The sequence below is a fragment of the Cetorhinus maximus genome, chromosome 13, assembly GCF_964194155.1.
Source record: "Cetorhinus maximus chromosome 13, sCetMax3.hap1.1, whole genome shotgun sequence".
Lineage (NCBI taxonomy): Eukaryota > Metazoa > Chordata > Chondrichthyes > Lamniformes > Cetorhinidae > Cetorhinus > Cetorhinus maximus.
This window is the reverse complement of record NC_135891.1, coordinates 5,231,170-5,375,348: the sequence shown is the minus strand read 5'-3', so window position 1 is coordinate 5,375,348 and position 144,179 is coordinate 5,231,170. Positions and strand designations below refer to the sequence as shown.

General features: G+C 44.4%; 1 protein-coding gene across 1 annotated transcript; it reads right to left on the bottom strand.

The window, feature by feature from the left end:
• Positions 1-58,797: 58,797 nt before the first annotated feature.
• Positions 58,798-143,153, bottom strand: LOC144689136 (double-strand-break repair protein rad21 homolog). Its single transcript, XM_078556275.1, has 13 exons — positions 143,010-143,153; positions 140,983-141,112; positions 136,011-136,110; positions 118,346-118,446; positions 114,133-114,324; positions 111,051-111,158; positions 109,855-109,968; positions 99,611-99,840; positions 98,113-98,227; positions 94,773-94,918; positions 85,989-86,099; positions 80,708-80,785; positions 58,798-60,197 (listed from the first exon to the last, which is right to left on the bottom strand). The coding sequence occupies exons 1-13, from the start codon at positions 143,151-143,153 to the stop codon at positions 60,009-60,011; spliced, it is 1,758 nt and encodes a 585-aa protein (XP_078412401.1). The 3' UTR covers positions 58,798-60,008.
• Between the last annotated feature and the right edge of the window lie 1,026 nt (positions 143,154-144,179).

Below are 144,179 nucleotides of genomic sequence, written 5' to 3'. Positions count from 1 at the left end.
CCGATCTGATCGGGCATAAAATCGCGCAAGAAGGCATCGGGCGAGTGACCCGACATCACCGCATACTCGCACAATATTTCGCTCGGCAGGCATGTACAAAAGTCAGAAGCACACCCGCCAACAATTAAGAGGCAATTAAGCCCATTAATGGCGCAATTGTCTCCGGCTTTTCGTGGCCCATCCAACTATATGGTTAGTGGACAGGCGAATTGGCCAGGCGGCCTTTACATTTTTCATCAAACCTCATCCAAGGCAGGATGAAATCTCCCTTATGAAGTAAAATAGAAATAAATATCTGGGGACAGCATTTTTATCAGCTATATTTTCAGGTGCCTGATTGTGATGCATGGAAGTTTTTTTGCAGCTTTTTACACCTTTATTTGATGATTTTTTTGGGTCTGCAGCTCTCTGAAGCAGCCGTCTGCCTTCAGGGAGCTTTCTCTCACAGCGCTCGCCCGCACCCGCGGAAACATCATTGCCCGCCCTCTTCCCGCCCCCACCCCGGCAGTGCTGAGCTTTTCAGCGCGCGTTTCACGCTGGCTGGCTGTTAATTGGCCAAGCAGCATGAAATCGCGGTCGGGGGCCAATCACAGTGGGGGCCCCTTTCCCGACTGCTCCCAGGCCCGCCGATCACGCACACCCACCAAAGATAAAATTCAGGCCTATGCTGTGCTTTCACAGAGCGCTAACCCTTAGTCTGCTATTAACACATTCTGCTATCTCACCTTTATGCCACTATCAGCACCTTCTTTAGTCTTTAACACCACCATTAAAACTCCCTTTGTCTTGTGTCCACAACATCTTTGTCAATCTCTCCTGAGCTCCCACCTATCCCTGACTTTCTATTTTGCTCCACTCCCTTTTATAAAATCCATCACATTTCTACTTCTCTTTAGCTCTGAAGAAGTCATACGGACTCAAAACATTAACTCTGTTTCTTACTCCACAGATGCTGCCAGATCTGCTGAGTTTTTCCAGCATTTTCTGTTTTAATTTCACAAAATCACTGTTGCTCCTGCAGTCAATTTGATCACAGCAAGAATCCACAAGTAGTAAATTATGTAGGATTACATAGGATTACAATTACATAGGATTACATAGGATATTCAGAGGAGAAACAGGCCATTTGGTCCAACCAGCCAATGCTGGTGTTTATAGTCCACTTGAGACTCCCCCTATCTTTCCTCATTTAAATCTCCCACCGTGACCCTCTGTTCCTCTCTTCCTCATGTGCTTGTCTAGCTTCCCCTTAGATGCATCTATACTAATCATTCAGCACTCCCTAGGGCAGTGAGTTTCACATTCTCACCACTCTTTGGGTAAAGACGTTCCTTCTGAACTCCCTATTTGATTTCTTGTTAACTATCTTATATTGATGGTGTCCAGATATGCTACTCCCCCACAAGAAGAAACATTCTCTTTTGTATCCGATCTATCAAAACATTTCATAATTTTAAAGACCTCTATTAAGTTACCCTTCAGCCTTTTTTCTTCAACAGAAAAGACACCCAGTCTGTCCAGCCTTTACTGATATGTATACCACACATTTCTGGTATTATCCTTGTAAATCCTCTCTGCTCCCTCTCCAGTGCCTCTATAGCCTTTTTATAATATGGCGACCAGAGCTGTGCACAGTACTAAGTGTAGTCAAACCAAGGTTCAGTACAGGTTTAACATGACTTCTCTACTCTTCAATTTTATCCCTCTGGAATTAAAACTGTTTTAATTTAAATGAAATAAATTACCTGCTAATTTATTTTAATAGCATTGGTTCTAGGGTGAATGTTGACCAAAATACTGACCTCCTTTAAAGAGCTGAACAGGCAGATGGGGCAGCAGTTTAACATTTTATCGCAGACATGGCACCTCCAACAGTGCAGCACTCCCACCTTGTCAGATTAAATGTTGTGCTCAAGCTCTGGATGGAGTTTGAACCCAGGGACTCTGAGTGCTACCCACTGAACCACTGGTGACACTTGAAGAAACTCTGTTCAAAACTTTAAGCTGATTTTCTCTACAGATGTTGAAGGCTTGCTATGCATTGCTGGATCATTCTGTTTTCACTATATCTTTACAGGGTGGGTGAGTATTTTGGATATGAACATTTAACATATTAGTGTAACATTGTTGTGTCTAGTTTAAGAGAAACGTTAACAGAAGCCTAGTTCAAAGAAAAGAATCATATGAAGAGAAACAGGCGATTGGTAAAGAAAAATCAGACACCTCTTTGGCATCCAAGTCCCTGCTGATTTGATTTTCAGGGAGGTATTTAAACTGGGTGGGCAGTGGGAGGCAGCAATCCCACCAAAAACAGGCAAGTGGGTGTTTAAATATCCAAATTTGGATCCCATGGTAGCTGTAGGACTCTGATTTATTGTAAATAGTTCAGGCCTGTTGCTGTCGGCTTTAGGCTGATTAAAAATGAACACCCCCTCCCCCCCACCCCCCCACCTCCACACTGTCTAATTCTGATTTTTAAAGTTGTGAGTTACAAACCTTAAATTTAATTTATTTTCTGATGACATTTGTTAGAGCTTCACACTCTGTGAGTCACTATTATATTAAAGTAATCTATGTGGGAGGGTGTACAAGTGACACTCTCATCATACTGCAAGGTTTCCAAAAGCTCACAAGTGCCTCGCAAATTTACAGACTGCTAATTCTGTACTACTTTGCAAATCAAGTTCACATTAACGCACGAGATTCACCATCATAAGGGCCTGTTTCACATCAGTCGCACAGCATTGTCAATAATTAAGCTCCTTTAACTTTCTGAAATCAGAACAGAAAATGTTGGAAATACTCTGCAAGTTAAGCAACATCTATGGAGGGAGAAAGAGTTAACATACAAACATACGAATGAGGAGCAGGAGTAGACCACTCGGCCCCTCGAGCCTGCACCGCCATTCAATAAGATCATGGCTGATCTGATTATAACCTCCCGCCTACCCCGGTAACCTTTCACCCCCTTGCTTACCAAGAATCTATCTATCTCTGCCTTAAAAATATTGAAAGGTTCTGCTTGCACCGCCTTTTGAGGAAGAGAGCTCCAAAGACTCACGACCGTCTGAGAGAAAAAAATTCTCCTCTTTCTGAAATTAGCGACCCTTTATTTTTAAACAGCGGCCCCCCAGTTCTAGATTCTCCTTTAACCTTTCAGGTTGCTGACCTTTCATCAGAGCTGCCTCTAACTTGTCTCAGTTCAGTTCTTTTTGTTTAATGCTGAGCGTTAGTGACACATTCAGGAGACTGTGAATTACAAAGCCTGCTGGTATACGTGATAGATTGTTATAGAAGATGTTTAAGCCAACCTATTACTAGCTTCATAAAGCAGAATAGTGTATATGAAATAAAATCAGAAAATGTTGGGAAAATTCAGCAAGTCAGGTAGCATCTGTGTCAAGAGGAAGGTAGGTTTAATGCTTTAGATCCATGACCTTTCTTCAGAACTTGGTTATCAACCTTAATCAACATTATAATCATCATTAATCCTATATTACACCCGTGACGACACTTCATAAGTGCTTCATTGGCTGTAAAGTACTTTGGGATGTCATGATGTTGTGAACATGTTTTTCTCCACCTTCCTCATCCCGTGAACATTGCCTGACCTGCTGAGTGTTTCCAGCACATTTTGTCTCTAACTCAGCACTTTTCATGATCTCAGGGCATCCCAAAGCACCTTAAAAACAATTAAGCATTTTTGAAGTGTAGTCCCTGTTGTAACGTAGGAAATATGTTACCTAATTTGCACACAGCAAGCTCAAACACACAGCAATGTGATAATGACTAGATGATCTGTTTTCAGTGATATTGACGGTGGGATAAATGTTGGCCAGGGAATCAAGGAGAAGTCTCCTGCTCTTCTTCAAAATAGTGCCATGGCATTTTTTATGTCCATCTGAGAGAACAGATGGTTTAACGTCTCATCTGAAAATGGCACCTCCAACACAGCAGCATGTCCCTCAGTACCGCACTGGGAGTGTTAGCTAAAGTTTTGTGCTCAAGCCTCTGGAGTGGGATAAACCTACAGTCCTCTGACTCAAAGTTAAGAGTGCAATTCATTGAACCACAGCTGAAAATTCAATTGAATATATGAGGCCTTCACCCAGAACATTAACATGTGCTTTCCCTTTCCAGGCGTACTATGAGTTTCCAGTGGTTTCTGTTTATTTGACAGTCATTTTAATTAACACTCGCTGTGAAAGAACAGATATGAAGAGTTGAAATAATATATTTTGAACTTACCTTGGAGAACGCAGTGGAGTTTTTCTTCAATCTGTAAAACCGTGAGTGTAGCAAGTAGCCCGAGGCATCAGTGAGTGACTCATTCTGTCATGTTGACCAATCAACAGGAGTGTCAGCAGTTAAAATGGACATCCTTCTGGGCTGGGCGATAGAAGACAGGTGAGTTTAAAGGAAAAAGGAGAACCTTCCTGCTGGTGTGGGCAGACCAGTATGTTAAACAAAATAATATTAAAACATCCTCACATAAATTCTGTCCCTTAATCACCCAGCAATGCACTTGAAAGAAAAAAACAGTAAGCCAGGTTTTGCTGGAGAAACAATCATGTGTTACCGTCACATGCCATTGTTAATGTGCAAATCATACAGTGAGCTCAGGGATGTCATGAATTGCAAATCTCCTGAACTTTATTTAAAAATTATTCTTTCATGGGATGTGGGCACCACTGGCAAGGGCTGTCCATCCCTAATTGCCCATGAACTGAGTGGCTTGCCACACCATTTTAGAGGGCAGTTAAGAACCACATCACTGTGGGTTTAGATTCACATGTAGGCCAGACCAGATAAGGACAGCAGATTATGACAATGGTTTCAATTTCAAATATATTAATTGAATTTAAATTCCTACAGCTAACATAGTGGGATTTGAATCCTTGTCCCCATTAGCCCAGGGCCTCGGGTTTACTAGCCCAGGACATTACCACTATGCCACTGTCACCCCAATGCACTGCAGCTCCCTTTGCATAAACCACATCTCATCCTCAACCTCCCCATTACTTTTAAGGATTTGTTGGATTTTCACATTAACTGCTCTTTAAACTCACTGCTTACTCTCCTTTCTGTCTTTATTTTACTCTCTCTTAATCCAATCTTTCTTTTCCTCTTATTTTTCTTTCTGTTCCTGATCTGACTCTAATTCACTCTTTCTCCTTCTTGGTTTCTCCTCTTTCTTTCTCAATCCTTAAGTCTTGTTGGTTACGGAGATAGGCTGTTAATCCCGCCATTCTCTGAGGTCCCAAAAGCTCGCTGCCATTCTTGCACTGTTATCACATCATACATCCAGCTAGTAATGGCACTAATGACATTCAGACTGAAGGATGAAGTCTATGGCGGAGCCATGAGGTGCCTCACTCCAGAAAGTTCCCTCCTCAATGAAATAACGTAATCAATTTTTTCAGCTGCTCGCAATGACAACTTCATTTTTTGATTTCAAACATCAAGAGGACACTGGAACAGTTCCTGATTGAGAAGAGATCACATCACATAGATAACGCTTAGTCCATGTGATTCCCTGGATTAGTTCCAATCGTCTGAAGGGACTGAGAGGAGTTTTCCAGAGCATTTTCCCTTAATGGCTCTGGGTTTTTCCTTGTTGTTTTTGTCTATCCCAGGAGATGACATGGTGGCCAAGACACAACGCCAACCAGCAAGGCCTTCCAGGGTTTCACAATTCTGCAGGAAAAGCAGAACTGCTCAACAACTCATTCTATTTCTACTCTTACTATACATGCATAAAATTAAAAGTAATGTTATGTAAAATACTGGTTAGACCCCATCTGGAATACTGCACCACACCTCAACAACACCAACTTGTATTAATATAGCACTTCTAATGTGGTAAAACATCCCATGGTACACCAGAATTATCAAACAAAATTTGACACCATGTCACAGAAAGAAATATTAAAGCAGGTGACCAAAAGCTTGGTCAAAGAGGTAAATTTCTGAGGACCGTTTTAACAGATAAGAGAAACAGAGGCTTTGCAACAGATATTATCCTAGGAGGAGATGCATTGTAGATTCATCAGAATTGTTACAAGATCTAAACTTACCTTAAAGTCGGGCGGCGGTCAGGAACTCCAGGTCCTGACAGGCCTCGGGAGTTTCACGACTGCGCAGACCGGGTGCAGAGTGAGTACGGGCCCAGTGCACCTGTGTAAAGAGCAAAAAGGAAATGATGGGAAAATTAGTTCATGTGACTGAGAGTCGAGAAGAGTCCCAGGGTGAGGGGCCAGACAGAGGTCCCAAAAGAGGAGTCTCAGACAGGGGCCAGACAGAGGTCCCAAAAGAGTCTCAGACAGGGGACAGGGAGAGGTCCCAAAAGAGGAGTCTCAGACAGGGGACAGGGAGAGGTCCCAAAAGAGGAGTCTCAGACAGAGGACAGAGAGAGGTCCCAAAAGAGGAGTCTCAGACAGGGGACAGGGAGAGGTCCCAAAAGAGGAGTCTCAGACAGGGGACAGGGAGAGGTCCCAAAAGAGGAGTCTCAGACAGGGGACAGGGAGAGGTCCCAAAAGAGGAGTCTCAGACAGGGGACAGGGAGAGGTCCCAAAAGAGGAGTCTCAGACAGGGGACAGGGAAGGGTCCCAGGAAAGAATACAGAGGAGCAAAGAAAGAAGCTCCCAATAGTAAAAGGACTGCGGTTGGAAGATTTTAAGTAGTAAGGGCTCAGGAGAAGCCTTGGAGATCGAAGACGGCAACAGAAGGTTGGTGACTCCAACTTCAACATGGGTTGTTGGGGTAAAGATATCCCTTTGGAGCAGAAGTGTGCTGCTCGGCATGGCAGAAGAGCTGTGAGTTGTGCTGGAGTGCAGATTGAGGAATCCAGGGGAATGGAGTCTTGGGAGACAAGATTAAAATACCGTAAGGTGGGCCATTATTAAGGCTGTCGGAGCTGGAGTGACTTTTGGAGAGAATTCCAAGGTGATATCTTCAAAGGTGAAGACTAGGGTCCCTTGTGAGAGAGACAGGGTTTCAACGAGGTTGGTTGACTCAGTGTTTACTGACGTCTCAATGGGCTGTTGAGAAATCCATGGAATCAGTCTTGGTTGCATCTGCCAGTGTGGTGTGTTCGACCACAGTTTGCCTGTTAATTCACATATACCTCACATTAACCTTGAATGTTAGAGCATAAAGCATTTATTGTAAATTGTTTTATCTTTCTGACCTTGTATGGTAAAGTTTATTTTTGTTCGTTCAAAACCCATGGAATCTATGGCTTTATTCTATTAGCAAGTGTCTTGAATCTCAAACTTTGTCGATGTTGAACAAAATGTTCCGAGTCCCTAACCAGATTGTACCAAACACTTGGGGGTCTGGTCCAAGATCATAACAGGATGATACGGGGATAAAAAGGTTAAATTACAAGGAGACATTAGACAGGTGAGGTTCATATTCCCAGGAGTACAGGAGATTAAAGAACAATCTAATTGTGGTGTTTTAAGATAATTACAGAACTTCATAGGCAGCTAGTGGGAAGCTATTTCCTTTGGTTGCAGAAGTCCAGAACAAAGGGGCAGAACCAGAGCCAAGGAATTAAAGGGTTATTCCAAGAAGCAAATCTTCCTGGTGGTGGAAATCTAGAACTCTCTCCCCAAAAAGCCTTTGAGGTTGGGGTCAATTGAAAATTTCAAAATACTGATATTGATTTTTGCTAGGTAAGGATATTAAGTATTACGGAACTAAGCAGGTAGATGGATCTAAGATACAGATCAGGCATTATCTAACTGAACAGTGGAACCGACTCAAAGGGATGAATGACCTTCTTCTGCTTTTATTTTCCTTCTTTGTGCATCGAGAAGCAGCTGGTTTTGCATTTCTCTCCTGCTATACCTGGGAAACACCTTATTTAATTCATCTCATTCATATATGAAGAAGAACCCAGGGTTCACTGACCTCCAGAGGACAACAAGAGGACTGATATTAGGAGCTCATGAAGTGGACATGAGTGAAGCCTCATTATATTACTCTGTAATGCAGCAGATTGGCCCACTACATAATAAATAGGCCTGCTCAATAATATTCAACAGAGAAATCTATAATATGAGAGATCCAGGACATCACTGCAAGAGTTCCTCAGGGTGATGTCCTCAGCCCAACCATCTTCAGCTGCTTCCTTCCATCATAAGGTCAGGAGTAGGGATGTTCGCTGATGATTGCACAATGTTCAGCACCAATCGCGACTCCTCAGATGCTGAAACAATCCGTCTCCATGTGCAGCAAAAATGGACTGATAAGTGGCAAGTAACATTCATGCCACACAAGTGCCTGGCAATGACAATCTCCAAAAAGAGAGAATCTAACCATCGCCCCTTGAAATTCAATGCATTACCACCACTGAATGCCCCACTATCAACATCCTGAGGGTTGCCATCAAAAAAAAAGCACTGAACTGGACAAGCAACAAGAGCAGATTACAAGAGCAGATCATAAGATGAGAATTCTGCGGCGATTAACTCACCTTCTCGCTCCCCAAAGCTTACCCACCATCTACAGGGTACAAGTCAGGAGTGTGATGGAATACTCTCCCCTTGCCTGGATGAGTGCAGCTCCAACAATACCCAAGAAGCTTGATACCGTCCAGGACAAAGCAGCCCACTTGATTGGCATCACGTCCACCAATTTAAAACATTCACTCCCTCCATCACCGACGCACAGTAGCAGCAGTGTGTACCATATACAAGATGCACTGCAGAAATTCACCAAGGCTCCTTCGACAGCACCTTCCAAACCTACAACCACTACCATCTAAAAGGGCAAGGGCAACAGATAGATGGGAACACCACCACCTGCAAGATCCCCTCCAAGTCTCTTGCCATCCTGACTTGGAAATATATCACCGTTCCTTCACTGTAGCTGAGTCAAAATCCTGGAACTCTCTCCCTAACAGCACTGTGGGTGTACCTACACCACATGGACTGCAGCGGTTCAAGAAGGCAGCTCACCACCACCTTCTCAAGGGCAATTAGGGATGCGCAATAAATGCTGGCCTAGCCAGCAACACCCACACCTCGTAAATGAATAAAAAATCCTACAGTACATGGACTGCAGCAGATCAAGAAGATGGCTCACCACTGTCCTGTCCACAAGACATGAAAGAGATCAAAAACTGTTAAATCAAACTTACTTTCTGCTTATTTAAAAATACGCTTTGCTGGACCAAAAACATGGCTGCTACAAGTCGCAGCAGTGACTAAATCATCCCTAAATGAACAGTGTTCTTTAAAGGGAGTAACTAACGAGCTTAATCTAAAGGGAAGTTTTGGCAGCAGAGCGTGCAACCGTGATATGCTCCTCCTACGCTATGTGGGAAGTCATGGACACTTCCAGTGTCCCTTCGACGATGAGTGCAGGAAGTGTGTCCAGCTGCAGCTACTGGCTAACTGCATTTTGGAGCTGGAGTTGTGGGTGGATTCACTGTGGAGCATCCGCGATGCTGAGAATGTCGTGGACAGCACGTTCAGTGAGGTGGTCACACCGCAGGTAAAGACTGAACAGGCAGAAAGGGGATGGGTGACCATCAGGCAGAGTGGAGGAAGGCAGGTAGCGCAGGAGTCCCCTGTGGCCATCCCCCTCTCTAACAGATATACTGTGTTGGATACTGTTGGGGGAGACGACTTCTCAGGGGAAAGCAGTAGGAGCCAAGTCCATGGCACCACGAGAGCCTCTGCTGCACAAGAGGGTAGGAAGAAGAGTGGCAGGGCTATAGTGATAGGGAATTCAATAGTAAGAGGAGCAGACAGACATTTCTGTGGCTGCAAAAGAGACTCCAGGATGGTATGTTGCCTCCCTGGTGCCAGGGTCAAGGGTGTCATGGACAGGCTGCAGGTCATTCTGAAGGGCGAGGGTGAACAGCCAGTGGTTGTGGTACATATTTGCACCGACGACATAGGTTAAAAAAAGGGATGAGGCCCTACAAGTGAAAATAGGGAGTTAGAACGTAAATTAAAAAGGACCTCAAAGGTAATAATCTCAGGATTACTGCCAGTGCCATATGCTAGGGAAAGTGGAAATAACAGGATATATCAGATGAAAATGTGGCTGAAGAAATGGTGTACAGGGGAGGGATTCAGATTCCTGGGACATTGGGACCAGTTCTGGGGAAGGTGGGACCAGTACAAACAGAACGAGTTGCATCTGGGCAGGACCAGGACCAATGTCCTCGGGGTGGGGTGGTTGTTAGTGCTGTTGGGGAGGGTTTAAACTAGAATGGCAGGGGGCGGGAATCTGGGCAGGGAGACAGAGGAGGGGGAAAAAAGGAGAGAAACAAAAGACAAAAAGGTAAGAAGCAAAAGTGGAAGGCAGAAAAAACAAGGGCAAAAAACAAATGGGGTCATAGTGCAAAATAAAGCTAAGGTGACTAACAAGGTTAAAAGGACAAGTATAAAGGCATTGAATCTTAATGTGCGGAGGGTTTGCAATAAGGTAGATGAATTAACAGCACAAATAGATATAAATGGTTATGATATAGTTGCAATTATGGAGACATGGCTACAGGGTGACTAAGGATGGGAACTGAATATCCAGCGGTATTAAATGTTTAAGAAGGACAGACAAATAGGGAAAGGAGGTGGGGTAGCATTGTTAGTAAAGGAGGAAATCAATGCAATAATGAGGAAGGATATTGGCTCGGAAAATCATGATGTGGAATCTGTTTGGGTGGAGATCAGAAAAGGGGCAGAAAACGTTGGTGGGGGTTGTCTATAGGCCCCCAAACAGTAATGTAGATGTAAGGGAAGGCTTTAAACAGGAAATTAGAGACGCATGCAATAAGGATACAACTGGAATCATGGGTGACTTTAATCTAAACATAGATTGGACAAACAAAACTTGCAATAATACTGTGGAGGAGGTTTTCCTGGAATGTACATGATGGTTTTTTAGACCAATACATTGAGGAACCAACTAGAGAGCAGGTTATCCTAGACTGGGTATTGTGCAATGAGAAAGAATTAATTAACAATCTTGTTGTGTGGGATCCCTTGGGGAAGAGCGACCATAAAATTATAGAATTGTCCATTAAGATGGAGAGTGAAGAAGTTGAATCCGAAACTAGGGTCCTGAATCTAAATAAAGGGAACTACGAGGATGTGAGATGCGAGTTGGCAATGATGGACTGGGGAACCTTACTTTTTTTAAATCCAATGCTGGGATGTGGGCTTTGCTGGCTGGGCCAGCATTTATTGCTCATCCTTAGTTGCCCTTGAGAAGTGGTGAGCTGCCTTCTTGAACCATTGCAGTCCATGTGGTGTAGGTACACCCACAGTGCTGTTAGTAAGGGAGTTCCAGGATTTTGACTCAGTGACAGTGAAGGAACTGCAATATATTTCCAAGTCAGGATGGTGAATGGCTTGGAGGGGAACTTCCAGGTAGTGGTGTTCCCATCTATCTGCTGCCCTTTTCCTTCTAGATGGTAGTGGTTGTGGATTTGGAAGGTGCTGTCTAGGGAGTCTTGGTGAATTCCTGCAGTGCATCTTGTAGATGGTACACACTGCTGCTACTGTGCGTCGATGGTGGAGGGAGTGAATGTTTGTGGATGTGGTACCAATCAAGTGGACTGCTTTGTCCTGGATGGTGTCAAGCTTCTTCAGTGTTGTAGGAGCTGCACTCGTCCAGGAAAGTGGGGAGTATTCCATTACATTCCTGACTTATGCTTTGTAGATCGTGGACAAGCTTTGGGGAGTCAGGAGGTGAGTTACTTGCCAGAGATTCCTAGCCTCTGACCTGCTCTTGTAGCCACAGTATTTATATGGCTAGTTCAGTGCAGTTTATGGTCAATGGTAACCCCCACGATGTTGATAGTGGGGGATTCAGTGATGGTAATGCCACCGAACATCAAGGGGCGATGGTTGGATTCTCTCTTGTTGGAGATGGTCATTGCCTGACCCTTGTGTGGTGTGAATGTTACTTGCCACTTGTCAGCCCAAGCCTGGATATTGTCCAGGTCTTGCTGCATTTGGACATGGGCTGCTTCAGCATCTGAGGAGTCACGAATGGTACTGAACATTGTGCAATCATCAGCGAACATCCCCACTTCTGACCTTGTGATAGAAGGAAGGTCATTGATGAAGCAGCTGAAGATGGTTGGGCCTAGGACACTACCCTGAGGAGCTACTGCAGTGATGTCCTGGAGCTGAGATAACTGACCTCCAACAACCCCAACCATCTTCCTTTGTGTTAGGTATGACTCCAGCCAGCAGAGAGTTTCCCCGATTCCCATTGACTCCAGTTTTGCTAGGGCTCCTTGATGCCACATTCCGTCAAATGCTGCCTTGATGTCAAGGTCAGTCACTTTCACCTCACCTCGGGAGTTCAGCTCTTTTGTCCATGTATGGACCAAGGTCGTAACGAGGGCAGGGGCTGAGTGGCCCTGGCAGAACCCAAACTGGGCATCAGTGAGCAGGTTATTGCTAAGCAAGTGCCGCTTGATAACACTGTTGATGACCCCTTCCATTACTTTATTGATGATCGAGAGTAGACTGATGGAGCGGTAATTGGCCAAGTTGTATTTGTCCTGCTTTTTATGTACAGGAGATACCTGGGCAATTTTTCACATAGCCGGATAGATGCCAGTGTTGTCGTTGTACTGGAACAGCTTGGCTAGGGGTGTGGCAAGTTCTGGAGCACAAGTCTTCAGTACTATTGCCGGAATATTGTCAGGGCCCATGGCCTTTGCAGTGTCCAGTGCCTTCAGCTGTTTTTGGATATCACGTGGAGTGAATCGAATTGGCTGAAGACTGGCATCTGTGATGCTGCGGACCTCCGGAGGAGGCCGAGATGGATCATCCACTCGGCACTTCTGGCTGAAGATTGTTGCAAATGCTTCAGCCTTATCTTTTGCACTGATGTGCTGGGCTCCTCCATCATTGAGGATGGGGATATTTGTGGAGTCACCTGCTCCAGTAAGTTGTTTAATTGTCCACCACCATTCACGACTGGATGTGGTAGGGCTGCAGAGCTTAGATCTGACCCGTTGGTTGTGGGATCGCTTAGCTCTGTCTATTGCTTGCTGATTAAGCTGTTTGGCACGCAAGTAGACCTGTTTTATAGATTCACCAGGTTGACACCACATTTTTAGGTATGCCTGGTGCTGCTCCTGGCATGCCCTCCTGTACTCTTCATTGAACCAGGGTTGATCCCCTGGCTTGATGGTGATGGTAGAGTGAGGGATCTGCCAGGCCATGAGGTTACAGATTGTGTTTGAGTACAATTCTGCTGCTGCTGATGGCCCATAGTGCCTCATGGATGCCCAGTCTTGAGTTGCTAGATCTGTTCAAAATCTATCCCATTTAGCATTCTCAACATCCCCACTTCTGAACTTATGATGGAAGGAAGGTCATTGATGAAGCAGCTGAAGATGGTTGGGCCTAGGACACTACCCTGAGGAACTCCTGCAGTGATGTCCTGGAGCTGAGATGACTGACCTCCAACAACCACAACCATCTTCCTTTGTGCTAGGTATGACTCCAACCAGTGGAGAGTTTTCCCCTTGATTCCCATTGATTCCAGTTTTGCTAGGGCTCCTTGATGCCACACTCGGTCAAATGCTGCCTTGATGTCAAGGGCAGTCACTCTCACCTCACCACGGGAGTTCAGCTCTTTTGTCCATGTTTGAACCGAGGCAAAAGATAACGCTGAAGCATTCGCAACAATCTTCAGCCACACAACACGATGGAAGGTATCCTCAATGTGAAGGTGGGATTTCGATTCCACAATGACTGTGCGATGGTCACTCCTACTGATACTGACATGGACAGATGCATCTGCAGCAGGCAGGTTGCTAAGGATAAGGTCAAGTATGTTTTTCCCTCTTGTTGGTTCCCTCACCACTTGCCGCAGACCCAGTCTAGCAGCTATGTCATTTAGGACTCGGCCAGCTCGGTCAGTAGTAGTGCTACCGAGCCACTTTTGGTGATGGACATTGAAGTCCCCCACCCAGAGAACATTCTGCACCCTTGCCACCCTCCCTCAACCAATTGATTCATCAGCTGAGAGAGGGCGGTACGTGGTAATCAGCAGGAGGTTTCCTTGCCCATTTTTGATCTGATACCATGAGACTTCATGGGATCCGGAGTCAATGTTGAGGACTTCCAGGGAAACTCCCTCCCTCCTGACCACTGTGCCGCCACCTCTGCTGGGTCTGTCCTGCCGGTGGGACAGGACACACCCAGGGATGGTGATGGTGGTGTCTGGGACATTATCTGCAAGGTATGATTCCATGAGGATGACTATGTTAGGCTGTTGCTTATCTAGTCTATGAGACAGCTCTCCCAATTTTTGCGCTATCCCCCAGATGTTAGTAAGGAAGACTTTGCAGGGTCGACAGGACTGTGATTGCCGTTGTCGTTTCCGGTGCCTAGGTCGATGCCGAGTGGTCCATCCGGTTTCATTGCTTTTTTGTGTCTTTGTAGCGGTTTGTTACAACTGAGTGGCTTGCTAAGCTATTTCAGAGTCAACCACATTGCTGTGGGTTTGGAGTCACATGTAGACCAGACAGATTTCCTTCCCTAAAGGACATTAGTGAACCAGATGGGTTTTTACAACATTCGACAATGGTTTCAGAGTCATCATTGGACTTTTAATTCCAGATTTTTATTGAAGTCAAATTCCACCATCTACCATGGCAGGATTCAAACCCGTGTCCCCAGAGCATTACCCTGGATTACTAGTCTAGCGACAATACCACTACGCCATCGCCTTCCCTAAAAGGGTTATCGCTGGATAGGCGATGGCTTATATTTAAAGAACATATGTATGAGTTACAAGAATTATTCATTCCTGTCTGGCACAAAAATAAAACAGGAAAGGTGGCTTAACCATGGCTTACAAAATAAATTCGGGATAATACTGCATCCAAAGAGGAGACATATAAAATTGCCAGAAAAGACAGCAAGCCTGAGGATTGGCAGCAGTTTAGAATTCAGCAAAAGTGGACAAAAAGCTTGATCAAGAAGGGGAAAATGGAGTATGAGAGTAAACTTGCAGGGGACACAAAAACTGACTGTAAAAGCTTCTATAAATATATGAAAAGAAAAGGATTAGCAAAGACAAATGTAGGTCCTTTACAACCAGGAACGGGGGAAATTATAATGGGGAACAAAGAAATGGCAAAAGAATTGAACACATATTTTGGTTCTGTCTCCACAAAAGAGGACGCAAATAATTTCCCAGAAGTGTTAGGGAACCAAGGGTCTAGTGAGAGGGAGGAATTGAAGAAAATCAGTATTAATAAAAAAAAGATATGGTGCTAGAGAAATTAATGGGGTTAAAGGCCGAAAAATCCCCAGGGCCTGATAATCTACACCCCAGAGTGCTAAAGGAAGTGGCCCTGGAAATATTGGATGCATTGGTGGTCATCTTTCAACATTTTATAGACTCTGGAGCCGTTCCTACAGATTGGAGGGGGGCAAATGTAACCCCACTATTTAAAATGGAGGGAGCGAAAAAACAGAGAATTACAGACCAGTTAGCCTAACATGGGTAGTGGGGAAAATGTTAGAGTCTATTATAAAAGACATGGTAACGGAACACTTGGAAAACGCTAACGGGATTAGACAAAGTCAGCAGGGGTTTATGAAAGGGAAATCATGCTTAACTAATCTACTGGAGTTTTTTGAGGATGTAGCTAGTAGAATAAATAAGGGAGAACCAGTGGATTGGTGTATTTGGATTTCAAGAAGCCTTTTGATAAGGTCCCACTTAAGAGGCTAGTGGGCAAAATTAAAGCACATGGGATCGGGGGTAATATACTGGCATGGATTGAGAATTGGTTGACAGACCGGAACAGAGAGTGAGAATAAATGGGTCTTTTTCCGGGTGGCAGGCGGTGACTAGTGGGTACCGCAGGGATCAGTGCTTGGGCCCCAGCTATTCACGATATATATAAATGATTTGGATGAGGAAACCAAATGCAATATTTCCAAGTTTGCTGATGACACAAAACTGGGGTTGAGAGTTGTGAGGAGGATGCAAGGAGGCTTCAGAGCGATTTAGACAAATTGTGTGTGTGGGCAGACACATGGCAGATGCAGTATAGAGTGGATAAATGTGAAGTTGTACGCTTCAGTGTGAAAAACAGAAAGGCAGAGTATTATTTAAATGGTGATATATTGGGAAATGTGGATGTATAAAGGGATCTGGGTGTCCTTGTACACCAGTCAATGAAAGTAAACAGGCAGGTGCAGCAAGCAATTAGGAATGCAATTGGTATGTTGGCCTTTATTGCAAGAGGATTTGAGTTCAGAAGTAGGATGTCTTACTGGAGTTATACAAGGCCTTGGTGAGACCACGCCCGGAGTATTACGTGCAACTTTGGTCTCCCTACCTAAGAAAAGATATACTTGCCATGGAGGAAGTGCAGCGAAGCTTCACCAGGCTGATACCAGGGATGGCAGGACTGTCGTATGAGGAGAAATTGGTTCGACTGGGCCTGTATTCACTGGAGTTTAGAAGAATGAGAGGGGATCTGATTGAAATGTTAATTTCCAACAGGGCTAGACAGACTGGATGCAGAGAGGATGTTTCCCCTGGTTGGGCAGTCCAGAACCAGGGGCCATAGTCTCAGGATACGGGGTAGGCCATTTAGGGCTGAGATGAGGAAACATTACTTCACTCAGAGGGTGGTCAACCTGTGGAATTTTCTACCGCAGAAGGCTGTGGAGGCCGGGTCACTGAGTACATTCAAGAAGGAAATTGATAATTTTTTGGATTTTAGGGGCATCAAGGGGTATGGAGAGAAAGTGGGAATATGGCGTTGAGACAGAGGATCAGCCATGATCATATTGAATGGTGGAGCAGGCTCGAAGGGCCGAATGGCCTACTCCTGCTCCTACTTTCTATGGGTTTTCACCATAGACATAGAAACTGATTGTTAACCTGAAACTGACTCATCAATGGGCAATGCCACATGACCTAAGCTTCTATGGCCTTTGCAAAGTTTTAATGTTACATTCCTGGGATCCCAGGGCAGTCTGCTGTTAACATCCAGCCTATCAACACCAAAGCAGGGCTCCAGACTGACAATAAAGCCTGCTTCAAGTCCAAACCTCCTCGAAGTCTGGTTCTCTGGAAGACTCCTGCTATTGCCTATAGAGTGGAACAAGTCCCCATATGCCAACCTCCTCTTGCTGCGTTATCACCAATTTTGAAGGAATTCGACAACTCCTGCTTTCAGCCAGCTGAACCTGCCTGAAGTTTAGCTGCTACGTGAAGGAACCTTCACTAGACTCTGACATTCTGGACTCTAACATTCACATGAATTAATATTCTTTGTTTTGTTTTGTTCTAAGTTATTCTTAGTTGTAAAACTCTTTTCTTTCCTATCTCCTTCTTGTGTGCTTGTGTGCATGTATGTAGTAGCGATGACCATCCTGCAGGTTTGAATGTATGAATAAATAATACTCTGAGTTAACCCTAAAGAGAGTTTTCTGCGAGTCACTTTAAAATTGACTTCACTAACAGAGGGTTTGGGGAAACACGCCACAGTCTATTTAAAAAAATTGAAACACGTCTGTTTATGGACTGGCGGCGAGAAAAATAAAGTAGTTCAGTTGGTCTCTCTCCCCTTTCCATAATACCAACACCTGCTCAAGGGCTATTAGGGATGGGCAACAAATGCTGACCTTAATTGCCAGATACACTTACATCCCAGGAACAAGAAAAAGGATCTTTTATTGCTGGTTTCAAGGAAAAGTGTTTACTTTCCATGATTGTTCACGGAATTGTCTTCTAATAAAGATAACCAGCAGTGCATCACTTCTTACCAGCGACTGGCAAAGCTGGTATAACACAATCTTAAAAAACTCTTCAGAAAATGTCTTCTTTAAAAAATGTGAATACATTAAATTTTGATGTTCCCCTGTTTTAATAATAGAATCTGAGATATAAATAGGCCACTTCTGACCTTTATACACGAGTTCTTGCAGTAAATTGAAGTTTTTCGTTATATTTCCTTTGTTGAATTTATATTCAACGCCATCAGATGGAAAGATTTCTCTTCACATTTCCACACCGTTAACTCTGTTATCCCCCAAGGATCTGTCCTTGCCCCTCTTCCTACTTCTCATCTATATGGTACTCCTTAGCGGCATCATTCAGAAACACAGCGCCACTTTCCATATGTATGCTGACAAAACTCAGCTCTACCTTTCTACCATCCAGCTCTACCCCGCCACCCAGCTCTACCCCTCTGCCACCCAGCTCTACCCCTCTGCCACCCAGCTCTACCCCTCTGCCACCCAGCTCTACCCCTCTGCCACCCAGCTCTACCCCTCTGCCACCCAGCTCTACCCCCGCCACCCAGCTCTACCCCACCACCCAGCTCTACCCCACCACCCAGCTCTACCCCGCCACCCAGCTCTACCCCCCCCCCTTCAACCCAGCTCTACCCCACTGCCACCCAGCTCTACCCCGCCACCCAGCTCTACCCCACCACCCAGCTCTACCCCGCCACCCAGCTCTACCCCCCCTTCCACCCAGCTCAACCCTGCCACCCAGCTCTACCCCACCACCCAGCTCTATCCCTGTCACCCAACTCTACCCCACGTCACCCATTTCTATCCCCGCCACCCAGCTCTACCTCCCTGCCACCCATTTCTATCCCCGCCACCCAGCTCTACCCCCTGCCACCCAGCTCTACCCCGCCACCTAGCTCTACCCCCGTCACCCAGCTCTATCCCTGTCACCCAACTCTATCCCTGTCATCCAACTCTACCCCCTGCCACCCAGCTCTACTCCCCGCCACCCATTTCTACCCCCGCCATCCATCTTTAGCCCCGCCACCCAGCTCTACCTCCCCACCACCCAGCTCTACCCCGCCACCCAGCCCTACTCTTCATCACCCAGCTCTATCTCCTCCACCCAGCTCTACCTCCCCCACCAAGCTCTACCCCCGCCACCCAGCTCTACCTCCCCCACCCAGCTCTACCCCCCACACCCAGCTCTACCTCCCCCACCCAGCTCTACCCCTCGCCACCCAACTCTACCTCGCCCACCCAGCTCTATCCCTCGCCACCCAACCTACCCCGCCACCCAGCTCTATCCCCATCACCGAACTCTACCCCCTGCCACCCAGCTCTACTCCCCGCCACCCATTTCTACCCCTGCCACCCAGCTCTACCCCCCACCACCCAGCTCTACCTCCCCCACCAAGCTCTATCTCCCTGCCATCCAGCTCTACCCCTCACCGCCCAGCTCTACCTCTGCACCACTTCCCTTGACCCTTCCACTGCCTCTGATTTATAGTATTGGCTGTCCGACATCCAGAAATTTCCTCCAATTAGATATTGGGAAGACCGATGCTATTGTCTTTGGTACCTACCATTAACTCCATTCCCTAATCACTGACTCCGTTCCACTCCCTGGCCACTGTCTGAGGTTGAACCAGACTGTTTGCAATCTTTGTGTCATATTTGACCCAAGCTGAGCTTATACCCTGAATTCTCTCAACCAACAAGATTGAAACATATAAGATCTTGAGGGGTCTTGACAGGGTGGATGTGGAGAGGATGTTTCCTCTTGTGGGAGAATCTAGAACTAAGGGTCACTGTTTAAAAATAAGGGGTCACCCAATTAAAACGGAGATGAGGAGGACTTTTTCTCTCAGAAGTTTGTGAGTCTTCGGCACTCTCTTCCTGGGAAGGCAGTGGAAGCAGAGTCTTTGAATATTTTTAAGCAGAGGTGGATCAATTCTTGGTAAGCAAGAGGGTGATAGGTTATCGGGGGTAGGCGGGATGCAGATTTGAGGTAACTATCAGATCAGCCATGATCTTATTAAATGGTGGAGCAGGCTTGAGGGGCCGAATGGCCTACCCCTGCTCCTTGTTTGTATGTTCGTATGTCCTTAAAACCTAACTGTCTAACCAAGTTTTTGGTCACCTGTCCTAATATCTCCTAATATTGCTTTGTATCAAACTGTGTTTGATTTATTCTCCTGTGAAGCAGCCAGGAACATTTTACTACGTTAAATATGCTATTCAAATCCAAAATGTTGTCTTTAAGCGCTTCCCATAGTACTGCAAACAATAATCCCTGCTGTAATCCTGTAATCAGACTCAAGGGGCCAAATGGCCTACTCCTGCTCCTAATTGTTTGTAATCCCACACACAAGTAATTTTAATTGTCAGCAATGTAACCAAACACTAGGAAAATAGGAGGGTCGCTTTCAAAAAGGGATAAGTATTGCAAATACTTAAATTTCCTTCGGAAAATTGATATATTGCATCTTTGTGTATGATCTTCTATAAAGTAGTGAATATACAATGAGTAAAACAGGCAAATGTGTCCAGCATAACCCTACTATTCCCATTTATATCACATGGGAATCTGCCAACTTCATGGAATGCTGGGATGGTGAAGGGGCTCTAAATGTTGTCATTGCCAATCCCATCAGCTAATGGAAAGGCTGAATCCTTTCCTGTCACTACCCATTTTCCCACACATACCAGCAGTTTCTCCAGCCTATCACACTCTATAAAATAATTTAAAGCAAAATAGAAACAGTAAATACAAGTTATTCCTATTAATAGGAAAGAGGCCACAATCTCAGAATGAACACTGGACACGTAAAGGAGGAGATTAGAAGTAAGTTGTTGGAAGAACATACGAAGCTCTGTTGGGGTTGTTGTTCAATACTGCTTTCAGAACGGATAATAACTGGATAATAACTGAAAGCAGATAGGAAATATCTCAAAAGGAGGTGGAAAGGGTATGAACCAGACACATTTGAGTAAGGAAAGGGAGAAGAAAATGTGAAATGAAATAAAAGCATTCAGTGCTTACAGGGCAGTTAATAAAGGAAATAGGAACACAAGAATCATCAGGCAATAAAAGCCCGAGGTCCATCTGATTCACCTTGCACCATCCTGGTAGTTACATGGTAGAACAAAAATCACAGATCAAAGAATGGTTACAGCACAGAATGAGGCCATTCAGCCCACTGCGTATGCAAGAGCAACTCAGCTAGTCCCCCTCCCCTGCTCTATCCCCTTCAGGTGTTCATCCGGTTCCACGGAAAGCCATGGTTGAATCTGCCTCCACCACACTCTCAGGCATCGCATTCCAGGTCCTAACCACTCGCTGTATGAAAAGCTTTTTCCTCATGTTGCCTTTGGTTCTTTTGGCATTCGCTTGTATTGATGTCCTCTGGTTCTCAACCCTGCCAGAACAGTTTGTCTCTATCTACTCTGTCCAGACCCCTCATAAGTAGATAGAGTGAAACTGTTCCCATTGTTGACTAATCAAAGAGATCAATCTCTGTCAATGAGTCTACAACAGGCCAGACGTGAAGCAAGGAAAAAACCTCAATGGTGGAGAAGTTTGGAAACTAGAGGTCTAAAGTCATCCATTCCTCCCAAACATCTTACATGTTCTGGAAAATATGATGAACATAGAAAAGTTGCAACAAAAAAAAAGGGAGACTACAAAGAGTGAGGGAATACAATAAAATGAGCAAAACATAATATATTGGCACATAAGTAATCTGAAGATAGTCAAGTTAGTGGCAGGGCTGGTAAAAGGTGTAGGAGGCTCACTGGTAGAGGAGAGTGAATAAACACCAGGGGTATTAAATCAGTATCTTGCCTCAGTTTTCACAGAGGAGGTAGATAATGGGATATTACTGTCTGTGGAAGTTATTGTTCAAAAAGACACATGAGCAGTGAAACCAACCAAAGTTCAGGTGAAAACTTGTCAGGACTTGACAGTTTATAGCTCAGAATCCTGAGAGACGCTAGAGAGAAAATAGCAGAGGTTCTATCTATAACCTCCAAAAATTTCTTTGGAAGGCAGAACAATGCCAGAAAACTGGGAGAGGAGGGGTGGTGGTGGAGTATGAGGAGAGGTAACAAGATGACTCCCCTCTTCAAGGGAGCAGACAGTGCTAAGCAAAGCAATTGTGGATCACTAGGTCATCCTTCAGTTCTTGGCAAGCTGCCAGGGTCGTATGAGACTCCCCCTCCCCCCCATCCCCACCCCGTTTCTCCCCCCTCCCTTTTTTTTCAATAATTTATATAGATTCTTCTTTTCCCACCTATTTCCATTATTTTTAAATCTAAAACTAAAACCTTGTTAGTCTTTCCACCCCACCCCCACTAGAACTGTACCTTGAGTGTCCTGTCTTCCATTCTTAATTAGCACTTTTCTTAGACAAATATCACCACCTTCAACACCTCTTTGATCCTTTTGTCTGTGACATCTTTTGATTATCTGCTCCTATCACTGCTTGCTTATCTCCACAATTACCACACCCTCAACTTCTCTCCCCCCCGCCCCCCCCCCCCCCCCCCACCTTAAACCAGCTTATATTTCACCTTTCTCCTAACTATGCTTCAGTTCTGCTGAAGGGTCGTGAAGACTCGAAACGTTAACTGATTTCTTCTCCACCGATGCTGCCAGACCTGCTGAGTTTTTCCAGATAATTCTGTTTTTGTTTTGGATTTCCAGCATCCGCAGTAGCTTTTAGCTTTTTGTTTTTATATCGTATGAGACTGTATGTAGCTACTGGGAGAAACATGAGCTATTTATTCAGGGTTAGTCAGCAGGTGTGTCTAAAAACCAGTCTCCACTGCAGCTGCCTAATAGGATCCTTCTGAATAAATAAACAGAGCATCAATGAAGGAAATAGAGTGGATGGATATGTATCTATACCTACAAAAATGATTCGATGAAGTATCACATAAGAGACTTACGGAAAAGATAATGCCCTGTGGTTGTAGTGATGTGGTTACGGTAATGTAGTTATGGTAATGTGGTGCTTATGTTACTGAACTAGAAATCCAGAGGCCTGAACCAATAATAATAACAAAGACCCCCAGAAGTGGCCTAGCAAGCCGCTCACTGCATCAAACACTTTGGCCAATAAATAGTGACACCCTCATCCTGAGAATGAATGAGGAAATTAAAAGGAACATGACTATGTCCTATCCAATATTTATCCCTTAATCAATATCATTAAAGCAAGTCATTATCACATTACTGTTTGTGGGAGCTTGCTGTGCATGAATAGGCTGCTGCATTCCCTACATCACAACAGTGACTATATTTCAGAAGTATTTCATCGGCTGTAAAACACAGTGGGGCATCTTGAGGCCATGAAAGGCGCTAAATAAAGGAAAGTCTTCCTTTCTGTCTTTTGGATAGAGAGATGGTTGCAGGATGGAAAGGACAGAGTAGAGGTAGAAGGAAAGCTGAGATGTTGCACAGGCTCCATACTGGAGCCCATCTTATTTACCATAAATCTAATTGATCTGAACTTAGGTATTGAGGGGCAATATTTAAGTTTGCTGATGTCACCAATTGGAGACACGGTAATTTGTGATAAAGATTATGAAAGTCTGGAAGAGGACAAGGGCAACAGGATGGGTAGACAGGTGGTAATTCACTGGAAACAAATGCAGCCTAATAATAAGGAAATGTAAGTTTGAGATTTGAAATGGTGCCAAGGGCTCTTTGTGTACAGATACACAGGTTAGTAAAGGTGGCAGTGCAAACAAATAAAGTCAACAAAGACCAAACAGAATCTTTGACAGAATTGGTCACTGCAGGTGGTGAGGGAACCAATCCAAGGCAAAAACTAATTTGACCCTGTCCTCGCCAATCTAATCTCCCTTCCTAACAGCACCTTCACCACGTGCACTGTAATGTTTCAAGACAGCAGTTCACCAGTATCTTTTCAAGGACAATTAGGGCATGGCAATAAATTTTAATCTTGCCAACCACGTTTACATCCTGTGAATAAAACAGGTAGGTAATGATGAAAACAAAAACAGAATTACCTGGAAAAACTCAGCAGGTCTGGCAGCATCGGCGGAGAAGAATAAAGTTGACATTTCGAGTCCTCATGACCCTTCAACAGAACTGAGTAAAATTAGGAGAGGGGTAAAATATAAGCTGGCTTAAGGTGGCGGGGGGGTGGGGGGGGCGGGGGGGAGAGAAGTGGGGGAGGTGGTTGTAGGGACAAGTAAGCAGTGATAGGAACAGATAATCAAAAGATGTCACAGGCAAAAGAACAAAGAGGTGTTGAAGGTGGTGATCTGAACTTAAGGTCAAATTAGTTTTTGCCTTGGATTGGTTCCCTCACCACCTGCAGTGATCAATTCTGTCAAAGATTCTGTTTGGTCTTTGTTGACTTTATTTATTTGCACTGCCACCTTGTATTAGGGTCCTCCATCCCCACCCCCTTTCCGTTTCTTCCCCCTCCCTTTTGTTTTTTCCAATAATTTATATAGATTTTTCTTTTCCTACCTATTTCCATTATTTTTAAATTTATACCTTTTATGCCCTGTTAGTCTTATTTCACCCCACTAGAGCTGTACCTTGTGTGTCCTGCCATCCATTCTTGATTAGCACATTCTCTTAGATAATATCACCACCTTCAACACCTCTTTGTTCCTTTGTCCATGACATCTTTTGATTATCTGCTCCTATCACTGCTTGCTTGTCCCTACAACCACCACCCCCCAAGACTTCTCTCCCCCCACCTTAAACCAGCTTATATTTCACCCCTCTCCTAATTTTACTCAGTTCTGTTGAAGGGTCATGAGCACTCGAAACGTCAACTTTATTCTTCTCCGCCGATGCTGCCGGACCTGCTGAGTTTTTCCAGGTAATTCTGTTTTTGTTTTGGATTTCCAGCATCCGCAGTTTTTTGTTTTTATCTAGGTAATGATGAAATTCTATAAGACCTCAGTTAGGCTGTAATTGGAATATTGTGTACAGTTTTGGCCACCTATTATAGAAACTATATAAGAACAATATGTCAGGGATAGCATAAAGTCACTGGGATGATATAAGGAAAGAAGGGTTAGAGTAATGATGACAGACCTGAGCAATTGGGGATTTTTTTCACATGGGCTGAGAAGATTAAAGGTGACCTGGTAGAGATCTTCACTATAAAGGGTTATGATAAGGGAGTGAAAGATTGCATCCAGCATTTGGTGAGGCAGTGGCAGAAGAGAACTTATTTAAGAAAGTCATAGAAAGAATTAATGGGTAGGTTTGAACAATAGTTCCTGAGTTGAATGGGGAATATCTCAGCCACAAATTGTTGAAACAGTCATAAATTCTTCTGAAAGGGGATCAGAGATTTGCTTGATAAAGAGGAACATTATAAGTTATGGGAAATTATCAAGAAACTGAGATTTGTTTGAGGAGAGGAGAGAGGATATAGGATTGTGCAAAATCAGTAAAAAGAGGCCTAAATTCAGCAGAAGCGAGAAGGGCCGAACAGCTTTGTTTCTTTGCTATAAATGTTTCAATGTCATGGCCTAGTTTTGGACTGATGAAGGCAGCCAATCACACAAAGCAAACGGCAGTGCCCGAGTGAAAGAGAATTTGTCTTCACAACTTGGGAATCCAAGTGTTTGGACACTTCAAAAACAGCAGCACTGTCAACCAAGAGACTCACGGTAACTCTGAGTAACTGTGAGATGCAGGAATTACAAGTTCACAGTAACTCAATTATCTAAGTGTAAAACCTGGGATTGGTTAGCATTGTTAAAATAGTCAATATTTAAACTGTACAGAATTCAGGGGGAAAATTGCTTTAAAAAAATTGTAGGGCTATAGGAGAAAGAGGAGGTCTTGTGGCACAGTGGGTAGCGTCCCTGCCTCTGACCCAGAAGTTCTGGGTTCAAGTCTCACTCCAGGACTTGATGGTCACAGGAGGTGTGTTCACAGTGCGGCCAAACAGGTTGACAGTGAATCCTTCCAACCCACCTATGGCAGGTGGTAAGTGCAGGAGAGTCTCCTGGTTAACCATGCTTGATGGGGAGTGGCAACCCTCACGTTATAGCCACTAGAGACAGACCTGTTCCAGTAACAAACTAGCTATGGCAACAGATATAAGGACATGCGTTTTATCTGCCTCATGTGTCATCTAGATAAGAAGATGATAGGTGAAGGAGCGGGGGAGTAGGACTAATTGGATAGCCCTTTCAAAGGGCAGGCATGATTGTCCAAATGGCCTACTTCCAAGCTGTACAATTCTATGATTTTTCACGTCGGCTCGTTTCACAGCTTTCTCATTAACATTTGCTTTGATTTTATAATTAAATTCCCTATTCTTTGACCCCCCATTCCCCATATCAACTCTCACACCCAAGCTATGCTCATTGGTAGGGTGACACATCCCATCAAAACACCACAAAAGAAAGACAGCAAGCAACATACAAGTGCAACAGATGCATGGGAACACCACCTCCTGCAAGTTCCCCTCCAAGTCACTCACCATCCTGACTTGGAAATATATCACCATTCCTTCACTGTTGCTGGGTCAAAAATCCTGGAACTCCCTCACTAACAGCACTGTGGGTGTACCTACACCACATGGGCTGCAGCGGTTCAAGAAGGCAGCTCACTACCACCTTCTCAAGGGCAATTAGGGATGAGCAATAAATGCTGGCCTAGCCAGAGTCAGCCACATCCCATGAACAAATATATTCAAAAAATCATACCTATATGTGTCAGCTGTGGCTCAGTTGGTAGTACTTTTGACTCTGAGTCACAAGAAGTCCTACTCCAGAGACCTGAGTATAAAAATCTAGGCTAAAACTCTAGCATAGCACTGAGGGAATGCTGCACTGTTGGAAGTGCCTTTTTTTGGATGAGATGTTAAACTGAGGCCCTGTCTCTCCAGTGGGGGTAAAAGATCCCTGCCACTGTTTCAAAATAGAGCAGGGGAGTTACCCTGGTATCCTAGGCAATATTTATACCTCAATCAGCATCACTAAAACAGATTATCTGGTATTATCACATTGTTGTTTGTAGGAGTTTGCTGTGTGTAAATCGACTGCTGTATTTCCTACATTTCAACTACACTTCAAAAGTACTTCAAAGGCTATAAAGTGCTTTGGGATATCCTGGGGTTGTGGAACGTATGTTTGTAAGCCTCTTTTTGTAGCATTCCCCACACAAAGAAAACATGTCAGAGAGTTAACATGGTAAGAAAAGTGGGCACATAGAAAAAGGAGGGTGAAGAAATGGGAGGGGTGGGAGGAGTATTAAGACCAAATAGACAAGGCAAAGGTATGGGTTTTAGGAGGTTTGTGAAAACATCAAAGGAGCTGACAAGGCATGGGAAATTTTGTGGAGGAATTTCAAAGGCCAAATGTGGAATGATTCAAGGAATTGCCTTCAATACTGGAATGAAGGGATCAGGGAACAAGTAGTAATGTAGAGGAATATCAGAGCAGTGAAGATATGGTGGGGCCCCTCTGATAGGGTGGAGGGTGGCCCTGAAAGATTTTTAAATGAATCTTGAAATCAACTTGCTGAAGCCAGTTTGTCTAAAAGCTTTGGTATGTGGGACATTGTGCAATAAATAATGTGGCCCATAAACATTCACTCCCTCCAACACCGACGCACAGTGGCACCATACCAGCTACAAAATGCACTGCAAAAACTCACCAAGGCTTCCTCAACAGCACCTCCTAAACCAATGACCTCTGCTACCTAGAAGAATAAGGACAGCAGACATGTGGGAAAACCACCACCACTAAATTCCCCTCAAAGTCACATACCATGTTTGGAACTATATTGCCATCCTTCATCATAACTGGGTCATAACCCTGGAATGCCCTTCCTAACAGACCAAGCCTAGATATTGTCCAGGTCTTGCTGAATTTGGACATGGGCTGCTTCAGTATGAGGAATTGCGAATGGTGCTGAACATTGTGCAATCATCAGCGAACATCCCCACTTCTGACCTTATGACGGAAGGAAGGTCATTGATGAAGCAGCTGAAGATGGTTGGGCTAAGGACACTACCCTGAGGAACTCCTGCAGTGATGGTCTGGAACTGAGATGAATAACCTCCAACAACCACAACCATCTTCCTTTGTGCTAGGTATGACTCCAACCAGCAGAGAGCTTTTCCCCTGATTCCCATTGACTCCAGTTTTGCTAGAGCTCCTTGATGCCACACTCAAATGCTGTCTTGATGTCAAGGGCAGTCGCTCTCACCTCACCTCGGGAGGTGAGCTCTTTTGTCCATGTTTGAGGTAAGGCTATAATGAAGTCAGGAGCTGAGTGGCCCTGGCGGAACCCAAACTGGGCGTGGAATAAGGGTCAGCATATATTACATATCATATATATATAGCACATCAGCGTATAAAGGATCAACATAACTTCCTGCTTTTGTACTCAATATCTATATTTATAAAGCCCAAGGTCCCATATGCTTTGCTAACTGCTCTCTCAATATGTCCCGCCACCTTCAAAGATCTATGTGCAAGCACCCCCATGTCCCTCTGTTCCAGAACACTCTTTAGAGTTGTGCCATTAACTCTATGTTGTCTTTCCCTGTCTCTTCTTACAAAATACATCACCTCACACTTCTTTGTATTAAATTCCATCTGCCACTTGTCTGCCTATTCTGCTAGCCTATGTCCTGTTGAAGTTGATTAGTATTGTCCCCACTGTCTGTCGCACCTCCAACAACTATTTACTACAACTCACTGTTCTCTGTCCTTAAGCCAATTTTTTAAATCCAAGCTGACAATAATCCTCCTGTTCCATTAACCTTAATTTTATTAACCAGCCTTTTATGTGGTCCTTTGTCAAAGGCTTTCTTAAAACCCATATAGATAACATCCACTGCAATTCCTTCATCAACCTTCTCTGTCACTTCATCAAAAGACTCCATTAGATTATCAGATATAATCTGCCTTTTACAAATCTGTGCCTGCTCTCTTTAAATAACCCTAATTTTTCCACATGCCAACTATTTTTCCCCCTGATTATTGTTTCTAAAACCTTACCCACCACAGACGTTAAACTGGCCACAATCTCCACACATACACTTCCTTTAGCAACATAGGATGCAAGCCACCTAGACGAAGTAACTTATTCACTCCAAGCATAGCCAGCCTCTCCACTACATCGAGCCTAAGAATTTTGGAACATCCTCTCTCCAGCACTGCAATGTTCTCCTTAATCAATACTGCCACTCCTCCCCCCTTTCTTCCTTTCCTATCTTTCCTGATCACCTTGTATCCAGGAATATTTAACACCCAGTCCTGCCCTTCTTTGAGCCAGGTCTCTGTTATAACCACAACATCCACATGTCAATCTGCGCCTGTAACTCACCAATTTTCATTATCACGCTCTGTGCATTCACACGCATGCACATTAACGCTGATTTAGATGTTATTACTTTCTCCCTTACTCTGAACTCACTTAATACCTTACTATTCCGGACTCTAGCACTATCTATCTCTCCCAGTATTCTGTGCACTTTGCTATTCCTCCCTGGTAATTCCTCCTGGTTCACACATCTGATATGCATCATACATCCACAACCCACTGAGTAGATAATTCACAAGCTTATTAGTGAATAAGTTTCTCCTCTTCTTTACTCAATGGTCAACTTATCCTGAGACTATCATCCTTAGCTGCAGATTAGTATAATTACCAATTGTATGTAATTTTATTACACTTTAATTTTACAGTGCCATAAATGAAGTTGTCCGTTTCCTGTATTTTTATTTGCCTAATATTTGCTACTTGCATGGTGGGAGGAGGTCTGTGTGGAGCATAAACACTGGCATAGACCAGTAGGGTTGAATGACCCATTTCTGTGCTGTAATATCCATGTAATTCTCTGTGGATGAGGCTTTCAACAGTGGTGAGGTTGAGCATTGAGCAGACAGTGTACTAGAGGATCAAAAGTTTGGTGTTGGCAATGCAGCAGCTGTGATGAGGAGATGTGGTCTAGAGCAGATCCTAGCCTCCTATCTAATCTAGACTGGTACTCTAGGGGAAACCCCAATGTAAATATCTCTCACAACGGAGACTAGAATTTAGGCGTCCTCATTACAACTGATACCTTACAGCTGCAGCGACAGAGCTTGGCAACTTGTGTGTAAGAAAAGACAATTGACTCGTTCTAAGAAATCAATCATTCAACTGAAGTATTATAAGACTTTAAAAATGATCTTGTATTGGTAAAGCACCTTTCATGACCTCAGAATGTTCCAAAATACTTCACAGCCAGTTATGTATTTTTTGAAGCGTAGTTAGGGAAACATAACAGCCAATTTACACACAGAAAAATCCCTACAAATGGCAATGAAATGAATGAGCAGATAATCTATTTGTTGTAATCTTGGTTGAAGGATAAATATTGGCCAGAACAACAAGATAGTTCACATGTTTTTCTTCAAATAATGACTGTGAGATCTTTTACACCTATCTGAGGGAGCAGACAGTGCCCTCCACTCATTCAAAAGACAGTATCGCCAAAAGTGTAGCACCCCCTCAGCACTGTAAGGAATGCCAAACAAGATTGTGTGCTCAAATCTCTGGATTAGATCTTGAACCCAAAACCTTCTGACTCTGAAAATAGAGAATTGCACCTGAACCAAGAGTGAGACCTTGGGTTCTACAGCAAGAATGGGAAGGTTGGTTCATTACAATGTAAATGGGCCATTTTACCACAACTCATCAATCATTAAGCACTATGGCAATTAGTAATATATACTAGGATATATCAACATCACAGAAAATGTTTTGGGTGCAGCAGCTGCCCACCAGTAACCTTGGTAGGCCACTCCAGAGGGAATTAAGAGGTAACCACATACTGTTGGACTTGAGTCAAAGATAGGCGAGACCAGGTAAGTGACAGGTTCCCTTCCCTGAAGGGCATTAGTGAACTGGTTAGTCTTTATAGAAATTTAACTATCCAGAAAGTACCTGATTTATTAACACAAAAACAATGCCGGAAATCTGAAACAAAATTATAAAAATACCGGAAATACACAGCAAGTCGGGCAGCATCTGTGAAGAGAGAAATAGAGTGAACATTTCAGGTCGATGGCCTTTTATCAGAACCAGAAAGAGTTATGACAGGTTTCAAGCATGTAAGAGGCAGAGGAGGCGAGGGAGAACAAAATGGAAAGTCTGAGGTAGGATTGAAAGGTGAGATTAATGTCATGCATCATGTAACCTCTCCTATTTTTCACCACATCAGACCTTCCTTTTTATTCGTTCTCCCCTCCCTCATTTCCCTGCCTCTGTGGTTTCCTAAAACCTTATCTCTAACTTTTTCCAGGTCTGACGAAAGATCATTGACCTGAAACATTAACAGATCTTCCAGTCTGTCTCTCTCCACAGACCTGACCTACCTGACCTGCTGAGTATTTCAACCGAATTTACTAAATTCAATTGCATAAAATTGCCATGGTTACTGATCTAGCACCATAACCACTCCACTGCCACACACCAGATGATACTAATTTAACTGATTTTACAGATATTTTGAAGTGTATAATAAAATGGTTCAGCTATTGTCCAAAGATTTAATTTTTTAAAAAATGTTCGGGATTTAACTAGCAGTTCAAAGGAAAAGTGCACTGTCCAATGTGCTACTGAATCATTCGGACCAGGATAGTCTGAAGTTCGCTCACTCCTCAGTGTGGAATGAGCTGACCTCACACTGGCCCCTGGGCACCACTAGGCAACAGAGCCAAAAGAATCAGCTCGTTCTTGATCCGTAACCCCGGTTGGAGCTGTAGGGGAAAGTGCATTTGTGTGTACATATTGGGTGAGGACAGGTCCTGGCTTGATTCTGATGGCCTCTGCAGCCGAATAGCCTAACAACCCTCACCCTGTGAGGCACTGTTGGGTGGGTAGCATGGGTGAAAGACTACCCGAGCATAAGAACTGAAGAACCTGCATTTATGTAGCTCCTTTTGTGACCTCAGGATGTCCCAAAGCATTTCACAGCTAATGACTTACTTCTGGAGTATGGTCAGGGTAGACAACCACGGAGGAGCCAATATGCGCACAGCAAGACTCCACAAACAGCAATCTGACAAATCACCAGATAATCTGTTTTTCTTCAGTGATGTCGGTTAAATGTTTTGTGGCAATGGGAAGAAAGCTGAAGTTTTAAAAATAAAATGAAGCATATGCTGAAGACCAAGGTCTTTGCCTTAATAAAGGTTCCCTAGACTGACAGAGAGCAGCAGCTGTGGTTGGGATTGAGCAGTGGGAGTTGAGAGCTCTGGGCCTCTGTACGGATGGGGAGCGGGGAGAATGCAGCAGAATCGGAACCTGCCCTTGATGCAGCGGCACTGCGGTATCATTCCAGACTGGCTCCGAAAGTCGGCTTTTCAACCCCTCACTCTGCCTCTACAACATCAACAACACCACCCTCTCCTCCCGCAACAATATCACACCCCTTTCTGCAGCTTTCGCCAGTCATTAACATGCAGCATTTAAATACATTGAATATTTATTTACCGAGTGATGTCATGTCCTCTTCAAATCCTAATAACCTCTGCTGCCCTGTCAATCACTCCAAACTCTGGGCATCTTCATTCTATATAACAGAAGGTCACTTACCCACTCGCTCAGGGTTGTGTGAGGACCAGCAGATCCCCAGTTCCCAGCTGATTGGGTTTTGCTTTGGGAGGGTCCGAGTAGAGTGACTCCATCCCAATCCGAGCATGGAGCTGGATATCTGCGTCTCCCCCGCCTTTGCGTCGCCGCTTCTTGTCAGAGACCAGGTGGCAGTAGAGTCAGGGAGAGACACAGAGAGACACGCACATACAGGCAGAGAACTAGGGAGAGAGATAGGCAGAGAGAAAAAGAGAGTCAGAAAGAGGGAGAGAGAGAAAGAGTGAGAGAGACAGAGTCAGATAGAGAGACAGTTAGAGGGAGACACACAGAGAATGAGAGAGACAGGGAGAGAGACAAAGAGAGAGTCGGAGAGTTAGATGCAGAGAGATACACACAATAAACACACAGGTCTAGGGAGCTCTGTGCTATTTTACTCACGTGTTTGTTATGGGAGAGGAGGTGGGGGAGAGAGGAAGGTGATGGAGGGTGTCATGACAGCAGATCACAGCCCGAAATACTTATTGACATATTTACCTTTTTTAAGGAAGACATGTTTTTTTTTTAAAAGACCTGCAAACAAAATCTACCTGAGAATGTAAAGTGACCACTTGTTGGAAAATTCCTAAATAGATTACACTTGACTGACTAGTCCGGAGAACATGGAATGTCACATCTAAAAGGTGTCAAAGCCTACTTCAGACAGAGACACTTCAAAGGGAGAGATGCAATGCAAAAGGCTGAACTTTAATCTCCTGTGGTTGCAGAGAAAATGGAGACTGATTAACATCTCAGCAGAAACCATCTCCTGTTGCGTTATATCTCAGAATGTGGAAATGCTTTGAGTTAAAAGAAAGCAGATTCTGGGTGGGAGACATGTTTGTTTTTCCCTTCCAGGAACCCACAAGAAATGGGGTTAAAAAGCCAGCTGCAAAACTGATGTGTTTGTGCTAGTTCTGGTATGATAGATAGTGTGTGCTGTGAAGAACAGCAACTAGGCATCCTATAGACTCATTGACGTTTACAGCACAGAAGGAGGCCATTTGGCTCATCATGACTACGCTGGTCAACAAAGATCTGACTACATCAATCCCATTTTCCAGCGCTTGGCCCATAGCCAAGGCTGTGGCAATGCAAGTGAATATCTAAATACTTCTTAAATGTTAAGAGAGTTTCTGACTCAACCACCCTTTCAATCACTGAGTTCCAGACTCCCACCACCCTCTGAGTGAAAACAAATTCTCCTCAACTCCCCTCTTAGCCTTCTACCTCTTACTTTAAATCTATGCCCCCTGGTTATTGACCCCTCTACTAATGAAAAAAGTGCCTTCCTATCCACCCTATTTATGCCCCTCATAATCTTATCAGGTCCCCTCTTAACCTTCGCTGCTCCAAGGAAAACAACCCCAGCCTATCCAATCTTTCCTCATAGCTCAGACCCTCCAGCCCAGGCAGCATCCTGGTAAATCTCCACTGCATCTTATCTAGTGCAATCACATCCTTCCTATAATGTGGTGACCATAACTGCATGCAGTACTCCAGTTGATACCTAACCAGCGTTTTATACAGTTCCAGCATAACCTCCCTGCTCTTTGTATTCTGTGCCTCGGCTAATAAAGGCAAGTATCCCACTTGCCTTCTTAACCACCTTATCTAACCGCCCTGCTACCCTCAGGAATCCGTGGATATGCACACCAGGTCCCTCTGATTTTCCAGTGTCCTACCATTCATAGTGTAATCCCTTGCCTTGTTAGCCCTTCCCAAGTGCATTATCTCACACTTTTCCGGGTTGAATTCCATTTGCCACTGTTCTGCCCACCTGACCAGTCCATTGATATCCTCCTGCAGTTTATGGCTATCCTCCTCACTATTTATCACCCTATCAATTTTTGTGTCATTAGCAAACTTCTTGATCATACCCCCTACATTTAAGTCCAAATCATTTATGTACACCATAAACAGCAAGGGCCCCAGCACCGAGCCCTGCGCAATCCCACTGGAAACAGACTTCCAGTCACAGAAACATCCCTCTACCATCATCCTCTGCTTCCTGTCTCTCAGCCAACTTTGGATCTAACATGCCACTTTGCCTTGGATCCCATGGGCTCTTACTTTCTTGACCAGTCTGCCATGAGGGACCTTATCAAAAGCCTTGCTAAAGTCCATGTAGACCACATCAAATGCATTACCCTTATAACACTTCTGGTTACCTCCTCAAAAAATTCGATCAAATTTGTCAAACATAACCTTCCCTTAACAAATCCATGCTATCGCTGATTAATCCGTGTCTCTCCAAGTACAGATATATTCTGTCCCTCAGAATTCTTTCTAGTAGCTTCGCCACCACAGAGGTTAGACTGACTGTCCTGTAATTTCCTGGTCTATCCCTTTGTCCCTTTTTAATAATGGGACAGCGTTAGCAGTCATCCAGTCCTCTGGCACATCACCTGTGGCCAGAATGATTTCAAAACTGCTGCCAGGGTCTCTGATATTTCTTCCCTTGCCTCCCTCAACAGCCTGGGATATATCTCATCCAGGCCTGCGGGTTTATCCACTTTTAAGACCACTAAATCTGCTAGTGCCTCCTCTCCCTCCATGTTAATTTCCTCTAACATTTCACAGTCCTCTACCCTGATGTCTATACCTGCGTCATCCTTTTCCATTACGAAGACCAACGCAAAGTATTCATTGAGGATTGTACCCACATCTTCCAGGTCCACACACAGATTACCTCTATGGTCCCTAATTGGCCCTACACTTTCCCTAGTTATTCTCTTGCTCTTTATATATTTAAAAAACCCCTTTGGGTTTTCCTTTATTCTACCCACCAATGCTTTCTCATGCACTCCCTTAGCTTTCCTAATTTCCTTTTTAAGTTCCGCCTACACTTTTTATACTCCTCTAGGGACTCTGCTGTTTTGAGCCCTAGGTATCTGCTATAAGCTTCTCTTTTTTCCTTAATCTTAACCTTTATGTTCCTTGACATCCAAGGTTCTTTGGACCTGGTCCCCCACTTTGTCTTTACGGGAACATACTTGACCTGTACTGTCGCTATTTCCTCCTTGAATGCCTCCCACTGCTCTGACACAGTTTTATCTGAAAGTAGCTGCTCCCAGCCACTTGGGACAAATTATATCTCATCTTAGTAAAATTAGCCTTTCCTCAGTTTAGAACTTTTATTCCTGGCCCAACTTTATCCTTTTCCATAACTATCCTAGTTCCAACTGAGTTATGGTCACTATCTCCAAAATGCTCCCCTACTGAAATGCCTTCCACCTGCCCGTGCTCATTTCTGAATATTAGGTCCAGAACTGCTTCCTCCCTTGTTGGGCTTTCTACGTACTGGCTAAGAAAGTTTTCCTGGATGCAATTTAAGAATTTTGCTCCCTCCCTACCTTGCAAACTAAAACTATCCCAGTTAATATTTGGGTAGTTAAAATCCCCTACTTATTACTGCCTTATTATTCTCACACTTCTCTGAAATTTGATTACATATTTGATCCTCTATCTCACTCTGACTGTTTGGGGGCCTATAATACACACCCAACAGCATGTTTGCCCCTTTTGTGTTTTTTACTTCTACCCATATGGCCTGATTTGAAGATCCTTCGAAGATATCATCCTTCCTCACTGCTATAATTGATTCCTTGATCAAAATTGCGACCACCCCCTCCTCTTCTATCCCCCTCTCTATCTCGTCTGAACACCCTATAACCAGGGATGTTGAGCTGCCAATCCTGCCCTTCTTTTAGCCAAGTCTCAATCATAGCTATGATATCGTACTCCTATATGCCTATCTGTGTCCTCAGCTTGTCTGTCTTATTCCACAGGCTCCTTGCTTTAAAATATATTCCATTTAGCCTTGCTAAAGTTACTTCTTCCTTATCTAGCCTATGTTTCCTCTGCCCTCCAGACTCACTTGCTAGCGTTTTAACTTCTAATTCCACCTCAGCTTCTCTCCCCTCTGAACTACTTCTCAGGATCCCATCCCCCTGCCAATTTAGTTTAAATCCACCCCAACTGCATCAGCAAACCTCCCCGCAAGGATGTTGGTCCCGATCCTGTTCAGATGTAACCAGTCCAACTTGTACAGGTCCCACCTCCCCCAGAAATGGTCCCAATGCCCTAGGAATCTAAAGCCCTCCCTCCTACACCATCTCTCCAGCCACACACTCATCTGCTCTATCCTTCTGTTCCTATACTCACTACTGTGTGGCACTGGGAGTAATCCAGAGATTACTACCTTTGAAGTCCTGCTTTTTAATTTCCTAACTAAATCCCTAAAGTCAGCTTGCAGGATCTCATTTCTCTTTCTTCCTATATCATTGGTCCCCACATGGACCACAACATCTGGCTGTTCATTCTCCCCCTTCAGAATGCCCTGCAGCCATTCTATGACATCCTTGACCCTAGTGCCGGGGCTGCAGCATACCATCTTGGAGTCACCTATACAGCAGCAGAAGCGCTTGCCTACTCCTCTCACTAACAAATCCCCTACAATTGTCCTTCCTCACTTCTTCCCCTCCCCCCACCCCCATCGAGAGCTGGACCACCCACAGTGCCGTGGCCTTGGCTCTGGTCGGCCTCCACAGAGGAACCATCACTCTATCACTCTCACTGATTTCCAAGGCCGAAAAGCAGTTCGTGAGCGAGATGCACTCGGGGGATTGTTATGACCGATGCAGCTGGTAAAGTGGAGTTATTTTTTAAAATCCCAGAGGGAAACTTTAAACAACTGTCAAAACCAATAATTTTAAGTGTTATGTTTGAGATGCGACTCTAAACTCAGGAATCAGACCACTAGTTCTCAAGGTTTTACATTAAACTAAATGAAGCATTTTATTAATTTACACAGGTTAAAATATATATACACATGGCTACAAATTACTACTTTCATAACTTTTAACAAATTCCTAAACTAATCTCCATTAAGGCAACAGCAACCCATAGACTTAACCACACAATAGGCAAAACATTTTCACCTTACAAATTCAAAATGAGGTTCTTTTCACGATGGAGCCAATTGGAGGCTTGCAGCTGCCTTTTGATCTTACATTGCCTCTGCTCTGCACACCCGAAAACTACTGAAGTTATACCTACCACCACTGATTGAATTCAAATTCTCATTGTCTCACTAGTCTCTTTGAACTTTATCTTTTAATAATGAAACCCCTTTCATTGCACCAATTTTATTAGTAATATAAACATATGGCTTGGTATCTGCTAGAAAGGTGTCAAGTTTTCACCCCACTTCTTGAATGCTCTATTCAAAAAATACAAATGCACGCTATCTCCCTTACATATCAAAACACCCAAACTATTTGGCTTTAATCCAATTAAGACATGCCCACAAACTAAACCTCTATTTTAAAAGAAAAATATTTTCCAAAATATTATATACATTAATAGCTTCATGACAGGATTCCCTCACTATCTGTCTGGTCCCTGCAGCTTGCAGGTAAAGGTCTGTCCTCTTTGTTGCTGGAGGCAGGTCACAAGTCAGTAAAGCCACAGTCAAAAAGGAAATAGAACAGCTACTTCAGCTAACCTGCAGAACCAAGTGTCTCCAAACCAACAGCTCAACTGCCAAAATCAATTCTACTGGAATTACCCAACTTAACGGCCACAATGCTGCGTTGCCATAGCCTCCAAGACTATGGGCCAAGTGCTGGAAAATGGGATTAGTGTCGTCAGATCTTTGTTGACTGCCGTGGACGTGATGGGCTGAATGGCCTCCTTCTGTGCTGTCAATGTCTATGAGTCTATAACATTTCACCAGCTATGCCTCATGGATAAGCCAAAGACTGATTTGTATATCTTTTTTAAACTTTTATTTTTGAACTCAACTTCTCATTTCTGATCTGTGTGTATGTGTGTTGTGTTTTTATTATTTTTCCTTGGAGTTTTAGTAACTAATAAACTTACTCTTTCTTTGACTCAAGAAAGACTGGTGAAATTGGCTCCTTCTAAAACATAAATACATTTGAACTGGGAGAAGGTGTCCCCAAGGGAAGGGATCCTTTTTAAATTATACTTGTTGTGACCAACTGAGGGGGTTGAATAAAGAAGGGGAGCCAGCTCATTCCTCCTCACCTGGGACCATAGCAATTTTGGGGTCTCATTCTGGAAGTTAACAATTTGGGGTATCTTGTCTGAGATCATAACAAATTGGGGGACCTTGCCCAGATTTTGGTCGTAACAAGGGGGAGAGAGAAAGGTAGTGGGGCGGTGAGTTGAGGGTGGTGGGAGGGAAAGAGGAGGGTGGTAAGGGAAAGGGTGAGGGGAGAAAGGAGGATGGGGGTGAGAGAGGAGGGAAGTTGGGAGGGAGGGATGAAGGAGGAGGGAGAGAGGGCGTGCCTTTGTTTTTGGATGAGATGTTAAACTGAGGCCCTGTCTCTCAAGTGGATGATAAGGTCCCTGCCGCTGTTTCAAAGAAGAACAGGGGAGTATCCCTAGTAGATACCCTAGTATCTAGCCAATATTTATCCCTCAATCAACAGCATTAAAACAGATTATCTGGTATTGCCACATTACTGTTTGTGGGAGCTGGCTGTGCAGAAATCGGCTGCTGCATTTCCTATACTTCAAAAGGGCTTCAAAGGCTGTAAAGCAATTTGGAACTTGCCAGAACTTGCTGCACCCCTAGCCAAGCTGTTCCAGTATAGCTACAACACTGGCATCTACTTGGCTATGTGGAAAATTGCCCTGGTATGTCCCGTACACAAAAAGCAGGACATATCCAACCCAACCAATTACCGTCCCATCAGTCTACTTTTCATCATCAGTAAAGTGATGGAAGGAGTCATCAACAACGCTATCAAGCGACACTTGCTTAGCAATAATCTGCTCACTGACGCCCAGTTTGGCTTCCACCAGGCCACTCAGCTCCTGACCTCATTACATCCTTGGTTCAAACATGGACAAAAGAGCTGAACTCCCAAAGGGAGGTGAGCATTTGACCGAGTGTGGCATCAAGTAGCCCTAGCAAAACTGGAGTCAATGTGAATCAGGGGGAAAACTCTCTGCTGGTTGGAGTCATACCTAGCACAGAGGAAGATGGTTGTGGTTGCTGGAGGTCAGTCATCTCAGTTCCAGGACATGACTGCAGGAGTTCCTCAGGGTAGTATTCTAGGCCCAGCCGTCTTCAGCTGCTTCATCAATGACCTTCCTTCCATCATAAGGTCAGAAGTGGGGATATTGCTGATGATTGCACAATGTTCAGCACCATTCGTGACTACTCAGACACTGAAGCAGTCTATATCCAAATGCAGCAAGACCTGGACAATATCCGGGTTTGGGCTGACAAGTGGCAAGTAACATTCGCACCACACAAGTGTCAGGCAATGACCATCTCCAACAAGAGAGAATCCAACCATCGCCTCTTGATGTTCAATGGCCTTACCATTACTGAAACCTCCACCATCAACATCCTGGGGGTTACCATTGACCAGAAACTGAACTGGACTAGCCATATAAATACTGTGGCTACAAGAGCAGGTCAGAGGCTAGGAATCGTGCGACGAGGAACTCACCTCCTGACTCCCAAAGCCTGTCCACCATCTACAAGACACAAGTCAGGAGTGTGATGGAATATTCCCCATTTGCCTGGATGAGGGCAGCTCCTACAATACTCAAGAAGCTTGACACCACCCAGGACAAATAGCCCAATTGATTGGCACCACATCCACAAACATTCACTCCCTCCACCACCGACGCACAGTAGCAGCAGTGCGTACCATCTACAAGACGCACTGCAGGAATTCACCTACGCTCCTTCGACAGCACTTTCCAAACCCACGACCAGTACCATCTAGAAGGACAAGGACAGCAAATAGATGGGAACACTACCACCTAGAAGTTCCCCTCCAAGTCACTCACCATCCTGATTTGAAAATATATCACTGTTCCTTCACTGTCACTGGGTTAAAATCCTGGAACTCCCTCCCTACCAGCACTGTGGGTGTATCTACACCACATGGACTGCAGCAGTTCAGGGAGGCAGCTCACCACCACCTTCTCAAGGGATGGGCAATAAATGCTGGCCCTGCCAGTGAAGCCCACATCCCATGAGTGAATAAAAAAAAATCCTGGGGTTGTGAAAAGTATATGTTTGTAAGTCTCTTTTTGTAGCATTCCCCACACAAAGAAAACATATTAGGGCATTTACATGGTGAGAAAAGTGGGCACGTAGATAAAGGAAGGTGAAGAAATGGGAGGGGTGGGGGATTATTAAGACCAAATAGAACAAGGCAATAGAACAAGAGGAGGGTGGTTGGGGGGACAGAGGAGGGAAGGTGGGAGGGAGGGAGGAGGGAAGGTGAGAGCAAAGGAAGGGCAGGGAGCAAGGGAAGGTGAGGGGGAGGGGGAGGGAAGGTGAGAGGGAGGGAGGCAGAGGGAGTGGGAGGGAGGGAACATGAGAGGCGGGATGGAGGGAAGGTGAGAGAAAGGGAGGGGGAAGGATGGAAGATGAGAGGAAGGATTGGGAGGCAAGTGAGAGGGAGGGGGTAGGTAGGAGCGAAGGTGAGAGGGACGAGGGTGGGAGGGGTGAGAGGGAAGGTGAGGGCAGAGGGAGGGAAGGTGAGAGAGGAGGAGGGAGGGAAGGTGAGAGGCGGAGGGAGAGAAGATGGGAAGGGAATGTGGGAGGGAGAGAAGGAGCAGAGGGGGAGCAAAGGTGTGTGAGAAATGTAGTGTGGGAGAGAGGGAGGGAAGCAGGGAGAGAGAAGGGAGGAATGGCGGAAGGGTGGGTGTGGGAAAAGATAAGGGGGAGAATGATGAGGGAGGGTAGAAGGAAGGAGAAAGTAAGGGCAAGAAAGAGAAGTCGAGGAGAGAGTGAGAGGAACTATCAGCACTCTATGCTAGCTGACATACTGAGAGCCAGGTGAATACCCGATGGCAGTAGAAACACAAGGATACATTTATTTACTCATCAGTTACACCCACTCATATCATCAAGTGTTCATTTATAACAGGGCTGGATTGTGGCCCATGCACCGAATATTGGACAAGCCTGATTTATAATTACCTATGGAGCCAGCGTGGAGCAGTCCGCATTAGGATGCCTACTCTGGTTGGAGATTTGATGATTTCACATCCGCAAATGTTATTATTTTCATTTTGCTCATGACTTAGGCAACACTATTTGATCCTCTAGCTCTGGCCTTTCAAGTATCAACAACTTTCATTTATCTGGTGTACTTAATGTGGAAAAAAATTCCCCATGGTTCTTCACAGAGCCATAATCAAACAAAATGGACACTGAGCCTAAACAGATAATGGAATGCAGTAGCCAAAGTCCTTGTAAACATTATAAAATATTTTGTAAGGAAGGTCCTGAAGGAGATGAGAGAAGTACTGGAGAGATGGAACAAAAGCATTATATGGGTTTTATATGGTTGGATTTGACACTACACCACCAGTGGGTTTGAAGGCATGGGGGCTTGATAAGTCCAGCTGCAGCCTAACCGCCTCCTTCCCCTACCATAATTTTACCAGTGCCAGGGTTGATGTTAGGTGACCTGACTGGTAGTGGGCCAATTGAGGGATTTAACTGATGGCAGGAGAGGCCCACATCAAGAAGCCAGCCTGGCAGGTTTCCCTGCAATAGGCTGGTGGCAGGCAGGAACCATTCCTTAATGTGCACCCTAAGCCCATCAGAAGGCCCCCTAAGGTTTTCCCCCACTCTCCCCAAGGTTTTCCCCCATCCCCCTCCCAGGATGCCCTCCCCCCATTGGCCTCTCAAAGCCCAGTCCCTCGCAACCTTGCCAGCTTGGCACATGGGGAGACCCACAAACACTGACCCAAATCCCGATCCAATGCCCAAAGTGCTGGAAAGTTGCCAGCTTCTGTTTGGCCAGCGGTTCTCTGAGGCGGGACTTCCTGTCTCTGAGGGGTGGAAATCCCACCTCCAGCCTGTTAATGGTCAATGGGCTGCAGGACAGTTAGCATTCCCCTTGCTGGGCTCTCTCTATCCCATGATTTTTTTTAGCCAGGTTGGTGGGACGGAGGATCTGGTACCTCATATAATTCAGCCCATGTGGTTTATATGTGGCAAGACTGCAAACAGTCTGTTTAAACCCAAGTCAATGGCTTCGGAAGAGGATGGAATCGGTGGGGAGGGTTTGCAATCTGCATGGGGGCCAAAAACATTGGCTTCTGTTTTTCAATATCATCCAAGCTCATCCAAGATGCGATTTTGGCCAATTAGCCTGCTAAAAGGGAGGAAATAGAGGGATTGAGAGAGGTAGCACAGAGGTAGAGCTGGTTGTTGTCAGTGTACATGTGAAAGCTGACTCTGTATCTACTCCACAGAATATTGTCAAAGGGCAGCTTATGGATGAGAAAGAGCAGTGGACCATGGAATGATTCTTGGGGACTCCTGAAGTAACAGTGGCAGGACAGGAAGAGAGGCTACTGATGAGGTGCTTTGGATACAATTTGAAAGGTAAGATAGATTTTTGGATACTAAGGGAATTAGGAGGTAAGTAGATAGCGTGGGAAGGTGGAGTTGAGGTAGATGATGAGTGATGATGTTACTGAATGGCACAGCAGAGTCAAAGAGCTGAAGGGCCTAATCTACTCCTATTTCTTATGTTCAAGTAAGAGTAGTTGCACAAAAAGGGACAACAGAGGGAAGGCATTGGAGCAGGATGATGCGATCATGCTTGTCAAAGGTTGCAGAGAGGTCAGTAATGAAGAAGGATAAAGCATCACAGTCACTGTCACAGGATGTCATTCAGAAGTTAGGAAACACTTCCTCATGTCAAGGGTGGCAGAGGTTTTGAACGCTCTCCCGCGAAAAGCCGTAGATGCTAATTCAGTTATTAACAAATAATAATGTTATATCTAAGAACAATAGATTCTTCTGATAAAAGGCCATTGACCTGAAACCTTAACTCTGTTTCTCTCTCCATAGGTGCTGCCAGACCTGCTGAGTGTTTCAAGGATTTTCTGTTTTTATTTCAGATGTCCAACATCCACAGTATTTTGCTTTTGCTGATAGGTTATTGCTAGCCAAAGGTATTAAGGGATATGGAGCCAAGGTAGGCACATGTAGTTAAAATACAGGCCAGCCATGATCTTATTGAATGGCAGAACAGGCTCAAGAACCCTCAGTTCTTGAGTGAAGCAACGTGTTTGTAATTTTCTCCTGTTTATGCCAGCATAGTCCGTGATTGATTCATGCACCCATCTATATAAATAGGGGTTTCCATGTTTGCTAGGATTTGTGCCATTTGAAGTTTTATAGAGATTTTAAGACATTTTTCAACCCTTCTTATTTTGATTCTCCACTTTTGGTACCATGATGTCACTACGGGGTGCCCATGGGAGCCCCCATTTTGCTAGCAAACACTTAGTTGCACTGAAGCTGTAGTCAGCGAGTGTTCTTGCTCAGATATTCTTAATCATGTTTGCATTGGTGACAGAATGGGAGATTTTGATAGATAAGCACATTTGTGGAGGTAATGAAGAAGATATGGACAGGACTTCAAATCCTGTGAACAGGAAAGGATGGGGTGATGATAGAGAAAGATGGGGTAAAAATTGGCATGAAAGTGTGGAGAATTAAATGCTTTTGTTCATGGATCTTTGGGATTGTTTGTGCCAAATTCTTTCTGTGTCAATAAGCTGACTTCTTGTACGTATGTCTGGTTTTGATTTTTTTTTGTGGGGGATAGGCGTTTGAATTTGTGTTCCTAATGCTTGGGTTTTGTATGTATTGGAACTTGTATTTTTGTAAAATTGTATGCTGCATTCCCTGGTTTACACATGTGTATCTGGACCCAACTACATAACATTGGATATCCTTTCCCTACTGCACAAATAGGCATTTATAATTTGCAGTGAAAGTACTTTTAGACAAAGTGAGGAGAGAGGTAATTGTAAGTAGTCTGGTACATTATAGTAAAAGAGGTTGATGGCAAATTCCATCTTGCCAGACCCGGTAATGTCATTAAGCTTCCACTAAACTGTATCCGGTTGATATTCACCCTGGTTGCCACTTGCAGGCTTTGGATCATGCTGAGGCAGTTACAGTGTGATGTCATTTGCTGTAAGGTTGCTGGCAGCCAACCTCCATCACAGAAACTGCACTGCTAGTGGCTATTAAAGTTCTTTCCTCTCTCATTAGTTATGCCTGCACCTCTTAGCAACAGCAATGATGGCGTGGTTACCCAATTTTATCATACTGTGTCTTACAAAGCGCAGGAGTAATCAATGGCATCCACGTAGCCATCTTGTAGCCTACCTTGTGCGTCACAAACATAACATGCATAATACAAATAAGATTTAGCATTTATTTTCTGTCTGAAGCACCAAAATGTCAATGCAACAGCAGTTCAACTGTAGCTTGCATCTACATGTGCCATACCATTTCTGGCTGTGCACACTACACATTCAAAGGATTATAAAGTTGAAGTGAGTACTTTGGAACAGTGAACAGTATGAGTAAACAGGTGTAGTATAAGGGCCTGGCAGGGTTAATGTGGGACTGAGTACAGTACCGCCCACACAGTGATGAAAAAAGGCACATGACCCAGACCTAGGGTCAGTGTGGTGTTGAACAGAAACATGTAAAGACCTAGACATGGAGATAGAAACATAGAAGCTAGGGTAATGCTCAGGGGACCTAGGTTCAAATCCCACTGTGGCAGATGGTGAAATTTGAATTCAATAAGAAATCTGCAATTAAAAATTCTAATGATGACCACGAAACCATTGTCAATTGTCATAAAAACCCATCCGGTTCACTAGTGTCCTGTAGGGAAGGAAATCTGCCATCATTACCTGGTCTGGCCTACATGTGAGTCCAGACTCACAGCAATGTGGTTGACTCTTTAAATGCCCTCTGAACAAGGGCAATTAGGGATGGGCAATAAGTGCAGGCTAATGAAGCCCATATCCCATGAATGAATTTATAAAAAACATGGTGGCAGCTCAGGACCAAAAATTCTCAGCCCCACTACAATGCTGAAAGACTAAGAAAAAACAAAAACTGAGAGAAGCTCCAAAAAGTTGAAGATGCTGAGAAAATTCTCCAGAAAATATTCCAGACAAAAGAGCCTGAAAGCTGAAGGAAACTGAAGGAGACTGCAGCAGAAGACTCCATTGAATCTCCCTTGGAACTCCAGCTTTGAAAACAGCAAGAGTACGTTTAAATTCGAAGACCTCGTTACTTGGAAAAGCAAACCACTGAACAAAAGAAGTCGGCAGATAGCCGATCCAGGCAGCCATGGTTAAAAATTTTCCTTCAAAAAGCACACCACCGCCATTTTGCGGAGCCCGCTGAAACCTTCAAGCGCAGGACATCTTATATATCGCAGTGAATAGTGACACCATCTTGAAAGCCTGTTAGCTCTTAAAGCTGTACCCATACTTTAAAAATCTTTAACATGGATCACAATTCAACACTTCTCAAATCAATTTGGACTAACCCACAGCCCAGGCCAGTCACAAAATTGGGGCCTTTGGAGAAAAAGATTTTTAAGATACAGCACCGCTTCTGGTTTAGATAAAAAGTCAGGAGAGTGCAAGTGAACGCACTTCTTTACTCTCTTGGGCCAATTGCAGTCAACATCATTGCAAGACAGGGTATTAATGAGTTATCCACCAAATTTGAAGAGGTTTTAAAATCTTTTGACATTTATTTCGACTTGCGAACCAGCAAAATATTGGAAAGAGCTGAATTCAATAAGATAGTCCAACTGCCTGAGGATCCTGTCTATTCCTTCATAAATGATCTCTACAAGATGGCAGAGGGGTGTGAACATGGAGATTTAAAGTCTGAATTCATCAGAGACAATAGTGGTAGGTATTGCAGATGATTCGCTCTCTGACTTCTTTGAAGCATAAGATATCTAACCCTAGACAAGAGAGTTAGACTGCCTGTCCTGTGTTGCTTGCGCAGTTCAATCTTAAGGAGAGAGAATAAAACATGGTACAGGAGCCAACTCTCAGTCCAGTTTATCAGTTCGCAAAGACTTAGGGGCAATCCAAGTCAGGGAAAGCAATTCCTGAACGGCCCAGCAGAGCGACCTTGCCAGTGCTGCAGTGTGAAGTGCCCTCACAGGAGAGATCAGTGTCCTGTGAGTACAGCCCGATGCTTCCACTGCAACCAGATTGAAAGCTTTAGCAAACTGTGCAAGTCAAAAGCCCAGAAGAGCCAAAAGTAATCCACGAGGTCGAGACTGAAAACCCAGAAGATACATAGCCATACTTCTTGGGCAAGGTCAAGGATTCTGGTTCTTCATTTTAGAATGCTGACAACCTTGTAAATGGGCATCTAACAAATTTTAAATTAGATTCAGTGAACGGTCCTGTCAGACAAGGAGCCATGGCTCAAAGACCTCTGGCTTCAAACAACGGTCACTCCACCTTATGGGACAGAAGAAATCTGACTTTCAGTCACTGACACTAACCTGGAACCACTGGCGCATGGCGGAAAACAGATCTTTGAGCTCATGTATGTCATCAGTAATCAGCCTTTCTCTCTCCTGAGCAGGGATACCCTGCGTAGCCTTGGATCTCCTCCAGATGGCAGAGGATGTCAGGATAACTACTGTAGTTGGCCAGCCAGAACTGCGAGGTGCTGAGTACTCAAACACTAAAGAATATTCACACTCGGACTTCAGCTTTGAACTCTCTTTGCGGAACAGCTTGGTCCATTCTCATTGCAGACCACAGAAAACCCCCAGTGCTTAGACAAGCCTACCATGCACAATATAACCACGATGCCTCCAATGGAAGTGGCACAAGAGAGTGATCAGCAGTTCGAGAAGCCTCCACCTCCAACTACGATGATGGTACAGTTGGTCAACACAGCAACCACCGTGCACACACTGCAGCTTGCAGCCAGCATCCCACCATCGACAACAATGAACAGGTGGGCATACCATTAAACCTTCCTCGCCACATGAACACTCTTCCTCAGCCACAGAGGACATGGAAATGGCCCACTGGGAGAAAGAAGCACCATGAAGACAAATTCAATGTTCGTCCATCCTGCAAAAAATGATTCAGAGTAGCAGCAGCAACAAATCAATGCAACCATTGAACTGACCAACTGCAGTTTAACATGAAGCAATGGAACAAAAGAATGAAAGATACCCAAATGCCAGGCCAATCTCCAAGCCAACAGCAAGAACCAACAGAGCCATTCCTCAATCAGAGTGGTGAATGAGATATGGAAGAGTTATAAGACCCCCAGATCGCCCAAAACTGTAAATTCAAATTCTTGAAGGGGGACTTGGGGTACTGATAATATTGTAGTAGTGATAATGTGGTAACAACAACGTATGTGCATGAAACTGATAGCAGTGCAAAACATGAAGTAAACCAGTGTAACTTTGGATAAAGACGTGGGGGGGAAAGTGTAGTATAAGGGTCTGACACATATAGGGTTAATGTGGGACTGAGTACAGCACTGCCCACACAGTGATGGAAGGAGGCACCTGACCCAGACCTAGGGCTGAATTTTGACCTCGTCGGGTGGGCGTGGCAGGTGGGCTCGCAAGTGGCTGCAAAACTGACCGCTGCCCGCGATTTCACACTCGGCGGGCCAATTACAGCCCGCCCAGCGTGAAATGCAGCTCGTCAGTGGCCAGGAAGGGTCGAGCAGGGGTGAGGGCCTGTTAGCTGCCGGATCCAATGGCGACCCGGCGGCCGGTATTAAGAAGGCCCAGGCAGGTCCAGAAAGGCTGCCAGGGAAGGATGTCTGGCTGCCGTTCGGATGATGCACTCGAGTGCAGCAGCAAACACCAGGCAGGAGGGCAGGTAGGGTGGGCACTCAGCCCCCCGCCTTTCCAATGAGTGCCTGGCCATCCTGTTGGAGGAGGTGGCAGCCTGGGTGAGCAGCCATGATGTGGTACGGCGCACATGGGTGCAGTGCCAGAAGCGCTTCAATGACCTGCTGCGCTCAGGAAGGGTAAGTACCGTGTTGGCACGGGTAAGTGTGCAAAAGTGTTAAGGTGTGGCCACACCTCCACCTCCCCCCCGTCCCCCACCCCGTACACCTCAGTGGTGCTAGAGTCTGAGCGCCAACTGTCAATGACGCCGGAGCTGGCCAATGGGATGAGCCCTGGCTGCTTGGATTGAGTGCCTTGCGGTTCGAGGGCCATGATTCAGATGTGCCCCGCAAGGTGCTCCTCAGCTGGGGTTGGCCAGGCTGCAATGGTGCTGCATGCACAGAGTGGACTAATCAATGCTCCATTGTCCTTTCAGGGGAAGACAATCCAAAACCAAGCAGAGAGGTCACATTCAGGTAGAGGTCCGCCCAACCTGCTGCTACTCTCCTGGTTCGAGCAGGACACCCTTGTGCTGGAGAGCTAGTGCGCTCCCCGTGCAACTGGGTGTGGGGAGGCGGGGGTGCCAGGCAGTAAGAGCGCAGTGCACAGAAGTGAGACTCTCGGATTGTGCAACCAATCTAGTGCAGTCTCTACATTGATGTGAACCACGAGCCTGGCGTCCCCATTGATCGCTGGAAGACAATGGCACCGTGATGCAGATCTCCATTGTCTTACCAGGGTGCCTGGCATGCGCAGTGACAGTGTGATGACACTGGCTGCTCCCTCCCAGGTGGGGCCAACACGTGCTCCACTGGTCAGTGGACGACTGCCAACAAAACAGCAGAGTCAGTAGGCTGTCTCCAATGCCGCTGCCAGTGATGGGGGAGAATGTAGCATGGGTGATTTTATGTTCATTTATGTTTAGTTAATGTATACTGGTCTGGGACTTAAGACCAGAGAGGTTGATGTAAATAATCTGCACTTGTCAAAATGATATAAATCTGGTTTTGTCATCTTGGCCAGACTATGCTTCACCTTTTTATTTCATTGGTGCAGGGCACACCAGTATGTAATGCTGGACGTATGTGGCTCTAAACTTTATTGACAGGTACTGAGTGTTTCTTGTGTTTAAATGAAAGGGTTTTTCCAGATATCCGGGATAGAGGAGGCAGCCCTGGCATGCGTTTGAAGCTGATCTTTGGCAGCCTAGTTGAAGGAGCGTTGAATCAAGGCGTCCCCGCCTCCATGGAGGTTACCGAGGTCTGCCTCCATGCCCTCAGTGTTCTCCCCACTGTGCTCATCTTTGGACTTACCTCTGGGCTCATCATCTGTTGCCTGTGCAGCTATATCAAGATCCTCTTCCTCCAGTGGGTCCCCCTTGCCAGTGCCAGATTGCGGAGAGTGCAGCATGCAACCACTATCAGTGACACCTATTCTGGGTGGTATTGTAGTGATCCCCCTGAACGGTTCAGGCATCAGAAGCGCATCTTGAGAACCTACCACCGCCCTTGTGGAGCCATGACTCATATTGTAACACTTCTCTGCCTCTGTTTTTGGGTGGCGGAGAGGCGTCATGAGCCACCTCTTCAACAGATAGCCCTTGACACCCAGTAGCCATCCACCCAGTTGGGCTGGAGCACTGAAGAGCCTCGGTACTTGGGCTGAATGTCATGGGAGCTGCCAGGGTACCTTGCACACACTTGCAGAATCTGCATCCTGCGGTCACACACTATCTGCACGTTCATAGAGTGGAATCTCTTCCTGTTAACGAAGGCACCCAGCTGACCAGCTGCTGCCTTGATGGCCACGTGTGCAGTCGATGGCACCCTGGATGTGGGGGAACCCAGCAATTGCTGCAAAGCCTCTGGCTCACTCAACCCGCTGACCTTGTTCATGCGATACAGAATTAAGGTCAGTACCTGTCTGAACAGAGCTGCTGACACCAGCTTGATGCAACTGTGGACAGCTGATTGGGAGACTCCACACAGATACCCCACATACTTCTGGAAAAAGCCGGAGGCACAGAAGTTGAGGGCCACTGTGACCTTCAGAGCCACTGGCACAGGGTGTCCACCCACACAGTTGGAGCTGATCTCAGGTCCAATCATCTGGTAAATGCAAGTGACAGTCTCCCTTGAGAGGTGGTGCCTCCTTCGGCATTGCACCTTTGACATATTGAGGTAGCTGCATCACCGCCTGTAAACCCTGGCAGTGGGATAGTGGTGTCTTCTGTGACCCCTTCCGCCTTGGACTGCGCCTATTGTGCCTGCGCCTCTCCTTCCACAGGTCCCTCCCCTGGAAGCTGCATGGAGACATGTAGCCTTCTTACTCTTCCTCCTCAGAGGAGGTACCCCCAGTGAAGACCACAATCCCCATTATCAGGGTAAAGAAAGGCTGCCTGATACCTGGAAGGGCTCATACGGTCTGAATCCTCCGGGGGCCTGGCAGACAGCAATGAGTCCTGAAATGAGGCCTGGAAATGCTAAGATTGGAGCCCTGAACAGAGATGAAGCTGGCAAATACCAATAAGCAATCAGCTGAAAACTGTCTCCAAAACTGTTCACAACTCACTGGCAATGCTGCTGATCCTTTTAATCCCGCCCTTGGATGAAGTTTGAGGAAATGTCGGCTGGCCGCCTGCCCATTTTGCCTGTGTGATGAGCAGAAAATTGCACGGGCAACGAGAAATCTCAGACAATTGCATTGTTAAGGGCCTTAAGTGGCCTGTTAATTAATGGCGGGCGCCGCTCCATGCGTGCCCGCTGAGTGAAAGATCGCGAGAGTGCACGAAGATGTTGGGACGCTTGCCTGACATCATTATTCGGGTTGGGTGCGCGCTCGCCCAACGAGGGCAAAATTCAGCCCCTAGGGTCAGTGCGGTGTTGAGTAAAGATGTGTAAAGACCTTGACATAGAGATAGCTCCTTGTTTGTACCCTTTACTATATATCGTTAGGAACTGGAGATAGTTTTAAGTATATTTGTATTTGTGGGTGTTAGGAATTAAGTTTAATATGTGTTTCTGTATTGATGTGTTAATAAAAGGGGCAACTTGAGTTTTAGTTTCACTTTAAGAGATGCCTGCATTTTAATTTGATTTTACGACTCTTGAAGGGGATTTAAAACAAACAAGGTAGAAAAAAAACCTGCGTTGTTGCCAAGCAACAGGGGTTCAGAGAGGGAGGCCCCACACACACACAGGTGAAGAAACCAAAAGCAGTTTGAGTTCAGTTGGTCAGTGTGCTCTAAATTTGAAAAGAGTTGCCAGCAGAAGCAGCATAGGAGAGGGACAGATAGCAAGTTCGAAACTAAAGGTGGAAGCAGGTGTCAGAAGAGTCTGGACACAGTAGGGGGATCTGCAAAGGAAGCAGGTTTCCCCAAGGAACAGAAGAAGGAAGGCCCCAAGAAGACCTTCTAGTCAAAGGGAAAGAACAGGAATCTGGAAAAGGTCCTGTTAAGTGAAGTTAAGAGTGAGGAGCAGAGGTAGGCTCCAAGTTTAAAAAGGGAAAGCTTCAGGACACAGACTTAAAGCAAAAAATAGGCTTGTGAGAAGCCAGAAGATCCAAGAAGACAGCTGAAGGTCTGTAACTGTTTATTATGGGCATGTGAAGCAGTGGCATTCTGTTGGCATGGCTGAACATTTGAAAGAGAGTGCCTGGAAGGAAGCTTGAATGCATATGGCGATCAGAAGGAGAGTTCAAAACACTGGAGGTGGACACTTGTGGAAGGCGTCTGACAGAAAGCGTTGTTTGGGAGAAGATTCCAAAGCAGGTTCTGCGAGAGTGGAGATTGGAAACCCTCGTGTGAAAGACGGAGTTCAGTGAGACCAGTTGGCTCACAGTGTGACAGAGTGAGTTGATGAGGGATCCATAGAATCTGTTTGGATGGCATCTGTCACTTGGTTTCAGAGTGTGTGTCTGACCACAGGTTATCTATTGGTTTACATGGAATGTGTACTTACTGTGGACATTAGAGTATAAGATAGCATTTGTAACTCCTTACAAATCTGTATATATCTGTAAAGATATAGTTGTGGGTGAAGGAGTATTGTAATATAATTCATCTTTTCCTGTTTTAATAAATGTTTTATTCTTTTGTTAAAAGTTCATCAGCTGACTCCTGTGACTCTGTTCAGTAGCCACTCTCCACACATCTAAACAAAAAAATAAAAGTTGGGATCTATCAAGCCAGGTTCCACTCTGGGATCTGGCTTGTCCAGTAGTAACATCAGCTGGGATCACAACAATATGTATATAGTTACAAGCAGTTAATAAATACTTGCTGTTAACCTATTGAAGACTACGAAGGCTTCTTTAAGAGACACCATTCTGTAACCAACACCATCCCAACAGCAGGTTCAAAGGACATACTTTGTCAGATGCGTCCTTTTGACAGATTCATCCCAGAGCATTTTTCTTTATATGTTACCCTAATGCAGCAGGTTTTTATGGTGTTGAGGGGGCAATCACCTATTGCCATCTTCTGCCAGGTATTTTAGATTACTGTTCTTTAGAAACAGTTGCCTTTGAAAGTCACAAGGGCACCCTTTGTTTACCTCATGTACCATAATGACTCCTCAAGGGGACTATGGGCAGAATTTTCAGGTCGGCGAGCGGGTATGCGCCTGACACCTCTGACCGAGAAATGAAGTACATTGACGTTGGCCGAGCATGCCGACGTCACCGCGCACCCTCACGATATTTCACTAGGCGGGCGCGCGATGAAGACGGAGGCACGCCCGCCTTAAATTAACTGGCCAGTTAAGGCCCTTGAGACACCAATTGTCCCAGAGTTTACGTGGCCCGTGCGATTTTCAGGCCATTGCAGAGGCTAAACAGGTGGGTGGGCAGGCCACATTTTCAAAAACCTCATCCACTGGCGGGATAAGTGAGGTGAGTAGGCTCGCTAATGCGAGTAGTTTCCACTTTAGCTTATAACTTGCTGCTGCTTGCTTGTCTGAACAGGGCATCTTTATTTTGCTTCAGAGCTGCTTTGACAGAAATAAGACACTTCAGTTCAGGACTCTGGAGGAGTCATACCACTTGGGACCTTCCAGGTATCAGGCAGCCTTCCCTTACCTTGGGAATGGGGATTGTGGTCTCCGCTGGAGGCACCTCCTTTGAGGAGGAAGAGAGGGCCAGAAGTCGGAGGAAGCCAGGTGTCCCTATTCAGCCTCCATGGGAGCAGCCAGTAGGAGGAGAGGCGCAGGCACAAGGGGCGCAGGGCCAACAGGAAGTCGAAGGCGGAAGGGCCGCAGAAGACGCCACTATCCTGCTGCCAGGGTTTACAGGCGGCGATGCAGCTACCTCAATATGTCTGAGGTGCAATGCCGAAGGAGGCTCCGCCTCTCAAGGGAGAGGGTGACCTCCATCTGTCAGAGGATCAGCCCTGAGATCAGCTCCAGCTGTGTGGATCGACACTCCATGCCAGTGGTGCTGAAGGTCACGGTGGCCCTCAACTTTTATGCACTTTAGGCACTTTCCAGGGGTTGATGGGTGGAGTCTCCCAATCAGCTGTTCACAGTTGCGTCAAGCTGGTGACAGATGTTCTGTTCAGGCGTGCATTGACTTTCATTCACTTCCGCATGGACGAGGCCAGCCAGGCAGAGCGAGCCAGAGGCTTTGCAGCAATTGCTGAGTTCCCCCGCGTCCAGGGTGCAATCGGCTGCACACATGTGGCCATCAATGCGCCAGCGGGTGAGCCGGATGCCTTCGTCAACAGGAAAGGCTTGCACTCTATGAACGTGCAGATAATGTGTGACCATAGGATGCAGATTCTGCAAGTTTGTGAATGGTACCCAGGCAGCTCCCATGACACTTACATTCTCAGACACTCCCAGGTGCCGAAGCTCTTCAGTGCTCCAGCCTGGCTGGATGGATGGCTGCTGGGTGATAAGGGCTATCCCCTCAAAAGGTGGCTCATGACGCCTCTCCGCCATCCAAGAACAGAGGCTGAGCAGCGATACAATAGGAGCCATGGGTCCACGAGGGCTGTGGTGGAGAGAGCCATTGGTCTTCTCAAGATGCGCTTCCGATGCCTGGACCGTTCAGGGGGCGCACTCCAATACCCCCAGATCATGTGTCACTGATAGTGGTTGCATGCTGTGCTCTCCACAATCTGGCTCAGGAAAGGGGGTATTGGAGGAAAAAGATCTTGACGCAGCTGCTCAGGCAACAGACGATGAGTCTAGTAGTGAGTCTGAGGGCGAGAACAGTCAGGATAACGCTGATGGCATAGAAGCAGACCTGGGCAACCTCCAGGGAGTCAGAGACACCCAGGACGCTTTGATCCAATGCTCCTTCAGCTAGCCTACCAAATAAGAACAACCACCACCACATGCCAGGGCTGCAGGCTCCATACTCAATCCCTGACAGGAACATCTGCTTGGTCAACAACATGTGCCATTTCAATAAAGCTTAATGAGAAACAAGTCACTCATAACATCATGGGTTACCCTGCACCTGCAGAACTAATGAAGCACCCAGAGGCTTGTTGTACAAAAACACATTTAATAATATGGTGCCTGCCATAAAGTTAACAAATGTAATTCAGAGGTGTTCTCCATCACACCAATTAAGAATTAAATTAAAAGTGGGCAAAACAAATATCACCTGTGCTCAGGCCATGTTGTGATTAAGGTGCTTTAAGTTTGCGTTTGCGGCTGCTACGTCTAGGCACTCTCCTCTCACTGGCACCGGCATCGGAGACAGCCTGCTCACACTGCTTGGCCTTGGTGACCTTGGCGGGCGTCCTCTGGCCTGTGGAACCTGTGCAGGCCCCGCCTGGGAGGGAGCGGCCAGTTCCACAGCTGGCTTCACCTCAGTTGCTGCAGCCTCATCAGGTGCCACGATCACTGGCAAAGGGGTGGAGGAACTGCTGTCCTCATCTGGAGCGCCCGGAGAGGAGCCTGCAGAGACAACAGGCAGCTCGTGTGCCAACATGAGGTCACTCTGGACCTCCCTGCTCACCATTGATGAACGGGCACCTAGCTGGGATACTGGGTGCCCAATCCATCTCCCATACTGACAGTGACCACCTGAGGTCATTGCCAGTGTGAGGGCTTGCAGGTCTGAGCGCAACCCCAGGAAGCCCTGATTCAGCTCCTGGAGGATCCCCTTTGTGGAAGAGGCATTGCACTCGACCATGAGGGTCATTGCATTGCTCATGCTCCGCAAGGACTCCTCCACAACGGAGAACATGACACGCATTCCCTCATGTATCCCCGCCAGATCCTCCCACACACACTGCTGGATGTCCAACACCTGCTGCCTCAGAGACGACTCCAGAGGCACATCATCAGCCACCGACTGAGCATGTTCCTGGTCCCCAGCAGTCCTCCGACTGCCGACGTCCTGGGCACTCTCTCCCTCCGCCTGCACCTCAAGCGAGTGTGAAGTTCCCTCACCAATGTACTTGAGATACTAGCTGCCGATCTAATGCCCACCGAGGTGCTGGTATCTGCGCTGGTGCCTGCTTGGCAGAGAGGTGTGACGCAGGTGCGTTCTGTTGGGTGCTGTCCTCTGGGGTCAGTGGTGGGCCTTCAGGCTTCTCATCCCAATGGGCTGTTGGTGAGCCTGAAAGAAAGAACAAGGACGTGTCATTAATTGAAGTCATTACACTGTTACTGTGTTTGCCTGCCACCCGGATGAGACAGAGATATGCACCAGGGTGCCCTTGTCTTTCCATTATCAACGGAGATTACAGGTTCGAGGCTCACAGAGATATAGATACTACAGCGGAATGATTGCAATGACAGACATTCTGACCTCAGTGCACTGCACTCTTACCTCCCTTGGCACCCCAACCTCACCACGGCCAGTTGATCTAGGCACATGACGCTGCTCCAGCTCCATGGCCTCCTGCTCATATTGGGTCAAGATGAGTGGGTGGAGCAGTCCCCTGTCAGTCTGCAATCTCTCGGCATTGTTATGGAATGTTTTCTCCTGAAAGGATAGAGGGGCATTGATTAGTCCACCCTGTACCTGCATTGCCATTGTAGCCTGGCCAACCCCACCTGAAGAATACCTCGCAGGGCTCAGCCAATTTGTGACCCTGGACTCAGTCTAAGCAGCCAGGGCTCACCCCCTTGCCCAGATGCTCCTTTGACATTTGCCACTCACACTGTAAAACCGTGAGGTCCAAGGGAGGGATGGGCAGCTCTTAACTGTTGTGCTAAGTGACCCATGCCAACACGGTACTCACCCTTCCTGATCGCAGGAGATCGTTGAATCGCTTCCGGCATTGGATCCATGTGAGCATCACCACATCAAGGCTGCCGACCTTGGATGCCACCTCCTCCCAGGCCCTTTTAATGAGGTGGGGGGGGCCTCCTCGTTCCTTCCCTGAGGATAAGGACTTCTTGCCGTGCTGCGACCTCCTTCAGGAGGGCAGCGAGGCAATCGTCAGAGAAATGTGGGGCCGACTGCCCCGCCAACCTGCCCTCCCACCTGCCGTGTCCATCAGCAAACGGATCCATCATGATGACTTCGCATCCCTCTGTGTCAGCCTTCCAGGGGCTGCCTGGGCCGCTTTTGAATTGGTTGCCGGGTTGCCATTGGACCTGGCGGGTAACACTGATTCATTGTCACTAATAAACCCTGTTGTTACCAGTTTTGATTGCATAGGGAGTTTATCTGGTCTATAAGTAAGCCTTACAGAGGGAACATTTCTTGCCTCATTTATAGCTGGAGCTGCTGGGGATGCAGGGTGCAGGCCAGAGGTTTTCTTCTGCAGGTCAGACAGCTGTTTCTATTTTTAAATGCCATTTTATGCCATCAAAGTGTTATGCGGGTTTGCAAGATCTAAACACAATTGTGCCTGCATTTAATTAAGTTGGTGCATCGAATGCACCCATCTCCTCCTGATGGGTTAAAAGCAAAGAACTGCGGATGCTGGAAATCCAAAACAATAACAGAAACAGAAATACCTGGAAAAACTCGGCAGGTCTGGCAGCATTGGCAGAGAAGAGCACAGTTGACGTTTCGAGTCCTCATGACCCTTCAACAGACCTGCTGAGTTTTTCCAGGTATTTCTGTTTCTCCTCCTGATGGGTCTTTGGTCTGATTTTTACTGACGAATCTCTGTCAACAAACAGCTCAGTTGGGAATAAATACAAGCATTTCCTATCATTTGATTCTTCCATAGAACCACACATCACAGCAATGAGATAGAACTCAATGCTTAGAATCTCTAGAAAAGGATCAAGAGTCCCAAAGAAAATAGCTTAACATACCAGTGATAGTTGAATAATTTATTCCTTGCTAACGTATTGACTAATGCAAGGCCATGTCTTCCTTCAGGTGAATGTAAAAAAAAATCCCATGGCACTATTTTGAAGAAAAGTAGGGAGTTTCTCCCCAGTGTCCTGGGCAATAGCAGTATTTATCTTTCAATCAACATCACAGGAACAGATTATCTAGCCATAATCACATTACTATTTATGGGAGTTTGCTGTGTGTAAATTGGCTGCTGTGTTTCCTATAGTACAACAGTGACTACACATTAGTGTATAATTAGCAATAAAGCACTTTGGTACATCCTAGTGTCATGAATGACACCATATAAATACAAATCTTTCTTTCTTGTGATAAATTTGAACTAGTTTAACCAGAAGGATATGGTCTTTTAGCAGGTTATTTTTTCCACTGTTTTGAAGCTCTGGAGAATGCAGTGAAATCCCTGCTAATTTAGGACACAAACAGTATAAGGGACTTGGAATGTTAACTGTTTCCTTCTCCACAGATCCTGCCAGACCTGCTGTATATTTCCAGCATTTTCCGTTTTGTCAGATTTCTAGCATCTGCAGTATACCATTTTAGTATGAGGTTCGTTGTTTCATCACCCAAAAGGTCAACTTCCAGCTCATAGCAAGCTGGCTTTTGTGGTGGGAACGAGTATTGGGAAGTAGCCTGAATTGGAACAACCTTTTTGGGCCTAATGATCTTTTAATGCTCTCATGTTCATGCTGGGCTGTTATACAATTGTATTTGAACACACTGCTTATAAAACTTATAAAAAAATGTAACTAAATTTAATGTTCAATAATCTCTGTACACACCAGTGGCGGTGTGAACACTTTGGCCAGAATTTTACATTCAGCATGTGGATGCACGCCCGACACGCACAAGTGTAATATGATGTGCGATACATCCGGCATGCTTCCCAACGTCATCACACACTCACGCAATACTTCGTTCAGCGGGTGCACACCACAGTCCGCTGCCCGTCCACTGATGATTGAAAGGCCTATTAAGGCCATTAACGAGCTCATTAAGTTGAAATTTACGCTGCCCGTCCAACCTAACAGTTGACAAGTGTTTTAAAAAGCACTTCAATCTCCCTGAGGCAGCTCCATGCCTCAGGGAGATTGAAGTGCTCTTTCGCGTATGCGCGAACCGCGTGCCAGGCCCACTCTGCCTCCTCCCCCCGCCCGCACAGGGCGCTACCTCTCACGATCCATACTCGGCAGATCTTAATCAGCCCACCCGCGTGAAATTGCGGTGCAGAGCTGACCGCAGACGGCAGCTGGCTCCCTGACCGCTCTCGCCGAGCCCACCCGATGAGAGAAAAATCCAGGCCTTTAAATCTAATCACCCAACAGATCAAAGCATATTTCTTGGCCTTTTATAAAGCTAATTTCTATAATTAATGCAGCAACATAATAAATCATTCTGCCAGCCCACTGTTTGCAAACACCAGCAAACATGTTTATTTCCATACAAAGGTTAAATAATCACAGCCAAAAACCATAGTTTCAAAAACCTCAAAGCAAACACTTCCTATTGAGCAACAGAAGCAAATACAAATTATTTTGTGGCAATTATTGCTGGCCATAAAAAAAAATTACCTGCCTTCAAAGTGAATACAGCCATAAGGAATGATTATAACAAATAGAAAAACACAAAGTGAAGCAAATCAAGCTATTTGCAAAATACAACTGCTTTTAAATACCAAAACAATACAAACCTAAAACTTTTAAACTAACACCTTAAAATAATGTTTTATGGTTGAAATTATGCTGATATAAAGAAATGTATAATCTTTCTGAACACTCAATGTTAACAGGACGGACACATTGATAGGATGACGACATTCACCACATACCAAGATAAATAAGTGCATCAACAACCATAGATGTTTAGGAGTATATTACCTATTCTTGTTTCTGGGACTACTGGATCGCCTGGGTGGCGTGAACACTGGAAAGTGGGGTGGGTGCCCTTAGGGCTGCGCACTCCTCCCTCCCTCCCTTTTTCCTGTATTGTCTGAGCTCAGGTCAATACCCCCAGGCACAGGACAAGGAAAATCTTCCCTTATAAATTAACTTAGTGGGGCTGAACATTAGTGAGTGAATGGAAGTACAGGACAATTGCACCAAAATACCCACCTTGACCAATTGCTAACCTCACTGTACCTAATCAGTGTAAGTAGTGTGTGGTACTGCTATTACATTTCAGGCTGACCTTTGTTTAATGTCCTTTGAATTCTCGCCATAGGTTAAGCTACACTCAAGACATTAATGGGGAATGTTGACAACAAGCTACTGAAGCAGTAGATCAGCTAGGAATTTTTTCTCTGCGGAGTCTAACTAATTCTGAGAATATTTTTGGATTGGTCAATTTGTTTTAATTTACTTGCAACTTAAATTCTCTGGGAGGAACTCTATCTTTATCCTAAGGTGAACTCTTCCTTTATCACAGGAGGGCTGCTGTAGTATCTCAGGTCAGAAATATAAAAAAAAGCTTAAGACATTTGTGGCTTGAGGAATGGTCATCATCATCTGAATCATAAGTTGTAATGCAATGTTAAAGGGTATAAAAATACTTCTTGTAATCCTGAAGACTATTTTAAAGAGACAAAAAGAATACAGTACGTAATCAGAGGTAAAATGTTGCTCCTGGGGTTGCGACGATGTCATTATAGGGTGATTTTTGGATGAGTTCAAGCACCAACTGTTTCTTGAGCATCAGGAGACTGTAGAATTTAGCAGCAGCCTGTTTGCGATTGTGGTCCCTGCACAACTCCTGTAGGCTGAAAAACCTTGCACCTGTTCTGTGATGGATCCGCTAGAAAAAAATCAAATATAGAGGTAAAACAAACCACCAGTGCATTTAAAAGTATGGAAAATGGCCAGAGGAAAAATTATGCTTTTGTAAAAAAATCGAAACCTCAGGTTATGCGCAGCACTAACGGTGTAGCACAGTGCAAAGGAAAAACATACAAGAAAGTGTAAAATCATAAAATCATGGGGAGGCGGTGGCTTAGTGGTATTGTCGCTGGGCTAATAACCCAGAGACCCAGGGTAATGACCTGGAAACCTGGGTTTGAATCCCGCCATGGCAGATGGTGAATTTTGAATTCAATAAAAAATCTGGAATTAAAAGTCTAATGATGACCATAAAACTATCGTCAATTTGTTGTAAAAACCCACCTAGTTCACCAATGAAGGAAATCTGTCATCCTTACCTGGTCTGGCCTACATGTGACTCCAATGTGGTTGACTCTTAAATTCGGGATGGGTAATAAATGCTGGCCTCCCCATGAATGGAAAGGGTTTTGTGATGGAATAGTAGGATTGACGAGCAGAGTCAGCATGGTTTCATGAAGGGGGAATAATGTCTGACAGATTTATCAGAATTCTTTGAGGAGGTAACAAGCAGGATAGATAAAGGGGAACCGTAGATGTAATATATTTGGATTTCCAAAGGACGTTCGATAAGGTAATGCACGTAAGGTTACTTAATAAGAGCCCATGATGTTGGGGGTAGTATATTAGCATGGATAGAGAATTGGCTAACTAATAGAAGACAGAGAATTGGGTTGGGAGGGGTGGGGGGGGGGGGGCATTTTCAGGATGTCAGCCTGTCACATGAGTTGGGACATGTCCATAATTTTTACAAAAACTTTATTAAAATTTTAAAAACCTACATGAAACCTCATCCCGCCCATGGATGAGGTATCATGCTTTTTTAAATTCCCGCCGGAGCTCCTGGCCTGCCTGCCAACCTTAAGTTTAATTACTCTGTCAACGGCCTCAACTGGCCATTATCAGGTCAGCGGGCGCGCAGCTGATTTTGCTGCGCCCCCGCATACTGGAAAATTTAAATGGGATGCAGTGACGTCGGGAGTTCCACCCAACATAACTGCGTGTCATTTTACACGTCGGCGAGCGGGCTCCAGCCCCTGCTCACTGATGGGAAAATCCTGCCCCTAGAATACTGTGAATAGTTTTGGTCCCCTTATCTAAGGAAAAGATATATTGGCATTGGAAGCAATCCAGAGGAGGTTCACTAGGTTGATTCCAGGTATGGAGGGATTTTCTTATGAGAAGAGGTTGGGTAGGTTGGGCCTGTCTAGGACCAGGGGGCATAATCCCAAGGAAAAAAGCAAATTCATTTCCTATTAGGTACAAAGTAGATAGGGAAATAAATCATTAAATTCTAACTAATTAACAGAGAGAGAGAGGGAAACCGGGAATTAAAGGCTAGTTAGCCTGGAATCTCTTGTTGCGAAATTACTGGAGTCAAAGGATAGAATGACTGGATCTATGAAAATTTTCAGCTGATCAGAGAGAACCGCCATGGATTTATAAAGGGTAGAATATGCCTACCGAACCTGATTAGTTATCTCTTCAAAAAAATTCAAATTAGTGACAGGAGTAGCGGGATGTCTTTGAATGTTACTTATATGGACTTCCAGAAGGCATTTGATAAAGTCTCTCACAACAGATTGTTAGTTAAAGCCAAAGCTCATGGAATTGAAAGCAAATTATTCACCAGGGTAGGAAATTGGCTGAGCGGCAGGAAACAAAGAGTAGGGATAATGGGCAGATTCCCTACTTGGTAGCATGTGATTAGTGGTTTCCTGCAAGGATCTGTGTAGGGCCGTCAACAATTCCACATATTTATTAACAACTTTGATGGTGGGATAGAAAGCCATATATCTAAGTTAACCGATGATGCAAAGGTAAGCATTGCAGATGAAAGCATAAAATTACAAAGAGATTTTAATAAATTAAGTGATTGGTAAAAACTGTGAAAATGGATTTCAATGTAGGCAAACATGAGATCACCCACTTTGGATCTAAAAAGAATAAAACAGAGTACTTTCTCAATGATGAAAAGCTAGAAACAATGCAAATCCAGAGACCTGGGGGTTCATGTACTTGGATCATTAAAATGTCATTAACAAGAACAGAAAATAATCAAAAGTCTAATGCAATGCTCGCCTTTATATCTAGAGGACTGTAGTACAAGGGGGTAGAAGTTATGCTTCCACTATACAAAGCCCTGGTTGGACCACACCTGGAGTACTGGGAGCAGTTCTGGGCACGACACCTTCGGAAGGATATACTGGCCTTGGAGAGAGTGCAGTCTAGATTTACCATAAGATCTCCAAGGGTTAAATTTCAAGAACAGCTTACACTAACTAGCATTGTATTTCTTAGAATTTAGAAAGTTAAGAAATTATGTGATTGAATCTTTCTAGACATTAAGGGAAACCGATAGGGTAGTTAGAAATAAACTATTTCTGCTGGTCTAGGACTAGGGGGCACTAGGGTAGTTAGAAATAAACTATTTCTGCTGGTCTATGACTAGGGCGCACAGCCAAAAAATTAAAGCCAGATCTTTCAAGAGCGAAATTAGGAAAAACTAGTAGAAGTGCTCCATGTGGGAAGCCGGGGACATTTCCAGTGCCCGGGACCAGCATGTGTGCAGGAAGTGTGTCCAGCTGCAACTCCTGGAAGCTCGGGTTTCAGAGCTGGAACGGCGGCTGCGACACTGTGGAGCATCCGCGAGTCTGAGAGCATCGTGGATTGCACGTTTAGAGAGGTGGTCACACCACAGCTGAAGAGACTTGAGGAAGGAAGGGAATGGGTGACCACCAGGCAGTCCAAGAGAAACAGGAATCCCCTGGGGACCCGCTCGCAAATCGGTGTTCCATTTTGGAGGCTGTTGAGGGCGCAGGTTCCTCCAGGGAGTGCAGACATAGCTAAGCTTCTGAAACCACAAGCAGCCTGTCTGTACAGGAGGGCAGGAAGAGAGGAGGAAGAGAGGAAGAACAATAGTAATAGGGGAATCTATAGTCAGGGGAACAGAAAGGTGCTACTTGGCCATCAACATGATTCCAAGATGGCATGTTGCCTCCCTGGTGCCAGGGTCCGGGGTATCACTGAATGGCTGCAGGGCATCCTGAAGGGGGAGGGCGATAAGGCAGAGGTCATGGTGCATATTGGTACCAATGACATAGGTAAAAAGAGGGATGAGGTCTTGCATCAAGAATTCAGGGAGTTAGGCAGTAGACTAAAAAGCAATACCTCTCGGGTTGTAATCACTGGATTACTCCCAGTGTCACGTGCTAGCAAGCACAGAAATCGGAGAATAGCGGAGATGAATACGTGGCTTAAGAGTTGGTGCAGGAGAGAGGGAATTAGATTCCTGGATCACTGGGGCCGTTTCTGGGGAAGGTGGGACCTGTACAAGCGGGAAGGTCTACATCTGAACCAGAGCGGGATGAACATCCTTGCGGGCGGGTTTGCTAGTGCTGTTGGGAGGAGTTTAAACTAATTCGGCAGGGGGAGGGGACACAGAATGTTAGCAGAATAGGGACACATCATAATACAGTAAAACAATCAAGTCAGAGGGCGTACAGCTGCATTAAGTTCCAAGGGAATAAGGCAAGGCTGGATGGCCTCTACTTTAATGCCGGGAGTATTACAGGTAAAATGAATGAGTTAAGGGTGAGGATTGACACGTGGAATTGTGATATAGTAGCTATCACTGAGATGTGGTTGAGGGAGGGGCAGGATTGGGAGCTCAACATTCCGGGATATAGAATCTTCAGGCGAGGGGGTAAAAGAGGAGGAGGCATTGCATTATTAGTTAAGGAGTTACTGCAGTAAGGAGAGATGATATCTTGGAGGGGGCATCGAATGAAACTTTGTGGGTAGAACTTAGGAATAAAAAGGGGGCAGCCACGTTGTTAGGTGTTTATTATAGACCCCCAGATAGTCAGTGGGAAATTGAGGAGCAAGTATGTGCACAATTTGTGGAGGTGTGTAAAAACAATAACAACAGGGTAATTATATTAGGTGATTTCAACTTTCCCAACATTAATTGGGATAAACATAGGCCAGAATTTTCCCGTCGGTGAGTTGGGGACGGGGCCTGCTTGCCAACGAGAAAGTGACGCAGGATGACGTCGGGTGAAAACCCCGACGTCATCCCGTCCCATTTAAATATTCAGGAAGGCAGGCGGACAGCAAAATCAGCTGTCCGCCCGCTGACCTGTCAATGCCCAATTGAGGCCATTGATAGGCTAATTAAGCCAATTAAAGGCCCTGCCCGTCCAACCTTAAGGCTGGCGGGCAGGCCAGGAGCCCCAGCGGGCTTCTGAAAAAACATGAAACCTCATCCACTGGCGGGATGAGGTTTCATGTTTGTTTTAAAACACTTTAATAAATTTTATGTGATATTTATTAACATGTCCCATCTCGTGCGACATTGTCATGGGACATGTTAATAATTTTTTTATTTTTCTATTTTTTAAGTTTATAACGCTTTCAGCGCTCTCCCTGAGACAGCAATTAGTCTCAGGGAGATGTGCGCGAAAGAGTGCACTTTGACAGCTGGGGAATCCCTCCCCCCTTGCACAGGAAGCGCATAGCGCTTCCCGTCAGGTGGCCCGCTGGGCGAACCTTAATTGGCCCGCCCACTCAAAATGGCGGTGGGGCCCGTTTCGGTGGCAGCGTTTGGCTGCCCGCCCACCGCCAAGCCGGTGGGCCTGCCCTATCAAGGGCAAAATTCTGCCCATAGTGTTAAGGGCTTGAATGGAGAGGATTTCTTGAAATGTGTACAGGACAACTTTTTAGGTCAATATGTAGAGGGTTCAACAAGGGACGGCGCATTGCTGGACCTAATTCTGGGGAATGAAGCCGGACAGGTGGCTGAGGTGGTGGTGAGGGAGCACTTTAGTGATAGCGACCACAACATGGTACAGTTAAAGTTTGTTATGGACAAAGAAATAGACAAGTTGCAAAACAATGTTTTGGATTGGGGGAGAGTGGATTTCAATAAAATAAGGCAGGATCTGGCCAAGGTAGACTGGGAACAGCTCCTTGTGGGAAAATCTACAGAGGAGCAGTGGGGGGCATTCAAAAAGGAAATGGGGAGGGTACAAGCTCAACATGTTCCCTCTAGGGTGATAGGAAGGAGTAACAAGCCCAGAGAACCATGGATGACCAGAGATGTTCAGGTTACGATGAGAAGGAAAAGCGAGGCTTTTAGCAGGTATAAGGGAAGCAAATAAGTGGAGTACAGAAAGTGCAGGGTGGAGCTTAAGAAAGCAACTAGGAGAGCAAAGAGGGAATATGAGAAAGCTCTGGCTGGTAAAAGTAGGGAAAATCCCAAGATATTCTATAAGTATATCAATGGGGAGAGGATAACCAGGGAAAGAGTAAGGCCCATAAGGGACCAAGAGGGCAATCTATGGGTGGAGCCAGAGGACATCGCTAGAGTGTTGAATGAATACTTTACGTCCGTCTTCACCCAAGAGAATGAGGATGAAGGTATCGAACTCGGGGAGAGAGACTGCGAGGTTCTTAAGCAAATTGATATAGGGAGTAACAAGGTATGGGGGTGTTGGAAGGCTTAAAAGTGGACAAATCTCCAGGTCCGGATGATTTGTGTCCCAGACTGCTGAGGGAGACAAGGGAGGAGATCACAGGGGCTCTGACACAAATTTTTAATTCCTCTCTGGCCACAGGGGAGGTGCCAGAGGACTGGAGAACAGCTAATGTGGTTCCGCTATTTAAGAAGGGTTGTAGAGATAAGCCAGGGAACTACAGGCCAGTGAGTCTCACCTCAGTGGTATGGAAACTATTGGAGAAAATTCTGAAGGAGAGAATCTATCTCCACTTGGAGAGGCAAGGTTTGATCAGGGATAGTCAGTAGGATAGTCAGTATGGCTTTGTCAGAGGGAGGTCATGCCTAACAAATCTGATTGAATTTTTTGAGGAGGTGACCAGGTGTGTAGATGGGGGTAGTGCAGTTGATGTAGTTTATATGGATTTCAGCAAAGACTTTGACAAGGTCCCACATGGGAGACTTATAAAGAAGGCAAATGCACATGGGACACAGGATAATTTGATCAGGTGGATTCAAAATTGGCTTAGTTGTAGGAGACAGAGGGTGATGACATAAAGATGCTTTAGTGACTGGAAGCCAGTGTCCAGTGGCATACCACAGGGATCTGTGCTGGGTCCCCCATTATTTGTCATTTATATAAACGACATGGATGACTATGTGGGGGGCAGGATTAGTAAGTTTGGGGATGACATAAAGATTGGTCGGGTGGTTAACAATGAGGTTGAGTGTCTTGGGCTACAGAAAGATATAGACGGGATGGTCAAATGGGCAGATAAGTGGCTGATGGAATTTAACCCTGAAAAGTGTGAGGTGATACACTTTGGAAGGAGTAATTTGACAAGGAAGTATTCAATGAACGGCATGACACTAGGAAGTTCTGAGCAACAAAGGGACCTTGGCGTGTGTGTCCATAGATCTCTGAAGGCGGAGAGGCATGTTAGTGGGGTGGTGAAAAAGGCATATGGGATATTTGCCTTTATCAATCGAGGAATAGATTACAAAAGTAGGGAGGTAATGTTGGAGTTGTATAGAACATTGGTGAGGCCACAGCTGGAGTACTATATGCAGTTCTGGTCGCCACATTATAGAAAGGATGTGATTGCACTGGAAGGGGTGCAGAGGAGATTTACCAGGATGTTGCCTGGGATGAAACATTTAAGTTATGAAGAGAGATTGGATAGACTTGGGTTATTTTCGTTGGAGCAGAGAAGACTGAGGGGCGACCTGATCGAGGTGTACAAGATTATGAGGGGCATGGACAGGGTGGATAGGGAGCAGCTGTTCCCCTTAGTTGAAGGGTCAGTCACAAGGGGACATAAGGAGGAGAGAGCGAGAGGAGGACTCTGGGACAGGGAGTCTGCAGCACCTAGAGGAGGCCAGAGCAGAAAAGGAGCACGAGAGGAGCCGGGAGTTGAAAAGGTGCGCGAGAGGAGTCGTGAGTTGAAGAGGAGCGCTAGAGGAGTCGGGAGTTGAAGAGAAGTGCTAGAGGAGTCCGGAGCTGAAGAGGAGCACAAGAGGAGTCGGGAATTGAAAAGGAGCGCGAGAGGAGTCGGGAATTGAAAAGGAGCGCGAGAGGAGTCGGGAATTGAAAAGGAGCGCGAGAGGAGTTGGGAGTTGAAGAGAAGAGCGAGAGGAGTCGGGAGTTGAAGAGGAGCACGAGAGGAGTCGGGAGTTGAAGAGAAGCTGGGAGAGCAGAGGTGACTGAGGGAGTTCGGTGAGGAAGGAACGAGGTGATTCTTTGAGTACCATGAGTATGGCCGGGTAAGCATTTACTACTTGTATTGCTTATAATTTTTACGGTCTTATTTTGTGGTTCATCATTTGTAGGGGCTATATTCTGTAACAACGAGGAGCAGGGAAGAAGGGCCTGAGAGTAATTGATTTTAAGTATCTTACAAAAGATTTAATTTAATTTAAAGGGGTAAGTCATGGCAGGAAAGCTCAAAGCCGTGGTGTGCTCCTCCTGCTCTATGTGGGAAGCCGGGCACATTTCCAATGCCAGGGGCCAGCATGTGTGCGGGAAGTGTCTCCAGCTGCAGCTCCTGGAAGCCCGGGTTTTGGAGCTGGAGTGGCGGCTGGGGACACTGTGGAGCATCCGCGAGGCGGAGAGTATCGTGGATAGCACGTATAGAGAGGTGGTCACACCGCAGGCTAAGAGTCCACAGGCAGGAATGGAATGGGTGACCACCAGGCAAAGCAAGAGGATTAGGCAGGTAGTGCAGGAATCTCCTAAGGCTATTCCCCTGCAAAACAGATATACCGCTTTGGATACTGTTGGGGGAATGACCTTTCAGGAGAAAGCCGCAACAGCCAAATTCGTTGCACCGCGGTTGGCTCAGCTGCACAGGGAAGGAGTAAAAAGTGTGGAAATGCATTAGTTATAGGGGATTCAATTGTAAGGGGAATAGATAGGCATTTCTGTGGCCGCAAACAAGACTCCAGGATGTTAAAAGCAAAAAGCATCCAGGATGGTATGTTGCCTCCCAGGTGCTAGGGTCAAGGACGTCTCAGAGCGGCTAGAGGACATTCTGAAGGGGGAGGGTGAACAGCCAATGGTCGTGATACACATTGGGACAAACGACATAGGTAAAAAAAAAGGGATGAGGTCCTAAAAACATAATATATGGAGTTAGGAAGTAAGTTGAAAAGTAGGACCTCAAAGGTAGTGATCTCAGGATTACTAGAAGTGCCACATGCCAGTCAGAGTAAAAATAGCAGGATGTACTGGATGAATACGTGGCTGAAGAGATGGTGTGAAGGGGAGGGTTTCAGATTCCTGGGGCATTGGGACCAGTTCTGGGGGAGGTGGGACCAGTACAAACTGGACAGGTTTCACCTGGGCAGGACTGGGACTGATTTCCTATGGGGAACATTTGCTAGAGTGGTTGGGGAGGGTTTAAACTAAAATGGCAGGAGGTTGGGAACCTATGCAAGGAGTTAGAGGAAGGGGAATCAAAGACAAGAACAAAAGACAGAAAGCTGAATAAGAAAAGCGATAGAGAAATCAAGGGCAAGAATCAAACAAGCCTCAGTGAAAAATAGTGGGAACGGGACAAGTAATGTTAAAAAGACAAGCCTTAAGGCTTTGTGCCTTAACGCGAGGAGCATTCACAATAAAGTGGATGAATTAACTGCAAATAGATGTAAACAGTTATGATATAGTCGGGATTACGGAGACATGGCTGCAGGGTTACCAGGGATGGGAACTGAACATCCAGGGGTATTCAGTATTTATGAAGGACAGACAAAATGGAAAAGGCAGTGGAATTGCATTGCTGGTTAAAGAGGAAATTAACGCAATAGTGAGGAAAGATATTAGCTCCGACAATGTGGAATCTGTATGGGTAGAGCTGAGAAACACAAAGGGGCAAAAAACGTTAGTGGGGGTTGTACATAGACCCCCAAACTGTAGTGGTGATGTTGGGAATGGCATTAAACAGGACATTAGAGATGCATGTAGTAAAGGAACATCTGTAATTATGGGGTGACTTTAATATGCATATAGATTGGGCAAATCAAATTAGTAACAATACCATAGAGGAGGAATTCCTGGAGTGTATACAGGATGTTTTTCTGGACCAATACATTGAGGAACCAACGAGAGAACAGGCTATCCTCGACTGGGTATTGTGTAATGAGAAAGGAATAATTGGCAATCTAGTTGTGCGAGGCCCCTTGGGGATGAGCGACCATAATATGATAGAATTCTTCATCAAGATGGATAGTGACATAGTTGATTCTGAGACTTGGGTCCTGCATCTTAATAAAGGAAACTACGATGGTATGAGGCACGAGTTGGCTATGATGGATTGGGAAACGTTACTTGAAGGGATGAGGGTGGATAGGCAATGGCAAACATTCAAAGAGCGCATGGGTGAACTGCAACAATTGCTTATTCCTGTCTGGCACAAAACTAAAACAGGAAAGGTGGCCAAACCACGGCTTACAAGGGAAATTAGAGATAGTATTAGATGCAAGGAAGAGGCATACAAATTGGCAAGAAAAAACAACAGCCCTGAGGATTGGCAACAGTTTAGAATTCAGCAAAGGAGGACCAAGGGATTCATTAAGAAGGGGAAACTAGAGCATGAGAGTAAGCTTGCAGGGAACATAAAAACTGACTGTAAAAGTTTCTATAGGTATGTGAAGAGAAAAAGATTGGTGAAGACAAATATAGGTCCCTTACAGTCAGAAACAGGGGAATTTATAATGGGGAACAAAGAAATGGCTGACCAACTAAATACATACTTTAGTTCTGTCTTTACAAAGGAGGACACTAATAACATACCAGAAATGTTGGGGAACACAGGGTTTAGTGAGAGGGAGGAACTGAAAGAAATCAGTATTAGTAGGGAAATGGTGTTGGGGAAATTGATGTGATTGAAGGCCGATAAATCCCCGGGGCCTAATAATCTACATCCCAGAGTACTTAAGGAAGTGGCCCCAGATATAGTGGATGCATCGGTGGTCATCTTCCGAGATTCTATAGACTCTGGAACAGTTCCTACAGATTGGAGGGTAGCTAATGTATCCCCACTATTTAAAAAGGGAGGCAGAGAGAAAACAGGGAATTATAGACCAGTCAGCTTGACGTCAGTGGTTGGGAAAATTTTAGATTCCATCATAAAAGATTTAATAGCTGAGCACGTGGAAAACAGTGGCAGAATCGGACAGAGTCAGCATGGATTTATGAAAGGGAAATTATGCTTGACAAATCTACTGGAATTTTTCGAGGATGTAACGAGTAGAGTTGATGAGGGGGAGCCAGTGGACGTGGTTTATTTGGGCTTTCAGAAGGCTTTCGACAAAGTCCCACATAAGAGATCGGCGTGTAAAATAAAGTGCATGGGATTGGGGGTAGTGTATTGAGATGGATAGAAAACTGGTTGGCAGACAGGAAACAACGAGTAGGAATAAACGGGTCTTTTTCCGAATGGCAGGCAGTGACTAGTGGGGTACCGCAGGGATCGGTGCTGGGACCCCAGTTATTCACAATATATATTAATGATTTAGATGAGGGAATTAAATGTAATATCTCCAAATTTGCAGATGACACAAAGCTGGGTGGGAGGGTGAGCTGTGAGGAGGATGCAGAGATGCTTCAGTGTGATTTGGACAAGCTGAGTGAGTGGGAAAATGCATGGCAGATGCAGTATAATGTGAGGTTATCCATTTTGGTAGCAAAAACAGGAAGGCAGATTATTAACTGAATGGCTATAAATTGAGAGAGGGGAATGTGCAACGAGACCTGGGTGTCCTTGTACACCAGTCGCTGAAGGTAAGCATGCAGGTGCAGCAGGCAGTAAAGAAGGCAAATGGTATGTTGGCCTTCATAGCCAGAGGATTCAAGTACAGGAACAGGGATGTCTTGCTGCAATTGTACAGGGCCTTGGTGAGACCACACCTGGAATATTGTGTGCAGTTTTGGTCTCCTTATCTGAGGAAGGATGTACTTGCTATAGAGGGAGTGCAGCGAAGGTTTACCTGACTGATTCCTGGGATGGCGGGACTGACATAATGGAGAGATTGAGTCAATTAGGATTATATTCGCTGGAGTTCAGAAAAATGAGGGGGGATCTCATAGAAACCTATAAAATTCTAACAGGACTAGACAGGGTAGATGCAGGAAGGATGTTCCCGATGGTGGGGGAGTCCAGAACCAGGGGTCACAGTCTGAGGATACGGGGTAGACCATTTAGGGCTGAGATGAGGAGAAATTTCTTCACCCAGAGAGTGGTGAGCCTGTGGAAATCGTTACCACAGAAAGTAGTTGAGACCAAAACATTGTATGCTTTCAAGAAACAGTTAGATATAGCTCTTGAGGCGAAAGGGATCAAAGGGTATGGGGGGAAAGTGGAAGCAGGCTATTGAGTTGGATGATCAGCTATGATCATAATGAATGGAGGAGCAGGCTCGAAGGGCCGAATGGCCTACTCCTGCTCCTAGTTTCTATGTTTCTAAGTTCAAGGTGAGGTGCAGGAGGTTTAGGGGGGATGTGAGGGAAACCTTTTTTACCCAAAAGGTGGTGACGGTCTGGAATGCACTGCCTGCGAGGGTGGTGGAGGCGGGTAGCCTCACATCCTTTAAAAAGTACCTGGATGAGCACTTGGCACGTCATAACATTGGCTATGGGCCAAGTGCTGGTAAATGGGATTAGGTAAATTGGTCAGGTGTTTCTCACGTGTCGGTGCAGACTCGATGGGCCGAGGGGCCTCTTCTGCACTGTGAGATTCTGTGAAGTTTGGAACACTCTTCCACAAACAGCAATTGATGCTGGATCTGTTACTAAATTTTAATGTTGAGATTTATACTTTTTGTTAACCGAACGTATAAAGGGATGTGAGGTAAGTCAGGTATATGAAATTAGGTCACAGATCAGCCATGGTTTTAGGAATAGACTGAAGGGACTAACTGGTCTACTCCCCCTAACTGGTTGCACAGTTCAGTTTAATATAGTGGAATATTCATGTATTACAATTGTATTAACCTAGATATTGCTGAAAAGAGAGACATATTGCTGAAGCTTTTGTCTTGCACTCATCAGGATAAATGCAAGAATACCAAACTTCAAACGATCAAAACAATTTATATAACAGGAGAAAAGTGTGCTGCTGATTGGTTGGTAAAACGACTCTGATTGGCCAAGATGTTGATATGGAGAAAACAACAGGGTTATGCTCCCCAAGCTTCTGGGTAATTCAGAACGGCACAAAGCTTGAACAGTGCCAGTGTGATGCCAGGTGCTTAGGCTGTACGTTCCAACAACTGGCTGATCAAATCAAATAGCAAGTTCCTATGGTTACAAAAGAAATAGGAGCAGAAGTAGGCCATTCATCCCATCGAGCCTGCTCTGCATTCAATAAGATCATGGCCGATCTGTTTATGTTTCAAGTTCTACATTCCCATCTATCCCCGATAACCTTTGATTCCCTTGCCTAACAAGAATCTATTGACCTCTGCTGTAAAAATGTTCAGTGACCCCGCTTCCACCGTCTTCGGAGGCAGAGAATTCCAAAGTCACACATCCATCTGAGAGAAAAAAAAATCTCCTCATCTCTGTCCTATAAGGGCTAATTTTAAAACAGTGCTCCCTAGTTCTGGACTCACCCAAAAGAGGAAACATCCTTTCCACGTCCACCTTCTCGAGATCGTTCAGAATCTTATATACTTCACTCAAGTCACCCCTCAGCCTGTCTAGTCTATCCTCATCAGACAACCCGCTCATTCCAGTTATCAGTTTAGTAAACCTCCTCTGAACCTCCTCCAATGCATTTACATCCTTTCTTAAATAAGGAGACCAAAATTGCACACAGTATTCGAGACTCAGTCTCACCAATGCCCTGTAAACTGAAGCATAACATCCTTACATTCATATAAAAGCAAAATACTGCGGATGCTGGAAATCTAGAACAAAAACAAAAATACCTGGAAAAACTCAGCAGGTCTGACAGCATCTGCGGAGAGGGATACAGGTGACGTTTCGAGTCCGTATGACATTTCATCCACAGATGCTGTCAGACCTGCTGAGTTTTTCCAGGTATTTTTGTTTTTATCCTTACATTTATGTTCAATTCGTCTCGTAATAAAGGATAGCTTCCATTAGCCTTCTTGATTACTTGCTGTCCGTGCATACTAACTTTTGTGACTCATGCATGAGACACCTAGTTCCCTCTGCACCTCGGAATTCTGCAGTCTTTCTCCGTTTAAGTAATACTTTACTTTTTTGTTCTTCCTGCCAAAGTGAACATCTTCACATTTCCCCCATTATGCTCCATCTGTCAGATTTTTGCCCACTCACTCAATCTATCTGTATCAGTCTGCAAACTCCTTGGCCTGAAACTTCTGGTTGGCGTGTGGGGGCGGGCCCCGCTCACCGACACGTAAAATGATATGCGGTGACGTCGGGCATGCGTCCCGACGTCACCGCGCGTCATTCCGATCTTCAGTTCGACAGGTGCGCACTGGAGTCGGCTGCACGCCCACCGAACTGTCAAAGGCCTATTAAGGCCATTTATCAATTAATTGAGCTGATTGTCTAGGGTGCCCGTCCAACCTTAAGGTTTGCGGGCAGGCGAAGAGCCCAGGCAGCCTTCACATTTCTCATGTAACCTCATTCATTGGTGGGATGAGGTTTCATGAAGGCTTTATAAATTAAATAAAATTTTTTATTGAAATACATAAACATGTCCCAACTCATGTGACACTATCACATGAGGGGGCACGTCTGAGTAATTTTTTTTTGCAATGCTTTATTCTTAACTTAATCTTCCTGGGCAGCTCCGTGCCTCAGGGAGATTTCTGCGCTCTTTCGCGCGCAGGCCCCAACTTTCCCTTCTCCCCCCGCCCACACAGGTAGTGCTGAGCGCTTCCCGGTGTGCGTCATGCTGGGCGAGACTTAATTGGCCCATCCACATAAAATGGCAGCACGCAGCTGATCGCGGGTGGCAATCGGCTGCGCACCCACTGCTACCTGACAGGGAGAAAATTCTCCCCATTATGTCTTATTCACAACTAACTTTCCAACTTATATTTGTGTTGTCTGCAAATTTAGCAAGTCATTGATATAAATTGGAAAAGTTGAGGCCCCAGCACAGACCCCTGTGGGACTCCACTCGTCACATCCTGCCAATCAGAAAAAGACCCATTTATGCATATTCTCTGTTTTTTGCCAGCCAGCCAATCTTCTATCCAGGCTAATATGTTACCTCCATGAGCTTTTATTTTCTGCAGTAACCTTTGATGTGGAACCTTATCAAATGCCTCCTGGAAATCCAAGTACAGTACGTCTACAGGCTCCCCTTTTTCCACAGCACATGTTACTCCATCAAAGAACTCCAATAAATTGGTTAAACATGATTTCCCTTTCACAAAACCATGCTGACACTTCCCAATTATCTTGTAATTTTCTAAGTGCTCAGCTATAACCTCTTTAATGATCAACTTTAACACCTTCACCATGACAGACATCAAGCCAACTGGTTGCTCATAATAGGCAGAGTAGAGACCTTACTCAAACCTTGCAAAACCCAAAACAAAATGTCTACTGTTAGATGTGATTCTGCGATAGGGCAGCACTTGCTCAACAATTATGAGTGCGCTAATAGCTACACTAACAACCAATTTAAGGTAATCAGTCGAGCTGATAACATGGCTCATTTACGCCTGCTAGAAGGGACATACGTTCATTTGAAGGAACCTGTGCTCTGCAAACAAAATGAATATGTTTAAGCCTTGCACCTTTTTTGAATTACCCAGGAGCTTGGGGAGCCTATAGTTTCCTTGTTGCTTTCGCCATGGCAATGCCTCGCCCAATCAGAGATGACTTGCCAATCAATTAGCACCCTTTCCTCCTGTAATATAAATTGTTGTGATTGTATGAAATTTGGCATTCTTAGGTTTGTCCTGATGAGTGCAAGATGAAAAGCATCGGCAATATGCCTCCCTTATCAGCAATATACAAGTGTACAAGTGCACTCAAAGTCACTGTACTGGTAACATTGGATAAAGTAATTCCAAAAAGGAATATCTAATTTTTATGTAGAATGTAGTTTGTCAGGAATTTGCTAGCAAATGACATCCTGCAGCTTTATATTATACTAATAAATTAATTTATTTCATGTTCTTGCTTACCTTGTGGAAAGATACATTTAAGAATTATGATTCCACCCTTAATTGTCAGATTGCAAAAGTCCAATATATTTTTTGATAGACTGAGAAACCTAATCGAAGGAAAATAGCCCAGGATGCAGGATTGAAGATAGCAGTAGAGATGAAATAAAACAATAAGTAACAATTAGGTCTGGATTTTAAAAGTCTGAAGGTTGTATAAGGAAGGAAATATTGAGGGAGATAACTAGCTCCATAGTTCTGAGATCATGGAAAAGAATACATTTTAAGAAGAAACAGGTGTAGTTTCACCACAGGGAGGATGCAGAGACGACTTGTAGATTGCTGTTATGTAGGGAAAATAATCTATCATGCAATGGCTGGCTCAGCTGACTCTTAAAAAACACTTTCAGAAATAAATCTGCACCGTGACATTTTTAAGGTGCACTTTTACAGAATTGCTTCAAGTCAGGCCAAATCTTACTTGTACCAATACAAGAGAAAAGTACCACGAATGCTGGAGATCTGAGATAAAAACAGAAAATGTCGGAAATATTCAGCAGGTCTGGCAGCATCTGTGGAGAAAGCAGAGTTAACTTTTCAGGGTCTGAGAGGGTCCCAAAACATTAACTATTTCTTTCTCTACAGTTCCTGCCAGATCTGCTGAGTATTTTCAGCATTTTTTGTTTTTATTTCTTACTTATATTGCCTGGCTTGCAATCAAACTTTCATAGCCGCAAGTCAGTTTTGTGCCCGTTTTCTCAAAATAACTCTGCTAAGTTTAAAAAATGCCCAGATCTCAGCATGTTATAATCAGTGTAAAACCTAAACAGTCTAAAGATAACCTATCCAATGACTTTTAACTTTGATTAATTCATGGGATTTGTGCATTACTAACAAAGATGTCATTCATTACCGATTCATAGTTTTCCTGAATGGAGTGGTTTGCTAGGCCACTTCAGAGAGAAATTAAGACTCAACTATAATGGTGTGGGACTGGAATTATGTATAGCCCAGATTGGGAGGGATGGGAGATTTCTTAAACATAAGAACATAACATAAGAAACAGGAACAGGTGTAGACCATTCAGCCCCTTGAGCCTGCTCTGCCATTCAATAAAATCATGGCTGATCTTCCTGAGTTTCGATTTCCACATTCCCATCGAACCGCGATAACCTTTGATTCCCTTGTCTAACAAGAATCTAGCTACCTCTGTCTTAAAAATATTCAATGACCCCACACCCACCACCTTCTGGGGCAGCGAGTTCCAAAGTCACACAACCCTCAGAGAAAAAATTTCCCCTCATCTCTGTACTAAAAGGGCGACCCCTAATTTTAAACAGTGCCCCCTAATTCTGGACTCACCCACAAGAGGAAACATCCTTTCGGCTTCCACCTTGTCAAGGCTGTTCAGGATCTTGTATACTTCAATCAAATCATCCCTCACTCCTCTGAAGTCCAGTGGAAACAAGCCCAGTCTGTCCAATCTTACCTCATAAGACAACCCACTCATTCCAGGTATCAATCTAGTAAACCTCCTTTGAACCGCCTCCAACGCATTTACATCCTTCCTTAAATAAGGAGACCAAAACTGCACACAGTATTCGAGGTGCAGTCTTACCTATGCCCTGTATAACTGAAGCATAACATCCTTACTTTTATGTCTAATCCCTCTCGTAATAAAGGATAGCATTCCATTAGCCTTCTGAATTACTTACTGCATCTCCAAGCTAACTTTTTGTGACTCATGTACTAAAACACCGAGGTCCCTCTGCACCTCAGAATTATGCAGCCATTCTCCATTTAAGTAATACTTTGCATTTTTGTTCTTCCTGCCAAAGTGAAAAACTTCACATTTTCTCACATTGAATTCCATTTGCCAGATCTTTGCCCACTCACTCAACCTATCTATATCCATCTGCAACCTCCTCGTGTCCTCTTCACAACATAATTTCCTACCTTTGTGTCATCTGCAAATTTAGCTACCATGTCTTCACTCCCCTCATCTAAGCCATTGATGTAAATCGTAAAAAGTTGAGGCCCCAGTACAGACCCCTGTGGGATTCTACTCCTCACATCCTGCCAATCCGAAAACGACCCATTAATGTATACTCTCTGCTTTCTGCCAGCCAGGCAATCTTCTATCCATGCTAATATGTTACCCCCTACACCATGCGCTTTTATTTTCCGTAATAACCTTTGACATGGCACCTTATCAAATGCCATCTGGAAATCCAAGTACAGTACGTCTACAGGCTCCCCTTTATCCACTGTGCATATTACTCCTTCAAAAAACTCCAATAAATTGGTTAAACATGATTTTCCTTTCACAAAACCATGCTGACTCTTCCCAATTGCCTTGAGCACTTCTAAGTGCACAGCTATAACCTCCTTAATGATCAATTCTAGTAACTTCCCCACAACAGATGTCAAGTTAACTGGCCTATAGTTTCCTGTTTTCTGCCTCCCTCCCTTCTTGAATAGAGGGGTTATATTTGCTACTTTCCAATCTGATGGAACCTTTCCAGAATCTAGCGAATTTTGGAAAATTAACACCAGTGCATTGACTAACTCATTAGCCACCTTTTTTAAGACCCTAGAGGATGTAGTCCATCGGGATCCAGAGACTTGCCAGCCCGCAGCTCCATCAATTTGCTCAGGACCATTTCCTTAGTGATTTCAATTTCACCAATTTCTTTTCTCCCGTTCATCTCCTGATTTGCAGCTATTACTGGAAAGTTTTCAGTATCCTCTATAGAGAACACAGAAGCAAAATATTTGTTCATTTCTTCCACCATTTCCTTATTATCTATTAACTCCTCACTGTCACCCTCGAGAGGGTCAGCACTCACTGTACTTAATCTTTTCCTTTTTAAATACCTGTAGAAACTCTTATTGTCCATTTTTACATTTCTAGCTAGCTTCCTCTCATACTCTATTTCTTTTTCCTGATTAACCTTTTAGTCACTCTCTGCCATTTTTTATATTCTGTCCCGTCGTCTGTTCTGCCACTCATCTTTGCGGAGTTGTATGCTTTTTCCTTAAGTTTGATGCTTTCCTCAGCTTCTTTAGTTAACCACTGATGGTGGGTCTTCCCCTTAGAATTTTTCTTTACAATAGGAATGTACTTATTCTGAATACTCTGAAGTATCCCCTTAAATGTCTGCCACTGCTTCTCTATAGTGAATAGTGAACCAGTTAAGTTCTTAATGACAATCCACAGCTTCAAAACCAGCTCTTTAAAACTGAATTATAATTATTAAACTACAAAGTAGGATCTGAACTTGCATTCTACAGGATTATTAGCCCAGGCTATCAGTAACATAACCACTACACTATTGTATCCCTACACCAAAGATATACTGTCATTGTTCCATCCTTACAAAGTCGACTCTATTCATACTGCTTTGAGTATAACTCTCAAAACTGGTGATAATTTGTTCAGTTCTCCTGGGCACTTTATAAACTTAATCTGACAGCAACCATAGTTGTTGTTTTCGAACTGCTAATTAGACAGTTACAATTATGTAGCATCTTTCACTACCTCAGGATGTCACAAAGCACTTTGCTGCCAATGAAGTGCTTTTGGAGTCACTGCTGTCATGTAGGAAACATGACAGCCAATTTGCACACATCAAAATTCCACAAACAGCAATATGATAATGACCAGGTCATCTGCTTTAGTGATGTTAGTTAAGGGGAGAATAATGACCAGAACAACAGAAATCCCCTGCTCTTCTTCAAAAGTGTACCAAGGAATCATCTATTTCCACTTGACACGGCAGACACAGCCTCATATGAATCTTTCATTTGGAAGACGGCATTTCTCACAATATAGAACTCCATCATTATTACACTGAAGTATCAGCCCAGATATTTTGCTCAAGACCCTGGAGTGGGACTTGAACCCACAACCTTCTGAATCAGAGTGTTGCCGATTGAGACATGGCTGACACTTAATGGGTCACAGACATCTGTCAGATTTTCTTCTCTCAGCCTTAGTGCTGGGAATCATTGACACGACACCTCTGCTGTTGTACCCATGGCCAGAGAGAGTGGAGGAAGCAGCACATGGTTTCTCAGTAGCAGCTGCAGCATGAATTTCGACAGGGTTGATTAACATCTTGCAATGGGGCTGATTTATACCTGATGCTGCTGGAGTTACATAGGATTATAGGAGCAGGAGCCATTCAGCCCCTCTAGCCTCCTCTGCCATTCAATAAGATCACAGTTGATCTGGTTATGACTTTAACTTCTCTTTCCTACCTTCACCTTCAAATGTGGTTGACTCTTAAAAATACCCTCTGAACAAGGGCAATTAGGATGGCAGTAAATGCTGTCTTAGCCAGCGATGCCCACATCCAACAAATGAAATTTTAAAAAAACCTGCTCCCCTCTAACTTTTGACTCCCTTCTGAGCCTGTCTAACTCAGTATGGAATATATTCAATTACCCAGCCTCTGCTGTTCTATGGGCTAGAGAATTCCAAAGATTGATGACCCTCTGAGAGAAGAAGTTTCTGCTTATTTCCTTCTTAAATGGGAGACCCCTTATTCTGAAACTGTGCTCCTTGTTCTAGATTCCCCACGAGGGGAAACACCCTCTCGGCATCTATCCTGTCAAGCCGCCTCAGAATCTTATATATTTTAATAATATCAGTTCTCATTCTTCTAAACTCCAATGAGTTTAACTACGAAGTCTCCAAAAAGCAATGAAACGGGACGGACCACCTGGCATTGACCTAGGAATTGGAAACAACAGCAGCATAACCCAGCCTCGTCGACCCTGTAAAGTCCTCCTTACTAACATCTTATGGCTTGTACCAAATTTGGGAGAGCTGCCTCATAGACTAGTCAAGCAACAGCCGAACATAGTCATAATCACGGAATCATACCTTACAGACAATGTCCAAAATACCACCATCACCTTCCCAGGGTATGTGCTGTTACACCAACAGACCCACCAGAGGTTTTGGGACAGTGGTTCACAGTCAGGAAGCATTTGCCCTGGGTGTTCTCAACATTGACTCTGGACCCCATGAAGTCTCATGGCATCAGGTCAAACTCGATGTTAAACACCACTCGGAGGAAGCAATGAGAATGTACTCAAACCTACCTGTTCCACAGTATTGTTCCCTGCACCCAATTTGCACTGGTAAGCCTTTATCCAATTTTCCAACTCCTCCCATGCTGCCCCAACCCCAGTGTTAATCATTAGTGCCACAAAATAGTTATCACAAACAGAATCATTTTTATATAATCATGTGTATGAATAGATAGTTAGCTTCGGCTGTAAACATAAGAAAGTACTATGAAGATGATTACCTGTAGGCTGTGCCAAAGGTGCTGTGATCTTCTGTTGCAATGTGTCTCATCGTAATCCTGATTTCCTGCTCCACTTTGCTTCAATGCAATAAACCAGAGTGAAGATTAAAATTTTAACAGTTCTCACTTTAAAACATCCATCTACTGTATTTGTCTTAGTGAATTGTAGTGTTGCGGTTATGTTTCTGGACTAATAATTCAAAGGCTTGAGCTAATAATCCAGAGATCATGGGGAGAATTCTCTCCCCGTTGGGAGGGTTGTGCAGCTGATCGGGTCCGCGCTGCCATTTTAGGTGGGCAGGTCAATTAAGGCCCACCCAGCATGCTGTGCGCCCAGAAGTGCTAAGCGCTCCCTGTGCGGGCAGGGGGGGGCGGGGGGTGGTTCCCTGAGTTGGGGCCTGTGCTCTTTCACGCATGCGTGTGAAAGAGTGCAGAAACTTCCCTGAGGCACAGAGCTGACTCAGGGAGATCAGTTTAAGTTCCAAACGTTTTAATAAAGAAAAGAAAAAATTTTAAGACATGTTCCCTCATGTGACAGTGTCACATGAGCTGGGACATGTCAATGAACATTAATGAAAAAATTTATTAAATTTATAAACCCTTCATGAAACCTCATCCCGTCCGTGGATGAGGTTCCATGAAAAATGCGAAGGCCGCCTGGGCTCTTCGCCTGCCCGCCAACTTTAAGGTTGGACGGCAGCTCAGTTTATTAGTTTAATTGATATTTAAATGGTCTTAATAGGCCTTTGACAGTTCGGCAGGCGAACTGCCGAGTCAGCTGCGTGCCCGCCAAACTGAAAATCTAAATGACGTGCGGTGACGTCGGGACGCATGCCCGATGTCACCGCATGTCATTTTACGCCTTGGTGAGCAGGCCCTGCCCCCACTCGCCAAGCCAAAAATTCAGGCATGAGTTCAATTGTGAATCTGAAGTCAGTGGACAAACCAGAAGTAAAAAGATGATACTAGTTTACCAGTAAAAGTGACCATGTAAGATATTGCCCTTGAGAGGGTGGTGGTGAGCTGCCTACAGTGTGGGTACACCCACAGGTGGGGAATTCCACAATTCTGACCCAGCAACAATGAAGGAACAGCGATATAGTTTTAAGTCATCATAGTGTGTGAATTGGAGGGGAACTTAGGCTTGGGAATGAAGGTCAGCACACTTGATTCACTGCCTTCTTGATTTTCTGGTCATTCAGTCTACTCTATCCTAGTGCCAGGTCATTTGGCCCATCATATCTGTGCCATTAGAAGCACAGCCTTGCTGAATTTGCCCTTTTATCGCTAAGCTTAATATAATCCACAAATTTTGAAATCCTTTACTTTCCCAAATTATTTATATCAGGGGTGGGGAACCCCTGGCCCAGGGGCTGCATCCGGCCCGCGGGGAGATTTCAAAATCCAGCCTCATCCCTCCTCCTCGCCGTGTGCTGCACTTTGGGCTAGCTGCTGCCATAAGCTGCATGCCTGAGCCTCGGCTGCAGTCACCAGCGGCCCAGGCTATGGGGAGAGATCCAGGAGCAGGAGTGCAGGGCAGGGACAGGAAGCTGCCAATCGGGTGGTGAAGTGTGAGTAACCCGGACCGCCACAGTCAGTGGCCAACTCAAGAGCCTTAATAGGAAAGATCTGGAAAACAGATCTCCAGATCAACCATGATCAGAATGATGTGTGCTGCAGGGGAAGTGAATAATAAAGGAGGACAAGATAAATTACTTTTATACCATGGAACAGAAAGAAGGTAAACAAGTACTTTAGTATTCTTTATCCACTTCTAAAAGCTTCCTATTATGTTATCTACTTTTCAATGGGACAGTCAGTGTACTAAATGCTCAGGTCTCAACTCAGACTTCATTTCCCAAAGATAAAAACAAAAAGCTAAAAGCTACTGTGGATGCTGGAAATCCAAAACAAAACAAAAACAGAATTACCTGGAAAAACTCAGCAAGTCTGGCAGCATCGGCGGAGAAGAAATCATCAACGTTAACTGATTTCTTCTCCGCCGATGCTGCCAGACTTGCTGAGTTTTTCCAGGTAATTCTGTTTTTGTTTTGTTAACTTCATTTCCCAGATGGATCTGACAACAGAGATACAACCCTTTTCCAGGATAGAGGAACTTGTTGGGACAGCACAGAAATTAGATGTTCTACACTATAAACTTTATAGTGAGTAACCCGGGGCAGGGGAGAAGGGCAGCAGGACATCGAACTCTATTGGCGGCTCACGCCCCCTCCCCCTCCCGGCTCCACTGGTGTCCCAGGACAGGGGCTCAGCCCCTGAGGAAGAAGCCAAGGCTGCGGGCCCAGGTGCAGACTGGGAGTTCGCCAGGGCCTTGGGCTGTTAAGTCACTGCCCTGGACTGGTTTGGGGGTGAGAAAGTGAGAAAGGAGAGGGAGAGAGAGTTGGAAAGGAGAGAGAGAGAGAGACACACACAGACAAAGTGGTAAAGGGGAGAGGGAGAGAGACGGAGAAAGAATGAAAAGCAAGCAAAAAGTTGAGCAGAATTCAGGAGTGCTGTGCTTGAAAGACAGAAGCTGTGCTACTCATTAAGGAAAAGCAAATTCAGCCATCGCTTTAAAGTAGTGGGCGAGTTGAATGTTTCTGTATTCACTCAAAAAAACAATTAAGTTGGTTTTTATGTATGTGTGGCCAGCCACTGATTTTGTCTATGGGCAAACTTTTTAGCTCAGCGGGTGGGCGCACGTGTGCCTGACCAGCTTGAACATAAAATGTCGTGCATTGACGTTGGCTGAGTATGCCAACGTCAAGGCACCGTTGCACGATAGTTCGGTTGGTGGGCACGCATTGAAGTCGACAGCGCGCCCACCAACAGTTAAGAGGCCTGTTTAGGCCATTAAAGGATCGATTAACTTAAATTTTTCGCTGCCCATCCAATCTTATGGTTGGTGGGCAGGCAAAAAAGCTAAGTGGCCTTTGCATTTTTTTTGGAAACCGAGTTAGGTTTCCAAAAGCAAATAAAACTAAAATACAAGTTTTAAAATTGAATTAATAACATGTTCCATCTCTGCTCATGTGACAGAGTCACATGAGGGGACATGATTTATTACATTTTATTTTATCACTACAAAGACTATGGGCCCTGACAATAGTACTGAAGATTTGTGCTCCAGAATTTGCCGCGCCCCTAGCCAAGCTGTTCCAGTACAGCTACAACACTGCCACCTACCCGGCTATGCGGAAAATTGCCCAAGTATGTCCTGTACACAAAAAGCAGGACAAATACAACCGGCCAATTACTGCCCCATCAGTCTACCCTTGATCATCAGTAAAGTAATGGAAGGGGTCATCAACAGTGCTATCAAGTGGCACTTGCTTAGCAATAACTAGCTCACTGATGCCCAGCTTGGGTTCCGTCAGGGCCACTCAGCTCCTGACGTCATTACAGCCTTGCTTCAAAGATGGTCAAAAGAGCTGAACTCCTGAGATGAGCTGAGAGTGACTGCCCTTAACATCAAGGCTGCATTTGACAGAGTGTGGCATCAAGGAGCCCTGGCAAAACTGGAGTCAATGGGAATCAGGGGGAAAACTATCCGCTGGTTGGAGTCATACCTAGCACAAAGGAAGATGGTTGTGGTTGCTGAGGGCAGTCATTTCAGCTCCAGGACATCACCGCAGGAGTTCCTCAGGGTAGTGTCCTCGGCCCCAACCATCTTCAGCTGCTTCGTCAATGACCTTCCTTCCATCATAAGGTCAGAAGTGGGGATGTTCGCTGACGATTACACAATGTTCAGCACCATTTGCGACTCCTCAGACACTGAAGCAGTCCATGTCCAAATGCAGCAAGACCTGGACAATATCCAGGCTTGGGCTGACAAGTGACAAGTAACCTTCGCACATGTGTCAGGCAATGATCATCTCCAACAAGAGAAAATCCAACCATCACCTTCTGATGTTCAATGGCATTACCATCACTGAATCCCCCCCGCTACTATCAACATCCTGGGGATTACCATTGACCAGAAACTGAACTGGACTAGCCCTATAAATAATGTGGCTACAAGAGCAGGTCAGAGGCTAGGAATCGTGTGACGAGTAACTCACCTGCTGACTCCCCAAAGTCTGTCCACCAACTACAAGGCACAAGTCAGGGGTGTGATGGCATACTCCCCACTTGCCTGGATGAGTGCAGCGCCCACAACACTGAAGAAGCTTGACACCGTCCAGGATAAAGCAGTCTGCTTGATTGGCACCACATCTACAAACATTCACTCCCTCCACCACGACACACAGTAGCAGCAGTGTGTACCACCTACAAGATGCACTGCAGGAATTCACCAAGACTCCTTAGACAGCACCTTCCAAAGCCATGACCACTACCACCTAGAAGGACAAGAACAGCAGATAGATGGGAACACCAGCACCTGGAAGTTCCCCTCCAAGTCACTCACCATCCTGACTTCGAAACATATTGCTGTTCCTTCACTGTCACTGGGTCAAAATCCTGGAAATATCTTCCTAACAGCACTGTGGGTGTACCTATGCCACATGGACTGCAGCGGTTCAAGAAGGCAGCTCACCACCACCTTCTCAAGGGCAATTAGGGATGGGCAATAAATGCTGGCCCTGCCAGCGAAGCCCACATCCCGTGAATGAATTTTTAAAAACCTTTTTTTAAAAAAAAAACGCTTCATGTCCCTGAGGCAGCTCTCTGCACGATGTTCGTTCTTGCATCCTTGCCCTCCTCACCTCCCCACACACAGGCAGTGCTGCTGCTCGCGGTTCACGCTGGGCAGACCTTAATTGGTCTGCCAGCGTCAAATTGCGGACCGGCCCTGATCGCGGGCGGCGGCTGGTTTCCCAACTGCCCCAGGCAAAATTCTGCCCTATATGTGAGTGGCCCTTGATAAAAAAAAAGTTCCCCACCCTGATTTATATGCAGACTGGAAAGATGTAGTTCCAGTGTCAATACCTGGAGGATGCCACTAGTTATTACTCACCAATCAAAAATATCCCTTTGATACCAGCTCTGTTCCTCTTAACTCCCAACCAATTTCCTGTCCACACAATGTGCTTGCCTTCCCTTGCATGCAATTCATTTTTAGCTCGAAATGTCTTCTAAATATTCAAGTATATGACATCCATTGATCTCCGACCTGATACCCCGATGAATGTGTCAAACAACTGTTAGATGAGATGGACATGAGCTGCTTTTTACAAGAAAGATCTAATCATAAAGTGCATTTATTGCTTTCACAGCTCTCTGTTTAGCCTTAGTTTTTCATTTCAGTCTACACTGCACCAAGCATTTGCATTTTACTCACCTCCGCAACTTTATTTTGCTGACTGTCTTTCTCTTCTCTAGTAGAAAGATGAATGACTAAAGAGTTCTCAAGAGGAAGCTCCACTGGTATTAAGTCGACATCAGATCTTACCTATTTAAAATTAACACAAAAAACATTTGTAACTGTACCTATTACCAATACATTCTCTTGTGCAGGGTCATTAACATTACGAAATCTTCTCTTTCCTCCCACCTCCTACCATTTCACTTCTCATAATCTCCCCATACCATGCCTGTAACCTCTCCATTGTAAACACAAATTAGGTTAGGTTTGAGACTGGAGCTCACTGTGTTGGGTTTTGCAGAGGCATTTCTACAGTCCACCACAATTTAGCACAGCATTCTGCAGTTGGTTGTTGTATCACCTACTTAAAAAAAAACTTGCTTTGCAGAAGTTAAATGGAGGCTAACCTCTTGCAGTATGCTGAAAAAGTGTCATTTAGGTCATAGAGTTGTCAGGAAGGTAATCCTTAACTGAAAGCCTATCTGTAGACGGCTGCACAGGATCCAGTATTACTCATATCTTTTCGATTCTGGGTACTCATCAGAAAGCACCCTGAGATTGAAAAATCTACAACCAACTGAATGCTAATCTGTGCTGGATCAATGCTAAACATTTCAGTCTCAAAACACCTTCACCATCACCTTTTCAAGGTACGTGGAGATGGACAATTGCCAGCATCACCGACATCCTAAGGATAAGTGAATTAAAAAAAGAGAAACCTCTTGATGGCATCTGGGACTGAGTAGGGAACCACTCATTGACAAGGTTTAGGTGTGAAATGAGTTCAGATCTTTGTGTTTGCAATGGTACTTCTTAAGGAGTTTGGAAGAGCATAAAGGGAAGACTGCTTAACGTGTAACAAAATCACAGACCCAATTTATCAATATTAGTACAATTTAAAAGAATCTTTGTTTTTATACATATATGGCACAGAGGAAATGTTCTTACGTGGTTAAAACTCTTGGGGCAGGATTTTCCCCCCATTGGGGGCGAAGTTGAAGGGTGGGCGTCCACAGGCGCGCTTCTGATCAGTGCCCCATTTTACGTGGGCGGGCCAATTAATTTCTAATTCCCTGCGGGGCTCCTGGCCTGCCTGCCAACCTTAAGGTTGGACGGGCAGGTCCACTAATTAGTTTAATTACTCTGTCAATGGCTTCAATTGGCCAGTGACAGGTCGGCGGGTGTGCAGCTGATCTTGCTGCGCCCCCACCTACCGGAAAATTTAAATGGTGCGTGGTGACGTCGGGAGTTCCGCCCGATGTCACCATGCGTCATTTTACGCGTCGGTGAGCAGGCCCTGCCCCTGCTCGCCTACGGGAAAATCCTGCCTTGGGATGAATGTGGGATTCTCCTGCTTGTCTGCCATAACATCATTGTAAACACCATATTGTGGAGTTGCTCCAGCTCGCTGTCGAAGTAATGATAGACAACCAGGAGAATCTTATACAAAAACTCACCTGGAGCAAAAGGGATTACAATGGACAGGGTCTGGCGTTTTTCTGCCCAATGTCCTGCATGGGACCGGAGGAACTAAGCCTACATAAGTAATCTTGCTGCAAGACAAGTGGCAGGAAATTCCTGGATTGCTATTGGTCCTCTAGTGTTAACTTTCTGCAAGTGTGGCAGAAATAAATTTATACTATGGGCAGAATTTTCCGTTTGTTGGTCGGGCGGGTGGCTGATTGCCGCTGGAGAAACAGGCCGCGTCGCCATTTTCCGTGGGCGGGCCAATTAAGGCCTGCCCAGCGGGTAAGCGACTCCCGTGGAGAACGGGAAAATAGTCGCGGGGGCGGGCAGCCTCAGACTGCCAATTCCAATGGGGAACCGGCAGCCTCTAAAAAGAGTGGCCAGGCAGCTTGCTTGAGGCTGTGCACCATGGCCACTCATAGAGAAGGACGTGCTGGATTGAGGGCAGAGGAGGAGGAGGAGGAGGAGGAGAAGGAGGGGGGGCAGGCTGCAGGAGAGGCCAGCGGGGGGCCATTGTGCCCCCCGATTTTCAGATGCATGCCTTGCTGTCCTCCTGCAAGAGGTGTTTATCCGTTGGCACGTTCTGTATCCGGAGGATGGGAGGAGGAGGGCCCCCCATGTCATCAGTCAGTCGTGGGAGGAGGTGGGTGACGCTGTAAGCGCCCATGAAGATGTGCGGCGCACTGGCACCCAGTGCAGGAAAAGATTCAATGATTTGCTGCGCTCCGGGTGAGTACCATGTCTGTATTGGCTATTTGACCCAGAAGGCAGCCTTAGCCTTTGAGCCCCCCGACCATGTCTTGCTGTCATTACTGCATAGGCATCGGTCACACGCTGGGCCAATGGGAATTGACCATGCTTACATCAGCCTTAGTGGTTGAGGAGAAGAAGGGTTCTCCCCACAGCATATGTTGGTGTTTGTGGCATTTGAATAGTCTGGGGGCAACCTGCAGGGGAGGCCGCAAGACACAGACTCAGAACTCCAACACATGTCATATTGATGGTAATGAGATAGTGCAAGGGGTGCCTCAAGGTGTTTTGGGCAAGTGCCATCTGCTGGCATCAGCGCCGCACCTAGATGCGCCTCCTTGCCAAGGGTGCTAAGACCCATGTGCTATTCAAAGTGATGGACGCTGACTGTATCCAAGGTGGCTTTTGGAGGAGGGGGTTGGAACCGGCCGTACTATCTTCTGGGGACTGATCACCAGTAGTGTGGACAGGAGCCGCTGGAGGCCTCAGATGGGCCACTATGGTTGGCGTGCGCGTGTAGAGTACATGAGCGAACAGCCCCAATAAATCCTCTTCTCTGTTTTGCAGGCAAAAAGTCACCACAATGCCTGGGAGCGCAGAGGACTGGAGGTGGGCGCGCCCTCCTGCAGCGCCTCATGCCCTTTGAAGAGCAGGCCACGGAGCTGAGCAGGAGTCAGGAGGCCAGGGCGGCCGGGGGCGGCAAGGCTGGGGTCCAGCGGCCAGGTATTTCAGGTCCACAGTCCCATCCACTCTGTCTGCCCACCATCCAAGCCACTGATAGTTGCTGCAATCATTAATGCTGAAACACTGCTCATTCATAGACTGATACAGTCAGACGTGTGGGTCATACAGAAGGGAACCTCGTACCCTTGAGGAATCGCGACTCCACCACCTTCCAAATTCACCTTATCCCATTTGTGACCACTATCACCATGGTCTAACATGCCATTGGATTGCTGCTGCACAGCCAAAGACTTATTTCATCTTAGGGGGTCTGGGACCTCCAGCACCCTTTCAGCCAGTGCGCCCCACATTACTTTGTCCAAAAGGTCCTCAGCACCTCAGCTGTGAACCTCATGGCACTCAACTTAGATGAATGCCACCACGTTACTCATCCCCGCACCAAGGGGAAATGTTGCCTTCTGCCCACCCGGTCTATGCCCCTCCTTACGGAATGAAGGCCAATAATGTGACCTCTCAATCTCCTGTGATCGACGGCAAAGTCACAACTGTTGTCGATGTTTCCTTAGCCCCGCAACTATCCAGGCCACAATGCATCCAGGTCAGGTACCTCTGCAATCTCCCCACTCCTATGGTTCATAACATGCCATGTGGCATTCCTGAGGCCATCTGACCAGCCTGTCTGCATGTGCATTTAATGTTTGGGGCTTGTCTTGACTCTTTTCCACCTCACCAATGTTCTTCTCCTTAGGGTCTTGAAGGGTGAGCAACTTATGAGGCTGGGGGGGAAAGGGATGAAAGATTGAACTGAATGCTCGCTAACTGATGCACTGTCCTTGTTGTTAATTTCAGCATCACCACCAGAGCGATCCGCACGTCGACACCGCAACCCCCCATCCACACCTGAGGGCCAACATGTGCAACTTGCAGCACATCATTTCAGCCAGCTAGGCACCAGTGCAGACGCACACGCCTCGATGGGGACTTTACCATCGGCTAGTGTCCCAGGTTACAGTGGAGAGGGCACATCACAATCGCTGGATGAGATGGTAGGGGCAGAGAGTGCCGATGGCGCCAGCAGCCGGAGGGCTGCAGGGGACCAGGCACATGCTGAGTCCCGCACTGATGACGTGCCTCTGGAGTTGTTCCCAATGCAGCAGCTGCAGGACAGGCAGCAGGAAGTGCTTTTGCATCTGGCAGGGTTGCATGAGGGTGTGCTTCAGTTGCTCTCTGCGATGGAGGAGTCCAGGCAGAGTGAACGTGAAGGTTTGGCCCTCAGGGCAGAGGTTCAGGCTTCCTTCAATGAGAGATTGGCGACTTTCATAGAGAGGGGCTTCAATCGAATGGAACGTTTTATGATTGGGATACGCTCTGACCTGCAAGCCCTCACAGCGGTACCGGCCACGGGTGGTCATTCCCAATGTGGGAGATGTGGGCACCAAGCATCGGCACTCGGTGGGAGGTCGAAAGGGACTTCATGTTGGTGCAGCAGCTGCCTGTTGTCGCTGCGAGCTCCTCTCAGGGCGCTCCAGATGAAGACAGCAGCTCCTCCACCCCTCTGCCAGTCAACGTTTCTTCCGTTGACACTGCGACAACTGGGGAGGTGCCAGTTCAGGAACTGGCCACACCCTCCCAGGCGGGGCCATCACCGGCTCCACGAGCCGGAGGACGCCTGCCAAGGTCATCGAGGCCAATAGGACAGTAGAGTCAGTAGGCTGTCCCTCAAGCCACTCCGAGCGATGGGGCGGCACGTAGACGTAGCACCCGAAAACGTAAGCATAAGGCACCCCACGGGTATGTCACTGGTGATTTTGTGTTGGCCTTAGAATAGGCACCCATATTTTTCTTATCGCAAAGAAGTGGTGTGTGCTTTTCTTTTGGACACAATAAAGCCCACCTTTGTTACCATGGCTGAGGGTCTTTTGTTTGTGGTGCATTTTTCTTATTCACATATTTATCATGAGTGTTTGAGTAGACATTGATGTTTCTGTACTAAGCCCTTATTTGCAGCTGAACAGGTGGAAGATGTGGCACCTAAGTGCCACGTGTGGATGTGCCAGGCAATGCTGTTCCTGCTGATCCATGTGTAGAGCTAGTTGAAGGTTCTTTGGATTAAATTATCCCAGGTGTCCCTGTCTCCTTGGTGTAAATGCGGGTCGTCGTTCTGCCCCTCATCATTGCCCTGTGCTTTCTCAACCCCTGAGGCACTGCTGGGTTCATCATGTGCAGCCTCATCCAAGGCGTCAAGGTCTTCATTGTCAACTGCATCCCCCCTTTCCAGCGCAAGATTGTGCAGGGCGCAGCAGACTTCCACTATCAGAGAGACGCGATCTGGAGGGGGGTACTGGAGTGCGCCCCCTGAGCGGTCCAGGCAATGGAAGTGCATCTTGAGAAGATCGATGGCTCTCTCCACCACAGCCCTTGTTGTGTCCTGGCTCCTATTGTACCGCTGCTCAGCTTCTGTTCTTGGACGGCATAGTGGTGTCACGAGCCACCTTCGCAGGGGATAGACCTTGTCGCCCAGCAGCCAACCATCCAGCCGAGCTGGAGCACTGAAGAGCCCCAGCACCTGGGAGTGTCTGAGGATGTAGGCATCGTGGGAGCTGCCTGGGTACCTTCCACAGACTTGTAGAATCTGCATCCTGTGATCACACACTATCTGCACGTTCATGGAGTGGAATCCCTTCCTGTTGATGAAGGCACCGGGCTCACCTACTGGCGCCTTGATGGCCACATGTGCAGCCTATTGCACCCTGGACACGGGGGAAGCCAGCAAACGCCGTGAAGCCTCTGGTTCGCTGTGCCTGACTTGCCTGGTCGCAGCGGAAGTGGATGAAGGTGGATACCCGTCTGAACAGAGCGTCTGTAACCTGTTTGACACAAGTGTGGACAGCTGATTGGGAGACACCACAAAGATCACCCACCGAGCCCTGGAAGGAGCCAGAGGCATAGAAGTGGAGGGCAACTGTGAGCTTCAGAGCCACTAGCACGGGGTGTCCACCCACACAGTTAGGGGAGATCTCAGGGCCAATCATCTGACAGATATAGTTGACTGTCTCCCTTGAGAGTCGGAGCCTCCTTCGGCACTGCACCTCAGTCATATTGAGGTAGCTGCTTCGCCGCCTGTATACCCTAGCAGCAGGATAGCGGCGTCTTCTGCAGCCCTTCCGCCTTGGACTACCTCTTGGCCCTGCGCCCTTGTGCCTGCGCCTGGCCACCCAAATGTGGCTCCCCTGGAGGCAGATTGTCCTGTCCAGGCCTTCTCCTTATTCTATCCCTCCATTCCTCCTCAGGGGAGCTGCCTCCAGTGGAAAGGTCAGAATCCATACCCCCAGGCTAATGGAGGCCTCCGGAAAGCTGCAGGCCCGAGAAAGATTACTGTCTGCAGACTGGTTTCAAGGTACACAAGAAGCTCTTGGAAATCGATGAGAACTGCTAACAATCACACAGGCAACTTTTAAACACTTTCAGCAATTAAAACTTCATGGAAAACATGAACAACCCCTCTGAGTCCACATATCCCGACACTGCATGAGTTTTCTTAAAAAATCTCCTACCTGCCTGCCTGTTGGGCCCGTGCGCTGACCCGAAGTTTGCACGGGCCCCTCAAAATCCAAGACAATTGGCAAGTTAAGGGCCTTAACGAAGCCTTCAATTAATGGTGGGCGAACGCCCCGCTGCTGAGCATGCCCGCCGACTGAAATATTGCGATGCCGCGCGCTGACATCAGCGCACGGCATTATAAACTCTGACGAGCTGGCTCCGCCACCCGCACGTCAGCCGGAAAATTCTGGCCTACGGGCTTCCACAGCACTTTCAACAAACTAAGATAGGCAGAACAGGATTAGCACCAACAAATTTCCCAGTTCTTAAAAAGCTGTTTTTTTGGTCAGATTTCTGCATTAAAATGCCCACTGAACAAGTCTTCTATAAACAATTTCATTATTTCTACATGTTTCTTTGTGTCACAACTTGTTCTCTCTCAGTCACTGTTTTGTCCTCAGAATTCTTTGAGGATGTAACAAGTAGGGTGGATTAGGGGAACTAATAGATGTAGCACATTTGGATTTCCAAAAGACATTCTATAATGTGTCACATAAGAAGTAACTAGTCAAAATAAGGGTTCAAGGTATTGGGGATAACATATTAGCATGGATAGAGGATAGAATTAAATAACAGGAAGCAAAGAGTAGGAGTCAGTGCTGGGGCCTCAACTATTTACAATCTATATTAATGACTTGGATTTTTTTTTTCCACCAGCGATGGAAATTCTACCGGATGAAAGCCTTCCCCCAGGAGCTAATTGCAACTGTGCAACCTGGAAGTGCCTTAACAGACTTAGGACTGGTGTAGGTCATTCAAAGATGTCACTAAGCAAATGAGGATATACAACCAGCCCGACAACTTGTGAATGTGGAACTGAGCCACAGACTATGCAACATCTCCTGCAATGCCTATCGCTAGAGGAACCCTGCACTGTTGCAGATCTTGCTGAATTCAACAACAAGGCGCAAAAATGTGTCCAGTTCTGGCTGGGCCATATATAGACTGCCCGTGGACACGATTAAAAAAAAATGACTTGGATGAAGGGTATTTTAGCCAAATTTGCTGATGATGCAAAGATAGGTGGGAGAACAAGATGTGAGAAGGGCACAAAATTTGGAATTTATTGCCCCCCAACGCCCAGACTGAATTCGGCAGTCCGGGGCGGGGTGGGGGGGGGTGGGGTGGATGCAGACAATTTGACTGGGCAGGGAGGTGTAGTGTGGGTACCCTGCCACCTTCCTGCCTCCCCCTGATCAAGTTTAGGGTGGGAAGAGTGGAGGGTGGCCTTCCTGCCCAGAGGTCAACTGAGGCCCTTAAGGAGCCACATAATGTGATGAGGCAGAGTCAACATGGCTTTGTGAAAGGGAAATCATGTTTAACTAACTTATTAGAGTTTTTTTCAGGAAGTAATAAGCAAGGGTAAATAGGAATCTGTAGATGTGGTGTACTTGGATTTCCAAAAGGCATTTAATAAGGTGGCACATCAAAGATTACCGCGCAAGAGTAGAGAACATGGTGTAAGGATAACATATTAGCATGGATAAAGGATTGATTGGCTAACAGGAAGCCGAGCAAGGATAAATGGGTCTTTTTCAGGCCCCTGCCCTGTTCGGGTTGGCAAAATGCAACTAGCAGAGCTCATATTGATTATGGGGTGGGGAAGCATTGGGTGCAGGCAGGAAGGTGAAGTTGAGGCCATGATTAGATAAGCCATGATCCTATTGAATGGCGGAGCAACGGCTGAATGGCCTACTCAGAATCAGGATCTTTACAGTGCAGAAGGAGGCCATTAGACCCATCAAGTCTGCACTGGTTCTCTGAAAGGGCATTCTACCTGGTTCTACTCCCCTGCCTTATCCCTGTAACCTTGCACATTATTTCTTTTCAAATAGCAATCCAATTTCCTTTTGAATACCTTGATCAAATCTGCCTCCCCCACCCTCTCGGGAACTTCGTTCCAGATTCACACCACCCTCTGGGTGAAAAAAAAATTCCTCATATCACTTTTACTCCTTTTGTCAATTATTTTAAATCTGTGCCCTCTAGTTCTTGATGCTCCCTTGAGTGGGAACAGTTTCTCACTATTTACCCTGTCCATACCCCTCAGGATCTTGAATACCTCTAATATAAATACTTCTTAGCAGGAATACTTCAGCTCCTATCTTTTGATATTTTTATGTTTCCACAATAATCAGATGTTTCTTCAATAAATATTAGTAGGCTTCCTACTAGGCAATAATAAAAGCACCTCTAACATTCTTAAGAAGTATGTTGTTGCTAATTCGGAGTGGAGAACTTCCAAATACAGACACTTACAGAACCATTGATCTCGTTTTCAGATGGACAGTCCTGCTCTTTGCTTATTTTCTGTATTGACATTGGTCTGTGATCAATGCTGCTCCTTCTGGATTCAATTATTATAGAATCTTGCAGATTACAAGGCTCCTCCAGAGTGGGCAAATCTTTACCAAACCAGGAAAGGTTTGTGAGGGGGCGGGTGAGGAAAAAGAAACATGTAAAAGTATTATTAGGAAATAGAACTCTTCAAAACAAAATATGCTTGGAGTGGCCATATTCACATTTTGTAAACTATTTTCCATTACATTAAAAATCTTACATCTGCATGCAGTTCTCCTCTAAAAATCTAATTTTCTGTTGTCACATTTAGTTAAACCAGTGTGACTCAGATATGGTAGTGTAGTGGTTATGTAATTGGACTTGTAATCCTGAGGCCTGGACAAATAATCTTGACGCATGAGTTCATGATCCCACCATTGCAGTTTGTGATTTGAATTTAGTTAAAAAATAAATCTGGAATAATGAGCTGGTATCTGTAGTGGTGGCCATGAAGTTATTGATTGGATTGTCATAAAAACCCAACTAGCTGACTAATGTCCTTTAGAAAACAAAAAAAACTTGCATTTATGTAGCATCAGTAGTATTAAATCGTCCCAAGGTGCTTTTCAGATGCAAGTTGTTTTTTTTTAAATTTGACACCAAGTCATAAAGAGATAAATATGTGTAGACATTTAGGGAGGAAATTTCAGACTAGGCAACTGAAGCCAATGGTGGGGAAGTTAAAATCAAGGATGCACATGAGGACAGAAGTGGGTGTTTTTCATTGAATTTAAGTAGCAAATGATCTGAGGCAGTGATGGCATTGGGCAATGCTATGGAGATGGAAATCGGTGATCTTAATGCTGGTGCAGGTATTTGGTTGGAAGCTCATCTTGAGGTCAAATGTCACCAAGATTGCAAACAGTCTGGTTCCATCTCAGAAGCTACCCGGGAGAGGGATAGAGACGGTGGCTAGGCAAAAGAGTTTGAGGTGAGGACCAAATCCAATGGCTTTGGTTTTCCCAATATTTAGTTGCAGCAAGATACTGCTCATCCGGTATTGGTTGTCAGACAAGGAATATACTGGAATATAAAGTTAGTCTAGATAATGGTGACCACAACAACTATCATCGAATGTTGTAAAAACCCACCTGATTCAATAATATCCTTTTGGGAAGGAAATTTGCCTACATGTGACTCCAGGCTCACAGCACTGTGGTTGGCTCTTAACTGCCCTCTGAAATGGCCTAACACTCAGTTCATGGGCAATTAGGAGTGGGCAACAAATGCTGGCCTAGCCAGCAATGCCCATATCCATGAAAGAACAAAGGAATAAAAAATGTCACTAAGCAAGCCTTATAGGGCTACCAAGGGAAAGCATAGTAATGAGAACTCCAGCACCTAAGAGGTCAATGTGCTAAACTGTGCACTCTGTGCCAATAATACTCACAAGAAACATAAGTTGGAGAACTGGGCTATAACAAGAATTGGGCTATCTCCAACCTATTCTGTCTGCAAGTAGGGCTTCCTTGTAGAGGGATGGCAGAATTAACCCATAAATGTATGCAACAGTCACAAAATAAATATTTATAAATAAATACTTTGGGGAGAATTTTCTCACCATCAGGCGGGCCAGTCGAGAGTGGGTGTGGGCAGGCGCAGAGCCAATTGTCGCCCGCAATCGGCTGTGCAGCGCCATTTTATGTGGATGGAGCAATTAAGGCCCGCCCTGCATGACGCACGTCCAGTAGTGCTCAGCGCTACCTGCGGGGCGGGGAAAGGAGGGAGAGTCGGGGCCTGCGCGCGAAAGGGCACTGAAATCTCCGAGGCATGGAGTTGCTTCAGGGGGATTAAGTTGAATTTGAAACTTCACAATAAAAAAAGTTTAAAATCATTTACACATGTCCCCTCGTGTGACGGCATCACATGAGCTGGGACATGATTATCAAATGTTTAATAAATATTTATTAATTTAATAAACCCTTCATGAAACCTCATCCCGCCCGTGGATGAGGTTTTGTGAAAAACCTGGGCTCTTCGCCTGCCCCCCAACCTTAAGGTTGGGTGGGCAGCCCTGTCAAATTGCTTAATTAGTTTATTAATGGCCTTAACAGGCTTTTGATAGTTCGGCGGGCATGCAGCCAACTCCGGTGTGCACCCGCCAAATGGAAGGTCGGAATAACGCGCGGTGATGTCAGGATGCACGCCCGACATCACCGCGTGTCATTTTACGCGTCGGTGTGCGGGGCCTGCCTCCACACGCCGAACAGAAGATTCTGCCCTTTATCTCTTCTGAGAATTCGACACAGTATTTGAGAATTTAAATTCCCCAGATGCTGTGGTGCCATATTCCTGGATCATTAGTCCAGGACTCTGGATTTCTAGTTCAGTAACATAACTACTCGCTCCATAAGTTTTTCCAAAGCAATATCTGAACAACTGATGAATAAAATACTGCTGTAATATGAAGATTTTAGTCCCTCGTGACATCATTCTATTCATAAAATTCATGCAATACAATGGAACAAAGGGATTTCCATCCTTGCAACTTTATTTGTTGCTACAAATTAAATGATTGCAGAAAAGTATTGCATAGCAAAATGAAAACTCCTGCACAAATCCCGAATTGTTCAGTCAAAAACAGCTCCGCACAATGTAAGGTGCATAAAATAAATGCTCACTGGCAAGAAGAAACATTCACCACCAACTCCAATAATCAAAACTTTAAGAATTATGTCAAAGTGGGTCAGGACTGGAGCTGTTGTGTATCAATTTTATGTGGGCGAGGTGCCACTGGGAACAGAATTTGCCAAAATTTGTAAATATGAGCGTACTTATATCAATAATTCTAACATTAAAATGGGACTTCCATTTGCCTGAAGTACAGGTTCATTTGGCTGAGCAAAACCATACATTAGAAAATCCGCTGTACTGTAGATCAAGCACACAAGGTCATGCATTTGATTCGTGGCTTGCGCCTGCAATAAATGAGGCTCTGCAATGTTAATGCTGAATCAGGACTCTTACTTATTTTGTGATGATTGAATTTCATTGCTTAATCTTCCAGAATATTTTTAATAAACATCTTCCTTATTCCCAATCTAGTCTATCAATAAAAAGATAAGAAAATTGTCAACTGTAAAAGGAAATGGTGCAAATACATAGTAGGTCCCTTCTGTATCTGTAAAAGTAAAAATGAACTAATATTTCCAGCATGGATCCTTCAATTCTGATGAGGATCTATAGTTAAAATGATGGCCTATTACATAAAAAAACTCTATTTGAAATGTGTCATAAAAGAATATTTTCAATTACTGACCAATTACATTGCGTTCCTCGCTTCTCATTTGTTCAATATCAGATCTTCTCTCCGCAGCGTTATTCTGATCATTTTGTTCCCCCGATAGATTTTTTCTAAGGCAATGTCTGAACAACTGATGAATAAAGTAAATTAAAAAACAAAGTAATTTATAATCAGAAGTATGTAAAAAGTTGAATTGTATATATTGATTACTGCACACATTCCTGTTTAAAGAATGGGATGCAAAAAAAAAAACCTGCCCATATTCTGGCATCCGACACACTTGACCCAAAAGTGTATAGCCCTTATTTGCGATGGCAGCAAAATTAGGGCTGCATTCACCTGCAATATAGGCAAGCCTGCAGCAGCAGGAGAGCTGGCTTCAATGAATTTTGTGAGACTATCTCCTAACTTTAATAAAAATCTTGCATTTATACAGCATCATTCATATCCTCAGGACATCCCAAAAGTACTTACAGCTAATTAAATATTTTTGACATGCAATCACTGTTGCAATACAGGAAATGCAGCAAGCAATTTGCAGACAGCAAGCTCCCACAAACAGCAATGAGTTAATCATTAGATAATCTTGTTTTAGGTTGGTGGAAAATGGGCAAAGTCTGACCAGCAAAGGGAATTGAAGGGGGGGGGGGGGGGGGGGGGGGGGGGGCAATTGCGAAAGTAAGGGTAATCCATTAGTACAGCTGCTTTTGCAGGAAAGGAAAGGTTCTTTTTTGTCCCTCTTTTCCATACACTCATTTTCACAGAAAAGCCAAACAGAATTGGCATACATTTTGTGGGTTACACAGCTGAATAAATGTGGCATACTCTAATACACTCACACAAAGACTGGCCACAGCAGTGACTATCTAGGTGTCCTGACATCTAACATCAGATGTATGTTTTCGGAAGGCTAGATACACCTTCATTCTCTGATTGATGAGCATCCTGCACTGCAGAGGTTCAACCTAGCTCCGATCAATATTCTGGAAAAATCAAAGAGTATGTGTTCCCTCCAACTGATGTTTCTGAGCTCCAGACATTGTGGTGTTGGGTGATGCTAATCTACCCACTCTTGCATTCTAAATGAAGCTTCTACCTCATGGGGAGGAAGAAACAGGTTGATGTCTCTGTCAGGAACAATGTTCTTTGCCCTAATGCCACCCATTTCATTAAATACTCTCTCTCCGAACAGGTTAACAGTAATTTCTGGTACAGTGCATAAATTGGGTCCACTTTATTTGTTGCTTTCTTTTGCTAAATCATCACCTTATTTCTCTGTAAAACAAATCAGCTACTTAATAAATCTAAAGCATTTAGATACTTTTTGAGGCACTCTGATAGGATATCTTTAGAGATCTATTTGTTTTCTTTTTGAAGATGAAATATTTACTTTTTAATAAAAAAGACCTAACTTGAACAGTGGACTAGTGAAGCAAATTGTGCTGTACTAAAGGGCTGTTCTTAATTTTCACCATCACTGTGGCATGTGCTCAAATTAAACACAATGAGTTACCTTTATTAATCTGTAATTTATTAAGGGTTGGGCAGGCTGAGAGTTGAATTTTTCAACTCCACCTGTCTCCTTCCATATCATCAGCTTTTTGGTGGGTGGAGCTAGCTCTATCATTGTGATTATGTCTGAGAAGTCTTCAATCTGTTCACGAATGGTCTTACTATCGAGCTCCTTAACACAATCCACAGTAAGCTTCCGCCTCCTCTTACCCCGTTTTCTTTCTGATGAAACTAACAAGACAAGAACAATATCAGGATGACACCTGTATGACTTGTTCCACAGTGCTCACAACATTTTTGACAATATGCTGTAAGTACCAATTACCAGTCACTAGTTTGCCTCTTAGGCTGTCACTATGGTATAATTCAGATTGCATCACAAGCCTTGCTGAAAAATAACGCCATCTGTAAATATTTATTTAAAATATATAAAAGGAAGGGAGCTTTTGTGCAATGAAAGTGCTGACTTTGCTTAGTACTTAGACAAATAATGTATCTTGTCACTACTAACAACTCTATGCATAATTCTTTCATTAGTCATTCTGCCTTGGTTACAGTAAAAACTTATGTCCTTAGCTATCAATATCTTAATATCAATATCATATTATGGTAACTATTGCCTAGATGTTCCTCTACTTTTACTTCTCTTATCAACTCTGGTTCATTCGCCATTACTAGATCCAATAGCAAATCTTCCCTTGTTGGGCTTTTCACATATTGGGTTAGAAAAGAATCCTGTGCACAGTACAGGGTCTCCATTCCCTTATCCCCTTTACCTACCACTTCTGTCCATTTAATATTAGGGTAGTTGAAATCCCCCATGGCTATTATTGCAGGATTTTTAACCAATTCCTTAATTTGTCTGCATATATCTTCCTCCACCTCCCTTCCACTATTACATGGTGTGTAGACTACACCTATTAGAATGATTGATTTATTAGATTATTTTTTATCTCTATCAATATGGATTCTATTTTTGTCTTGCTGATAACTACTTCTGTTTTTTCAACCGCCATTACGTTATCCCTAATAAGCACAGCTACTCCACCTCCTGTTTCCCTTCCTTTCCTAATACATTGTACCCTGCAATGTTTAATTCCCAGTCTTGATTTTTCTGTGGCCATGTCTCAGTAATCCCTTGTGTCTGGTTCCTCCCAATGCATGGTTGCCTCCTGTTTTATTCTAGACACTGTGCACACTGCTGTACAAACATTTTAACTCATTTTTAATAGGATTTCTTCTCACTTTGTGTAATCATCCTTTTAGACTCTTGTTCTATAACTCTATTTATTCCCTTGCCATCAATGTCCACCCTTCTTTATTCTTTCGTATGTTCTCTTGCCCTGTTTTGTTTACATTTAGGCTACTTATGTTTCTTGTAGCTCCCTTCTCCTCCCTTATAATTTTAAAGCCATTGCTCCCTCTCTATTTACCCTTTCTGCTAGGACACGTGTCCCATTCTGGTTCAGGTGGAGACCATCCCATCGCTACAGCTCCTTCTTGTCCCACAACTGGTGCTACTGTCCTATAAAAAGGAACTTTCCATGCCAGAACAAGCAATGTCTGCTCCTTCTTTGCCTGCAACATGTGAATTATGGCAAGGAGACAGAGCATGGCAGGCCAACCCTTTTTTCTACCTTTGGCCTTTGATCTGGCTATCCTAAGGGGCTGCTAGGGAACAGGTGTTTGCAGATGAAAGACTACTGATACCCTTTAAGAATGAGGAGAACTGGTAGTGAGTACTTTTCCTTACATTAGGCTGCAGATTTTTACCTTTTAGATGTCTTCCTAGGTGCAAGACAAGTTCTTTCAAGATGCTTAGGGTAAGGGGATTCTTGTGGCCCTTTAAATATTTCCCACCTCTCTGGGTGCGGCAATGGTGCCATTTTTCTCTCTAAAAGTGACAGGCTTCCTTTGACATTGAGGATCCTATCCATCCAGTGATAACCTACGATGCAGTTAGGGACCAGTCACTACTTCTTTAAAGTAGACAAAGTCTGAAATCTCAGTTACTCACTAGGAGAATAAGCCACAAGATCCCGCAGTTTTAAACAAACATAATAAATTTTACTATACAAAGTCAGGAATGTAAAACAATTTAGAATATCTATCTTATACTCCAGCATTCAGAATTAACATGAAGTAAACATGAATTAACAGGCAAACAGTGGTCAAACACACCACACTGTATATTAAATTGTAGATGTGACCAAGACAGATTCAACGGATTTCTCAGCAACCTACCCAGACGTCAGTCACAATATCTTGGTAAAACTGTCTCCCTCAGGAGGGATTTAACTCTTCACTTTCAAAGATCTAGCCTCTGAATTCCCTCAGAAGGTGCCCCGACTTGGATTGCCTCAACAACTGCTCACCTCCCGATGATTCAATCTCTCCTCCTGAGACTGTGTTCCACGGGATTCAAAAAGCTGCACTCCTGCCTACAATCAGATCAACCATGATTTTACTGAATGGCAGAGCAGGTTCAAAGGACCAAATGGTTCCTAATATGTATGTTCGCCTCTAATTACCGGCACAATTCCAACTCTTTCGGAGGCCGCTAGCTTAACTAAGCTGGCACTGCCACTGGTTTTCTCCAACCTCCAATCTCCTGGCTGCACTGAGCTATAAATGGTTCCTAGGGCTTCTCTGAGCCCTAACCGCCTGGCACGGAACCAGTGGCCTGATGCCACCTTCTCAGCTCTCTAGGACTTTTCTGAGCCTTACCTGCCTGGAGCCTGCTAACAGCAGCACCTTTTTGGTATCCAGCCTCTTCCCCCGCTTCAGAACACACTCTCCCAGCAAACACACAGATAAATTGAAACCAGAGAACCTTCTTAAGCTCCACCCATCTCCATGATGATGTAGCCTTTCAGGGTTCACTGAATGCTTTTAAACTAATTTAGCTGTAGCTCCCAAAACAAAACATTTCTCTGGACTGCACTTTTTTGCAAGCAGTGTAGACATCTGGTCTCCAGCTCTTCAGCTAAATAAGCCCACCTGCTGCTTTATGGTTCTTACCTTTCTAGTCATTAACCCCAAAAGTCAATGTGGCCCCAACCTTTTAAGTGTAATAGACTCCAAGCTACTATAGTTATATTATTCCATTTTCTACAAGTAAACTTTAATATTCTGTTATGAAAACTATACTTACTTTGTTGGGCTTGAAGATCAGGAACTCCAAGTCTCGACAAACCTCAAACATTCTGCGCAGGCACAGCCTGACAGTGGGCTGCACATGCACAACTCAGCAGTTCTGCAATTTGAATGTTCTTCGGGCCCAGGACAGGCCCAGCTCACCTGCGCATAAAGAGTGAGAATAAAAAGGCACAAAAACCCGGGTCAGGTGGCCGGGTGCAAAGTGCCATTGCCAGGCAGGGGACAGGGAGAAGTCCCAAAAAGGAGAGTGCAGACAGGGAGAGGTCCCAAAAAGAAGTCCCAGGTAGGGGAGAGAGAGACAGCAGGCAGTAACATGCCCCAGATAAGGAAAAAAAAGAGAGGCAGAGAAACAGGCTCCAAATAGGAAAAGGGCTGCAGGAAGCAGGCTTTAAGTGAAGATGGCAACCAAAGAATGAATACTTTCTGCTGTGCGCCATTGGGGCGAAGGTACTCCTTTGGAGCAGCAGCATTCTGCTCGGTGCAGCCAAAGATGTGAAGTTATGGTCTTTGATTGTATACTCGGGAATCCAGGAGAACAAAATCTCAAGAGATGAGATTGAAACCCTATAAGGTGGGTCATTGTTGATGCTGTCCAAGTCTGGTAATTGAAGAGGGCTCAGGAGAAGCCCTGAAGGTCCAAGAAGGCAGCCGAAGGTTGGTGAATCTGTGCTGCGGGCCGTCAGGACAAATGTACTCCTTTGGAACAGTAGTGTTCTGCTTGGCTCAGCTTAACAGCTGAAGCTGTGCTTGTAGATTGGTGCTTGAGTATAGGCTCGGGAATCCATGGGAACGGAATCTTGGGAGAAGAGATTGAAACTCTGTGAGGTGAGCCATCGTTGAAGTCGTTCGAATTGGAGCACATTTGGAGAGAATTCCAAGACGAGATCTTCAAAGGTGAAGACTGGAATCTCTCGTGAGAGAGACAAAATTTCAGTGAGATTGGTTGACTCAGTGGCCTGAATTTTTCCCCCGTCATGGGCTCGACAGGAGCGGGCGGTCGTGGAGCCAATCGCCACCCGCAATCAGCTCCGCACCTCTATTTTACACCGGTGGGCCTATTAAGGCCCACCCAGCGTAATATGCAAACGGTAGCGTTGAGTGCTACTTGTGCGGGCTGGGGGAGGAGGGAGAGTCGGGTCCAGCCTGGAGCTGCCTCAGGGAGATTGAAGCACTTTTGAAAGAAATAAATGAATGTAATAAAAATTTAATGAAACATGTCCTCTCATGTGACACAGTCACATGAGATGGTACATGTTTTCATTTTTAAAAAAAAAATTATTTAATTCGTAAAAGCTTTAGGAAACTTCATCCCGCTCGTGGATGAGGTTTCCTAAAAAACGTAAAGGCCACTTGGCCTTTACGCTTGCTCGCCAACCGTAAGGGTGGGTGGGCAGTATAAACTTGAAATGAATTACTTCGTTAATGGTCTTAATAGGCCTATCAATTATTGGTGGGTGTGCAGCCGACTCTGGCGTGTACCTGCCGAATGGTACGTCGCGAGACTGCGCAATGACGTCAGGACGCATACCCGACATCATCGCGTGTGATTTTATGCGCAGGCATGTCAGGCTGGCACACTGACTGTAAAATCCTGGCCAATGTTACTGACACCTAGGTGGGTTTTTGAGAAATTCATGGACTCTGTCTTGGTCACATCTGCCAATTATTGTGTAGTGTGGCATGTTCAACCACAGTTGCCTTGTTAATTCACATGTACCTTATACTCTCACATTCACGGTAAGTAGTAGCAATTGTTTTATCTTATAGTAAAATCTATTTTTGTTTGCTGAAAATTCGTGGAATCTTGTGGCTTTATTGACTGAGTAAGCGTCTTGAATCTCAAGTTTTGTCTACTTTAAACAAAACGTTATTGGTCCCTAACAAGATCTTACCAAAAGTTTGGAGGTCTCGCCATGAATCATAACAATTCCCAGAACTAAACATTACCTCTAAAATGTTAATATGAACTATGAACTAGGTATTCATCACATAACCATTAGAGAGGTCAGGTTAGCAAGACAAAACTCTAGTCTGGCCTTCTTAGGGATGATTAAGGAAAACCCAGCCCATATTCTTCGGGGAGTCATCAATAACGAGTCTTGCAAGAACAAACTGCTATACTTACCAGAGTCATAATGGCACAGAAGGAGGCCATTTGACTCATTGAGTCCATGACAGCTTTCTGTAGAACAATGCAATCTGTCCCATTCCCCCACTCGATTCACACAGCCCTGCAAGTTTATTTCCCTCAAGTGCCTACCTAATTTCATTTTGAAAGCATTGACTGTCTCCGTTTCCACCAGCAAGTTCCAGGTCATTGCCACTCGCTGCGTAACAAACTTTTTCCTCACATCTCCCCTGTATCTCTTACCTGAGAACTTAAGCTGTTCCCACTGGCTGATGGTACAAGGACTAGGAGACACAGACTTTATCTTTGTCTACCTTTTATAAGCCTGTTATGATCTTGTACATCTCCCTCCCCTCAACTTTCTTTGCTCCTAGGAGAACAGCCTGAGTTTCTCCAACCTAATCTTGTAGGTACATTCCCTTATGCCTGGAATTATTCTGATGAATCTCCTCTGCACCCTCTCAAGAGCACTCACATTCTTCCTCAAGTGTGGTGACCAGAACTGGAAGCAACGCTCTGGTTGTGGCCTAATTAGAGCTTTATAAAGTTTCAGCTTTCCTCTTTGGACTCAATGCCTCTATTAATGAAGCCCAAGGCTACCGTCTCAATATGTCCTATCTCCTTCAAAGATCTTTGCACAAGAACACCCAGGTCTCTCTGTCCTTGGACATTCTTTAGAAACGTGCCATTAAATATTAAGGGGTGGATTTTTGCTACCGAGGTGGGTAGCTCGTGTTGGGAAATTTGTCGACACGACAGACCCACCTCAGTAGAAAGTGCCCTGTCAGATGCAGTTTTTGCCATGGGGTGGTAGGTGCAGGAGAGAGTCAGGCCCACCACGCCCCGCAAAGTAGATCGGAGGCAACCATACGGACAGTCGAGTGCCAAGGTAGGCTGGTTAAAAGGACCGCCTAGGTTCTCTGGGACTTTGTCCCACTTGTTTTGTTAAATTTTAGACCCTCTAGCCCTAACCCCTCACAACCTACCACTCATCTCATCCATTCCCCATGCCATACCACACAGCCGCTCATTGCCTCCATGCCAACTCATGCCCCCCACCCACCCCCATGGCCCCTTATAGCCCACATGCCATCTTACTGCCAACCCATGCCCCCATCCCATTGTCCTTTATAGCTCCATGCCAACTTAATGCCAACCCATGCCCACCCTGCCCTCACAGCAGACCTCAGGAGTCATCTGAGATTAAATAAATTAAAAGTCTAAATATCTATTACAACCTTCACTATATTAAAAAAAGTTCTTTCATGAAATCCCATTTAAAACTTCTAAATCTCAAGTGCTTAACCCCTTATAAAAATACAAACTCTTATTCATAACCCCACATCAAAGACAGGACCACCCCCTCCCCCACCCACTGAGATAATGATAGCTTGTGGAAAGTGGCCAGGCATTCATAATGATAGCCTCTGGGGAAATGTCAACACGACAGTTGTTGTAACCACTAGAACAGAGCTTTTTCAACTCTCATTGACAATGGCAGCCTACTTTTTATAATTTTTAAAGGGTTGGGGATTTAAATAATTTCACATCATGGCAGTTATACAGACCTTATCCTCCCTTCAAAAGCATTTATGTCTACTCTAAAAATTTGAGACACCCACAATGCGGGTTAAGACCCTTGCAACAGCCAAAAAATGAGGCCTGTATGAACTCAGCACTGAGCTCAAATAGCCCTGCTGAGTTTGGGTTTCCCTGATGTGTGAGTCACACCCGCTCACCCTCTTTCCCCTTCTGACAAAAATTTGATCTGTTGGAAATAGGCGCAGGACTTCAACATCCTCGTCCCACTTACCATTTTTAAAGGTCCGCTGAGTCTCCATGACTCCGTGAAAATCCAGGTCTAAGTGTCCAGAATGCTATGTCATAGAGACATGCTTGGTAAGGCAAAATTAAACCAGCAATTCCAGGTAAATCTCGTGTTCCATGGGATCAAATATTTGTTAGATTGCCATTACTGGGATGTCTTGCATAGCCTGGAGTACACTTGATACAAAGTTATTATTCACCAAATGATACTACAGGTCGAGGATCATTTATCCGTAAATCTGAAAACCGAACACACCCAAAAACTGCATTTTTATTAACCTCATCGACCTTATAGTCATTTAATTTACTTTAGACTACAGCTAGCATAGGCTTCGGCCATTGTAATATAAGTAGGAGTAAACCAATTTGCGGTATCCAAAAACCAGAATTATCTGAAATCCAAAATGCAATCGGTACCAAGGGTTTCAGATAAAGGATACTCCCCTGTATAAGACTGTTTTGGCACCCAACTAAACCTATCTAATTTTGGCAGGTTGTGAGGTTTTCCAGTCACAATTGGTTAACAGTTCAATGGTTTGTTTGTTTTTGCCTGTACCAAGTGAAGCAAAAAAATTACTTATTTGTCTGCAGGTTCACCTTCAAAAAAAAATCCCATCCTTCTTCTGCTTATCCCTAGAATTTCCTATTTATTCATGCAGTCATGTAGTCATCCTGTCCTCCTGAGAAACTATAGTCAAGGCAATTCTAAAATTCTCTCACCCTAAAGCTCAAGGGCAGAAGGAAATTGGAACGAGGCAAGATCAGGGTGAGGGTTATGAGCCTGAACGTCAAAAACATGGTTTATGTAATTCAACTCATCAAACCCTGAATTGAAGAAGCAACGGTTTCAAGGATGAGAAAGGCAAGGACAAGAAAGTTGGAAAATTAGTGGCCGAAGACAAAATAATCTGAAAACGTTTTGAGACAAGGAATAATGTACAGTAATTATAGCACTTCTTACGATCTGTAATGAATGCAAATGCTTCTAAGCCACTTGAAATTGGTGGAATTACTCGACTTCAAGGGAGCATAAACATTTTCCCTTTGCTTGCTTTCTGTTACTGTCAAGACAGTGGGCCAATGCATTTATATCAAATCACCAGAATGACCTCAGCATTCAGTGCAGTTAGTGCATATAGTACAGGATAAAGTCCATACTAATAACAGAACTGGATTATATGCATGCGATGCGAAGCAAAAGACTATGGCAGTGATTCACAAACTATTTTCCAATGTGACCCCATTTTAACTCACCACCACCTTCTCAAGGACAATTACGGTATTGCAACAGCCTTGCCAATGACACCCACATCCCATACACGGATTTATAAAAAAACTCTTGAAAATTAACGCTACCCCAGACATCAGCAAAAGCAAAACAGCAATCTTCTCCTTATCGTGTCCACGGACAGTCTATACATGGCCCAGCCAGAACTGGACACATTTTTGCGCCTTGTTGTTGAATTCAGCAAGATCTGCAACAATGCAGAGTTCCTCTCGCGATAGACATTGCAGGAGATGTTGCATAGTCTGTGGCTCAGTTCCACATTCACAAGTTGTCGTGCTGGTTGTATATCCCCATTTGCTTAGTGACATCTTTGAACAACTTATCTACTTAGGAGTCACCCTTGACAGATGCCTCATCTTCAAGAACCACATCGAAAAGACAAAGGCACAAGCGCACGAAACAACATCCTGAATAAGCTCACTAACACAAAATGGGGAGCAAGCTCGAAAACAGCAATAAAGCAGTATAGTAACATTAAGTATATAATTACTGAAGTTTGTGTATTATAGATCAACATATAATAATACATCATATAAAGATGAAAGTCTTTTTCTTTTTCTGTTTTCAAAATACGTTATAAAAATATTATTTTATAAACTCATATGTGAAGCCTACTCAGTGAAGCTTCTCACATCCCCATCCACACACACTACGCACATTGCAATCAGCATCCCTCCCCCAACTACATACACAACCCTCTTCCCAAGCCCCCTTCCCACGACTCACTCATTCAGCAGCCCCTCTTCCCAACCTCCCTCTCCCTGCTCACTCAGCCGTTCCCCTTCCCACACCAACTCACTCACTCAGCAGCCCCTCTTCCCAACCTCCCTCTCCCCACTCACTCAGCCGTTCCTCTTCCCACACCCCCAGCTCACATGCACAGCAGCCCCTCTTCTTAAGCCCCCTCTTGCCCCACCCACTCACACTCTGAAACCTGGCCTTTCTAACAGCCTTACAGCCACACCGAGCCACCCTTGGGCCCCACAGGCTCCTTCATGGTTAGGCCACTATGTCTAAAAACCGGTGCAGATTCACTATACTCAGCCAAGACTCTGCTTCGCGCCTCCCTCCTGGGTAGCTAGCTACATTGTGTCAAAGCATGTCTCTTAACATGTCAATTTTATCTTATCTTGCAAGAACTCTCTTTTGACTTGATTCAATGAAGAACAAGAAACATACCAGTCTGAATTAGCAGCAGGGGCAAGTTGTCAAATTAATTTTAGAATACCAAGTCATCTAAACTAGGCTGTTCTGAGTCTATTTCCTAAAAGTACTTTGGTTAATGAATAAAACTTTTCACAATAACTGCACATTTGATTCTCAGTATGCCAATGTTGCATTGTTTAAGAAAGATTCTTGCATCTTGAGCATTTTTTTTTTGCAATGGGCAACTATTGCACACTCTTCTTCCCAATTAGAGTATAACTTCTCACTGAATGAAGAAAAAAATCTTTGCCTTATGAGCTTTCTTAATACAGCAAAGAGTTGTGTAATTTCTTTTACTGCTGAAGATCAGAAGTCATCAACTTTCACATGTTCCCTTCCAGTGCACAAGTTTAAACATCTCACTCTTTTGACTTGACAAATCAATAAATAACACACAGTGCAGAATCTACCTCACTAGTTTTGATACATCTTTATTCACATTCTCTGCAGCCACTGTTTTCAAAGGGAGGGAGGGAGAGAGAGAAAGGGAGGGAGGGGGAGAGAGAGAGAGAGAGAGGTGGAGGAGGAGAGAGAGAGAGAGAGACAGAGGGAGGGGGAGAGAGGGAGGGGCAGAAGGGGAGAAAGAGGGAGGGGGTCAGAAATACGTGCTTCATAGATAAAGAGGAGTAAAACTAACCAGTAGTATCAACTGGCTGTAAGGCAAAGCCCTCCTCTTCATTGAGCAGCAGAGTTGTTTGATCATATAGAGTACTTTCTGCTTGAAGCAAAGGATTAGGAACATCTGAAGCACCTAGTAAGACAATGAAATGTAAAAATAAATCAAAAACACCTAAGAATTCCCTTTATCTTTTAGGTGTTCCCTTGGAAGCAGAGCCGCAGCACACATAATGATTCCAGTAGTTGCATACAGATTACTGCATCTGTACAAAGGGGATGTTCATGGGTGTTATACTGATGTACTGTCTGCGCTCCATAGGGTCTTCAGGTCTTCAAGAGGTCAATTTTACACATTTCTTTCTAGGTCAACTGATGGTACCTCAGTGGAATATCTTACAATGTAGATATCATAATCTTTATGCTTCAGGCAACAGTCAAGTACGGTAATACCCATTACAGTAATTGGCACGTAAGGCAGTTTAACTGGAGGTCAGGTTTCAGCTAGTCATACAATTCATATACTGCCACCATTGTGAGTCGCAGTACACAAAGACAGAGTTCCTCAAACAAATCCATGTTAGTGTGCCTCAGCCTGGAGATTAATGACAGGTGCCATTTGTTCATGTCTGCTGCAAGGCCATCTACCAGGGAACCATCCTTTGCCTCTTCTCTTTCCATCCAAATAAGATGAATACATACAGAAAACCTGAACGTGTTCGCACCGACACCAAAGAAGTGGATTGAAATGAACAGGTTAACCAAATTAATAAGTGCAAAGCACCAACAGTGACATGGAGGGTTTCACTCACTAACACAAAAATTCAGTATATAGGTGTGACATTTAGATTAAAGGAAACTGCAATGATTTAAATCTTTCATTTCATGTAAGTTAACAACATTTTTGGAATTGGGTAAGATTTTTGTTAGGTAAGGGTATTAAATAAAGGGTATGAAAACAAATCAGATAATTGGAGTTGAGGTACAGATCAACCATGATTCCAAGTGAATGCTGGGTAGGCTGAAGGGGCTGAATGGCCTCCTGTTCCTATGTTCCTTTCATCTTTGGATCAAACATGTCAAAATCACTAGCTTACAAAATGGTTTCATTACAGTTGAACTTTTTAGCTTTGTAACCTTCAAAGCTAAAGAGAACTAACATGGAGCATACTAATGCATAGCATGACTTTTCACTTCAAACATTATAAAAGTTCATACCAGTCATATTAGTTGGTAGCTTTTTATTGGGTAGATCGTTAGCAATGCTTCCCTTAGTATCTGCAAAATCCACAAAAGCATTTTCAGCTTCGCCACTAAGAAGCTCCTCTGAAAATTAAATGAAAGTTCCCTTAGTCTTTATAAGTCATTTAAACACATATCTATTAGCAATGAATTAATTTATTTCTATGGCATTGCTTCCTGAATAATGGGTTTGTAATTATACCACACCATCGATTAGGCAAAGCATTATGTACAGACTGGAGAAACCCACTTGACAAAGGGATAATCAAACACGAGTGCTGTTATAAAGATGCAAGGTTTACTTTAGTTCATCTAGGGATGCCAACTTTTGCCACAACCAAACCAGACAAGGGATCAGCAGCTGTGGAGCAGGGAGTAGGATCATAGCTTAAGTTCTCAGCAAAAACAGAATTACCTGGAAAAACTCAGCAGGTCTGGCAGCATCGGCGGAGAAGAATAAAGTTGACGTTTTTTGTTTTTATCTCTGTGCTTAAATTCTCAGATTTTTTTTACCTGATGAAAATTTATCAAGTCATTTTAATATTTTTCTCTATCCTGTTACTTGTCTCCCCTTCTCTTCCTTCACTGGGGTATGCTGACATACACCTATGCTACTTCACCAAGTGGTCATTGTTCTTGGGCAGAATTATCCCCCCATCGGGAGGGCGGGTGGGGGGGAGAGAGAGAGAGTTGAAGAGCGGGCGGGCGCGCCGCCATTTTACATGGGCGGGCCAATTAAGGCCCGCCCAGCGTGACGTCCACATGGAAGCACTATGTGCTCCCTGTGCGGGCCGGGGGGAATCCCTCAGCCGCGAATGCGCACGAAAGAGCACACTCATCTCCCTGAGGCAAAGTGCTGTCCCAGGGAGATCAGCTGTACATTAAAAAATATTAAAAATAGAAAAAAAAAATTCCCTGACATGTCCCCTCATGTGACACTGTCACATGAGCTGGGACATGTCCATATCTTTTAAAAACACTAACTAAATTTTTTAAAACCTACATGAAACCTCATCCCGCCCGTGGATAAGGTTTCATGCTTTTTCTAATGCCCGCCAGGGCTCCTGGCCTGCCTGCCAACCTTAAGGTTGGACGGGCAGGTCCATTAATTACCTAAATGGCTCTGTCAATGGCCTCAATTGGCCACTGACAGGTCGACGGGCGCACAGCTGATTTTGCTGAGCCCCCGCCTACCTGAAATTTTAAATGGGGCGCAGTGAAGTCAGGAGTTCCGCCCGATGTCACCGCGCGTCATTTTACGCGTCAGCGAGTGGGCCCCGCTCCCTCCACTCGCCGACGGGAAATCCTGGCCCTTGTGTAAGCCTGAACAATGCATATTGGCAGAGTGTAAATAACAGCTCCCCAGCTTCTGCTAGGGAGTCCTGTCAGTTTGGGGTGAAGTTTTGTCACTGTAGCAAAGGGGTAGGCAGTCACCATGTCAATTGCAAAAGGGGCTAAATTAATGGGGTCTGTCCATCAGTACATGAGGAGCTGCCCTCCCCCTTAGGCCACAATAATGCTCAATGTCAAAGACTAATGTTGCAAAAAAAAAAGCAGGAAATACTTTGAAAGACGTATTTCCCTAACATGCATCTTATATTCACATCCCCATCCATCTATAGATAAGTGTGCTCTACACTGGGCCAATGCAGCGGGAAATTATGTACATGGGGTGGGGGTGAGGCGGGGGGGGGGGAGAGCGGATTGCAGGCACAGAACTAGGTGGGAACATATCAGAGAGCGTACACAAGCAAATTTCTGCCCTACCCAAAAAATAGGGAGACAGGAAATCCCAGCATACCTCGCACCCATAATACTGTTATCAACTGTTGCTAAGGCATTGACTCTGCAAATTTTGATTCAAGAAAAAAATGTTTAATACGAATTATGGGAGAATGTGGTGGGGGTGGGGGGGGAGCATGTGACAGTAAGCTAGCTTCATAGAGCTAGGTATATGACAAAAAATAATTTGAATTACCTACTACAGGTGAAACCACACCACATAATCAGACGATTTGGTCATCAGGAGGCCAAAAATGGGACAAAGTGCATTCCTATAGGTATAGTCTTGGGCCAAACTCAAACCCTGTATCTTAAACCGGGTGATTTATAAGATCAGTGAGTATAACATTGGAAATTTAAGTACATTTACTTATTGGATGTTTCACAGTGTAGATGTTTGATCCACTTGTTCATGATAATTATAGTTCTACACCTTACAGTGAGCAATAGAAAGAATAGAAAAAAGTGTGACAAACGATCCATGTGTAGGCCAATAAATTACAAACAAGCAAAATGTTTTGAGACTATAAATTTACAGTACAACCTGCAGTCAATACTTGTTTCACCATTACATCGCATGCTCATCATACAAATATTCACAACTCAAATACAATTCACACAAGTGTTTTATGCACAAATGATTTCCCAACATCTGTCCAAATCTTACAACGGGCTACTCTACAGCTGAAAAGCAAATCACAGTACAAATAAACCTGACACAATGCATGTATTAATATAACATACAGCTAGTCTGAAAAATTAATGTTCCTGTGCTACCCAAATTTTGTATATTTCAGAAAAGAAAATCAGGCGAGGTATAGAAGATAAAAGCAAAATACTGCAGATGCTGGAAATCTGAAACAAAAACAGAAAATGCTGGAAAAACTCAGCAGGTCTAACAGCATCTATGGAGAGAAAAACAGAGTTAATGTTTCGAGTCCCGTCTGAAGAAGAGTCATACAGACTTGAAACATTAACTCTTTTTTCCCTCCACAGACGCTGTTAAACCTGCTGAGATTTTCCAGCATTTTCTGTTTTGTTTGAGGTATAGAAGGGGACGTTGGTTCCCTTATACTTGGTTTTTGCAAGATGATAAAGTTAAAGTTACTCCATTGGGGGTTTTACACTAGAGCATTATCACATTCCTTGAACAGACAAAATCAGAAAAGTTAAGATAACAATTATAGGTCAAGAAATGGATTAAGCAAACAAAACATTTTAAAATTCGAATGAATGAAAAGAATAGCTTAAAATGCTTTAAAAAAATGAAACATACCTAACATATAAGCTGCTCCTTCATCTCCAAATCCATCATTATGAAAGCTATTTTTATCACCGTTTAATGCAAATGTTTCTTTTGCAGCATTATTGGAATTATTTTCTGGTGTTTGAGCAAAAATGGATTCACTGGTGCTCATCAGATTGTCATCCAATGTACCATTATGACTTAACATTCCATAATTATCACCTGGCAAAAACAACAAGTACTTACAAAATTGTGTTTTTTTAAAAAACAAAAGGACACAAATAAAATGGTGAAGCCATAGCAATTCTGAGAACGCAGACATTTTCTGCACTTGAAAAGCCCAAGTTAGCTACGAGTAGGATTAGCAGTGAAGATGAGTGTTCACTGCAGTACTATGTGCAGTTTTGGTCTCCTTAACCAGGGAAGGACATACTTGTCCTAGAGGGAGTGCAACGAAGATCCACTGACTGGTTCCTGGGATGACGAGATTGTCTTATGAGGAGAAACTGAGGAGACGAGCAGAAGAATTTTCCAGTCGACGAGCAGGGGCGGGGCCCATTCACCGACATGTAAAATGACGTTGGGCGGGTGTCCCGACGTCACCGCGTGTCATTTAGATTTTCAGTTTGGCGGGTGCACAGCCGACTCGGCTGTGTGCCCGCCGAACTGTCAAAGGTCTATTAAGGCCTGTTAAAAAAGAATTAAAACAGTTAAATGAGCTGCCTGTCCAACCTTAAGGTTGGAGGGCAGGCAAAGAGCCCAGGCGCCCTTCACATTTTTCATGAAACCTCATCCATGGGCGGGATAAGGTTTCATGAAGTGTTTTAAAATTCAATAAAAATTATTTTAAAAATTCACTGACAAGTCCCAGCTCCTGTGGCACTGTCATCCACTGGTGGGAAGCACTATGTGCTTCGTGTGCGGGCAGGGGGAATTCCCTAAAAGGGAGATCGCTTCCACTTTGAAAAATATTAAAAATAGAAAAAAAAATTCCCTAACATGTCCCCCTCATGTGACAATGACACATGAGTTGGGGCATGTTCATAATTTACACAATAACTTTATTAAAATCTTTAAAACCCTGCATGAAACCTCATCCCACTGCTGGATGAGATTTCATGTTTTCTCTATTTGCCGCCGGGGCTCCTGGGTTGGATGGGCAGGTCCTTTAATTGTTTAAATTATCCTGTCAATGGCCTCAATTGGACATTGACACGTCGGCAGGTGCACAGCTGATTTTGCTGCACCCCCAGAGGGGTTCCACGCTTGCCGACAGCAAAATTCTGCCCATTGGGTTGTGAATTTTTGGAATCTCTGCCCCAGAGAGCTGTGGGTGCTCAGTTGTTAGGCATATTCAAGACAGAGGTCAATAGGTTTTTCAGTAATAAGGGAATTAAGCAATATGGGAAGGTGGAGTTGAAATAGTTCAGCCACAATCTTGTTGAATGGAGCAATAGGCTTAAAGGGCCAAATGGCCTACTTCAGCTGCTATTTCTTGCGACAAAACCTGCTATGAGATGAACAAGAATTGCTCAGCTAAACTTGCTTTTAAAGTTTATTAATAGAAAATTAATTACCTTCCCAGTTGGCTCTCAAGTCAGAAAGTTGTGGGTTCAAGTCCCACTCCACAAACTTGAGCATGTAATCTAGGCTGACACTTCGATGCAGTACTGGCCATTGACAGGCTAACTAAGATAATTAAAGACCTGCCCGTCCAACCTTAAGGCTGGCGGGCAGGTCAGGAGACCCAGTGGGCTTCTGATAAAGCATGAAACCTCATCCACTGGCGGGATGAGGTTTCATGTCGGTTTTTAAAAAGTCTAATAAAGTTTATGTCATTTTTATTAACATGTCCCATCTCTGACATTGTCACATGAGGGGGACATGTTAATAATTTTTTAATTTTTCTATTTTTTGACTTTTCTTACCTGTCACGAATCTCCCTGAGACAGGACTTTGCCTCAGGGAGCAGTGCACTCTTTCGTGTGCATGCGCAAAAAAGCGCACTTTGACAGATGGGGAATCCTTCCACCCCCCGCACAGGAACAGGCTGCTGGGTGGGACTTAATTGGCCCGCCCACTCAAACTGGCGGCGTGCCCCGTTTCGGTGGCGGGGGTCGGCTGTCCGCCCGCCGCCGAGCCGGTGGGGCCCGCCCGCCATCCGAGGACAAAATTCTGCCCCTAGTGAAGTGACACTTAACAAAACATTTTCTCCTGCAACAAAGCAGGGTGCTGAGCCATGTTGCCAACTTTCTGTTACATCTATGCTAGAAAAATGTGCCCTAGATTGGGCTCCCATAAAAATTTTTGTTCGATCAATTTGACATATTAAAGACATTTTAGCACACAAACAGTAGTGTCTACATCCCATCTTTGATTTGCTTGAGAAGTAGAATGAGCAAGCTGTAATTTTGGAATGGGATCTCAAAACAGCCATGATATCAGGCTGATCTATTCAAGTAGCGATTCTGAAGTTCGCTAATTCTTCTGGCTGAAACTACTCCTATCATGGGAAGAGGTTCTGTTTAAGAAGTTTTAGCTCAAGGAACTGGAAGATTCACAGAAGAGCTAAATTCAGTCCCCTGAGAAAAACAACTAGGTTTTCATATCACTGCCAGAGTAGTAATCTGCCACAGCAGATTGCCTGCAATTTATAGAACCTGCCCAATCAGGCAGATTCTACAGCTGGTTGATGATTCACTCCGCAATATTACTGACCAGGATATGAAGATGAAAACCCACCCCATGGTGAAGGGAGATGAGTCCGCTTAGATTTTTTAATTCATTCCACAAAATGGGATACACAGGTTATGCCCCATAAGAACACATTCAGAAAATATAGAAAGCTACAATATGAACTTGGATTTCATACTGAAGTACATGCTCCAACACCGACACTAATCAATCCCATAAGGCTTTGATGGGTACCAACTCCAGGGGCTGAATTTTATGGGAGGGTGTATTGCTCCCCCCAGTAGAAAAGTCAGTCGCTTAAGGTTGCCTCGCAGCGATAATATGCTGGGGGTGGCCTTAACGTGGTGTGAATAGAGCTTCGCCCCTCAGGGGTAGGAAATCCCTCCCTCGTGAGCTGCCAGCCAATCTGATCGGCTGGCAACTGAGTAGTCCCAGCAGTGCCAGAACTCAGTAGTGGGCGCTGCTAGGACTACAAGGAGTCCAAAGAAGAAGATCATGGCGTCCGGACTCAAAGGTGAGTCCCAGGGCTTTTGGGTAGGGAGGATTGTGGACCCTAGGGGAGGGGGGTGGGTCAGGCTTTGGAGGCCAGGGAGGAAACACAAAGGGGAGGTATCATTTTGGGTGTCTGTCCCCAATGAACAAAGGGCAGCCACCAAAGGAGGTAACCCCTCCTTCGCACTGTTTCACCTCAGATGGTGCCAACCATATTATGGCAGTGGAGGCAGAATTCGGCCTGTAATTGCCCATTAATTGGCCAGTTAAGGGCCTCAGTAGGCCTAAGGACAGGCAGGCTGCCTGATGCCTTACCTGCCCACTTTATTATGGGGACAGCTCAGGGGTGGGTGGAGAAGCACTGGTTTAGCCACTCGTCCTATTTTATGTGACCCCCTGCATCAAGCATGCCTGACGGGGCCTGTAAAATCCCCCTCCAAAGGTCAAGTGAGTGAGCAGAGAGACCTCATCCGCAATGACAGTTGATATGCGTTTACAGAGCAGTGTCAACTCCAGTATCTGGGGCACGACCATATAATTTAGCAACTTTCTTGGTTGCCATTACCATTGCCAGTTGAACAGCACCCTAAAGGGAATGAGGTTCCTTTTCCCTCAAAGCAGAGATTTCCTTCAGGCAGAATTACCAATGAGAGACTCAGAACTGGAAAATCCAAATCAGGAGAAAGAAGTAAACCATTTATTTCTCCCCTATTCTTTAACCAAATATTTTTGCTAAATTTCAACGTTTTTGCTCTCCCTCCCACCCCAATGGCTTAACATGTATTTCTTTATGTGTTTCACTCTCCCTCCTCACCTTCTGCAATGTAAAATGCCTTGAGATGTTTTCAACCATAAAAGCACATATACGTTGTCATTGCTGCTGTTGCATGATTTACAACCATCCCAGTCTAATGTCTGCCTCTAGCGGTTAGAAATATTTGCTTATTCTAAGGGCTGTCATGTACTCACTACGTACTGTATGGAGAAATTTCTAGATATAATTGCAGATCATGAGTTAGTTAGGCAGTAATTTTAAAGAGTTATAATCTCTCCTTACCAAATCCATTATCCTGAAGAATACTGCACATATCTTCTCTAAGGGTGATCGCCTCAGCCGTGCTCTGGTTTAGCGTAAAGTGCTCAGCAACATCAATTGCACTAGAGGCAAAGTCAAATTTAATTTAGTAGCCGCCACATTCTTATACTGTAAAACAGTTACATTTAATTCTCCAGAAACTGCATGTAGTTCTGCAACATAATTTATTCTCACAAAACTATACAGGCAATTATGCTGTTGTTGAATTAGCCAAAGTTAACCTTAGTTTTACGTAGGTAAATTTCTCAAATCTTTTTATATTCAGCAAAAGTGCAGATAGAATCATGATTAAGAAACAAATTGCTGAGAACTGTCAAATGCATAAGCCTGGGGCTGTGGATTTGATTTTGTGTTTCTCCACATCTAATGAGCTCCAAATTTCAACCAGTTTATTGAAGGGAAGTATCAACATGTCAGAAGTAAACAAACACTTCCCTTTAGCAATGTTAGAGATCCTTTTTGCATTATAGCTCTGGTGGTTCACAGATAAGTGCTGAACTCTCAACCTGCAATGTGCTAAAATACCCAGCGCTGGACCACTTTTTAATGCAGACCCAGTGAAGTACACTGACTTTGTCATCTTTGGAATCTTGTGCACTGCTTCCTACTTTTTCAACAGCACTACTTAAAATCAGAGGACTCTAATTAAAACAAGGGGCTGGATTATACACTGAGAGCAGGCTTCCCGCATCCCAACGAAAATGTCGCCTTCACATAGCTGCCTCACCTCACTTTATTTTTTCAGGCAAGAGCCCTTTAATATGAGGCCAGACTTAATTCATCTCCAGGATCTGCACATCGGCGTTGCTTGCAGGGGCGGTGGCCACCTCTGCTGCTATAAGTAGGCCGAAGAGGTAGCTGGAAATGGTGGCATTAGCAGTAACGTCATTGGGCTAAAAATCCAGAGGCCCAGGCCAACACCCTTGAGACGTGGGTTCAAATCTGACCACAGAAGCTAGTGGAATTAAATTCAATTTTAAAAAAATCTGGAACTGAAAGCTAGTCTCAGTAATAGTGACCATGAAACGATCATCAATTGTTGTAAAAATCCATTTAGTTCACTAATGTCCTTCAGGGAAGAAAATCTGTCATCTTTACTTGGTCTGGCCAACATGTGATTGCCTCTTAACCACTCTCTAAAATGGCTACTAAGTCATTCAGTTCAAGGACAATTAGGGATGAGCTACAAATGCTGGCCTTGTCAGCAAAACCCACATCACATCAAAAAATAAAGGAAAAAAATGCAGCGATAAACCCGGACATTCAGGTACATCAGGATCTCTTACTTCGGCATTGCTCATGAAGCTGAGGGAGGGGAATGCTACATTTAGAAAGCACAATCTTTGTGAATTATGTCACTTAAAGTGTATTTGTGAATGCTATGTTAAGTCATGCAACTTCGGTGATTGAGGATTTTTAACTAGAGCTTAGCACCAATCCTATGTGAATTGTTTGCAGGTCAGCATGAATGGAACTGGGAAGCATAGACAGAAAAGCAGGTGTCATCACTCTCATGTAGAGCTTGAACCTGAATCAGATACAATTGTGACGTGTGCAATCCTTAATTGCTACTCTCATACTGACAAGCATGTTTAAAATGTTATAGAAAAGGCATTGTGGTTCTGACAAAAAATTATTACATTTGGACATTTCAGCATACATGTTAGAAGGGGAAGAGGCAAGGTCTGGATTTTAGCCTAGAGGCGACTTCCTTGCAAGGCTGAGGGATGGGGGAAATGGGACCCAGAAGAATGGGTTTCCTGAGTGTCCTGCAGTTTTCTGCCGAGTTCCTGCCCATAGACAGTCTGATGGACAGGGTGGAGACTTTTCAGGTAGGAGGCCTGCTTAATAAGGCCAAAACCTACGAGGGCAGGTAGGTGTATTAGAAGAATGAGACAGACATTGTTAGGCAGAGGTCCAACAGTGATTGGCCATGGGGTGGTGGGAAGAACAGGCAGATCACAGACAGCAGGATTGGGAAGAGGCAGTTTGGGTCACTGGGTAGCTTGTTGGGCCTGCAGGAATCACTCCTTGCCAACAAGGAATTTTCCTGAAGGCTGGGAACCCGACAAAAATGAGTTAAGAAGGTTGTCTTAAAATGAAGGCAGGCAGTTTCATTGTAATATTTAAATAATTAACCAATTTCCAGTGAGCAGATTGGTCAATCGTCCCTTGTTCCACCTCTGTTAGAATCAACAGTGGGTGTGTTTGAGGCATCTTGGGTTCCTGGTTCTGATTGTTTGCATTTTAACCTCTGACCTGATCCCAACCAACAGTTTTTGGGATTCAGGCAAAAGTCATTCAAGGATTTAAGTGAAGTAATGGTAAAATGGATGATTTATGCATATGGGTACTAGTAAAAAATATAAAATGCTCAATGAAATGGCTGACAAACCTGGCCATTTTGTCACTTTAAGAACTTCATTCAACATGCAAACAAAACCTTTCAGTGCCAGTTAGCCACACCAGGAGCTGTTTTGCAAAATAATCTCAAAAGGGTGAAAGTTGTCTCAATTGGTTTTCCACAGGGCTCGGTGTTGGGATCCTTGCTGTTTGTGTTATATATTAACAATTTGGACGTGAACGTGGGGGACACGATTGGAAAATTTGCAGATGACACAAAGATTGGCTGAGTAGTGGATAGTATAGAGGATAGCCGTAATCTGCAAAACGATATAGATGGGTTGGTGGAGTGGGCGGTAAAGTGGCAGATGGATTTTAACATAGAGGTGTGAGGTCATACATTTAGGGAGGTCAAACGGTTACAGGGATTACAAAATAAATGGGAATATACTAAGAGGGGTAGATGAAGTGAGAGATTTTGGCGTACAAATACACAGGTCCCTGAAGGCAGCAGTTCAAGTAAACAAGGTTGTAAAGAAGGCATATGGAATGCTCTCCTTCATTGGCAGAGGTATAGAATATAAAAGTAAGGATATAATGTTGGAATTGTATAAAACACTGGTGAGGCCACAACTGGAGTACTGTGTGCAGTTCTGGTCACCACATTACAGGAAGGACGTAGTAGCTTTGGAGAGAGTGCAGAGGAGGTTTACAAGAATGTTACCAGGGTTAGGAAAGAGTAGCTACGAGGAGAGATTGGATAGGTTGGGGTTATTTTCCTTAGAACAAAGAAGGCTGAAAGGTGACTTGATTGAGGTGTTCAAAATTATGAGGGGAATAGATAGGGTGGACAGGATAAAATTGTTTCCCTTGATGGAGAATTCTAGAAGCAGGGGACATAGATTCAAGATAAGTGGCAGAAGGGTGTAGGGGAGACATGAGGAAGAACTTGTTTACGCAGAGGGTAGTGGGTGTCTGGAACTCACTGCCCAAGTTGGTGGTAGAGGCAGAAACTTTAAACTCTTTTAAAAAGTACCTGGATCTGCACCTAAAGTGCTGTAAGCTGCAGGGCTATGGGCCGGGTGCAGGAAGGTGGGGTTAGAAAGCGCACCTGGGTGTCCTCGGGCTGGCATGGACAAGATGGGCCGAATGGCCTCCTTCTCTGCTGTAACTTTTCTATGGTTCTATGGGTGATTCCAAAGACATGAGTGGCAAAATATGATTGAGAATAAAATAAAAAGAGGCAGGGGTTACTTATACATTGCAATCAATGCAGCATCAGAGAAGACCAAAAGATCCCTTCACCCACCATACACATTTTCATTTCCAAAATGCAGGTGTTAAAAACATAATTTAAATATCAAACCTTAAATTACATAGGATATGCTCCATAGAAATAGGCTATTTAGCCCAACCAGCCCATGCAAGTGTTAATGCTCTGCTCAAGCCTTTTTTTCATAAGTTCATGGGATGTGGGGATCATGGGACCGGCGTGTCCCAAAAATATAATAACTCTCATAATATTATTGTGATTTATTGTAAAAGTAGGTTAATAGTGGGGTTTGGATAGTTTGCCTGTGTGTGGGGGGGATTTAATTGAATTGGAGACAGCTGGTCTGGAGGCTTTGACTCATCAAAAGAAGCTAGGTTTGAAATGCTAAATACGTAAACATGGCTGAAGTTTTAGAATGTGAGGTGAGGAGAATTTGCATTTTTAGATAAATCAAGGTAGTTTGAATTTCAAAGAGATGGTAGGATGTTACATCTAGCCAGAGAAGCTAGGACAAGCAGTGTGTTTATTTTTCCCAAGGGTTATTGAGTGAATGAGTGGGCAAATGCATGGCAGATGCAGTATAATGTGGAGTAATGTGAGGTTATCCACTTTAGTAGCAAAAACAGGAAGGCAGGTTATTCCCTGAATGACTTTAAATTGAGAGAGGGGAATGTGCAACGAGATCTGGGTGTTCTTGTAACCAGTTGCTGAAGGTAAGCATGCAGGTGCAGCAGGTGGTAAAGAAGGCAAATGGCATGTTGGCCTTCATAGCCAGAGGATTCAAGTACAGGAACAGGGATGTCTTGCTGCAATTGTACAGGGCCTTGGTGAGACCACACCTGGAATATTGTGTGCAGTTTTGGTCTCCTTATCTGAGGAAGGATGTACTTGCTATAGAGGGAGTGCAGCAAAGGTTTACCCGACTGATTCCTGGGATGGCGGGACTGGCATATGAGGAGAGATTGAGTCGGTTAGGATTATATTCGCTGGAGTTCAGAAGAATGAGGGGGGATCTCATAGAAACCTATAAAATTCTAACAGGACTAGACAGGGTAAATGCAGGAAGGATGTCCCGATGGTGGGGGAGTCCAGAACCAGGGGTCACAGTCTGAGGATGCGGGATAGACCATTTAGGACTGAGATGAGGAGAAATTTCTTCACCCAGAGAGTGGTGAGCCTATGGAATTCGCTACTACAGAAAGTAGTTGAGGCCAAAACATTGTATGTTTCCAAGAAGGAGTTGGATATTGCTCTTGGGGCAAAAAGGAGCAAAGGATATGGGGAGAAAGTGGGAGCAGGCTATTGAGTTGGATGATCAGCCATGATCAAAATGAATGGCAGAGCAGGCTCGAAGGGCTGAATGGCCTACTCCTGTTCCTATTTTCTATGCTTCTATATTTTCTATGTTACTGACAATATTAGCACCATGAATAGATTTATATTATGAGGAAAGTAAAGTTCCAAAGACACATGGGAACAATGGAATTTGCATTAAAAGGGAGAAACACATAAAGGAGAAGAGGCTATGTGTCAGGGAAGGCATTGTAAAATCTACCAGAAGTGTGAAAAACCCCCAGTATTCGTGCATTAAGCTGCTGTCTACAGAAACCGAAACTAGGAAAAGCCATTTTGAATTCTACTGTCCAGGGTAGTGTGTTAACTGGCTGGAATCTATTTAAAATCTTTTTTTTTTGTTTCCTATTGCCTTAACAGGGGTGTAACTGGAACCCAGATTAATTAGGGGTTTTAGGAGTTATTATAATAGAAATTTATAGGCCTATGTATGTTCTTGGAATCTTTTCTTTTTTAATAAATGTTTAATATAGTTTTCTAAAACATCTCTCAGGTCTTGGTGGACTTGTTACTACTGAATTCAGGGCATGCATCTTGAAATAACTATAAATTGCAATATCATTGTGACCGCATGATCAAGTTTCCCTCGTGGATTTGATCCGCCTGGCACACACCATCTGTTGCATCATAACTAACTGGGGACTCTTTGTGGGATGTTTGAAATTCCTTGATTGGTTCGGAGTTGGTGAATCTTAAGGTTACAAGTACTAGAAGCACTTTGAATTCAGGAGTTGGTGTGAGGGTCTTTTTTTCAAGTGCTAAGTCCGCAAAAATGGCTGTATCCATGGCTAAAACCTTTTTTGGAAGTAGAAGATATAACTCTGGGTTACAAAAAGTATCTAAGGGTAAGTTAACAGAGTTGGCGGATAAGTTGCAGTTGATGTTACCTGTAGGGCTAAAGAAAGCAGACATAGGGCAAAATTTCACCCCCGCCCCTCCCTGGGAGTGCGGGAGCGGGCGGCCCTACGATCGGCGCCATGCCGCCATTTTCCATGGGCGGGCCAATGAAGGCATGTGCACAAGGGAGCGCTCTGATTTTCCTGAGACTATGTGCTGCCTCAGGGAGGTCGGTTCCCAAAGGGAAAAAATTAATCTTTGGAAAATTTCATTAACCATCCATGTCCCCTCATGTGACAATGTCATATGATTTGGGACATGGACATAACTTTTAAGTAAAAGTTAATCTTAATTTTTTAATTCAGTCATGAAACCTCATCCTGTCCGTGGATGAGGTTTTATGCTTTTTCAGGTGGCCGCCAGTGCTCCCGACCTGCCCACCAACCTTAAGGTTGGACGGGTAGGTCCACTAATTGATTTAATTGCTATCTGAATGGCCTCAATAGGCCGTTGACAGGTCGGCGGGCACACAGCTGACTCGGCTGCGCCCCCGCAGACCTGAAAATGCGAATGACGCGGGATGACAATGGGAGTTCCGCCCGACGTTATTCCGTGTCACTTTACACATTGGCAAGCGGGCCCCGCCCTCCCCGCACACCAATGGGAAAATTCTTGCCATAGTTGAAGTGATAGCACAGCATTTAAAGTTGGAAGTGATACCTGACACAAGTGAGTCACAGCTGGGGGTAGTGAGGTATGATTTAGAAATGAGGAGGCTTGAATTTGAACAAGCAAACGAACTGAAAAAACTTGAATTAGTCACAGAGTTATACAGCACAGAAACAGGCCCTTCGGCCCATCATGTCCTTGCCAGCCATCAAGCGTCTATCTATTCTAATCCCATTTTCCAGCACTTGGTCCATAGCCCTGTAATCTTTGGTGTTTCAAGCGCTCATCTAAATACTTCTTAAATGTTGTGAGGGTTCCTGCCTCTATCACCCCCTCAGGCAGTGTGTTCAAGATTCCAACCACCCTCTGGGTGAAAATATTTTTCCACAAATCCCCTCTAAATCTCCTGCCCCTTACCTTAAACCTATGCCACTGGTTATTGACACCTCCACTAAGGGGAAAAGCTTCTTCCTATCTATCGTATCTATGCCCCTCATAATTTTTTATACCTCTATCAGGTCCCCCCTCAGCGTTCTCTGCTCTATGGAAAACAATCCTAGCCTATCCAGTCTCTCTTCATTGCTGAAACGCTCCAGCCCAGGCAACATCCTGGTGAATCTCCTCTGCACCCTCTCCATTCTAATCACATCCTTCCTATAGTGTGGAGTCTAGAACTGCGCACAGTACTCCAGCTGTGGCCTAACTAGCGTTTCATACAGCTCTAACATAACCTCCCTGCTCTTATATTCTATACCTCAGTTAATAAAGGCAAGTATCCCATATGCCTTTTTAACTGAAACAAAAACAGAATTACCTGGAAAAACTCAGCAGGTCTGGCAGCATCGGCGGAGAAGAAAAGAGTTGATGTTTCGAGTCCTCATGACCCTTCAGTTCTGCTGAAGGGTCATGAGGACTCGAAATGTCAACTCTTTTCTTCTCCGCCGATGCTGCCAGACCTGCTGAGTTTTTCCAGGTAATTCTGTTTTTGTTTTGGATTTCCAGCATCCGCAGTAGTTTTTTGTTTTTGCGTTTTTAACCGCCTTCTCTACCAGTGCTGCTGCCTTCAGGGACCTATGGACATGTCATCAAGGTCCGTCTGATCCTCTGTACTTCCTAAGGTCCTACCATTCATTGTGTATTCCCTTGCCGTGTCCTCCCAAAAGGCATCACCTTACACTTCTCAGGATTAAATTCCATTTGCCACTGCTTTGTCCATCTTACCAACCCATCTATATTGTCCTATAATCTAAGGCTTTCCTCCTCACTATTTACAACACCACCAATTTTCGTGTCATCTGCAAACTTACCGATCATACCTCCTATATTCATGTGTAAATCATTAATGTACACTACAAACAGCAAGGGTCCCAGCACTGATCCCTGCGGTACACCACAGGTCACAGGCTACCAAACATAAAAACAACCTTTGACCATCACCCTCTGCCTCCTGCCACTAAACCAATTTTGGATCCAATTTGCCAAATTGACCTGGACCAGGATAATTAGTTCGGCAAGCAGGGGGTGGGGCCCGCTCGCCGACGCATAAAATGATGCGGGATGACATCAGGCAGAACTCTGGACGTCACCCTGCGCCATTTCAATTTTCAGGTTGGCGGGGGCGCAGCCGAATCAGCTGTGCACCCGCCAACCTGTCAATGTCCTATTGAGGCTACTGACAAAGTCTTTAACCTCATTAATGGATCTGCCCGTCAAACCTTAGGGTTGGCAGGTAGGCTGGGAGCCCTGGTGGGCTTCAGAAAAAGCATGAAACCTCATCCACGGGCGGGATGAGATTTCATGAGGGTTTTAAAAAATTTAATAAATGTATGATTTCAAGTGATGGACATGTCCCAACTCATGTGACAGTGTCACATGAGGGGACATGTCAAGGGAAATTTTGTTATCACACCTTTACCATTTTTAAATTTGGCACCGATCTCCCTGAGGCAGCACTTAGCCTCAGGAAGATGAGTGCACTCTTTCGCGTGCATGTGCGAAACAGCGCACTCCTGGCTGAGGGAATCCTCCCCCCGCCCCCACAGGGAGCGCAAAGTGCTTCCTGGTGGACGTCACGCTGGGCGGGCCTTAATTGGCTCGCCCACGTAAAATGGCGGCGCACCCCCAATTGGGGGTGCCGATTGGAGGCGTGTCAGCCCGCGTCCGCTCCTGCACTTCCGCCCCGACGGGGAGAAAATTCTTTCCCTGGATCCCATGGGCTCTTACCAACTTGACCATGAATTGGAGGCAAAAGAAAAAAAGAGATTATTTCACAAAGAAATGGAAATGCGAAAACTTGATCTCCAGAGGGAAAAATCAGCAATAGAGGAGTGAAAGAAGGAAAGGGACAGAAAGTACCGACTTAAAAAGCACGAGGTTTATGCTTCACTGTCAGAAGAAACGTCAGTGGATTATGATGTGGTAAAAAATTATATTTTGAGTGCATAGGAGTTGGTTCCTGAGACATACAGGCAAAAATTTAGGAATATGAGAAAACAGCATGGGCAAACATATACTGAGTTTGAGAGAGTAAAACTAAATAATTTTGAACGGTGGATACGGGCGTTAAAAATAGAGACAATATATGCAGCTCTTAGAGAAGTAATTCTTTTGGAAGAATTTAAAGATTCAATTCAATAGTGAGAACTCATGTGGAGGAACAGAGGGTTAAAACTGTAAGACAAGCAGTGGAAATAGCTGATGATTATAGCCAGGATTTTGCCCTCGTCGAGCGGGAACGGTTGGGAAGCCCACCACGATCGGGGCCTGACTGCAATTTCACGCTAGTGGGCCAATTAAGGACCGCCCAGGTGAAACGCGTGCTGCAGCGCTCACGCTGTCTGTGTGGGAGAGGAGGGCAAGTGGGGAACTTCACGCAGGAAAACCTCCCTGAGGCACAGGGCTGTCTCAGGGAGGTGAAGATTTTAAAAATTAAAAATAAATAACTTAAAATGTAATAAAACATGTCCCCTCATGTGACCCTGTCAGGGACATGTTATTAATGAAATGTTAAAAATTTTATTTAATTTTTAATAGCTGTTGGGAACCTCATCCCTCCCGTGGATGAGGTATCCTAAAAAATCCAAAGGCCACTTGGCCTTTTCGCCTGCCCGCCAACCGTAAGGTTGGACGGGAAGCGAAAAATTTAATCACTACTTTCATGGCCTTAATAGCCTTTTAATTGACGGCGGGCACGCTGCCAACTCCTGCACGTACCCGCCGACCGAAATATCGCGTGAGTGCGCAACGGTGTCAGGATGCTCACCCGACGTCATTGCGCATCATTTTACACTCGTTCGGGTCTGCGCATGCCTGCTCAACGAGCTAAAAATTCTGGCCTATGAGTTCATAGATCTAAACCTTTTTTCATCGCCCTTTTAAATCAGAGGAGGATAGAAAGTGGGGAGATGAAAAGAAGGTGGGTAGTCAGGGATGAGGAGTAGGTGTAAATTCCCACAAAGTTTTTTCTCAGAATAAAAAGGAAGGTGCTGAGGTAGAAATGACACTCGAAAATTGAGGTGCTTTCATGGTAATAAAGTTGGGCAAGCAAAGTCAGTGTGTTGGAAATTACAGGGAAAATATGTTGGAATTATTGGGATGCAGGAAAGTTCTGGAAGTAAAACTGTGGGTTCTGAGGTTCAGGCACAGGAAAAGAACAATGGTTTGTGTACAGGTAAAACAGGAAGAATCAGTGATAAGTAAAGATGTGGGAATGTGTTCACAATTTACCCAAGGAAGTTCTGAGGAGCAGGTTGCAGAAATGTTTAAAGATTTTGTATGTGAAGGGGAAGTCTTTCCATGTGTTCAGGGTGGAGTAGGTAAAGTTATTAAAGTTTTAAGAGACACAGGGGCTAGTCAATCCTTAATGTTGTGAGATAGTGATATTTGTTGTTCATAGGGAGTATTGCAGGAACAGGTGATAATAAGTGGGGTTCATGGAGATGCTAAACCTATTCCATTGTGGAAGGTAAATTTAAAGGGTAAGTGGCAAACAGGTGAGGTGGTTATTGGAGTATTGGAAAAAATGCCCATTGCAGGGGTTCAATTTATTTTAGGTAACGATATAGTTGGATCATAGATGTGGGTGATGCCAATGGTAGTTGAGCAGCCTGTAAAGGTATTTTCAACAGAAGTGTTGCAGAAAGAGCATCCTGGATTGTTTCCAGATTGTGTGGTAACAAGGTCACAAGCTCACAGGCTGAAACAGGTAGGAGAGGGAGTTAAAAGTTGGGGGAAAGGTGCTGAAATTCAATTAGTTGATACTGTTTTTAATAAGATTGTTCAGGAATAAGAATGGAAGATAACGCAGCTGAGGTATTTAGCTCAAGGCAGTTGGCAGAGTTACAGAAAAAGGATCCACAAATACAACGGTTATATGAGACAGCTTACTGAGAAACAGAGGCAGCAGAATGTATTCCGGAATGTTATTATCTTAAGATAATGTGTTACTGAGAAAGTGGCGGCCATATCAGATTTCAACAGATGAAAGCTGGAAGGAAGTACATCAGATTGTTATACCGTTTGGATATAGAAATGAGATCCTGAGAATAGCTCATGAAATTCCAATGGAGCGACATTTAGGAATTAGAAAGGCACAGGTGAAAGTACAAAAACATTATTATTGGTTTAGATTGCATAGAAATGTAGTCAAATTCTGTATAACGTGTCACACATGTCAGGTGATAGAGAAACCACAAGCACTGATTAAGCCGGCACCTTTAATTCCAATTCAAGCATTTGAAGAATCTTTTACTAGGGTCATGATTGATTGTGTAGGACCCTTCCCTAAGACTAAAAGTGGAAATCGGCACTTACTGACAATAATGGATGTGTCTACAAAGTTTCCTGAAGTGATACCTTTGAGAAATATTATAACAAAGAAAATTATGGAAGAGTTGACTAAATGTTTTTCAAGATATGGATTACCAAAAGAAATGCAATCAAATCAAGGTTCAGATTTCATGCCACAGCTGTTTAATGAAGTAATGAACAGTTTGGGGATAAAAAAGTTTAAGTCAACAGCTTACCATCTTGAATCACAAGGGGCTTTGGAAAGATGGCATTAATCTTTACAACAATGTTGAGGGTGTATAGTCAGAAATAGCCACAGGATTGGGATGGGGAATTCCATTCTTGTTATTTGCTATTAGGGATGCTCCTAATGCATAACCAGATTTAGTCAAAAACAAAAATACCTGAAAAAACTCAGCAGGTCTGGCAGCATCGGCGGAGAGGAACACAGTTAACGATTCGAGTCCGAATGACCCTTCAACAGAACTAAGTAAAAATAGAAGAGAGGTGAAATATAAGCTGGTTTAAGGGGGGTGGGACAAGTGGAGCTGGATAGAGGGCCAGTGATAGGTGGAGATAACCAAAAGATGTCACAGACAAAAGAACAAAGAGGTGTTGAAGGCGGTGATATTATCTAAGGAATGTGCTAACTAAGGGTAGAAAGCAGGTCAAGCAAGGTACAGATAGCCCTAGTTGGGGTGGGGTAGGGTGGGGTGAAGGAATCGAAAAAGGCTAAAAGGTAGAGATAAAACAATGGACTAGATTTAGTCCTTTTGAATTAGTCTATGGTCATGAGGTAAGGGGACCACTGAAATTGATTCATGAGAAATTGGTGGGTCAAAATTCAGAAACTATGCCCTTAGATTATGTATCAAACTTCAGAGAAGGATTGGACAGAGCATCTGAGTTAGCTAGGGAACATTTAAAGATATCACAGCAAGTGACGAAAGTGAAGGCAGATAGGAAAGCTACCACTCGTAGTTTTGTTGCTGAGGAAAAGGTGTTCATTTTGTTACCAGTACTGGGTGACTCGTTAAAGGTAAGGTTTAGTAGGCCTTACAGGATTGAAAAGAAACTGAGTGAAGTAAATTATTTCCTAAATACTCCAGATCGAAGAAAACAGAGAGTGTGTTGTGTAAATATGCTTAAAAAGTATTTTGACAGGGAAGAGGACCGAAAGGAGGTATTAGTGGTGGTAGATAAGGAGAAAGAGGTAGAAATGAAGGATTCTGAAATTGATTTTCCTCTAATCAAATTGGATAATGAGGAGGTACTTAAAAATTTAAATGTAATATTGAGTTACCTTCCAGACAAGTGTCAAAGTGATTTGGAGAAGCTATTGCAGTTTCACAAAGCTATTTGTGGGAATAAGCTGGGAGGGGGGACAAATTTAGCTATACATGATGTGAGCGTAGAAGTTCCATCTTCGATAAGACAACATTCTTATAGATTAATTCCAGCAAAGTTATCACAAGTACAGAAAGAAATCAAATTCATGTTTCAAAATTACATCATTGAGTCTAGTTGTGATGGTGCCCTAATTCCACAGGGATGATGTTTCCAACGGTTTCTAAAAAAAATTATTTCTGTACATTATTAACATCCTTTTTTACATGTCCCTTTTCATGTGACTGAGTCACATTTGGGGACATGTTTATATAATATGTAAAAAGTTTATTTTTCATTTTAAAATCCTCCAGCTCCTGGAGGCAGCTGTGTGTCTTCAGGGAACTGCCAGTACGTGCTCCCCCACGCATGCGCTTGCACTCCCCTGCCCCCGCCCTGGCAGCGCTGAGGCTCCAACCGCGCCTTTCACACTGGCTGGCCAATTAACGGCCAGCCAGCGTGAAAGGCACGGTCGGAGCCCGATCATGGGCAGCAGTCGGTCTCGCGGCCGTTCCTGGGCCCGACCGACAAGGGGAAAATCCTGCCCAAAGACTGTCTGTGGACTATGGAAAGACGAATGCGGTGACAAAAGCAGATTCATATCCTATACCATGGTTGGAAGATTGCATTGAGAAAGTGGGACAATCAAAGTTTATCACAAAGATTGGCTTGTTGAGAGGATATTGGCAAGTACTGGTATCGGAGAGAGCAAATGGGGATATTGGCTTTTGTGATGCCAAAATGACTATATCTGTTTAAAGTCATGCCATTTGGTATGAAAAATGCACCTGCAACATTTCAAAGACTGACAAACAAAGTATTTGCAGGACTGAGCAATTGTGCTGTTTATATTGACGACTTGATAGTTTTCAGTCAAACATGGGAGAAGCATTTACAACATCTGGAAGAATTATTTAGTTGACTACAAGGAGCTAATTTGGAGATAAACTTCTCTAAAAGTGAATTTGCAAAAGCGCAAGTTACATATCTAGGCCATACCATTGGACACGGTAAGGTGGCTCCAAGAGATGTGAAAGTCAAAACTATCATGGATTTCCCCGTGCCTACAAGAAGATGAGAAGTTTTGAGATTTCTGGGTATGAGTGGGTTTTACTGGAAATTTATACCAAATTTTAGCAGTGTGGTTGCTCCATTGACTGAACTATTAAAAAAGAACAAAAAGTTTCAATGAGCACAGTTTGAAAACTGTATTGGCTATGACACCAGTTTTGGCAGTACCAAATTATGCCAAACAATTTAAGGTGGCCATTGACGCAAGCGACACAGGCATTGGGGCCATATTGTTGCAAGAAGATGAAACTGGAATTGAAAACCGATAGGGTATTTTTCACAGAAGCTGAATGTACAACAGAGAGATATTCAATGATCGAAAAGGAGACTCTGGGTTTGGTGTTAGCATTGCAGCATTTCGAGATTTACGTTGCAAACAATTCATCAGAAACAATTGTTTATACAATCCTTTAAAGTTTCTGGACAAATTTCGAGTCCGAAGTGCAAGGCTATTCAGGTGGAGTTTATTACTGCAACCATTTAATCTACAGATTATGCATGGATGAGAAAATCTAATTGAAGATGCAGTGTCGAAGGTTTAAAGCTTAAAAGGAAAATTGGACATTTAAAACCTGGACGCTGGACTGAAATAACTTCTATTGATATCAAGGATTTGTATATAAAAGATATAGTTATATATATTATGTTATATATATAAATATATAGCACGCATCTGATAATGTAATAGTGTGAGGATATAGATAAGTAAAGGAGGTAGAGTAAAATGGCTTAAGAAAATGAAGCCGTCTTTCAAAATTATGACGGTTCATTTCCTGGTAAGGAGGGGGTGTCACGAATATATAATAATTCTCATAATATTATTGCGTTATATTGTAAAGATAGATTAATAGTGGGGTTTGGATAGTTTGTTTGTGTGTGTGTGAGGGATTTAACTGAATTGGAGACAGCTGGTCTGGAGGCTTTGACTCATCAAAAGAAGCTAGGTTTGAAAAGCTAAATACGTAAGCATGGCTGAAGTTTTAGAATATGAGATGAGGAGAATTTGTATTTTTAGTTAAATTAGGGTAGTTTGAATTTCAAAGAGATGGTAGGATCTTACACCTAGCCAGAGAAGCTAGGACAAGCAGTGTATTTATTTTTCCCAAAGGTTACTGGCAATATTAGCACCATGAATAGATTTATATTATGAGGAAAGTAAAGTTCCAAAAACACATGGGGACAATAGAATTTGCATTAAAAGGGAGAAACATGTATAAAGGAGAAGACGCTATGTGTCAAGGAAGGCATTGTAAAATCTATCAGAAGTGTGAAAAAACCCCAGTATTTGTGCATTAAGCTGCTGTATACAGAAACCGAAGCTGGGAAAAGCCATTCTGAATTCTACTGTCCAGTGTAATGTGTTAATTGGCTGGAATCTATTTAAAATCTCTTTTTTGTTTACTGTTGCCTTTACAGGGGTGTAACTGGAAGCCAGATTAATCAGGTGTTTTAGGAGTTAGTATAGTAGCAATTTGTAGACCTATGTATGTGCTTGGAATCTTTTCTTTTGTTAATAAATGTTTAATTTAGTTTTCTAAAAAATCTCCAAGGTCTTGGTGGTCTTGTTTATGACTGAATTCAGGGCATGCATTTCAAAATAACTACAAATTGCAATATCGTTGTGACCACGTGATCATGTTTCCCTCGTGGAAACACATCATCCGTCGTGTAATAACAGAGTATCACTGTATCGTCCATCCCTAATTGCCCTTGCTCGGAGGACATTTTTAAGGGTCACATATAGGCTAGATTGTTAAGAACAGATTTCCTTCCCTTATTATTAGTGAACCAACAACAGGCAATCGTTTCGTGGTCATCCCAAATTTTAACTGAATTCAAATTTCGCCAATCATTGCCCGCGATTGGCTCTGCACTGCAATTTCACGTGGGCAAGCCAATTAAGGTCTACCCTGCGTGGATTGCAAATAGCAGCGCTGAGCGCTGCCTGTGCGGGCGGGGGGAGGGGGGAAGAGCCAGGCCTAGCGCACAGTTCACACATGCACACAAATGAGCGCTTCAATCCCAGAGGCATGGAGCTGCCTCAAGGAGATTGAAGCCCTTTTTAAAAAAATTTATAAAGACAGTAAAAATTCAAAAAATCATGCCCCATCTCATGTTACATGAGATGGGATATGTTTTTAATTCCAAAATAAAATTTTCATTTAATGTTTATTTGCTTTAGGAAATCTCATCCCGCTCCTGGATGAGGTTTCCTAAAAAATATAAAGGCTGCTTGGCCTTTTTGCCGGCTCGCCAACTGTAAGGTTGAACAGGCAGCATAGATCTGAATTTAATTAGCTTGTTAATGGCCTTAATGGGCCTTTCAATCATCGGCAGGTGTGCAGCCGACTCCGGCGCGCGCCTGCTGAACATAATATTGCGCGAGTGCGCGGTGATGTTGGGGCGCACACCCGACTTCATTGCGCTTCATTTTACGCTAAGGCGTGTCAGGCACGCGCCTGCACGCCAAGCATAATATTCTGCCCAAAGTGTGAAGATTAGATCGGGTAAGAGCAGGTCTGAACTTTGTGCATTCATTTTGGATAGCCAGGGTACCGCTTTGGATCCGGTCGTGGGACACCTTTGGGGATGTAAGGTGCCCTTTGGCGGATGGCAGTTACCCTTTGGAATAGTTAAAAGTAGACATAAACATGCGTAAAAAGTGCACAAACTCATTACTGTCAAGCTCATTGGAACGGTCAGCAGACTTGTCAAAAGTGCCAGAAGCACCTTCAAAGGGATCTGTCAAGATATTTAAAAGTCGTACCCTTTAAATCTTTGAAATAAAATGCCTGGAGTGTTTAAAGAAAAGACTGCTTGCTACTTCACTCTGTCTGTTGACATAAGCCTGAGGGCTTCAATTACTGGATTAGAGCTGCATGACTGATTTTACAACTATCCATTATCACAGTAGGGAACCTGCTATTTCACAGTGATTGACAGCTACAAGTGGTTATAGACACTTTGATGTGGGACCATGAATTCCAATGCTTGTTGTTATATCAAATTTTTTTCTAATCAGTGTTTTTTTCATAATAGTGGTCAGCAATACACTTAGAAGTTTATTCTATCTGGTTTCTGCATGGCTCTTGCGGTGTACCCATGGTGGACACTAGATGAGTTGGCAACGGTAGGTGTAAGGGAAAAGGGTTCGGTACATGGGCTGGCATGCATTGGTACAGGGTCTATAAAGGGCCATGGGGGTGGCTGGAAGGGCATAGTTTAGCATAGGGGCTATAATTCACCATGGGGGTAGGTGGGGGCCATGGTTAGCACAGGGGCTATAAAGGGCAATGGGGGTGGGTGGAGGGGCAAAGGGGCTATAAAGGGCAATGGTGGGTGGGAGCACAGGTTGACATAGGGCTATAAAGAGCCATGGGAATGGGTGGGGTGGCAAGGGGTAGCATGGGTTGGGGCACAAGCCATGTGTGCGATGGGGGAATGAGGGGTGAGTGCTGGAGGAATGTTTCGTGTTGTAATCTTTATTTTTAAACTTTGGACACAGTGCCAGAGCCCCAAGGCAGGCCTTCCATCCAGCTCACCTCCGCGCCTGGCATCCTCCTCAGTTCTTCGCAGGTTACCCACCCCAACTTCTAATCCAGCCTGCTCACACCTGGCCAAAAACCTGACACCAAGCAGCCATTTTTAAAGGTCGGATTCAAACACCCAACCCGGGAGAGAAAATTTGGGCCATTCTCTTGGTGTCCACTCTATAATTTTAAATACCTTTGCTTTTATTTAAAACACAAATGAAAACCACTCTTTAAGAAAGCTGCTTTGTATCACTTAAAAATTAAACACCTTTAGGAGCACAAATTTAGCTAAGAAAAATAAAACTCCAGCATCATTCACACAGCACAAACAGGCACAGATTTGCCCATCAGTGTATAAAGTTCAGGGACTCACTCCACGTCAGGCAGTTGATTGGAAAATTCATGAAACTCTTCAGGCAATGTTATGGCATTGTAGGTAGCTTCAAGGTTTTCTTCAGCAAGATCCACAATATCTGTAACAGCAAACAAAATCAGTGCGTTACAATGATTCAGAGTATATGGATTAATTTGAGTCATTTCTAGTTTTCTTTCCTAAAGTTTCAAATAACAATGCAGAAAACAGCAGCAACAAAAGAAAAACAGTGACTTGATTTTTGCCTGACAGCAGTGACTGCTAACAGTAAATTGGAATTGCATATTAGTGAACCATTCTACTGTTATTAGCTTATCATACTGGGATTATAGCTGCTCGAAGATCACTCCTTGGCTGTGATTTCCTCCAATAGCTCAGGGGTATTGAAGTTACCTGCAATACTATCATCATGGCCTCAGACAAGTGACAATTATGAGAGATTTGATGCAGCATTTGTCCATAGGAGGCACCATAGCAAAGCCTGAGCCTGTCTTTACCTAAATTTCACACTCTTGGGATATTCCAACAGAGGTAAATAAGAAATGTTCAAGAGTAGGAACCCTGGCTAATTTTCATCTTCCTAGTCAATGTCATGAGAGTATACTAATTTTAAAAATATTTTTCTAGTTTATTGTAAAGTAGGTTTATGGGGTTGTGTTTTTCTGTCTGTATGTGAGATTTAATTACATTTTGTAGCCAAGCAGACGGCAAGTTGAAGTTATCAAAATAAGTAAGGAATAGAAGTGCTAATGTGCAAACATGATTGGGGTCTTAGCATGTAAGGTGTAAAGGCAATTTGCATTTTTAGATCGATGAAGGGGATTTAAATTTCAAAGAGGTTAATGATAATAGTAGCAACATGAAAAGATTTATATTATAAGAAAGGTAAAAGTTCCAAAGAAATATGGAAACAATGGAATTTACATATTAAAAAGGGTGAAACATATATAAAGGAGAATGAGGCTATGTGTCAGGGGAAGGCATTGTAAGATCTAACAGAAGTGTGTGAAGTCGCCTCCAAGAAGCATCCAGTATTTGTGCATTAACCCTGCTGTCTACACAAACCTAGAGAAAGCCACTTTGAATTCCACTGTCCATGGTACTGTGTTAATTTGCTGGATTTGTTTAAAATCTAAAATATCTATTTTTGGACCATTGCCTTAAAGGGGGTGTAACTGGTAGCCAGGTTAATTAGGGATTTAAGGAGCCCTTATAGCAGTAATTTGTAGACCTACCTATGTGCTTAAAATCTTTTCTTTTGTTAATAAATATTTTAATTTTAGTTTTTAAAAAAATCTCTAGAGTCTTGGTGGACTTATTACTACTGAATTCAGTGCTCGCATCTCGAAATAAATACAAATTGCAAAACCGTTGTGACAGCGCGATCAAGTTTCCCTCGTGGATTTGATCTGCCTGGCACACGTCATCTACCGTGTTATAACACCAAAAAGTGCTGAAGTCAATTGTAATGCCCGTGCTGCTACCACAAATAATGCAGCTATTTCAGCACAGGCCAGAGGTCGAACCAGAGATCTTTCTAGGTTGAATGACTTGGCTAATCACTCTGAGCCATAAGAGAGGATTTTAAATAACATTCTGAACAAATTATGCATAGCATATTGGAAGGAGCTGGTTTCACTTTTGGATCCATACAATTTTCCAGGAGCAGGAAAATCACAACATCTTTTCTTATAACAACTAAAGGCAAATCAGTCCCATTGTGCTATCTGCATATCACTGAGTGCCTTAATGTTTCTCCAAACACTTATTTGCTACAGAAATATTTAGAAAAGATTTTCACATTCTGTTTTATAGTCCCTTCAGTCTGAATCTCATTTTCTACTTTAGTTTTTCAACCAGTTTAATCAAACAGTTTCTGGATTTCACTCAATTCATCTGTCTCCTAACTTGGACAACAGCTAGTTGATGCTTCATGCTGATTCCACCCTACCTAAGTCACTACTAATTCACCACGGGACCTCTGACTTTAACTTTACTGACTCCATCCCTGTGCCTGGCAATAGTCTGAGATAAAGCTAGCCTGTTCACAACCTTTGTAAGAAATTGGGGTCCTGAGTAAATAAAAAATCTCTCATCTAAGTGGGTATCTTTTGCATTTTGAAGCCTCCTGGCATCAGGTCAAACATGGGAAAGAAAACCTCCTGCCGATTACCGTGTAGCGCCCTCCCTCAGCTGATGAATCAGTGCACCTCCATGTTGAACACCGCTTGGATGAAGCATTGAGGGTGGCAAGGGCACAGAATGTACTCTGGCTGGGGGACTTCAATGTCCATCATCAAGAGTGGCTCAGTAGCACCACTACTGACTGAGCTGGCTGAGTCCTAAATGACATAGATGCTACACTGGGTCTGCGGCAGTTGGTGAGGGAACTAAGAAGAGGGGAAAACATACTTGACATCATCCTCACCAACCTGCCTGCCGCAGATGCACCTGTCCATGACAGTATTGGAAGGAGTGATCATCGCACAGTCGTTGTGGAGATGAAGTCCCGCCTTCACACTGAGGATACCCTCCATTATGTTGTGTGGCACTACCACCGTGCTAAATGGGATAGATTTCGAACAGATCTAGCAACTCAAGACTGGGCATCCATGAGGCAGCAGCAGCATCAGCAGCAGCAGAATTGTACTCAAACACAATCTGTAACCTCATAGCCTGGCATATCCCCCACTCTGCCATTACCATCATGCCAGAGGATCAACCCTGGTTCAATGAAGAGTGCAGGAGGGCATGCCAGGAGTAGCACCAGGCATATCTAAAAATGAGGGGTCAGCCTGGCGAAGCTACAACACAGGATTACTTGCACGCCCAACAACATAAGCAGCAAGTGATAAACAGAGCTAAGCGATCCCACAACCAACACATCAGATCTAAGCTCTGCAGTCCTGCCATATCTAGTTGTGAATGGTGGTGGACAATTAAACTCACTGGAGGAGGAGGCTCCACAAATATTCCCATCCTCAATGATGGGGGAGCCCAACACATCAGTGCAAAGGATAAGGCTGAAGCATTTGCTACAATCTCCAGCCAGAAGTGCTGAGTGGATGATCCATCTTGGTCTCCTCCTGAGGTCCCCAGCATCACAGGTGCCAGTCTTCAGTCAATTCAATTCACTCCACGCAATATCAAGAAATGGCTGAAGGCACTGGATACTGCAAAGGCTATGGGCCCTGACAATATTCCAACAATAGTACTGAAGACTTGTGCTCCAAACTTGCCACACCCCTAGCCTAGCTGTTCCAGTACAGCTACAACACTGGCATCTACCCAGCTATGTGGAAAATTGCCCAGGTATGTCCTGACCACAAAAAGCAGGACAAATCCAGCCCGGCCAATTACCACCCCGTCAGTCTACTCTTGATCATCAGTAAAGTAATGGAAGGGGTCATCAACAGCACTAACAAGCGGCACTTGCTTAGCAATAACCTGCTCACTGATGCTCAGTTTGGGTTCCGCCAGGGCCACTCAGCTCCTGACCTCATTACAGCCTTGGTTCAAACATGGAGCTGAACCCCCGAGGTAAGGTGAGAGTGAGTGCCCTTGACATCAAGACAGCAATTGACCGAGAGTGGCATCAAGGAGCCCTAGCAAAACTGGAGTCAATGGGAATCGGGGGGGAAAACTCTCCGTTGGTTGAAGTCATACCTAGTATAAAAATGGTTGTGGTTGTTGGAGGTCAGTCATCTCAGCTCCAGGACATCACCGCAGGAGTTCCTCAGGGTAGTGTCCTCAGCCCAATACATCTTCAGCTGCTTCATCAATGACTTTCCTTCCATCAAAAAGTCAGAAGTGGGGATTTTCGCTGATGATTGCACAATGTTCAGCACCATTCGCGACTCCTCAGATACTGAAGCGCCCATGTCCAAATGCAACGAGACCTAGACAATATCCAAGCTTTGGCTGACAAGTGGCAGGTAATATTCGCGTCACACAAGTGCCAGGCAATGAACATCCCCAACAAGGGAGAATCCAACCTTCGCCCCTTGATTTTCAATGGCATTCCCATCACCAAAATCCCACTATCAACATCCTGGGGGTTATCATTGACCAGAGGTTTGCAGTGGTTCAAAAAGGCAACTCACCGCCACCTTCTCAAGGGCAATTAGGGGTGGGCAATAAATGCTGGCCTAGCCAGCTATGCCCACATTCCGTGAATGGATAAAAAGAAAAAAGTCTAGCTGGACAAGCCATATATACTGTGACTACAAGAGCAGGTCAGAGGCTCGGAATCCTCTGAGGCGAGTAACTCATCTGGCTCCCCAAAAGCTTCCACCATCTACAAAGCACAAGCCAGGAGTGTGATGGAATACTCTCCACTTGCCTGCATGCGTGCAGCTCCAACAACACACAAGCTTGACATCATCCAAGGCAAAGCTGCCCGTTTGATTGACAGCCCATTCACAAACACTCACTCCTTCCACCACCGTTGCACAGTGGCAGCCTCCTCAGGGCAATACCTTGACCAATCAGAGTCAAGGTGCCTGGTTTAAATTTCAAACAATGTTTGGGAGTTAACTGTAAGTCACCAGAAAAAAATCTTTTTTCAGCAATACTCAAGATTAAGCAATTGTAACATTAGCTGAAGATGTTATAATTATCAAAATTTTATTCAAAAGCCTGAGCAAAAAGTGTTCCAAATGCCAGTGACACTGACATAGTGTCACAAGGAGAGGAACCAAAGCATGCAGGTGACAAGGGTTTATTTGAGAAATTTATGAACTTTAAGAAAATCCCACAATGTGTAATTTTATGACATGATGTGGATGATGCAATCCAAGGGTCAAAAGAAAGCCTGTGAGGCTCTGATGTGCCTTGTACCAATATTTGTACTGTCATCCATTAAATTAAGTCTGAAATAAAAATCTAAATGAGAAAGTAATCTTTCCTTAATCAAAAGCAAAGCAATCCTTTACTAATCAAGATGTCTAGAATTGTAGTGAGTGTACAGTACCAGGACGAAAGGCAATCTTAATTTTTGTGAATGCCTCATTGCAGTCTGCCAAGAGGTACTTTGCTTTCCGATCGTAAATCCTCACCACCCCTAAAAGCAGGTGTCCCGAAGTTCTCAGTGCTATTTTAACCTAAAGTGGAGACATAAACATCACTAAATTTATTTTTCTGTAAAGTTCTAATTTATCATAGGTCCTAGCCTTATTTGTGTATCCTGTATATTCTAAAGTAATTTCTATCCATTGCTAAAAATGCACATCTCAGCACCTACTTTTGGCACTCATTGTGGCCCCCATGAATGCAAATTTTAGTCCCTCCCTATGTCCTAATCAAAGCCTAATAAGTTCTGAGAATAACACCATGGGCGGGATTTTCCGGCCCTCCATGCCAGTGGGATCTTCCGGTCTCACCAAAGTCAATGAACTTTAGGCTGGCTCACCGCGGCAGAACCCTCTGCGCTGGTGCATTCAATCTTTAATTGGGCTTTTAGCAGGATCTTTGAATAGTAATCAAGAATCGCGACTCTGGCTGATTTTCCCCCAAGGGACCCGAGGCCAATAGTAGAACCCCCACCACTGCCCTAACTGAGATCAACTAATTCATAGAGCTGGGGCTCTCCTGCTCTTTATGGTCCAAAAACTCACTGACAAACTCCCTGGGCCATCAGGGAGCTTTCATCTGGTCCATGATATGGCTCTTTCCCAAAAAGCTACTGACAATTATCAATTTTGAAGGGTAATACATCATTGCTGGTGTGAATCTAACAAATACCAAACAATACAAAAGTCTAATTTCCTTATCTTTAAACCTGGTTTACTGTTTAACTGAACTTTTCCATCATTCCATAAATTTTGGTGACATATATGTGCCAATTAAATTCATGCATTGATTTTCACCTTCCATTTGCTACTTACGCTACAGTGTGTGATTAACAACTGAAAAGTGTTTTTTAAATGTTGTGCTAAAAGAGATCGTAAATTTTTATCCAACAATTTAGTGGATCTGTAACAATTCAAAAGAGCAAACATGCAAACTCCTTTCTTTCCTGCCAATGTACAGCACTTATCATTAGCACATATGTTTTACCCAGATGTGACACAGGCCAAAAACATTCATATAAGTAAACATACAGCATGTATTGTGTATCCCATTAGATGTGATACCCTGTAGTGTAGCTAAATGTCAAAAAGTAGCCAACATTCAGGTCTAATTTAGACCTATATGGGAGTCAGGAAAATATGCATCTTATTTAGTCATTGGGCAAAATTATAATCCAAATATTTGTTTTAAGCAACTGAACTCCTTGTTATGTTGGTTGCAAAGAGGAACTCTGTCTCAGTCAAGATCGAGTCTCTCCTTTCCATTGTTGTTAGCCTCTAGTGGGAGAAGACACACAAAGACCATCAACTTCCAACATCTCTGCTGTCATGATTGATAGCAATTCTGGGAGGATGAGCTGGGACACAGTCCAGTGGTCAGAGCTGGAGGGCATTGAGTATACCAGAATGCACAAGGAATGGATTTCTACTTCCAGTGACTTGAATATAACTGAGCATCAGTCACTACTATATTTTAGAATGTTATAAGAAGTTTACAAAAACATTATTAAGCAGTGAAATTAACACACAAGACTAAACAATGAAAACACTTCCAACGTGAATATTTACTGCAAATGTTTATAGTTAGTATTATCTTTAATAGATTAATTTGTAAGCATTCTACTTAGCTTTGAACAGAAATTAAAACACAAACTCTAAATAGATGTGAAGAAAGGCTAAACCAACAAGGAAGAATGAGCATCTTCAAATTCTAACTAAGTAACTGAGTAGTGAACCTTTCCAGAGTAGCCATTTTGAAATCCAAAGGCTTTGGATTGTAATCTACTGAGCTCTACAGGTTGCATGGCATGAACTAATTTATAATTTGACAAATTAAATTCAAAGTATAAATCAATTTTATACTGTCAATTCTGTCTTATATATTAATACATCAGCACTTGATCATTTAATGCATATTCAGTTATCTTACCTTGGGTGAAATAATGCTTTCCACAGTAGTCTCCAGGTTGCACTCAAACACATGGGCTTTCGTTAGCTTTTTGTCCCAATGGGCAGCAAGCCAAATCTTAGCCAGTGGCCCACGCTTGCTGAGAAATAAGGTAGCATAAAACATCACTGCAGCTGCTACAGCTACCACAAGTTAGAGAAAATGCTGGTGAAGGAAAAAAAAGTGAAACATTGTAAAATAAGGGAGTCATATTATTAACAATACAGTTAGGTGTAAGAATCCTAAATGTACAGCTATATCACAGCATGGCCTCTTTTCCACTTCTTGTTTTCCACTGACATGGGCCATTATATAAACTGTTAGGGTTGACTTTAAGCTAATCTGCAACATATTAGCCATTCTATTCTAATTCTTTCCAGTAATATATGGAGCTTTCCAGTTTGTCATCACCCTCCAAGCCAAAAACCACCCTGACTTGGAGGGTCTGAACTTCCTTAGAGTGGCAGTCAGCATTAGAAGTCCCAGGGGTGAGTCCCATGTGGTTGGGGGGAAATCCCATGGAGGTGGGGGTGGTAGTAGGACACAATCCTGTTGGAGGATGGGAGAATCCTGGGGTGGGGTGGTCAGGGGAGTTCTGTGGGTAGGGTAATTGGGAGATGGGGGTCCCCTGGGGGTCAGTCTGGATCCGTACCCACGTTAGAAGTGATTTTAATTCTTCTAACATTTTCTGGGTAAGTATTGGTGTAATCCAGTCGGAACCATCCAAAATTTGTGATTTAAATCGCATTTTCACTGTTCCCAGTGCAGGGCAATTGCCCAGGGAAAGTTTGCACTTCTGGGCAACTGCTGTGTAAACCTAGCCTGTGCATTCCCCAGCACATCTTTGGGGTAACCCCCCAACCCGATGCTGGGGAGTTCAGAAGTTAAGGCCCTATATCACTGCTCCTTCACTGTGACTGGATCAAAATCCTGGAACTTCCTTCCTAACACTACTGTGGGTGTGTCACAAAATTATCATATATTTATTGTGTGGTACTGTAAAGTAGTCGTATGTTTGTTTGTATGTGGATGGTTCTGTCCATGTGGCTGATTTAATTAAATTAGAGATGGACTGCAAGGTTGAAATTATCAAGTTAGGTGTAAAGGGCATGTGAAGTGCTAATGAGTGAACTAGGGTAAAGTCTCAACAGA

Bases quoted from the DNA above. Each gene is read 5' to 3' on its own strand.
- LOC144689136 (XM_078556275.1), bottom strand. From the start codon at position 143,153: ATGTTTTATGCTACCTTATTTCTCAGCAAGCGTGGGCCACTGGCTAAG. The intron at 94,919-98,112 runs GTCAGTAATTGA...GGTTTGGTAAAG, and splicing joins CGAGGAACGCAATGTAATTG to ATTTGCCCACTCTGGAGGAG. The intron at 80,786-85,988 runs GTGAGTAAAATG...ATTGCATTGAAG, and splicing joins AGCAAAATAAAGTTGCGGAG to CAAAGTGGAGCAGGAAATCA.